The sequence below is a fragment of the Arvicanthis niloticus genome, chromosome 5, assembly GCF_011762505.2.
Source record: "Arvicanthis niloticus isolate mArvNil1 chromosome 5, mArvNil1.pat.X, whole genome shotgun sequence".
Classification (NCBI taxonomy): domain Eukaryota; kingdom Metazoa; phylum Chordata; class Mammalia; order Rodentia; family Muridae; genus Arvicanthis; species Arvicanthis niloticus.
In genome coordinates this window covers 84777342-84890297 of record NC_047662.1, presented here as the reverse complement: position 1 = coordinate 84890297, position 112956 = coordinate 84777342, and the positions used below count along the sequence as shown (strand labels likewise).

The following is a 112956-nucleotide window of genomic DNA, read 5'->3' as shown; positions in this document are numbered from 1 at the left end:
TTTGCACGCCTGGTACCCAAAGAGGCCAGAAGATGGTCTTGGATTCCCAGGGACTGGAGTTACAGATGGTTGTGAGCCAACATGTGAGTGCTGGGAATCAAACCCAGTTCCTCCAGTGCTCTCAACCACTAAGCCATCTCTCCAGCTCATTTTTCCTATTTTTAATCTTAAGTTTGATTCTGTTTTCCTAGCTACTCCCGGGGACAAAATATATTTTTTCCTAGCTATTACAGGAGACAAAAATTTATCTGTATAGCTCTCTTTGTTGAGTCTTTTATCATCAAATTGTCTGTTTTCTATGCCTAGGATTGACAGTCATATGTGTAAAGTATCTTCAATCCTTAGCTAAGCCTTCCTGGGAAAGGAGATTGAGACAGGAAGAACTTATCTTGGGTCAGGAATCAGGAGAAGAGCACATGACTGTCACTGTCTGCCTTGTCAGCAGCAGATTCTTTGATGCATGAAAGTTGGGAGCCTTAAAATTCCTTCATAAACTTTCCTCAAATACTTAGTCTATATAAAGAATTCCTGGCCAGCCAGGGCTTCATAGTGAAACCTTGTCCCAAGTCCCAAATAAATAAACAAACCTTGAAGATATTCAAAAGGCCCCATATATAGATATACACAAAACAGCCTGTAGCCAAATGTCCAGCCAACAGCAGCAAAGGCTGTAAATGTTTTGGGTGACATAGGAAAGAAAGGAAACAATGCCTAATTAATTCAAAAGTAATGGAGAAACTAAATGAATTCAAAGTGGAACTAAGTGGGTGCAGGCATGCTCAGGTGGGGCCCCAGGAGAATGAGGTGGTGAGAGTGCAATGCAGAGCCACTGGGTGTCAAAAGATCTTAACCATTGAAGACCAAATAAAGAGGGGCTGGAGAGATGAATCCATGGGTAAAGTGCTTACTATACTGAGTTCAGATCCCCAGCAACCACAAAAAAAAAAAAAAAAAAAAAAAAAAAGTGTGGTGACAGGTGGATACTGGGAGCTTGCTGGACAACCAGTCTAGTCAAAATGGTAAGCTCAGGTTCAGAGAGAAAACATTTCTCAAAAAATAAGTGGAAGTCTACAGAAAAGGACTCCTGACACTGAACCTCTGTCCTCAACAAAGATGTTCATAACATGCATACATCACACACACACACACAAAATCAAGAGAACCAGTCATTTTAGGGTCATTCCTGTATTGAATGCCCAGTATTCTAGAAGATTAATTATTATTGATAGGATAGATGATTGGCATATTGATCTGTCAGTTATTCTTAAGTAGGTTCATCACTATGCACAAACTTGTAAAGCCATGTTTTCAAAGAAGGGCTGTGCAAAGATGTGAGCTTTGCAGTTAACAAGTCTGAAGGGAGACAAAGGTCCACTAAGACAACGCAAAGGAAAACACTCAGCTACTTATTGAAAAGAGGGAGGAAAAATCTTGCCTGCTATTAAAGACTTCTATCCCAAGATAGTATGTATGATGTTTGTGGGCAGAAGAAAACGAATGCAGTCTTTCCCATTGGCTTTAAGCCTTAGGGCTTAAAAAGTGTAATTTCGCAGGCACTTTCTGAGCAGTCAATATGCACTAGGAGTTACTGTTCTGAGACCTATACAGAAATGAACAACATAAGCAGTTCAGTCAGGGTTTAGATTTCAATAGGTTCCATGTGCAAAGACTCTTGGAAATAAGGAAGATAAAGCAGTTTATTCCGCCCAGGACTTGTGAGGGCAGAGAATCACCGAAAAGGTAACATCATAAGTAGGCTTTGAAGGATGCCAGAGATGACCCACCAGGTCCTGGTTCAAAGTGTCACCAACTTGTTCACGAGGAAGAGAAAGTCTCCTGAATTTACAGCTCATATATTTATTATAGGAGCTGACTCCTACATAATCTCCGAGGGAGGCAGTCTCCAGCAATCATCTCCATTTCACTGGAGAAACTGTGATTCACAAAGCAAAAAGGTGTTAAGGGAGAAACCAGGTCCTGAACCCAGATTGGCCGATCCGACACCGCTGCTCAGAATGCGAAGTCTGAGCGGTGGAACGTGAGGAGGGTCTGTCTAGACCCGGAAGTTGAGACGAGGGCCTGAGAAGAGACCGACCCCTGCAACCACCCGCCAGTCTTTCTGTCCAGCGCTCCCGCCCAGTTTCTCAATCACTCACCCGCCGCTTGGCGAGAGGAAGTCGGTGTCATCCTCGTCTCCGGCACCGAACATCACGTCGGCTCTCACCTAGCTGAAGGGAGGAAGTTGGATGTTCCCCGGGCCTGTCACCACCGGTAACGTAAAATGCCGTGGCGGCGAGCTGCTTTCCGGCAGGACAAACTCTCTCAGAGTAGTGAGGCCCAGAGGAGAACCAGCGGTAGAGAAGGTGGAGCAAAGGCAAATGAGGAGGTGAGCTCCCAGTGACGCAAAGCCTCGCCAGGCCTCCGAGGGGGTGGAGTTCCTAGGTTATGAGCGATAATTGGTCAGATAGCTCAGGGGGCGTGGCCAGGCCGGGAATCGGCGGCCTTTACTGCGGTCGTGGGACACGTCGAGCGGTGCAGTAGTGGCAGGGGCTTGGGAGAAGTCCAGACCGGCTTAGGGGTCCAGTTCTGAGAGGAAGACTCAGGCGGCGGGGCTTCCCCTGGGAAGGTAAGGCCTCTCCCCTTCCTTTCCCAAACCCGGCGTGTTCGCTGTCGTTTTCCCTCCCGAATCAGGACCCCCCGCAGCAATCTTAGGCTGGGCGGAAGGAGAAAGAGACCGCGACTAGAAGTCATGGGATCTGAGCCGTGCGGTGGCAGGGACCCTACAGCGACATTGCTGTTATGACCTTAGGCAGGGTGCTCGGTGCCTCAGTTTCCCCATTTACGCAAAGGATTGCGTGTCCAGTATCTCCATAGGCGGTTTGCCGAGGTTTTAAATCTCTGAAATCGTCGAGTCCGATCTAGATATCTTCGTAATAAACTAATTTGCAGACAAGAAAACAGGAGAACTGGCCACTTGGGTGACTAGTCCGAGGTCACACAGAGTAAAGGGCAGACCTGGTCCTTTGTATCAGCATTTAGAGAGCTGATGAGTGAAGAAGCCTGGCCCTTAACTAGACTGTGTGGCATACGACTTGGGATAGGACCCCATTTCTAAAGTCCACATAGGAGAGGTCCAGAAGAGCTAGGATATTCGGGAGGGTGGATGATGGACGGAACTTTGGAGGTAGAAAATCCTCAGCCCAGTTTTGCTGAGCTGAGTTTTGCTGCCAAGGTTTTAAGTCAACATTAGTTGTTGACTTCTCCGCCTCCAGTTTTCGCCCTCACTGTGCGCGTCTTTCTTCTGTATTTCTTTGGTTAACCTGGTATCGGTTTTTTTTGTTTTTTTTTTTTTTTTGAACCATCTTTTCGGCTTAGCCAAGCTGTGGATAAGCAAATAGTGTGTCCCAGACCATTTCCACAGATCTTATTGGGAGTTCTTTCTGTTTTTCTTCCCAGTCAGATTGGTCCTGTAAGTGTTGCTTACCATAATGCTTTAGTCTCTTCTGATGATACTGAAAAGACAGGTAGCACTCTCCCAGAGAACTTTCTACCTCTTGGCACTTGCCCTGTGGGGCTTTTTATTATAGTTTTTGAACTACTAACTTGTAAGTCTTCTTGCCCACAGTGGATTCTCATTAATTTTTTATTAGATTGAATAATATAATTTCTCTTTCTTACCTTGTTCCTTAATTTACTCTCAGGTTTTTTTCTCCCATGTGACCCAAAGAGCCCAGCAATGGCTCTTGTCCTTTATAGGTAGCTTCCAGAAAGAGAAAAATGCTGTACTGGCTGTGAACTGTCTGGGTTGCTTGGTCTCTTTTGTTTGTTGAAGGTGACTATACTATTGTCTAAAACTCCAGGGGAGGGGGAAGGGGAAATAGTGTAGTTAGAAATATTATATGTTACTTATAATTTTTGTGAATAAATTATTCCTGTTTATCTGGGGATAAGGCCACTGGTCTGCTTCCTGTGTTTATTTTACAGATTAAGAGGGTTAAAGCAGTGAAATCCAACTATTAAAGCAATGATAAACTGGAATCTGGATTGGAGCCTGTAGCAGTAGCTGTGTTTAACTTGTGAACCTGAGTGGGTAGGGATGAATGGATAAGTTCTAACCCTGCCCTAGGCCTGATCACTCCAGCACTAAAATATTTCAGGAATGAATTATTTATGTGTTTGTTTGTTTGTTTGTTTGTTTTTGAGATGGTCTATTTGTGTAGCTCTGGCTGTCCTTAAAACTCATTATGTAGACCAAGCTATCCTTGAAATCTCACAGAAATACACCTACCTATGCTTTTCCAGTGCTGGGATTAAATTCACTATACTGAATTTTTAGCATTTTTTTTTTTTTAAACAGAGAGCAAAACCCAAGAAAGCATCTGAGCTCTTTCCCTGCATTCTGTGTGGAGGTGTTTCTCTGGTGGGTTTTGAAATGGCCTTTTTTAGGTATTCAGTAACCCTAAAACTGACATGTTTGGTGATTGGGACATTGTAGGCAGGCATATCTGATCTTGAATTTTGTTAGCAACATGAGAAAGGGAAAGGTGGAAAAGGCTTCCTCAGTCTTTCAGTCTTAGAATTGGAAATATAGGATCTGGTGCATCTGGAAAGCCAGTGTTCCTGGATTAAAATATCCAGATTGGTACTATTGGAGTTGGAGTCAGGAGACCTGAATTCCTGCCCCTGAGCCTTGATAACTCACTCTGAATTTGGGCCAGGTTCCCTAGAAACACCTTAAAAAAGGAACACATCAGATGTAGACACATCTGGTGAGAACTGAGAGTTCAAAGGTAAGTAATAAATACAACCATGATGTCAAGTTTGAGTTCAGTATTTTTGTTCATTTTCTTAACCGTACAGCTCTGAGATATGTATCAGATGTATTTGATCATCAGGTGTGGTGGCACATACACCCCTTTAATCCTAGCATTTAGGAAGCTGAGGTAGGTGGATCTCTGAGGTTTAGAAGCCAGCCTGGTCCACACAGTAAGTTCCAGGTCAGCCAAGGTGAGAATTGACTTTTAAAAAATGCAATTATATATGTGTACATATATGTGTGTGTTTGTATGTTTGTATTCATTTCTGAGTTCGAGGCCAGCCTGGTCTACAGAGTGAGTTCCAGGATAGCCAGGGCTACACAGAGAAACCCTGTCTTGAAAAACTGAAAAAAAAAAAAAAAGTTACTAAAAGCAGAATATTATAATACAGTTAAAGAAACTGAGAGTCTAATGTGTGTAATGCTAGATTTTGTATAGATAGCAAATGAACCCTCTAAGAAATTATTGTAGAATATCAAAGTAGGAAGAGATGATATCTCTTCATTATAATATCAGTCATTATAATTCAAAGGGAAGCTGGATTGAAGTTTTTAAGATTAATACCAGTGCCCTATGTAATGTTTAGCATGCCTTATCTCAACCAATCTGCATAACACTGTTCTAGGGATTAAACATTTCCTTTATAGACTCTAAACTAACTGAAGTATAGGGTTGCATAAACAGTTTGAAGATGAGTAGGATTCCAGAAGGAGCTGGGAGGAAGGGTTTTCCAGGTTGAAAGGGCAGCTTTAGCAAACACAGGTAGGTTCATGTTTCCATGGTATCAGCGATTGAATCCAGGGTTTTGTACATGCTTGGCAAGCATTCTCTCACTGAAGCTACACATCACCAACCTAAAGGGGGCTTTGCAAATCTTGTCAAGACAAGAGTTACCCTTTTATCTGCTGCACTTAGGAAGGACTATGGCTGGCTAACTAAAGTATGCTAAAATATGAAACCATGCACATTTTACACGTCTCAGTCCAACTTAAAACACAAATATCCTCTGTGGGTTTTGTTGTTTTTAACTTAATCCCTCAACTTTTAATTAGAATGTGGTTCTCAGAGATCAACAGACTACAGACAAATCTTATCTCACTGCCAGTTTCTACAGTTTTTTGGGGGACACAAACATGCTCGTTTATTTATATATTATCTGTGGCTACTTTACAGTGGTCCCTCATTCTGGGAGAAAAAAGTCTGAAGCCTGGGCCATCCAGAGAGATAACCGTTTCTCCTGGAAAGAGATTTAAACTTGTTAAACACAATTTTTGTTTATTACAGAAAACACAATGATGTAGAGACCACACCTTGACTATTATTACTGCTTTCAGTCCCTCTGCTGAAACTGCCTTCACTTCAGAATCCTGAAGGCAGATTGTAGGGGGAGGGCCACTGAATTTTTTTCCCCCTTTTCCCATTATGGCCACATGGAATAAATCTCTTCCTTGTCAGTTAAAATATTTGGGATTCTTTAGGATTGTTTTCTGATGGTTTGAGATAATATACACAGAGAATTAAAAAATATTTAAAAGCAACCCAAAGCCATATTTATTAGACTCCAAAGTGACAAGTTTCCTATTAGATCAGCATGAAATGATTTATTCTCTACATGACATGATTAATATTTTTGGCTGCTTGGTTTGATTTTCAGACAGGGTCTCAGTATGTATCCCCAGCTATCCTGGAGCTATGCCAACCAGACTAGCCTCCAAGTCACAGAGGTCCACCTGCCTCTGCCTTTCCAATGCTGAGTTAAATGCATGACATGATTAACATTTTTAAAATCCTGTTAGTTTAGGAGTCTGTGAAGGAAGTTTGTCTTTCTTGGGGAGGTAGCCCCTTTAGTAATCCTAGAACATGGAGTCATACAGATTGGGTGAGGTGAGGTAAGGCATGGTAAACACTATTTAGGGCACTGATAGTAATCTTAAAAGCTTCAATCCAGTTTCCCTTTGGATTGTAATCTCAATTTCAAATTGAGGAAAACAAAGATTCCAGACTGTAAATAAACTGAAATGACTGTTGTGAAGGTAATAATTAAGTGTAAGAAGTCTCTGATCCTTAGCAATGGTGGTCTGTAATCCCAGCACTGGGGAGAGGAGGAGTTCAGGATCAGAGAAGGCAAAGTAGATAACAAGGTTGAGGCCATCGTTGGGTGTGTGTGTGGGTGTGTGTTTGTGTTAAATGTTTCTGCTCTTTAGGTCATTCCTTTGTCCTCTTATTTCTTTTTGTTTGTTTGTTTTTGTTTTTCCAGACAGGGTTTCTCTGTATAGCCCTGGCTGTCCTCACTCTGTAGACCAGGCTGTCCTGGAACTCAGAAATCCGCCTGCCTCTGCCTCCCAAGTGCTGGGATTAAAGGCGTGCGCCAGCACTGCCCAGCTGTCCTCTTGTTTCTTAATTGGTTCTGTTGTTGAGTTTATGTCCCAGAAATGGAACAAGAGAGAAAAGGTGACACAATTATCACTAGAAAGTTGAAATGTTTATAGTGACAGGATTTCAACTAATGTCAAGTAAATCACCCAGAAAACTGCCTTTAAAATTTGCCCCAGGCAAGCTTGACTGGGGCAGGGGGTAGGGCAATAGGACATTGGGTGCTCATGCCTATATTCCCACATTCAGCTCTTAGCACAAAAAAGCCATCTTTAAACTAGGTCTCCTGTTCTTTGTAACTAGGTATGAAGTCTTATACTTAATACATTACAGTATTAAGTGTACACACACACACATACACACACACCTTGTAGTAATACTGGGAAGAAAATGCTTTTGAAGTTCAATGGCTTTGAGTTGTATCATTTTATGATTTAGGTAACATCCCCAAGCAGAGGAGGGGCCCATCCTTAGGAATGCAAACCCCGCCGAGAAGGAAGGGGTTGAGAAGGGTCCACCCTACCTCTTTTCCTTTACACAATGGCCCTAGGGTTTTGTACACAACCTGCTTTTGTAGGCTGAGGACATTATGCAATGCAGCATGAGATGGAAGTCTGCCTCTCAAAAGTAAGCTCAGAAAAACGGCTTGAGAGCAAAACATTAGCAGCACATTAATGGACTTTTCTAGCCTTGCTGAGCCCTTCCCTAATTAGTTACTGGTAAAGAACTATTTAAATTGATATAATTTTCAAGCACCTCAGAACACTAAAATGTAGTCATTTGGTTTCTAAAATAAAAGGGGAATGCTGTTAACTATGTACCCATAGTCTGTTACTTAGCTTTTTTTATTTTTTAGAGATCTCACCATGTAGCCCAGGCCTCTGCCTCCTGAGCACTGCAATTAAGACCTGAACCATCACATCCGGGGCAATTGTCTTGTTTTCACTTGCACTCTCTTAATGCACTTTGATAATGTTGTCTTTTTTTAATTAGTGGGTTGATGGGACACCAGTTTTTATTATATATTTAATTGCAGTTTCCTACTGAATAAAAAGAACAATCCAACTGTTTTCTAATTTCTGTTTCATAACATATTCTGGGAGCATCCATTGAAATCCTCTTTAACTAAAGAAGAGATTAAACAATAAAAGACCTTGGATTGTAGCAAGTACAGTCTGCCTTCAACTACAGCAAGCAAGTAGTTGAAGAAATGCTTTGTCCCTGCATGTGTCTGAGTAGCTAGTATTCTTTAAATCAAATGACCAAAAGCTATATATACTTTGGGAAGAGGAAGCAGGAAGATCAGAAATTTAGGGTTATCCTCAGCTACATAGTAAATTCAAGGCCAGCTATTTATCTATTTTTTTGTATGCAAGTGTGGGTATGGGCATGCATATATGTAGAGATCAGAGTACAACTTTGTGAAGTCAGTTCTTTTCTTTCGCCTTGATTGGGTTCTGGGAATGGAACTCAGGTCCAGGTTTGTTCAACAAATGCTTTACCCACTGAGCCATCTCACTGGTATTTGGTTTTTTTTTTTTTTGTTTGTTTGTTTGTTTTGTCTTGTTTTGTCGTGTTTTTCCTTAATGTCACATAGCTAATATGTGACAAACTTCAGTCTGTGAAACATAGTGCAGTACCTGGCTTCACTCTGGTACCATATGTCAAGCATTCTGAAATCTTTGCATAAATAATATTCGAAATAGTTCTAATTATGGGACTGAAACCACACCCAGACTGCAGTGTAAGAGAAACAAGAAAGAGGTTATGTCATGCTTGCTTGATTCCAGGATGTGGCTTAACCAGCAACAAAGGGTAGCAGAGATATGGAGTACAGTGTCCAGGAGATCCACTCCCCAGTGGACTTGGGACCTTCTACCATTGCATAACTAAAGAACCTTTCAGTTTGTTTGTCGTATCAAATTTGAGTTGTGTATGGGGAACAGACAAATAAAAGCTTTCTAAAGGCCTTTGTGAAGAATGTATTTCTATACCTGGTCTTTGTGTGGAAAGGTGAGAGTGGGCCAAAGGAAAGAGTCTCTATAGTGCTTACTGCCAAAACTGGATACGTGAGGCACAGAAACCCCTCCTGCTTAGGTACCTCCCAGCAAACCATCTGGAGAAATGGAGGGCAGAGCTTACAGAGTCCCATTGCAGAAGCAAATGTAAAATTGGCTATGAAGGAAATGTCATTCTCCATAACATGTGCTTTGGTTTCCCCATGTGGAAAATGAAAGAATTGGACCTGATCGTTTAATTTTTTAAGTTGTAAACTATGTGTACATACTTTTCCCCTTTAAAATACATTATAAATCATATGGTATGGTGTGCTCTGCTCCTCCTCCCAATCTCATACTATGTCTGGAAGGTCATCCTCTAAAGGTTTACAGACATTCCTTACTCTTAAATGGCTGTAGAGTATTCTGTTTTCTGGAAATATGATAGCTAATTTAATCAATGAACACTCAGGTGTTGCTTTCAGTGTTTTGGTGTTACAAACAGTCCTGCAATGAGTAGCTTTGTACATATGACATGTACGTATGACAGTTCACATATTTTCTCATAGGATAAATGTTTTGAGCTGTTTCAGGGGATGTATGCATGAAGGCTGACTTACAATTTATAGGGGTTTAATCACCATGTGAAAGAAAGAAAAAAACGCTTGAAACATTTTAGCTTCTATTAGAGACCAGGTCTTCAATGGGGACCTTGTATAGGTCACTTTGTCAGCCATGAAAGGACAGATGCAGCTCTAGGCTGCCATCCTCAGCAGCCCAAGGAATTCTCTGAAACGTATAGGAACATTAAAGATACTTTAATATAGGCTGAAATATGAAGATTAAGAGAAAGACAGACAGATGTACTTAAGCTTCCCAAAGGGAAGGAGGGAAAGCAAGATGGACCCAAGTACGGGTATGGGCTTCTCCAAGAGAGTATGTAACCAGCTGTCTAGATTAGCCAGATGTCATTTTGGTGATACAGTCTTTAAAAAGTTGCTAAGAACTTTGTTTTTCTTTTCTCATAAGTGAGGTGGCTCTACAGAGGCCTTGGACAGGCTTAATAGCTGATAAAGCAAAACTAGGAGCCACTAATATTGCACAAGGGGATTGATTAGCACATGTCTCTTTCCTGTAAATGGGGTTTCTGCTAAGAATCACAAACTACACTTAGGTAAGTACCCTGTGTCACAGTCCTGGACATTTCTTAATGCTTTTCAATATGGCATTCCTTAAGAGCTCATTTACAAAGTGACTGTATTCTAAACGTAGAAAAACAGACCATGTCCCAGGAATACTTACCTTACTTACACACAGGAACATTCACTCTTTAGAACAATCCACAGAAGGAGGGAAACTATAAAGAGCCCCACGCCAATGTGTTGTCCCCTCTTCTCAGATATTGTAATAATTATGGGGTATGGCTGGTAACTTTCTGAAGTGTGTGGCACCTTCACAGCCATGTCTTTTTGAGCTGAGAGACCATAAAGCAAGTCAGAATTGTCAGCCAATAACTTCTTTTTCTTCTTCATTATGATATTATTATTATTATTATTATTATTATTATGAGTCAGGGTATCTTGTGACTAGGCTGGCCTCAAATTCCTTAAGTAGATGAAGGACAGCCTTGAGCTTTTGATCCTCTTGCCTCTGAAGTCTTAGGAGTATGTCACCACATCCAATTTCTTTCCTCATACTTCCTTAAGCATAAACTGGAACCTTCTCTCCCTCCTTCCTCACCACCTACATTCTGCTGCTCAGTTCCCAAGGTGTTTTTGAGATTTGCTGTGTGCTTTTTGCAGCTTTAAGCCAGAGCCTCCTGTCAGTTTTTTGTGGATTTCCTGTAACCCCTGGGAATCAAGTAATCCAGCTTGCTACCCTTCCAGGTTCCTGCCGGTCCTTTTCTCTGCACAGCTTTGTTGCCTTTCAACTCCTCATCCCTTTGTTGAGAAGATTAAAGACAAGCAGCTCCCTTGAGCTGTGCCTGAGTGTATGTATGTTGCAGTAATGCATGCAAATGCCTTTCTGGTTTCCATTCTTGGTTGAAAATTTGGAACATTGTTTTGCGGCTGTGGAGGGAAGCACACACAGTAGGCACAGCATATGGGGTATATCGGACATATACCCTTTTACTCCCATAAGTCTCACTTTGTGTGTATGAAACCATAAAACTCAAAATGAGGAGATAACTTTTTTTGTTTTGGTTTTATTTTTGTTTGTTTGAGGGGATTGGTTTTGGTTTGGTTTAGATTTTGTTCTTGTTGTTGTTATTGTGTTTTTGTATTTTGTTGTTGTCTTGAGATAGGGTCTCTCTATTATGTAGTTCTGACTGACCTGGAACTAAGTATGTGGACCAGGCTGGTTTCAAACTCACAGATATCCACCTGCCTCTGCCTCCTAAATGCTGGGATTAAAAGTGTATGCCATCACATCTGACAACTATGAACTCTTACAGTCACCAAGATATACAGTAAGAAGCTACAATTTGATTAGTGTTGACTTTTTGGATTTTAGAATAAAATTCACATGTTGACCAGGCACTAAATATTCATAGTCTGTGAAATGGTTCCAATGAACTCTGAGGAGCAAGCACTAACCAGGCCAACTGTTGAACTACCACTAGAAATTAGAGGACAGAATTGTAGACTAACACAAGCTTCCCTTTCTACTAAAGGTTCCCAGTCTTCCAGGGAAAGCTGCTGTTGGATGATTGAAGGCCTGCAGGCCACATTTTCCTGGTAATCTGTCAGAGGCTCAGAAACCTTGCAGAAAACTCCGTATGAAAAGAGTTTCCTTGTTGTGACTTCAGCAGTGTCAGAGGGTGCCATCTTGTACCTCTGACCTGTTCCTGTTCCTAAACTGGAATGTGGAAAAGATAAAATGGACAAGAGACTATGTTATCTACATAGATACACTGTAGTATAATCACATTCCATCTCAAGATGACATTTTGAACCTTCCCAAAATCCTAGTGAAATTACCATAAATATATAAACAGACAAATATAGAGATGCAATTATGCTGGGAGGTGATGGTGCACGCCTTTAATCCCAGCACTTGGGAGGCAGAAGCAGGTGGATCTCTGTGATTTTGAGACAGCCTGGTCTACAGGGTGAGTCCCAGGAGAACCAGAGCTATACAGAGAAACCATCTGGAAAACGAAAAAAAAAAATTATAAGAAAGCATCCTTTGTAGTCAGAAAATAGGCAGAAGTGGTAACTTTGAAACATTGTAGGGGAAATAAGGTGCAGATGGGAACTAGGAAAATGACTGAGCACATGATGAACATGGGTGAAAGGTGTCCCTGCCTCTAAAAGGTTGAGAGGCACACTCCTGAAACCCCCGGCTGAGGAGGGTGGAGACTGGAAAGAAGGGTGGCCCTGGGATTTGTAACTGTGTCACTGTAAGTATCAGCTTAGGAAGGGTAAAGTGCTGCACACTTTTAATTCCAGTTGATGTCTGAGAGTTCAGATCCATCCTGGTCTACACAGTGATTTCCAGGCTTGCAGGTTAGCAGCCAGGTGGATAGGCCTAAGTGTTCCCTGATACTGTTGGTAGAAAATAGGATTTTATGAAGTAAATACAAAGTAAATACAAAAAAAAAATATGATCAAGTTGGTAGAAAATAGGATTTTATGAAGTAAATACAAAGGTTTTCATTTGTTTATCAGGGTGTTAGTTTTGATTACTGAGCTGGCAAGAATAGCTCGTTGAGGGGGCCTAAAGACAACTCAGAAGAAGCCCTAGTTAAGCTATGGGATTGGCAGTATTCCAGGCTCTTCATTCTGTTTTTATTTTTAGCAGTCAGTCAGCCTCTACAGACACCTTCTTTCTAGGAATTCTCTAAGAAACCAGTTTTATCTCCAAAACTCACATTGGTGGAGGAAGAAAACTAATTCCTTCTACCCCTACCCCTGGAGGCCAGGGATTAAAGGCCTACAGACACATAGTAGCTAAATAAATGGAACTTGGAAGAGGGTGGTTTGGTTTGGTTTGGTTTAGTTTTTGGTCTGGTTTTTGGTCTGGTTTGGTTTGGTTTGGTTTGGTTTGGTTTTTATTTCTAAGACAAGGTTTCTCTGTGTAGCCTTGGCTATCCTGGAACTCTAATTCAGAGATCCGCTTGCCTGCGTGCTGGGATTAAAGACATGTGCCACCACCACCACCTGGCCTTCTTAAAAGAAGTAATAGTTTGTGAGGGTTAGGGGGCAGGGTTTTTTATTACTTGTTTTTTAGACTGTTTCTTCCTCTGTCCCTCTGGCTGACCTCTAACTCTCAGAGATCCTCCTGCTGTGCCTCCCAGGACTGACTTTAAAGGGATGCATCATGAAAATGAAAGATAGAAAAATCATAAGTTGATCCCCTGAACCCTACTCTTAAAAGCAAAGACATAAAAACCTGTAAGTCAAACACTGTGTTGCCTCAGTCCCAGGAAATTAGCTGACCATTTGAACAGATGGCCCTAACTAAACAAACCTTAAGATTCATGGTGTCAGGATGCTATGGGCCCGAGATTAGCTTGGCCGGGCTTTGAACTAGCAGCCCTGAGACAGTTGGTGCCAGGATGCTAAAAGTTTGAGATAAGCCTGACCCCCTTGAACTGGAGCTCATGATATATAGTGTGAAACTGGTTCGAAATAGCCAATTATAAAGTGACACACCATCCATCTTAGGAATTTGAGATCAAAACCTAACAAGGTAATGACTCTGAATGTTCGTGGAGGACTTACTGGGTTTTGACACTGAGTGTTTGCATCCACTTTGTCTCAAAACATATACTGTTGTCTCTCTCTGTTGTTACTTATTTATTTTGATTGTCTGAGACAATATCTCACTCAGTGTTTAGCCCAGGCTACCCGGAGCCCTCCTGGCTCAGCCTTATGGATGTAGGCTGGAATTACAGCCATGATTCACCACATCCAGCTTTGTCACCCCTATTAGAGGGAATTAACCTCTTCTCTTATGCTCTTACCTCAGTGGAGTCCAGATAATATCTCTTACAATAACCCTCTGAGATAAGTTACTCTATTTTCCCTGTTTCAGAGCTGAGGCACAAAGCTAGTACGTAATTTGCCCAGGGGCACACAGCCAGTAAGTACTACCCCACCATCCTACCCACTGGAAAGTGAATGCAGATCACTTGCAAATTTGCTGAATTGCCATAACTAAGAAGGAAAAAAGTCTCTTTCCTGTGTATAGATTCCTTGTTTTTAAAACCGGAAATGCAAAACTACAGAAGATATACAATTTGGGGCTAACAAGGGATGACTTAGGATAAAAGTACTTGGCAGCAGGTTTCTTTGCCTGCTGAACTATCTCACTGGCCCATCTCAACAGTATCTTAATGTATTATACTTCCCACGAAACCCCAGAACAGACTGAATTGGGGGGGGGGGGGGAGGCGGGTATTGTGGTATCACTTTGGTTCTCCCACACACACACACACCTCTTTTTTTTAAATTTCATGTGTACAGGTGTTCTACCTGCTTGAATGGCCATGTTTCATGTAGATGCCTGGTACCCATAGAGGCCAGAAGAAGGTATGGAATCCCCCTGGAACTGGAGTTAGAGATTACTGTGAGCTGTCATTTGCATGCTAGAAAGAATAGCCAGTGCTCTGAACCATTAGCCATCTCTCCATCCCTTGCTTCTTTGTTTATTTGTTTGTTTTGTTTTTGAGACAAGGTCTCACTAGGTAGACCAGGCTGACCTTGAAGTTATGTAGCCCAAGCTGGCCTGGACTTCATAATCCTGCCTCCTTAGCTCCCTGGGTTTATATTCAGCAATGTTACTAGTAATTCTGATCCAAGTAGTCTTTGGACTGTGTTTTGAGAAGCACCTGAGTTAGGAAGAAACTGATTAGCATTTATTATTTATTGTGTATGTTATTAGGGTAGCAGTTGCTTTCATGTATACATTTACCTTTGATTTTTATAATGGTGTGATGTTATCCCAGTTTTATGTGTTCATGAGTTCATGTCTGAGTTCCAGTGGTGTCGAGCCATGCACCCAGTCAGCAGCCCAACTCCAGAAGCAGTCTCCGTCTCCACTTTGGCAAAAGGCCTCTCAGAGGAGATGATTATCTGAGAGTGAACTGGAAAGTGCAGATGATCTGTGTGTGATAAGTACATGCTAGAGCCTCTGAAAGGTCAGAATGTCGAAAGCATATCAACTCCCAGGCATTTAGAAAGGCAAGTGTGTGTTTGCTTTATTAAAACTGCTGTCCACATCTGAATTTTTAAACTGAATGGCACTAAAGATAAATTATTTCATCCTTTGACTAAGAGAACTATAAAAGGTTAAATTGCTTAATGTAAAAGGAAAATAATCAGGGCTAGAACCAAATTTTCTAATTGTAATTATCATAAAGGTTCAAATGGCCTCAAACTCATGTTGCCTGGGAATTATGTAGAGAAGTATGAGTCTATGAGTGGGAATTGTTTTCTAGCTGTTACTGCAAGTGAGAGGCTAGGGATGCTATTAAACATCCTGTAACATGTGGCAGCTTGTAATAAAGGATTGTATAGCTCAAAATGTCAGTGATACGGAGACTAAGAAGTGTTTTACACAAAATAATTCTGCATGATGATGTTGGAACAAGCATCCAACTTGTAGACTCAATCTCCCATGTTGTCCCTTGTCTTTAAAGCAGGAATTAAAAACTGGAGCTACCTACTGCTAGTCACTAATTGTGGGGGGAGGTGCAACTGAAGCATGAGGTTTGTGTTACTGTAGAAAGCGTTCTGGTGTAACAGAGTTATGAGGTCCAGTGAGAAATTATTAAGCACTTTCGGTTTTTATATTCTGCTATGTGTTCTTCCTGGAACTTATTCTACCTATGGTTTATTTGTTTGCTTGTCTGGCTGGCTGGCTGGCTAACAAGTATCAGATTTGAATGGTTTTTATCCAAGTGCTTTGAATTTAGCACTTCTGAACATGGTACTTACTGCAAACCTAAAGACTATGGACTGTTTAAAGAATTATCTCCAGGAGGGAGGAATGAATCGAGCTAGAATTTGAATACTGTGTAACTCCATGCTGTGGCTCTCCCTGCTTGCTACTTGGAAAGAACCACAGTTACCCTTCAGATACAGTGTATAGGCTCCTGACTGATGAACTCTAAGTCCTTTAACTGATACTTCTTAACTCTCTCCATGAGCAAAGTCTGAACAAAGGAGCAGCCACTTCAATCTCATTAACCTCTTCTCTCCCTGACTGTGTTGTTGACCTTGGATGCCCTAGATTCTTCTCTTGTCTCAGTGGGACACGTTCCTGCCCATATACCAAGTGCTAATAATTTAGCAGATCTTAAATGCCACCTCTGTAAAGAGTCCTCATCTTTTCTTCCTCCCTGCCCCATTCTGTTTAATTTTGTTCCTTCATGGGTCTTCCATCTACAGTTGTTTTCCCCTTCATCCACTTATTACAAATGTGTATATCTATACATATATACTTGCTATAGTTAATGAGGGTTTTCTCCCTTAGAGGAGCTCCCCAAAAGCAAATAGCTTGTCATTTTTATGTAGTTCCATGTAAATGGATATTAAAATCTACATGGATTTTATAAGAATTAATAAATACTTGTGCTTTGTGTGGAGGGGAAGACTCTCATGTAGCTTAGAAGATAGTCTTGGACTTCTGGTCCTCTGTTTTTACTTCCTAAATACTAAGAATACAGACATGCACCACCATGCCCTGTTTAAGTGGTGGTGCTGGGTATGGAGCCCAGGGTTTCCTGCAGGCTGGCAAGCCCTCAACCAAATGGATGAGCTTCATACACAGCTCAGAAAATCCCTTTGAAATCCCTTCTGGTAGAATGTTCTTCCAGAGGCTGGAAGGTAGCAATTAGAAAGTTTCTTGTCCTCAAGGAACTTAGGGAGTATATGTGATATTTTCATCTTGTATGTTAAGAACTATTGGTTAAAATTTGTGTAAGTAGCTAAGTCCAAAAAAAAGAGATTTCTTTTGTTAGAAATACAAGACAACCCTCATCAAAGTGATACCCTAGTTCTACAGAATGAACTAAAGTGCATACTCACAAGAGTTATGGGCTCTGATTTATCCTGAGTTTGGATGCTGTATGTGTACTGCACGATAAGTGGAAATAGGCACAGGATTTGGACCTGTGGAGATATGGGAGAAAAAGGAATTTCAAGAGGACATAGTCAAAAAAAAAAAAAAAAAAGTAAGTTTCAAAGTGCTAAATTCATTCAGAAAAGATAAGATCTGTCTTAGTGGAACACGTCCATGTGAAGAGAATTAGACTGAGGAGGGAGGAAGGGAAGGAGGGAGAGAGAGAGACAGAGACCAAGACCCATGTGAAGAGGATTAGACTGAGATATGAGGAGAGGGAGACAGCCACAGACCTAAGAGTCAGGTAAAATCAGTACCATGAAGGAGAATAGTTTCTTCTATTGCAGCCTAGAAAGCAATTTACAGCTTGAGAAACAGTGAACACCTGAACTGGAGATACTAGTTTAACCTGGACTGCTGGTTCTTGGATCAACACCATCACCATCAAATAGCATAATTCAGACCTCTGTGGAGCACCTTCTGTATATGGCTTGGCTGGAAGAGTTCACTTATATTTCTGGAATGGAGCAATCCACCTTCTTGACATGTCCCCACAGGTGTTGGAGCAGATATTAAAAATTTCTATATTTACAGATGGATCCATGCTGTAATTGTTCTAAGGTCTTTCCATTTGTTTGTTTCTTTGGGGTCCTGCTTGCTTGAAACCAGCTTTCTTAGCATCTCAAAATAATAATTAATAAGCCTGCAGAAGTGGTTTGAAATATTTGTGGTGGATAAGAAGGAATTTTGGAATAATGGCTTCAGTTAACTGTTTGTTCTGCCTTCTCTCTACACCATTCTGTTAGCATGCTGACAGAAATAAGCGCAGATTGAAAGGTCATGAAGACAGTTTAGGGATTTGTTGCCACCTAGCCCCAGCTAGACTTACTGGAAAAGGTACATGTTTTACAGATGTGTAGTAGTCTGAGAAGTAGATGCTGGAAGCTAGGGAGGACTTGTTTCACAAAGACATTGGAAGGGTGGACATTTGAGGCTGGAGCACAAGAGTGATTGATGTAGGCACAATGGTGGAAACAGAGCTGTCAATGGTGAAACCCCAAGGCCAGCCAGAAGGTCTTGTAACTTCCAGAGACTAAGCTGGGTGGGAAAATCTGCAGTTTCTAGCCAAGGGCCTCTCTCTCTAGTAGAGTACTGAGTAGGTCTCTGAGGCACTCTGCACCTTGCTTCCTCCATCGTTTTGTTTTCTTTTGTTTTCTGAGGGTTTCCTCTGTAACAGAGCCCTTGCTCTCCTGGACTCACTTTATAGACCAGGCTGGCCTCGAACTCACAAAGATCCTCCTGTCTCTACCTCCTGAGTGTTGGGAGGCATAGATGCACCACCACGCCCAGCCCCAGAAAGGATTTTTTTAACATGCTATTTGTTTCAGCTTCTATGCAATTATTTATTTAGTAAATGTACAGAGTAAATGTACTTTTAAGTTGATCTAAACTAACAGTTCTTGAATTTCCTCTATTGTACATTTGTGTGTTGTTTATCAAGGTTTAGGGCCTTCAAGACGCAGTTCCTAGGGTCTGGGATGGCATTTCATCTCCTCACATTTGTCAATCAGAATAAACATTTTTTTTAAAGCCATCTATCTATAAAGGCAAACCAGTTAGGCTAGAAATATAAATATTCAAATTTATAGTTTCAACCTATAGACTTCTATGAAATAAATAGTTGAAGTGAGATTAATTCATCCAACTCTTAAAAGCTCACCTTGCAGGCTGGAGAATGTAGTTCAGTGATAGAGTTCACACAAGCTCAAAGCCTTGGGTTCAGTCCCACTACCACAAAAAAATAAATAATGACTAGTCCAATCTGAAAGGTCCGCTTTTCTAGATTTTACTTGGGTCTGTAGGCGATGGAGGTAAATAAAGTGGGGTACTCCCTGAAGTAAGTTCAGTAGTGAGGATGGTAGAGGCATTCTATTCTACTAGATACAGGCAGGAATGCTGAATGGGGCTTTAGCTTTGGGTAGGGCTCCACTAATAATATACTGTCTTATTTTTACAGTTAAGGAAAATGGAGATCTAAAGTAAAAAACAATTTTCACAGTAAACTAATTATCTATCATGTCTCATGTTTAAACTAGTTTTGGCTTCTTTTCTCTCCTTTGTTGCTGCTTATGTGGTAGTTTTATTCATTCTTGTCTGTACACAAGAGACATAAGTGATAGAGGGACTGAGCAATGGGTATTAGCACTGTTTGACATTAGCATGCTTTCTCTTAAAATTGGTGGCCCTTAGTCTCTATGTAATTTTTCATGAAGTCAGTCCCCCCAGCATCTGTCTTGCCCCAACAGGTTTCCTATCCGTGCTTGTTCAGTGTGAACAGCTTAATAAGATGGAGTGGTATGGGCTGATGAAACTCATGACATGAGAAGGTGACCTTCAACTAATAGCCAGAAACAGAGTACTTCTTTCTCTTTTTCTGATTAGAAGCAGATCACAAGTTTGCTCTCTACAGACAGAATTAGATTTGGAGTCTCAGGACAGCTGAATTACTGTCCTGCTGAATATATATTCCTAGCCAAGAGCCTCCAGGAGAAAGAGCCACTAATTGATAGCTGCTGTTTTATGATTTTAAAAACTTGTCAATCCATGCAGCATTTCTTGTTTGCCTAGATTATTGGCCGCTCTCATAAATGAAAGCTCTTAAGTCTAATTGTTTGAAGTAGTTTTCCCCTTTATGTGTCTGGTAGTTGGTTCCTTTTGATGCAGCCTGGGAGCCTAATGTATGAGTAATTAATTCAACAACATGAATTCTGCTGTTGCTTGAATGTGTACAATGGCCCAGCCTGGTTTCCTCCCATGAAAAGTGCTTCCAGGGACTGCAAGAACTATCTGAAGTAATGCTTATTGTGACATGTGGTGAAGAAAAAGAAACTAGAGGAGCTAGGTGATGAGAGAGAAAGAGAGAGGGGGGCCAGACATGGAGGCAGATGTTCACATGTCTCTGCCAGTCAAAGATAGTTGATATATCTAGGTTGGGTATTAGGTTACACTTCTGATTGATATTGAGCATTACCAAATTTATAAAGCCATTGGTTAACATTAAAAAAATTCTATAAAAGCGAAAAGGAGAAGGGGGTATGGGATAGGTGTTTTCTAGGGAGGGGAAATGGGGAAAAGGGATGGCATCTGAAATGTAAATAAAATATCCAATAAAAAAAATAAATGTTTAAAAAAAAAGAAAAAGAAATTAACATATTGATAGTGATCATTGAAAATTTACAGAAATTCATTAAATCAATTGTTAGCCCAACCTAGCCAGTGCTGTGAAGAGAAGCAGGTGAGGATTTATTGATGACCCCTTTTTGAGCAAAAAGTTAGTGGGTCAAACTGAAGCATTGTTTCACTTGGAGAATCTCACTATGTAGCCCTAGCTAGAATGAAACTCACTATGTAGACCAGGCTGACTTCCATTTTAGAAAGATCTGCCTACCTCTGCCTCCCAAGTACTGGGATTAAAGGCATGAAACATCAGGAAACATCAGCTCATTAGGAAACTTTTTAAAATGAGTAAACCTTAAAGGGAGGGGTGGGGGGGTTGATTTTCATAAAGCCATCAAGAAATTTTGAAGTTTAGCCATAGGAAAGTTCCCTATAGTCATCTTCAGAGGTACACTATGAGAGAGTAAAACAATCCTTCATACAAGGAAGTTTTGAAAGTTACTCGAAACATAGTCTGGCCAGTACTCAGGCTATCTACTGGCCCTGTGCAGGTCATCAAAGGGTAGTATCAGTGCAGCTAAACTGCTTACTTGATCATATGGACATAGTCCATAAGCAAGAGTCCCTGTTTATTGTCGTTTAATGTATTTGACCTTGAGTTTCTCCATCTTTTTTTGCTGAAAGTAGGAAAGCTGAATGTCTGGTTTGTGTTTGTACCAATGTAAAAGGAAACTTAACCCTTATAATTTTAAGAATAAAAGCCTTCTTTATCCCTCTTATCACAAAAGTTGGGAAAGACCTAGGCAGTCTCCAGAAGAACTGTCTAGGACTCTAGATTACATCTGCCTGGGCTAGAAGAGCCTGCCTGCCAAGCCTGACTACTTCCTTATTGCCTTTTGTGGGTCTACTCCATAGTCCCAAAGGAGTATTTCTCCTCTATCGTTATGTAATACTAGGAAAATAAACTAATGTGAAGCTTAGAGCTCACCTGTTAGAAATACAGTGAGTGCTCAGACTCACAGTACACGAGGATTTGGATTTCTTACTGATGCTCTGGCTTCTGACCACAAATTCATTTTTATTTTGCTAGAGATTTGAGGACTTCCGAAATCTAGCTTTTTAAGCATTTTGTTTTACTTGGCTTGGATTGGCTTTTTGAGACTGGGTCTCCTTATGTAGCTCAGACTGTCCTGAAACTTGTGACCTGCTTCCCAAGTGCTGGGTTTGCAGGTCTGTTACATGACCTGCCTCAACCTGCCTCAAGTGGATCTTTTAGGTGAGTCTTTGTTAGAGAAGAGAGGGGAAACTGCTTTTTCTGATAGTTCTTAGGGTTAGATTGAATGCATTACAATAGAAAGAAAGCTGTTTGTATGAATACAAATGCTTAGGTGCAGGAAAGGACAACACAGAAAGAACAGCAGGCTCCCCAACATTCAGTGCAGAGTCTACACTGTGGGGTGTGCCATTTCTCTCCACCTGATGGGATCTGTCTCAGGCAGAACCAAGGTCAGGCACCTCTAAAGATGATGGGCTCATGAGAAGCTGATAGAAAGAGATGTCTTAGTTGTTATATGGACCAGGTTCCTTAAAATCTGTGCTGTTTTGTTTTGTTTGTCAGTTCTTAGACTGTTTTGTATTTCAAAAAAATACAGGTTGTCTCCACTAGGAGCTTAGGAACTTCCACATGCCTGCTGTTAAATTGCCTCAGTGCATTTTCCAAATCATAGGTGATTTTCTACTTGAATTTTATTAAAAGAAAACTAGCTTAATCTGCAACAATGTAAATAAAAGTACAATATCTCTGTTCTTTCTACCTGCTTATAAGAAGCCCAGTAACAACAATATTTTAAAACGGTTTTTATCAGATTGGAAGTTTTTGTTTGTTTTTCAGTTCTATCCATGTTTTCTTTATAAATAATATGTGAACCTGATGAAATGACAGCGGATAAGGAGTAAAGGGACAGTTGAGTTTTAGTGTGGAATTGCTATATACCCATTGAATGTCCAGACAGAAACCCATTGGATAATTGCTTTATTGCAGAGATTTTAAGTTCCGCCTCTTACTCATCACTGCTCCGCCCACTAATTGCTTTTTAACGGAGAACTCAATTCCATAAAATGTACACCAGCTACTTTGTAGACCTTGAACCAGGTTCTTAGAAAGAGGTGGTCAGGGTGGAGTTAAATTACAGAAGACAGTTCTTAGAGAGCAAGTTGCCATGAAGTTTGAGAAGCAAAAATAAGTCAAACAGAACAGCTCCAGGTTACTGTGAGGGTGCACCATTCATATTGTGAACTAAGCCAGTCTGAAGGGCCTCTGGGTTCTGACTTACTCTTTATTCTGTCAGTATCCATTTTTGTTCTAGAATGAACCAAGCTTGGGTCAACTTAAAGCTATCACTGGAAAACCAACAATAGTAATTTTTCTCCTATGAATAGAATTTCTGTTGTACAGGGAATGGATTAAGTATGTTTGAGATGTATGTGTGTGTGTGTTCAATTTGATAGATAGATAGATAGATAGATAGATAGATAGATAGATAGATAGATAGATAGACAGACAGAGTGTGTGTCAGTTATCCAGACACATGGCACATCACTGAAAAGCTAAACTGACAGAAAAAAATATAGACTAGCATTTACTTATTATGGTCTAAAATTTTAGAGGACTAGAGAGATAGCTCAGTGGTTAAAATCACTGGCTGCTCTTGCAGAGGACCCAAGTTCAATTCCCAGTACCTACACAGTAGCTCATAACCATCTATCAATAGCTCCTGTTCCAGAGGATCTGATGCTCTCTTCTGACCTCCACAGTGACCAGACACACACTTAGTGAACAGACATGTGTGCAAGGCAAAAAATTCATACAATAAAAGTAAATAAAGATACAAAATTAAATAAATAAGTAAATAAATAAATGAACAATTTGCCATGCTGGTGATTGATCACAGGGTATTGCTTGTGCTGGGCAAGTGCCCAGCCACTGAGCTATAACTCCAGCCCTTATTTTTTATGTTTTCATAAATAATTTCTGTTATTCCTGCTATACATTAATATTATGTATTTATATAATTTATATAAATTTGGTTTGACATAGTTCTATTGGATTTTTCCTAATCTCATCCCTTCACTGTTAGGGTCAGACTCAGAGCCCTCACACAGGCTAAGCAAATGATGTGCCTCTGAGCTACAGTCCTCAGAGTAAGCTTAGTGAGCACAAGGACTTCAAGTTACAGTTTGAGCTACACTGTATATTGATTTCCACCAGTCTGTATCTCCCTATTCAGACACCGCTGGGTAAGCCTTGCAGAAGGTTCCCATTACAGAAGTTCATTGTCCACTACAAGAAAAACAAGCAGATTGTCTTCCTGCTCTCTTCCCTGCTGTATCTGAATATGGAATGCACCCTACACACATGATGCTGCAGAGCAGGTGCATAGTTTAAAGTTCTGAGTATGAATTCCTGGGTCATTGGGCTGTCTGTGAGGTTTTGATAGTTTACCATTGAATAGATCGCTCTAATTGGAACATGGGGCTTAAACAAAAGGAAGCCTCCAGGTCTTCAAATATTGTTACTAAAAACAGTGTTGGCAAAATTTGAAGAAATCAAGGGTACAGGCAAGTAGCTTGTGTTGCTGTGTTCCTGCTTTTAAAGAGTACGTCATGAGGTGTGTGCTCAGCTTCTCCAACTCTTTTGTCTCTAAGGAAAGACCGTCTGGTTCATTTCTTTATCTCCCTTAGCCTTATAGAAATAACAGCACCCAATAAAATGTTCACTGCCTCTCCATGGCCTGGATTCCTGTTGATAACATGGAATGAAATTATCTTTGGTACTTTTCTGTTATTGCTTCCAGCCTTGTGATGGAAGAAAATAAAAATTTGTAACTTCTGTTTGTGAGTATTAGTCATTCTGGCTCCTTTTATCCTGACGCCATTTCATTTATTTGGTTCAGAATCAAAAGTTATAACCAATAATCCCACCATTCCATCATAATTTTCCTTTTTAAAGGAAAACTGCTGACTGCTGGCCCATGATCTCATTGTTGACACTTGTGGGCTCACTATTATATTTTGTTATTTGGTGTTTATTATAAAATTTTCATGAGCAAAACCACTTAGTACCATAACAGTGGTCTTAAGGGGACTAGATACATTGTCAAGTCTATAATGATAATGTAGAGTCTAGTATAACAGTTAGTAGAACTTGCTTGTGTGAAAGAACTGTGCCTGTTTTGTAAGCCTGCTGTCATAGAGTCGTGAGTAGGAATTGAGAGGGGAGGCTGCACATTTGTGCTCTTGTTGGACATGTAGCTTCCTGGCTGTGAATGCTCTGCTGGGAAGCATCCATGCACATCTCAGCGCTGTCATGCTGCCCTGCTTCTTCCTCCATAGTGCTGATTACATCATGAGATTATTCTGTTTACCTCTGCTTCTCTCCTTATCAGGTACTTTGCTTTTCCTGCTGTGGATTACTAGTACTTAGCTCGGACTTTGGCCCTCGATAGGAGCTTGATTGATGAGTAATCAGAAACATACACAGACTCAAGTCCATGGGTACCTAATTGGAATTTCTTTTACTTTTTTGAGTCAAGGTCTCACAGTGTAGCCCATGATTGCCTCAAATTCAGAATCTGTCTCCCTCAACCTCCTGAGTGCTGAGGTTACAGGTGTATACCATCATGCCCTGCTCCTATTTTGAATTTTTTCTACATACTGTTGTGGGAGACATAAAGAGATTTCAGGAGGTAGGCAGATGGCTCAGAGGTTAAGCAAACTTGCAGGTTCTGCAAAAGGCCCAGGCTCCATTCCCAGCACTCCACATGGTAGCTCACATGTATCTGTAACTCTAATTCCAGGGAATCCAGCATCCTCTCCTGGCCTCCGTGGGCACTGCATACAAATGACACATTCATATACACAGGCAGAATATTTATATACAAACAATAAATAAAACTTAGAAAAAAACAGACTTTTAGTTGGGGGAGGGAAAGGGGACACACACTTGAAAGACTGAGTTTGTCCTGGTCTACAGAGGGAGTTCCAGGTCAGCCAGGGCTACATAGAGAAACCTCATCTTGAAAAACAAAAAAGAAAAAGGCAGATTTTTATGAAAATCTCTCTCTGTGCATATATCCCAACTCCACAGTCCCCAGCCTCCACAACAACCATGGGCTTTACTGCCCCTTGACTCATGTTGACCTCTGCAGAAAAGCATTAATGTGATGCAAGATACAAGGCTGAATATGCAGCTTCCAAACCTAATTTAATATATTCATCCAATTTATACCTTGTTTTTCATGTTCTTAACTCTAATGTCCTGGTGCGACTGAAACTGTCTCTGAAGTCTGGGCACACTCTTTGCCTGAGGCAGCAACAGACCTTTCTCCAGATTTAAATGAGTTCAAAGTTGATTGTCCTCTAAGCCTAAGTGGAATCTGAACATCCTGGTTAAGTGCAGACCACTCCAATTAGGAGACTTATCTGAAGTTTTGGCTTTTTATCTACTGTTATTTATGATTAAACAGCCTTAGAGCAATTACATTTTGTTAATGGCTTACACTTCTACATTATTATAAATTATCTATTTCCTGTCATCTGAAGGGGCTGGTTTTTTCTACCTTAAATTAAATACACATTAAATCTGTGTCTTAGAGGAGTAATTCTGCAGAGTAAGGACTAGGTATCCCAAGCCTCAGGACAAGCCCTTGGTCCTTTTTCTCAAAGGTAATCCTTAGTAGTCCAAGTTACTCTGCATGCAGGAGAGCTTTTGTTCATTGGGCAAAATTCTGTATAGACAAAGTATTTATCAAGAAAATTCTATGTTTTTAATATATATAATTGTTTTTCTTGAAAGACTTTTCTGCTGAATCTCATCTTTTTCTGGAAAACTGGATCCTTCCGACCATATAGGGATGAACCATATGGGGGTGCACCATATGAGGATGAACCATATGGGGATGAACCACACGGACGACAACATTACCATGCCACCTCACCATCACCCGACCACCACAGCTTCACACTCCCACGGTGGAGGGGACAACATGATGATGATGATGGTAAGGGTCACACTCGGGGTTACCCCAGAGGGAAACCACATCAGATCCCCCCCCCCAGGCGAGTCTAGTGGCTTACCAGTGTTCATGTGGCAGGCTTGTTACAGAGTGACACCAGAACCAAGATTTTCTAGAATTCTTTCTTCCCTAATCCTTTTGAAATTCACCTTTTCCTGAATTAAATCCTAATGTTTGTGTTTCATGTAGAAAAGAGAGAAAGACATAAATTTGGGGGGGTGGGGAGTGCACTCTTAGTGCCAAGGTAGTAAAGCTTCCCACTGCTTCAATATTCCTTCTTATCCAGACATAGTACTTTTAAATATCCTAAGTCCCTTAGAATATTCCCATTAGGATCCTCCATCTTCTCTAACTGACTTGTTTGGTTTTCTGGCAGCCTATGACCTTCAACTTTGACTTTAAGAATGTGAACCTATTGTTTTCGGGTTTGGTAATCAACACACCTGGAGGTGAGTAACCATCAGATAACCTTTGAAGATGACAGTGTCATGAGATTTGGAAACTCAGTACCTCTCTCTGTCCTGTCCCTGGGTCTGTATGGTTGTGCTACATAACATCACAGTTCCTAGTCCCTAGGCAGAAGAGGCAATACATTTTTGATCTTCCTTTAATTAATGCATATGCTTTGGAGCACTAAAATATAATTAAAATGCGAGATAAAGATCTTTTTCGATCCTTTTCTTGCTTGCCAAGTTACTGATCCTATGCCTAAGACTATAATTAATTAATTAAATATCACAATATAACCCTAGTTGATCTTGCCAAGGATGGGAGCACACACCTTTAATCCTAGCAGTTGAGAGGCAGAGGCAGGAAGATCTTTGTGAGTTCAAGGCCAGCCTGGTCTTCATAGAGAGTTCAAGGATAACCAGGACTACATAGATGCTGCCTCCAAAAACAACAGTGTTAATCTCATAACTGCCTGTTTACAGATAACTGAACCCTCATGTAGTAGAAATAGCATGCCCACCCTGAATCACAGTTAGTACCTCAAAGCTAAAACAAGGACCATACTTTCTAGAACTCTCCCTAAACCAGTGCTTTCTCTGCTGCATCAAATGATGACTTCCATATTCCTGGTGCTTGGCACATCATAGAGCTGCTCTTCATTTTAAGGTAGCTGTCACTTACTGTTCTGTATCCATCGTATATTGGCATGCTTTACATTTAAACAGCAATTGCATGAGTTTAGTAGTCACTTAAACTGCATTAGGTACCAAACCTAGTTTGCAAATAAACCAATTTGCTTTGGGGAGAGGAAGAGAAAGCATTTAGTAGTATCTTAAATTTGTTAGTCCTATAAATACAATTCATCTTATCAATGCTTAACTATGTATGCATAATCCCTTAAAATGTGTATTCAAAATATCTAGGCAGCACTTGTAAAAGCAGGTTGTTTTAGCTGGTGTGATAGTGCACACCTTTAATCCCATTGCTCAGGAGGCTGGGGCAAGAGAATCTCCAGGAGGTCAAGATCAACCTGGGCTACACAATAAAACTCTGTTAAACAATAAAACAACAGTTAACTATGCCTTCTTTCAATATTCTGTATGTGTTTAGATATAATCAGAAAGTATGATTGTGAACAGAGGCAGTGACTTTTCATTAAAGACTCAACTCTACCAAGTGGGTAGAAATGCAACTTGACATATTCAACAAACTGAGTGAGCCTGGTGCTCTTTTGGGTTGGTTTGGTTTGAGAGGTCCCTGCCGTATAGCCCAGGCTGACTGTGCACTCGTCATTCTCTGGAGCCCTGGGATCACAGGCCTGTGTCAGTGTGCCCAGCAGCATGCCCATAACAGTTTTGACTGTACCTTTATCTCTTCCTTCTTTTCTCTCTTCCTTCCCTTCCCTCCCCTCCCCTTTCCTGTCCTGTCCCTTTTTTCCTCAGAAATGGCTGGAGCTTTCGTGGCAGTGTTTTTACTAGCAATGTTTTATGAAGGACTCAAGATAGCCCGAGAGGGTCTGCTTCGAAAGTCTCAAGTCAGCATTCGCTACAATTCCATGCCTGTCCCAGGACCAAATGGAACCATCCTTATGGAAACGCACAAAACTGTTGGGTAAGAAGATGGAACAGATCCAGAGGAAAATTCTAGAGAGCTCTTAATAATGTAACAAAGCAAGTATTCTTTCTTCCAGAGTCAGTGAATCTATGTAACTTTAGAAGTTCCAGGTATTTAGGATCCTGCAAAGGCACATACATGTTTGTTCTATGTTGCAAGTGTTTGTCACTTTGAAAGAAGTTTAACAGTATCTAGTTTTTAAAATATTTGCTATGCAATAATGGGTATTTTAAGACTTCATAGTTAAGATATAAAGAAATGGCTGAATGTAATTGATTCCTTCCTGTCAAGAGTTAAATCTAACCAGACAAGATGGATGACTGGAATCCCAGCACATGGAGAAGGCTGGAGGATCAGAATTCAAGTCTATCCTTGGCTACATAGTCTGAAACCAGCTTGGACTTATGAGACCCTGTCTTATGGAAAATCAGAAGTTCTTAACAGATGTGGATGCACATGTGCACACACACAAACATACTCACTCCCTCCTGAGTTTCCAGGATAGCCGTGCTGCAGTCTAGTTGAGGCTGTACTGACAGCTAGGCTGCTCTCCTGACCTGCAGGTGCCTAAGTCTGACTCTCCTGTCTCACTTATTCCCCAGGCAGCAGATGCTGAGCTTCCCCCACCTCCTGCAGACTGTGCTGCACATCATCCAGGTAGTCATCAGCTACTTCCTCATGCTCATCTTCATGACCTACAATGGGTACCTATGCATTGCAGTAGCAGCAGGGGCTGGGACAGGATACTTCCTCTTCAGCTGGAAGAAGGCAGTGGTGGTGGACATCACAGAGCACTGCCATTGACATCAGATTCCACATAATGGCCTTATTAATTGCTGTGGGAAGCATCTTGGGACTGGAAGATATGATTCCTTTTCCAATCATCCCTTCTCTCTTCTGTCTCTTCATATACACACACCTACTGAATAGAAGCCTAGCTGACAGTCTCTGAGTAGTGGTTTTTCTAATAAGATGAGATTGACTTTTCTCTTGAGAAGTCACCTGTGAGATGTCTTCTCCCTCATCATCCTGAGCCTTATCTAATCCAGGTAGCTTCCTAGTTAATGACTTGGTTATCTGCTTCTTTTTACTTTTCTGGTTTTTTTTTTTTGGGGGGGGGTACATTTTGTTTTAAACAGATAATATGTGTATTTGGTAGGTGGGGTTCTGGGTCAGTGATGGAAAAGGATTGTAACTTAAACAGGATTGATGGCATTTAGGGACATCTCATCCAACCGGGACTTAAATTCCACACTAGGAAATAAGCTCCGGTCTTAACTCAGTGAGTGGGAAACACATGTGCCTCTCTCCAGGCATGATGTGTTACACTGAAACCGTGTAGTGTGGAGAGTGGGGAGTCTGTGAGTCTGTATTCTCGCTCAGTCATCAACTTGTGTTCCTACTTAACATTTGATTAGAATGAACTTGCCAATCAAAACAAAAACAGGACAATCAATTTAAGACAACAGAAATAGATTGTTAAATAAAACCATTAGTATTTTACTTTGACTCAGTACCTTGGTTTGTCCCAACTGAACAAGATTTTGTATTGTTTTTGTATGTGTTCCTCAAAACCAATGATTTTAAAATTTCACAGTGCTTCAGAATCACCCAGAGGGCTTGCTAAGACACTACTTGGTGGACCTCAACCCCAGAGCCACCAAATTTGGCATTTCTAAGTTCCTAGGTGATGTTTCTACTGACAGTCCAGAGGATTACCTTAAGAGTCTCTGCATTAAACTAGCAAAGTTGCACCTAGAAGGGACAGAGGGTGGGGCTGCCTGGTATCAGGCATGAACATCTGAATTGCTAGTTAGTAGGTGGTATGCCTTGGGCACATGTCACATCTAAATGCTGCTGGTCAACACTTAATCATTCCACAAACATTTATTCACCTCCAAATATGCTTTATGTGTACCCACATACAATGTGTGGGATTACAGCCAAAGTACACTCTCAGCATATATGAAGTCGCTAGTCCTGACTTTTAAAGATCTAAGGTTCCTTGGAAGTTATTTGAAGGCCACGAGACCTTTGATCTGCTGTGTGAGTCAGCCAGGCAAAAGGCCAGAAAGGCAAAAACCAAGCTTTCTTGTTTGGAGAGACATGCTGATAGCCAGATTGTCCTCAGTGTACACTACGTAGGTCCCATCCACTACTTAACCATCTTTATTATTTATGGGATTTACTTATTTAGATCACGGTAGCCAAAACTGCTTTTCTCAACAAAGAATCTCATTGGGTGTTCTGTCAATCATTAATCAAAATGCAGGCTTGTTCCCAAACTACCTCTTTAAAGTGATTCTTCCTTTGCTGGTCTGTTAAATCCTGCCCTCTTTGGTGCTAGATCCAGTTGTGCCTCAGAGCAGAAGAAACAAACCTGCTGTCTTGTTGGTCCAGTATTGTTGTTCTGAAGTTTGTACTTTCTCTGTGCGTGCCAATTAAATATTGGAGAACCAGGAATGTGTACTTTGGTGGCTTTGAACCAAGCCTACTAAATGGAAGCCAAAAATCTTAGAAATCATCTTTAGAGCTTTGCTTTTCTTCTAGTTCATCTTGCTGTGCTAGTTTTTAGCATGGCATGTGAATGACAGGTACTGACAGAGCCCAACATTAAGGTGCAAATAGCCTGCTGTCATCTCAGAAGCCAAGGAATAATAACCCAGGGGAATACAAAAACCACACTTAGTGCTGACCCTGGTGCTCTCTAGAACTCTCCAGGTGAGCTGCTATAAAACACCTTCCAGGGGCTGAGATGCAGCTCCATGTGGATCACTTACCTAGCATATGTCAGGCCCTGTGTTTAAGCCCTAACACCCTAAAAATAAAGCATTAAGCACCTTATCGTTGAGGTGAGAGGAACAAGGCCTGTGAGGACAAGGTGCTGTGAATCTGAAACCAAGAGAAACCTCACTTTAATGTGGTTCTTCAGGGTAGCCTCAGATTAGAAATAGTCTACTGCAAGTCCTAAACTTGAGATCCCTCAACGAGGTTGCTAGAGAATGTGGTTAGTGTAGAACATAGGTTAGCTTAAGTCCTATCCTCTTGAACTTTAATGCCCAGCCTTTGTGTTTGTTTTATCTTAATGTCTCCTTCTGTGGGAAGGCTAGAGCTGAGTTTCTTTAGCCCCTGCCCTACGTTTTCCTTTGTCTTTTATCCCAGGTAGCTTAGTGTTTAACATCTCTCTCACCTTCCTGATGCAGTAGGCATTGCTATTGCTGTGGTTATAATTACGTAATTAGAATTTTGTATTTACAAAGCAGGTAGAAGTCTTAAGTTTGTTTCAAGAAGCAGTTGCACCACTGGAATTTCTATAAAGCTGGGTAAAGGATTAATGTCCTCAGAGTTACAGATCCTAGGTACTAACTGCAGTCCAAGATGAAAGAATACTCAACACCCCATTGCCCACATGTGGAACCTCCTCAGCATCCATCAAAAAGTTCAACTACTCCTATGGTAGGGTTGTCCCAGACTCCCTTTCAGGCCATGGGCTTGGGTTTGTACATCATGTCATTTAATCTTGAGCCTGCTGTTTCCAGCCACTTCAGAAGATGCCTCCAAACGAAAGGTCTGCGTTTGATGCAATGCCTTAATTCCTGGGTCTACATTCATGTTGACTGTTTCAGAGACTGTAAGCTCTCAAAGAGCAGGAATGCTGTAATGGGAATGTTTTAAGTATTGTGTGCAAGAAAACAAAATAAATATTTTGATTTTTGTGATTCTATGAATGCATGTCTACACAAAGTAGTGTCCAAATAAGCTGTTTCTAGGACGTCCGTCTCCTCAATGGCATGGCCTTGTTGCTCTCCTCTCAGTCTTCGGAACAAGCTCATCTGGTGCCTGCCAGGTCAACATGACCTTGTGCATAGCACATGGGTCTTCATGAAGCGGCAAATATTTCAGTATAGGAGTTCAAAAGCTAACCTTGGCCTCCTTTCATCCATAATTCATAATCCCTGTATTCATGTAGGCAGGAGTACTGGGCTCCCAGGAAGCTCACTGCCAGACTTTGTCTATTCCTGTAGTGGAGGGGAACTATTGCTGTTATTGGTCTTCCTGCTGGCCCATCATCACCACCCCTGCAGTCTTTCAGCATACTGTGATAAGCATCGCCTTTGGGGACAGTGGGCTCAAATCTGGGCTGCACCACGTAGGAACAGCTATCCTAGCCATCACAAAGCCTTAGTGTTCTCATTTATAAAAGGGCAGTTGAGAGTCAAGTGTGGTGACACATGCCTGTCCTTCCAGTGTTTGGCAGGTTGAGGCAGGAAGATCATGAGGAAAGACCTAGACTATTAGTGAAGGGTCTTCAGTTTGGGGGTTCCAGGGGACATGGGTGAATTTTCCTTTTGGGCCAGTAGTTTATTAATACCATAAAAATACAGACAGCAGCATGAAAGGCTCTGAGAGCTCAGGCCCTAACACCAGTCAGTCTATCTCTGATTCTCTGTGGCAAGAAGGGAGAGAATTCTAAAGGAATGTGCCACTCAGGATATAGGGGAAGTAAAGAGGAGGGGTACATACAGGTGGCAGATGTGCCCCACCAAAGGCCCTCTACTGTCCTAGAGTCTAGCAACTGATCTGTAAGTCTAAGGACATAAAGTGTAGTCCTGACACCTGGGTATGTGTTTACAGACACCCCACAGCTTGCCTGTTTCCTTGTAGCAGCAGGGATCTCAAAACCAACTATGAAGATGGATAGAGAGGGCTGCAGAGGGGCAGAATTGCAGATAGGCCTGGGATTCTAACACAGTGAGAGACCCTGTTGCAAAAACAAATGGCTATGGGTGTAGCTCAGTTGGTAGAGAGCTTGCCTAGTGTGACTTTCTAAGCTCTTTCAATCCCCAGCATGCACTACATGTGCATACACACAAAGGAGTACTAGCAACTATTTAAGAGCAATACAGACAAGGCACACAGTACAGATATCCCACACAAGCATCCAAGCCTTACTATATTTTTACTGTGTACTGATTATATTATACCTGAAGGCTTCAGGAAAATGAAAGGTCACTCTTCTGAATAAGGTCACTAACCTCCTGGGGGTTGGTAATCCAGAAACAAACAGATCCTAAGGAACACAGAATTTATCCATATAATTTAAGTATGCCCCAAAAAGATTAGCAATTACAATAAGTCATGGTCTACTCATTCTGTTAATAAGAGAGGATAGAAATTCTTGGAAATTTAAAAATAGAAAAATTTCTCTCCAAGACACACTGCTTTCTTGAAGACTCGGCTCAGAACACTAAGAAAGCAATGTAGCTGAGGCCATTTGGAAGCCTGGGCTTGGAAAGCAGACTGCCCAGTACCTACCACTTAATGGCTGCGCTCTGGTTCACTGCTGCGAACTCAGAATGGCGTGCCCTCTCAGGAACTAAGAGAATCTGCATGAATCACTCAGCACTCTTACACGGCCCTCTGCATGACAGCTATAAGTATAAAAGGCAAGCCATGCAGGAGGCATAAAAGCAACTGTGGGAAATCCTACTAGGGAGTTGGCAGTGAAGAACTGAAGCAGGCAGGTCCTTATCTTGCTTTTCTTTGCCCCCTGTAAGGCCTTTGCAGGCTGCAATAATAAGAGTCTATGTACAGCCTGTGTCTTGGGGGTTTTATTGTTCTCTAAGACAGGACTTAGGGGTCATCAATAAAACTAGAATAAAGGTTTTGTAGAAAAGCTTGGAGCAGGAAGAGGGAAGTATACATGCCATCTGTCTCTACCTTTCCATTCACATCACTCAGGAACTATCCAAAATCATGGGTAAATCCCAGCTAAGGAGTTTCTTTGAAACTTAATTCCAGATGTTCTGGCTTCCACAGCTGGTGGTTCTGTCCCTGAATTTTATGGTAATAATAGAACATGGTGCAAAAGTGTCCAGAGCAGTGCTCAGATGGGTCCTGTGCAAGTAAAGTTCCAAGTGAAGAATAGAGTCTCACTGTTAGAGCTGCTTGTGTCTCCCCGACTTGTGTAAAACCTTCCTGTAAGTGGATTTGATTCTGACAATCTCGTCATTAGAATCCAGTCTCCATGACAGCAGAGATCTTTGTCTTGGTTTCATTTGGTGTTTTGACATTTTGAGACAGGATTTTGCTCTGTAGCCCAGACTAGCCTCCAACTCTTTAAGATTCCTACTTCTGCCTCCCAAGTGCTAGATTTCAGCCTGAGCGCACTCATCTGGGATCTCTGTTGCTTGCAGGATGGCCAGCAGTCACCAGATACTGAATAAACAAGTCAAAGTCCAGGGGATCAACTGCAAGTGTTCTGGGTCTGGGGTCTTTTTGTAAAGAGAAGGTGAATGACGTCACTTGTAGCAGTTACCTGTCAGAGCTGGAGATTAGCAGTGCTACTACCTTTAAGGACGTCACACATTTTTTTCCAAAAATATATTTATTTTTAAAAACGAAAATCAGGTGAGCTTTCTGCAGTCCAGTTCTCTAGGAACAAGCCAGAGTTTGGCTTCCTATCAGAAAGACTGGACAGCAGTAACTTCACACAGACGTTCTCTCTCCCTGCAGGAGACTGAAAACATTCTGCTTGGTTGCACACACTTAATTTTCTAAATCTGGTTTATACTTCTGTCATCATTGTATTCTGTCCCAGGGGTCTGGCATGCGAGAGAATCCATCTCTAAAATTCAAAGTTTCCAAACTGAGATGTGCGGTTGTTGGTCTTGAGTTGGGGTTTATAACCAATTCTATCATTAATCATTTGTTCCCGGCTCTTGGGGTCACTGCTGAGCCCAGCAGCTCCATCTCCATCACTGGTTCCCACACCCTCCACATCTTCCTTCTGTTTCTTACGGGCCTGGAAGTATTAAAAAAAAAAAAAAAAAATAGGATACACAACATTCTTTCAATTAACAAATATTTAACTAGAATTTACCATATACTAGGTACTGGGTATGGAACAAGGTTAGGGACTAGTAAACAATAAGCTAATAATCCCAAATTTAGGATAGTAACAGATAAAGACATGCAACCGTAGACAATATAACCCTACATCCCAGTGTGTCACAGTCTAGAAGGCAAACAGAGATGCAGACTATTAGTTACAGCATAGAGTACTCTGGATTATAATGGGAAAGCCCATAATGCCAAAAGGGGTGTGAAGAATTAGGGTGTGATATAAAGGCCCAGCATAAAGCAACAAAAGGTGTTTCAGCAAATTACTATCAATGAGAACAAGTGAAAAATGACATGACTAGCACTCACTAAAAACCCACAGCCTGACTGGCTCCATGTTGACTATAGTAACTCAAGGAGACATTATGCTATCTTGTCAATAGGTCAGAGTAGAGGGGCTTCCTTCTGGCTTTTAAGTTTTATAAATTATCTCTATTGGTGCTGCTAGGAGTTCAATCCAAGGCCTCATGAATATCAGATAAGTAATCAACCACTGTACTATATCCCAGTCTCTGGTTTGGTCTTGGGTTTGTTTTGAATTTTTTTTTTTTTTAAACTTTCCTCTTGGTATTACTACTACTGCTACTCACCGAGTAATAAATCTGATGCAATGAAAAGAAAATCTACAGCCAGGAGGTGGTGGCGCCCCTTTAATCCCAGTACTCAGGAGGCAGAGGCAGGTGGATGTCTGCGTTTTAGGCCAGCGGTCTATAAAGTGAGTTCCAAGATAGTCAGGGCTACAAAGAAAACCCGGCTTCAAACAAAACAAACCAAGAAAGAAAAAAATCTGCAATAGACAGATGACCTTGATGACACTCCAACTGGCACCACATTGTGTCAACAGTGTCACACTTGTTGCAACTTGTGGCTAAGGACCTCCTAAACAAGAAGGGCTTCCTGCTTACACTGCAGAAACCTTCCTGTTATGGGTGTTACTCCCTCTGTGGCTGATATCCTAGACTTTCTTTAAGGCATTTGGCTGGACTGTCCCTAAGTAACCCTATAGCTACCCTAACAACTCTCTTTCCTAAGAATGGAAGCCCTTTTCTGCTCTGTTTAGAACTCTGCTACTTGCCAGGCATGGCGGTTGCAGGCCTTTAATCTCAGCACTAGGGAGGTAGAGGCAGGAGATCTCTAAGATGGAGGCCAGCCTGGTCTACAGAGTCAATTTCAGGACTGCCAAAGCTACACAGAGAAATCTTGTGTCAAAAAAAAAAAACAACAAACAACCAACCAAACAGAACTCTTGCTACTTGACTATTACACGTTCAAGGCCAGCCTGGGCTATACAGTAAAACCTCACCTTTAAAAAAACCAGAAGAATTATGCTACATCTCCACCACTACGTGCCTGGGTTTCCATCACTACAACTGCTTATTCCCTGGATGTATGATCTAACCAATTTCTAAGGTTGTGACAGTTCTCACCACCGTTGTAATTATACCAGTGCCAAATTCCCTTCACTGGAGTCACCATGTATTCAACCACTACTGAATCTACCTTAGGTTCCACATTCTGATACTGTTTACAATCTATACAGCCACCGTAGCCTGCTCCACGACTACCTCTGCTGCCACCACCTCTGCCTCTATAGCCTCATCTACCAAAGTTGCCACCATGACCAAAGTTACTCCAGCACATCCAAAGTTTCCTTCACAACCTAGAAAGGTCACCAGATCCATCCCCACAGCCTCCTTGTTATCCACCTAAGAGTAACAGTCTGGAATATAGAAAAAAAAGATTAATTTGCCTAGTAACTGTGCTAAAGCGGATTATACAATCCATAGGGTTCTGCCTCTGTTATTGGGGGGCTGGCCAGGTCATATTAATAACTAAGAGTAATTAAGTAACATTTAAAAATACCATTTACAGGTGATTGTTCAGTAAGTTTCTGTCTAACATGCACAAGGTCCTACATTGATCTCCAGCACTGAGGGGAAAAATAATGGTAACTTCAAGTTATAATAAATACTAAGAGGCTAGGATGTTGCTCAGTTGGTAGAATGTTTGCCTAGCATGCCCAAACCTGAGACTAGATAAGCCACAGGCCTAGGGGAAACCTAAGACAATTCTGCTAAAGGAACAGAGCAATAAAATGACGCTACATTGCCATAGCCACAGATCAATGTCTTGCTCAGCTCCATCAGAGGAGTTTCTTCTTGCACTAGATGGGAATGAACACAGAGACCCACAAATGGACAATGTGTAGATTGTGGAGGACTTTGGAGCACCCTGTCATAACTGGAATATCGTCATCAAACTCTTCCCCTCAAGGCTCAGGGATTTATGTGGAAGAGAAGGCAGAAAGATTGTGAGGCCCAGAGGTGAAAGATGACCCCCAAGGAAACAGCATCATCCACACAATAGAATTGATGGACATATGAACTCACAAAGACTATGGCAGCACTATTAAAACCTGCACAAGTTCAAGCCAGACAGGGTCTCACCCACCCCTAACCAAGAAGCTATCTGCAACTGACAGCGCTGTCAGAAGGAAAAACAATCTTCTCCAACATCTCCCATGTCACTGGATGTATCAACCACACTCCTGAGCAAGCTCCATAGCCAGTAGTTGGCCAATACAAAAATTAACTCAATGGTACTTTTGTGGACTTTGCTGTTTCTTGTTTTGGGGGTTTGTTTTTGTATTGTGTTTAAGAGGAAGGGAAAGAACATAAAGTTGGGTGGATAAGGAGAACCTGGGAGGAACTGGGGATGGGGCAACATGATCAAAATATACCAAAAAAAAAAAAATTAATAAATAAAATAGAACTATTTTTAAAAAGTAACTGTAAAAGGATCATTTTCTGTTGTTTCAGGCCACTAAGTCCTTAGATCTTTGCTGTGACAGTCACAAGAAATTCAATTTTGTTTTGAGATTTTGTTTTGTTTTGTTTTTCTGTAAAGGAGCCACATAGATCTAAAACGAGCTTAGCTTAAGAAGGCAACCACTGTGTGAAATATCCCCTAAGATCAGAAACTGAATCCTTACCTCCAGGTCCTTTCGAATACTCTCAAACTCCTCAATGTCGTCGAGCTTGAGCTCCAGGCGAGTTGGTTTTCGTCGCAGCATCCTGAAGTCAACCAGGACTCCAGAGGAGCCAGACCCAGCGAGCTATAGGCTGTTAAAATGGCAGGAGAGGAAACGCTGCGGTGCTAAGTCTCAGCTACAAACAGATGAATCTGTAAACATGATCAATAAAATGAACAAGACATCAACTCATTTAGATTCCATGCATAGACTTCAAAATCTAGAGGCATCCGTTTATTGTTGGCGCTAAAGAGACGGCTCTTTGTATCAGTGCATATTCTAAGCATATACAGAGGACACAAGTTCAATTCCCAACTTATCACTGTCTGTAACTCCGACTTCAGGGGAGCAGATGCCTATTCCTACCTGCACTCATGTACCTATATATACAAAAAAAATTTTTTTTTTTAAGATTTATTTATTTATTTTATATATGTTGAGTACACTGTCGCTATCTTCAGACACACCAGAAGAGGGCATCAGATCCCATTACAGATGGTTGTGAGCCACCGTGTTGTTGCTGGGAATTGAACTCAGGACTCTGGAAGAGCAGTCAGTGCTCTTAACTGCTGAGCCATCTCTCCAGCCCTTACATACACAAAATTTCAAATAAAATCTTTAAAAACAAAGTCTAGCAAGTTACTATCAGAGAATTTAGGCAATTCTTTTTTCTTTTTTTCTTTTTAACACTTTTTGAGATGGCTTATGCAAAACCTGGGGGACACCACTGATAAAGCAGCACAGAAACTATTCTCTGTCCAGAGTTCTTAGGTCAGAAACCAAGTTTGGGCCCCCAATCTCAGGTCCCAAGACCCCTCCAGGTGTGGGCTCCCAAGCAAGACACCCAACCATCACCTTAATCTTGTGCTCCAATAACCTCTTTAAAAGACACACTAGGTAAAAGAAACAAGCTGACGGCAGTGACACATGACAACAGTCACAACTTATTGGGGTCGCTTGAGCCCGGAAGTTGGAGACCAGCCAAAGAAACATAGGGAGATCCTGTCTCAAAAACAAAACAAAAACAGACAAGAAACAAAAGGAGCAAAGGAGTTAGGGAGATAGCTGAGCAGGAGCTGGTCCCTTCCCCCCAACCCACCCACATACATCCAGCCCCCCCCCCCCACTCCCACCCCCACCCCCACCCCGGTTCTCAGCTCTTTGAGGCTCCCAGTGGGGTCTGGATGTCCAGCCTGAGAACCGGACGGATCCGGCCTCCTCACAGGCAGGCAAACCCTCAAATCAGCTCCGGCTGTCCTGTGCCTCAGACTGTGCTTTCCCACCAGCGGTGTCCCTATGGCCCAGCACCTGAGCTGGCGTGGGGTAAGCGCAGTCAAACTCCCTGCATCCTGCTTCCCCAAGCTGTGGAGCCCTGTGGCGGAGCAGACTTGAGACCCACAACCCTACACTAACTTTTCTTAAGTTCTAGACTCTTCCATTATTGGTTTTGTTTGTTTGTTTTCACTTTAGTAACTAAAATTTTTTTGCCTTTTAAAATTTTTTTTCTTGTATTTATTTATTAGGTGTTGGTGAAAGCACACAGTACACAAGCAGAGGTCAGAGACAACATCTGGGCTTCAGTTCTCTCCTTCATCATGTGGGACATCATACTTCGCACAGGCTCCTTTACCCACTGAGCCACCCCACGTTCCCAATCTTTATATTATTTTAATACAGAAGCCTTGGGAAGCTTGAAAAATTATTTCAGTTTTATAAGTTGAAGCAAACAGGTTAGTTAACAATATCAGAAGCCGGGTGGTAGTGGCACACACCTTTAATCCCAGCACCCTGAAGGCAGAGGCAGGAGGATCTCTGTGAGTTTGAGGTCAGCCTAGTCTACAAAAACGTGTTCCAGGACAGCCAGGGCTACACCGAGAAACCCTGTCTTGAAAAACAAAACAAACAAACAAAAAAAAAAAAACAAAATCAGCCTCCTATAAAAGTTACAGATAGACCACGAGAATAAAGAGCTAAATGGTAACGATCTACATGAAAGTTCTGCTATGGTGTGCATTCATATAAATTATTATTGCATGCATCCAAAATGAAACAAAGCACTACAATGTATATGAAACATTTACACTTCTCTCAGGAGGCTTAGCACATCGAGGGGTGATATAATCAACACAAAACACTGGCCCGTGACATTTCAAACTGCTTTATTTTATCAGATACTACCTTCTACCAGATCCCTAAGTAGAGAAATGGAAGCCAGCTCCAGAGGGAAAAGGAAGAAATACTTGGGGGGCGGGGGGGGGGGGGGCGAGGGGAGTTCCTTACTTACGAAGGAAAGCCTCACCACTGGAGAGCAATCTTGAGTTTGAGTACCGGTTAAAAGCTCGGCCACATTACTAATCCTACTTACTACACTATGGCTCCAGAACGAAGGAGTACCTTTTCTCACCAGAATTTTATTTTCTGGTTTGTACTCTTGTCCCGCGACTTAAATGACTAAAATAGAATAAGCTCCTTGCGCGTGACTTGGCACTTAGGAAGTCCTCGAAAAGGAGGTGCTCTTCTAATTGGAGTCTTTCGGGAAAGGGGCTTGAGAGCGGAAGTATGTCTGTTCAGCTAGGCAAACGCGCATATTTTTATAATCCCCACAACTTTCATGTAAGAATAAAAAAAAAAAAAAACTTATCTCTAATGGCCTAGCAATCCTGGAGCTACAGCTGCTGGTATGCACTTTATCTGGCGCCTCCCTGGACCCTTTATTTCAAAGATCACATACAAAGAATAGGCTGTAGACAAGTAAACCAACAACAAACTAGGCCGCAGCTGCTCCATATCTCTATTTTAGCCTTAGAAAGCTCTTATAGTTTAATGTCTTCTTGAAGGCCAAATTGACTACGTAGCCACCGAGTTACGAGGGGGCCCCAGGGGACTTCTGTCGTGAACAACAATCCTCTTTCCCAGCTCCAAGGCTGCAGAAGTTTAGGAAGAGATTTCCATGGCAACACAGGCCTTGGCTTCGAAATGGCGGAAGGCCTCCCGAAGGAGAGAAGAGACCCTCGGTTTGTCCCAGATTACAATTACGATCCGCAAACCTACCTCTTTTCAGGCCTCTGCAGCTTCCCAGAACCTCAACTCCCACCATGACGCCATTGCTGCGCCCGAACTACACTTCCCAGGCTGCTCTGGGCCTCTTTTCCCATGCACCTCTTCACCCGCGAGGTTGAGTAGGCAGCTCTGTAAGGCCACGCCCCTGGACGCCGGCTGACACTTGGCAACTACCACTCCCAAGGTACTTCGCGGCTCCTAGAGCACTGAATACGTTCCTGATACGTTTCCGGCCAGTGACGCACTTCCACTTTGCAAGGCGCGCGGTTCCCGGTCTGGAAAGCAGAACGCGGATTTGGCTGGGGCCTCGCGGCTCCGAAGCCCGGCATGGCCTCCTCACGAGCCTCCTCCACGGTACATACAGCTCAGGCATACCTCTCCCAGAGAGGGCCGGGTCCCCGAGGGAAAGGGCGGTTATCTTACGGGTCAGGGCGGAGGAGGAGGAAGGCTGAGGGACCGTGGTGTGGACCATAGCTGCCTTTTCCTGATTTCTAAACGCCTTCGTGTGCTGCAGCTCTTTTTGTACTGCTCTTAAGCCCTGAGCAGTGAACACTTTTTCTGACTGCTCCAAAACACGGTGCTTTGAAATCGAGTTGTGTCTTGACTTGAACTGTAGGACTCGTACTTACTATGACGAGGCCTCCCAACTTATGATAGGCTCTGGAAGCATTTGAAATGTGTATTCCAGTAACATTATGACTTGGTGCACCTAAAACTGCCTTAATTGTTTAGGTTGTTCTTTGTATCTGCCCAGTGGTGAAGTGCTATTTTTGTAAGACCGGAGATTGCATTTCCAATAGATAAACGGGCCCCAAACAAACCAAGACACATCAGACAGAAATTGATTAGTTATATTTGTGTGCCAAACTTAACGAGAGTCTACACTTACACAAAGGCAGTTTCGACCTTATCCTCTAGTTTTGAGAGAAATAAAATGAAAGCTCACCATTAGCTTGCTTGCTTTGTTTGTTTGTTTGTTTATTTATTTAATTTATTTTGGGAAGCATGGTTTGCTAGAACTAAACCTTCATCCGGGTCTTTGATTTGACAGACAACTAAAACTAAAGCACCTGACGATTTAGTTGCACCTGTTGTGAAGAAACCACACATCTATTATGGAAGCTTGGAAGAGAAAGAGCGGGAACGCCTGGCCAAAGGAGAGTCCGGGATTTTGGGAAAAGAAGGACTCAAAGCTGGCATTGAAGCAGGAAATATTAACATAACATCCGGTAAGTTGCAAATCATACCACCACCCCCTTTTTTTAAAACAGTGCTGGGAATCCAACCTAGGGTTTTTTGCATGCTAGGCAACTGTTCTACCACTGAACCACATTCCCATCCTTCCTCTAGTCTCTTGCTTTTGACCTCACACTCCTCCAGCCTCCTCCCTAGTACTAGAATCAGGTATAGCTACCATGCATCTTTGATGATTCAACATTCTGAGGAACACCTTCCCAAACCACGTAATACTAGGTTTATGGGGTCAAAACCTTCTATTGGAATGGGGAGCTAGTTCAGGTGCCAAAAGCTTTTTTTGTGCAACCATTAGGACCTAAGATTGAGCCCCAGAACCTGTGTTTTTTGCTGGCTTGTTTTTCTTTTCTGAATGTGGTGGTACCTACTTGGAATGGAATGTTGTTGGGAAGGCATACTAACTTCCAGGTGCACATACATTCATCCTTACCCTTCTGTTTTTACCATTGGTTCTACTACTTTGCCTTCTTTGGATCATTCAGTGAGTGTTTTTCTTATATTTTATACAATTCCTTCCATGAATTACTCATTATCTCTGTAGACTTCTTCAGTAGATGTTTGGGTTCATCAGGTGTATTTGTCTTTGGGAGATGTAACCTAGTTCTGGCACCAGTGTGTAACTGTTTATAGAATTCTCTCCTTTACTTTTCTAGGTGTGTGTGTGTGTGTGTGTTTTCATTTTTGTTTCTGTTTTTCAAGACAAGGTTTCTCTATGTAGCCAGACTGGCCTTGAACTCAGAGGTTTACCTGCCCTTGTCTCCAGAGCACTGGGATTAAAAGCTTGTGCCACCACTACCTGTCTAACTTAACTAAGTTATTATGAGCATTTAAAAAAAAAATCTGCACATTTTTTCCTTACATACATACACTATTCTTAAGTGTCTTCAAGCCTGTCTTTATTCCCAATGTGAGTGTTTGTTGTGGGTTTTAAAACTAGTTGTCATAGTATCCAAAAAGCCTTACCTTGTTGTCAGAGGAATCCTGTTTTTTTCTGGCCGTTATTTCCTGTCACTGGCTAATATGTGTGAATGCTCTTCTAGGGGTACTATTTTAGCAGATAGCAATTGATAAGCAACATTTCTGTTGTGCTTTCCAAATAAGAGATGTTCTAAGCTATAGAAAGAGATAATGAAATAAATCGGAGATGTGGCCTGGCTCTCCTGCTCTCAGTTTAAGCATCCCTGGGGTTTATGTGTTTGCTATCATTTAATAAGCTGGAAACGGTAAGCTATAAAAAGTAAGATAGAGTACATACAGTTCCTGTGTGTGCTCACAACTTTTAAAGACCAAAGCAAATTTGAGTGTTAATAAGATGGACATACTTGTTATTAACAGAATTAAGTCTTGGCTGAATTGGGGGGGGGGGGTTCAAGACAGAGTATATATTTCTCTGTATAGCCCTGGCAGTACTGGAACTCACTCTGTAGACCAGCCTGGCCTCGGACTCAGAAATCCACCTGCCTCTGCCTCCCAAGTGCTGGGATTAAAGCCCAGCTGGCTGAAATTTTAATATTGCAAGTCAGGGCATTTCAAATATTTTTCATAGTACTTTTTTTTTCTTTTTTCAATCAGCCACTCAGATAATGAATATTCTTGTTGTTGGTCCTTTCTTTTTGACAAGATCTGTATGGTCCAGGCTGCCCTCAGTCTCACTGTGTATGACATTGATTTCATGGTCTTTGTGTCTCCTCTCGTGTGCTGAACTTACAGGCATAGTCTATCACACTAAGCTTCGCCTCATCTTTTCTATTGTGGCCAAACAACAATTTTAAATAACCAAATATTTTAACACAGTATAATCCAAAGGTAAAACTATTTGATACTAAAGAAATTAAATTTTTTTCCTCATAACTGAACCATTATGTCTTTATAAGAGCAAAAATCTTTATACAGTAAGGACATTGCAATTCATCCCATGTATGGTCACTGAGCCACTTTGAGATGGTGTTCCTTTGTGTTGCATGAGGGTAGACAGTAAGTGCATTACAGAATTGCACATGCTCAGAACCAAAGCTGCAGCAAAGATTCATGGTACAGGTCAGCAGGAATCTTCAATATTGCTGAAGTCTTTGTGAGCCCCACACTTAACACTATGTGGCACCTCCATCCAGTTTAAGAAGCTGTACTCTAGGACATACAGACTCTGATTGGCTAATTGTTTCTTCCCCCATGTTGCCTGTTCTTTACATAGGAGAAGTATTCGAGATTGAAGAGCACATCAGTGAACGGCAGGCAGAAGTCTTGGCAGAGTTTGAAAGAAGAAAGCGAGCCCGGCAAATCAATGTTTCCACAGATGACTCAGAGGTCAAGGCTTGCCTTAGAGCCTTGGGAGAACCTATCACACTTTTTGGAGAGGGCCCTGCTGAACGAAGAGAAAGGTGTCCTTTATAAATAGTTCTATTTATTATTTGTCTTTGAAGTTACAAGGTGCTTGTCGTTTATGGGCTGTGAAGACTGCTGACTTCCCAGCAGGCCCTTCCCTGCTCTGCTGTGAAGTTGTTTATTGGATGTGCTAGGTGATAGTTCGTTTTGTTTTATTAAGATATATTTTAATTATATAAATCCATAATATATCCATGTGGAAGCGTGCTCAGGTGAGTTAGGGTACCCTGGGAGTCCAAAAGAGGGTGTTAAATATGGAGCTGGAGTTACAGGCAATATTGAACTGCCTGATATGGTTGCTGGGAACTGAACTTGGGTCCTCTGAAAGAGCAAGAAGAAAGCTTTAACCTCTGAATCATCTCTTCTGGCCCTGGTACACAAATATTTCATTGTTTTGTTTCTCTCTTAGCTTTTAGAGTCAAGTTGTTTGGTTTGAGCATAAGTGCCACTTGTTCACAGAAGCCTTTCCCCTGTGGAGTAAGCCCCTTCATTATTTCTGCCAATGCCATTTTTAAATGTTTCTTATTTGTATGTTTGTGTGTAGACATGTATATGCCTTCATAGAGGCGTGGGGGTCATATAACTTGTGAGAGTTGGTTCTCTCTCACCATGTGTCCCAGGGATCTATCTCAAGTCAGTAGGCCCCTTTGCCATCCTACCGGCCAGACTCAGGGTGTATTTGTTGTTTGCCTCTTGCCTGCCAAGTCCATCACGCTTTATTATTGTGTCCCTTAGGTGAATGCCTTGAGTCCCAGCTGCCTTAGCTCAGGGCCACCATTGTGACTTGGGATTGCTTTAACAGTAAAGGCGAGTTTTCTATGCTCTTATTCCTCTTCTGCCTGCCGCCACATCATTCTCATTGCAGACCCTTCCTTATGTAGCGTAAAGGCTCTGGTGACCGGGCCCCTTAACTTTCCAGCTTTGGCCATCACCAGCTCTTCTCCTGCATTCCATATTCCAGCTTTCCCGAAACATTTGCAGGCCTAAGCTCGCCCTGTTTCCAGTACTGTTGGCCTTTACGTCTTTTAATCCTCTGCCTCAACTTCTGTTGTTGACTCTGGGCTGAATGAGCACTTGTCAACACCCTTTCTGTAAAAGCCTCCCTGATGTCTGCCCCACACCACACCTCTTCCCAAGCCTTGGTCCTGTTTGTCAACACCCTTTCTGTGAAAGCCTCCCCTGATGTCTGCCCCACACCACACCTCTTCCCAAGCCTTGGTCCTGTTTGTCAACACCCTTTCTGTAAAAGCCTCCCCTGATGTCTGCCCCACACCACACCTCTTCCCAAGCCTTGGTCCTGTACTTCTTCCATATTCCCTTCACATTCTGTTCACCGCTGTCTAGTATTGATGTAATGTATTGCTCTCTGTATAGTTCCTTCAGAGTTATCCTTTAGCTTGAATTTTGTTGTTGCTCTTTTGAGACAGGGTTTCACAATATAGTCTTGGCTGGCCTGGAGCTCACCATCACACCTTACTTGTAATTCTTATTGAAATGGGGGTCTCAGTTTGTAGCCCTTGGTGGCCTGGAACTCACTTGTAGACCAGGCTGGTCTTGAACAGAAAGATCCACCTGCCTCTGGCTCCAAGTTCTGGGATTAAAAGTATATGCCATCAAGCCTAGTTCCTTTGGAACTGTTGTTAGTCATTAAATATCCTTAGCCCTTGAATCAGTTCCCTGAACATCATTAAGTGGGTTCCATCTTTAAGTGGCCACAGTGGATAGGCCAGTCGACTCTAAATGGAATAGAACAATTGCTGATGGCTGCTTGTGAGGAGCCTTCAGGTACGACAGTGGAAAGGCTCAGTATGCCCTCCCTAAGTCTTCAGGGAGACCGGAGGAGTCTGAGAGGCAAGCGAAGGTGCACAGCATTTCTCCTGTGCTTGCTTTTCCTGTTTTTCTCACCAGAGCCACCTGAGGCCCAAAAACACTGACTAGGAAAATGCCAGAAGTAAACACTATAAATGTTAATTTATACACCATCCAGTCTGTTCTCTTCATCTGCTGTTTCCTTGCTACCTTCCTATTAGTGTGCACTGGAATAAGATATTTTTGAAAGAAAGAAAAACAGATCTCATTCACATAATTATAAAAATCTATTTTGGTTTTCTGTTACTAATCTTTTACCTTGCTAATTTATGAATTAAACTTTATCATAAGAATATATGAGTTATGAAACAAACACAACGTGGCTAAGGTTCATGGCTCCCTGTGTTGTAAGCTTTTAGGGATCTTGATACATCTCTCCCACAAGTGGTGATGGGGCCCTACTGGGCCTCATCCATATTGATTTCTGACTTTTTTTGTTACAGGTTAAGAAATATTCTCTCAGTGGTCGGGACTGATGCCTTAAAAAAGACCAAAAAAGATGATGAAAAATCTAAGAAGTCAAAAGAAGAGGTAAACTGTAGGGAAATTCAAGAACATTCTTTCCAGTGAGGAGAGGTATCTGCAGGTTCTGCTATTTGGGACCAATCGATGGCAATAATTGGTCATTTTTATGTGACTGGGGATGGTACTGGAAGTTCTCCATTCAGGAACAAGCTATGGCACTCTTGGTGTGACTCCAGAAAGAAAGCAGAAACTATAAGAAGTCATAGAAAACAGTTAGGGAACTAGAGAGATTGCTTCGCCTTCTAGAGTGCAGACTGCTCTTCAGGAAGTCAAGTTCAGTTCCCTTTAGTGATGCCCAGCCCCGAGCAGACTGATGCCCTGCTCTGACCTACTTGTATGTGCACAGTCTGTTGCTGAACCAGTCGCCTGCTTTGTGAGCCTTACAGAGGGGAACAGCTGGTGCCAGAGCAGGCATTTTTCAGACCTAATGTTTCTTCTCTTATTTCCTTCTCAGTATCAGCAAACCTGGTACCATGAAGGGCCAAATAGCCTGAAGGTGGCCAGATTGTGGATTGCTAATTATTCACTCCCCAGGTAAGCAGAGGTCCAGAAGAATGAATTCCATCATTTCAGGGACTGGGGATAGGCTCTATGCTGGTGGCACTTACTGCATAGGATTTTGAATTAGAGAGTGTTCAGACCCTTGTTGATACTCCTTTAGTGACAGTGTTTATGGGTCACAGGGCAATGAAACGCTTGGAAGAGGCCCGTCTCCATAAGGAGATTCCTGAGACAACCAGGACCTCCCAGATGCAGGAGTTGCACAAGTCTCTCCGGGTAAGATGCTCTTCGCTGTTGTCCACAGTCTCTTAAATTATTAGCTTGTTTTGGCCCACCCACAGGAGGGTAAAGGCAGCTACCACATGCCACCTGATGGATCTGTGGTGAGAGAGGCACCATCACCTGTGGTGACAGGAGCATTCTGGGTCCACAGAGGCTCCCTTCTGATTCCTCAAGCTGTGCTTTGCTTTTCTCTGTTTTGTCTGTTGAGCTGACATAAAAGTTAGTGAGGCTGTGGTAAGCAAGTGGTATTCCAGAGAAGCCTTGATCTCTTTCTTTCAGCAACTTTAGTGTCTTCTGTCAGTAGCAAGCATTTAAAAAAATCTTGGGATTGGTTAAGCTGAAACGTTAGTGCCATTGCCTCCTCTCTCTACCTTCCCCCCACTCCCCTTTTTTCCCCAAAAGTGAAAAAGCCAAAGAACTCTCAGACTGGCTCTCTAATGCTCGCCTTGGTTTTGTTTTCTTTTTAGTCTTTGAATAATTTCTGCAGTCAGATTGGAGATGACCGGCCTATCTCCTACTGTCACTTCAGCCCCAATTCTAAAATGCTAGCCACAGCTTGTTGGTAAGTTTGATTTTACAGTAACGGTTTCCTAAAGTGGGCATTGGTTCAGGAAGAAAAATTATCTCTGTCTCAGCTATCTTTGCCTCTGTCCTCTTCCTCTGCTCCTCATGAGCAGCTGTCATGGCTCTGTCTGCTTATCTGCTCCGACAGCTTCTGTTGGCAGTTCTTACTAGTCATAAAGGTGACAGAGACCCATGGCGTGGGATGGCTCCTGTGCTGCTGCTGCTATTCTGGAGTAGCTCATATGGGAATTTTATAGACCAAGTCATTTGCAGCTTAGTCCAGCTTTTCTTTCTTAGTTCTGTGGTCTCGGTGAGGTAGAAGTCTTGGTGCTGTTATCTATACCATTGGTAAATGTTAATTATTATTAGTCTTATCTTTGTCTTGCAAGTTGACCTGAACATTAAAAATGGCAGCTTGCATTCCATGATAGTATTTTTAAAAGAGGCCTGAGAGCTGCTATAGCTCTCCAACGAGCCTTTTGCGTTTTTTGATGACCTCTGTCAAGTGTGTAGGGTCAAGACAAAGTTGTCCTTTAATGATGTTACGAAGGTGCCTTTTCCTTCCCAGACCAACCCTGGCTGAGATGCTTTCCTTTGTGTTTGATAGGAGTGGGCTCTGCAAGCTCTGGTCTGTCCCTGACTGCAGCCTCCTTCACACTCTTAGAGGTGAGTTACAGTCTTGGTTGGGGGCTCTCATTCTTTTCCCAACAAAATGTTAAATGATGAAACTTGGGCTGACACTCAGACAGCATTGCTTCTGTGAGTGTTCATGCACTGTAACCATATATAAAAGCCAGCAGATCAGATGAAGGTGTCTGATTCCCTGAAACTGGAGTTAAAGGCATTTGCGAGCCACTTGATATGGGTGCTAGGAACCAACTCAGGTCCTCTGCAAGACCAGTAGGTCTTTAACTGATGAGCCATCCTTCCAGCCTATGCACTGCATTTGTATTTGAATGGATGTGTGTGGTATTCTCTCTCTCTCATATTCTCTCTCTCTCTCTCTCTCTCTCTCTCTCTCTCTCTCTTTCTCTCTTTCTCTCTCCCTCCTTCCCCCTCCCTCCCTCCCTCCTTCCATCCCTCCCTCTCTCCATCCCTCCCTCTCCCTCCCTCTCTCTTTACAACACCAGAATATCATGACTTCACATTCATGCAATCTAAAAAACTTCAAGAGTTTGTGTTTTATTTATTTTGATTTGGTTTAGTCTTTGAGAATGGAGTCTTACTCTGTTTCCCAGTATAGCTTTCAATTTAATATCCTCCTGCCTCAGCCTCCCAAGTGCTGGAGTTAACAGATACAGTCCACTGTGCCAGTTTCTGCTTTTTTTTTTCCTTAAATTTAAAAAAAAAAAAAAAAAGTGATTTGTTTCAAGCAATTTGGGGGAAAGAAATTGTTCAGTGACTAAAAAAAATGTGTTCTGCTCTTAGACCCTGAGCTGACTTCTCAACACCCATAACAGGTAGCTCACACACAGCTCCCTGTAGTTTTGGCTCCAGGGGATTCAGTGACCGCCATAGGCACCTGCACTCATGTACATACACATAATTTAGAAATCAATCTTTAAAAGATAAATTGCTGGACATGGTGGCACACACTTTAATCCCAGCACTCAGGAGGCAGTGGTAGGTAGATTCTTTTAAATTTGAGGCCAGCTTGGTCTTCATAGCAAGTTCCAGATTAGCCAGGGCTACAGAGTGACCCTGTCTCAAAAATAAATGTTCCTTTTTAGTAGTTGAATAGTCATTTTAATACTGTGTTCCCGTTCCCTGATAGGTACTTTTCCATGTTGTTCATGGTAGTCTTTCTTTGCTTATAGGTTACATAGAGATGAGAGCTCTTTAACTTGATCTCCTGTATTCTTTTAGGCCATAACACAAATGTAGGAGCAATTGTATTCCATCCCAAATCCACTGTCTCATTGGACCAAAAAGATGTGAACCTGGCCTCCTGTGCCGCTGATGGTTCTGTGAAGCTTTGGAGTCTTGACAGGTGATTATTGCCACTCTGCTGTTCATACTGCCATCCCTGAAGCAGATAGGGTTGACTGGCTCTTCAGGCCTAAAAATGTGACATTTAATCTCAGACATGCTCTAAGAGTCCAGGGAACTCAGTGAAAATAGAGATATCTTTCTTAGATATCTGAGGTTTTGTTTTCTTTGCAGACTTTGGCACTCAGTTTTTGCCTTTAGCATAGTTGCTGATTTCTGGCTCCCATTCTTCTAAAACAATTCAGTTTAACCTACGTGGTAGATAGCATGGGACAGATGCACGGTTTTGTAGATAGGCTAAAGACGATCATCTTGGTGTCTCTCGGGTCTTAGCACACAGCCATGGTGGAAAGGGGAGGGAAGTTCTTTCTGGCAGTAAGGCTGCTGGTGGTGTCCTCTACCTAGGATGTATTTTCCAACGACAGCACATTTTATTTCTTCATGTAGGTGTTTTTACTAGTCCACTCAATTCTGAAAGCATGTTGCGATCTAAAAGACATATTTGCTCATTTTCCTTTCCTAGAGAAAGCATAGGGAGGTTTTTTATTACAGAATTTTCTAAGAGCACTAATTAACATCTGCAGTCTTGCCAGATAGGGTCTCGCTCCTAAAGGACAAGTTTTAATTGGTTTCCGTAGTACTTAGCAGTGCTTCTCCCCATGGGCACTAGTTGGGTCTGCGTGTGCTCTGACAGCGAGCGCTCCCTTCTAATTGCTCTCTTTAGGCTCATGTTTACTTCCTCTGTCCCTGCTGTTTGAGTCTTTCTTCATTGCTAGGTAGCAGAAACTAATGGCTGGCTAAAGGACAAAGTCGCTCTAGCCTAGCATTCCTTTTTCCGTTTGGATCTTTGAATGGACCAAGGGTTACGAACAATTATCTGGAACCCACTTGGACCAAAACTGACTTCTGTATCCACACCTCAACTGAAGTATTTTCTTTTTTGAATCCAAGCACTGCTTTTGTTATCCCTAAGATTGTAACCCATTGCAAAGAAGGTACTAGTTAGCACAAGCCTTGTGCAAGATGCCTTCAGTCCCCTGTGCTGCTCTGTGTAGCAAATACATGGTAGTGCCTGTATACAAACTAGAGGAGATAGGTCTGCACAGCAGCAGATAAACTCAGTGGGCATCTACGTGGCTGTCAAGGTGTTTTAATGCCTGTATGTTTGGTTCCTTTCAGCGATGAGCCAGTGGCAGATATTGAAGGCCATACAGTGCGTGTGGCTCGGGTAATGTGGCATCCTTCAGGGCGTTTCCTGGGCACAACCTGGTAAGCCATCTGTTACTGTCCAGTTTGTACAAGCCTGTTGGTTTTAATAATCCTTTTCAATTATCTGCCAGGTAAATTTTTAGAACAAGAATATTCAGTTAGAACTTTCTCAAACTTCAGTAATAGAATCAGAATAAAGGGGTGTGATATAGTCAGGGCAGATTTTTACCTTTCTATCTCACTGAGTGTGCTACACGTGATACTGAAATCTCCCTCAGCTGTGTGTGATCGCAGATACCTGTAATCCTAGCACTCTCCAGGCTGAAAGAATAGGATCACAAGTTCAGGGCCAGCCAGGGCTACATAGCAAGACTATTAAAAAATAAAAGAAGAGCTGGGGGTAGTAGCCCATGCCTTTAATCCCAGCACTCAAGAGGCAGAGGCAGGCGGCTCTCTGTGAGTTCGAGACCAGCCTGGGCTATAAATATAAAGCGAGTTCAGGAAAGTCAGGGCTACACAGAAAAATTCTGTCTTGGGGGGGGAAAAAGTTTTTTTTTTGTTGTTTTGTTTTTTTTTTTTTAGTAAAATTTCTTCCTGCTGACATGTTGGCTTCTTTTTCTGATTCTGTAAGGTTGGTTAGTGAGACTCAGTTGTACTAAAAATCTTTTTTCATGTTTAAGCAACTTACAATAGAATGTGATTGTTTTATTATACAATTTAACCTTGACAAATGCATACCACTTCTGACCCACACCCTCATCAGTATAGATGTTTCTCCCACCCCTTCTTAATCCCCTCTTCCAAACAACCTCTGACTTGATTTCTGTTAGTCTGCCTGTTGATACCCATTTGTGTTGTTGAGTTGTAGTCTGTTGTGCATCTGAGCCACACAGTTTATGCATTCTCCTTTTGATGGACACATGGGCATGTTTCTAGGTTGTGGCTAGTCAAGATAAAGCTACTGTAAATACCCTTTTAGGTGTTTGGGTGTTTTGCCTGCATGTGTGCCTCATGTGTAAGTGCCCACAGAGGCCAGAAAAGAGAATCAGATCAGATTTACGCATGGTGTGAGCTGCCAGGTGGGTGCTGGGACTTGGGTCCTCTGGAAGAGCATCCTGTGCCATCTCTCCATCCCCAGCTATAAATATTCTTATTGAAGCTGTTTACAGATGGGGTGGTTGTCTTTTCCTTTCTCTTGAGTAATTACCTAGGAGTACAGTTGCTAGTTTGTGGAATGGTAGTGTATAGAATAGACGTATATTAGCTTTTAAAAGTATTTGGGCAAGCTGGATTCAGTGCACATGCTTATAGTCCTAACATTCAGCACAAAGATCTCAAGTGTGAGGTCAGCCTGGGCTTCATAGTGAGACCCTGGTCCCCCAGAATAAAAAGAAGAGCTGAGCTCTGCCCACTCTATCTTGTAGCTGTTCTTGTCGGTGATCACTGTTGTCAGTCAGTACTCTTTTGCCCATTGTAAGCACGTGGTAATACCTCATGTCAGTGTTCCTACCCTGACATGATGGCCATTGCACTTGAGTGGTTTTGCCATATGCTTACACATCTTGCATGTCTTTGGTGCGGGCTCCAGTTGCTTTGCCTTCTTGAGTCTTGAGTTTATCTGTTCTGTATTTGTAACACCAAAGCCTATTTGCAACCATCATTTAAGATTTTGTTAAAATTCCTTTAGCACCTTTATAAAAAACATTCTGATCACACACATTTGGGTCTATTTCTAGATCTGCTCTATTTGTCCTTCTGGATTTTCTGTTTTTGTTTTGTTTTGTTTTTGTTTTTTGTTTGTTTTGTTTTTTTGTTTTTGAGACAGGGTTTCTCTGTGTAGCCCTGGCTATCCTGGAATTCACTCTGTAGACCAGGCTGGCCTTGAACTCAGAAATCTGCCTGCCGGGCTGGAGAAATGGCTCAGCGGTTAAGAGCACTGACTGTTCTTCCAGAGGTCCTGAGTTCAATTCCCAGCAACCACATGGTGGCTCACAACCATCTGTAATATGATCTGATGCCCTCTTCTGGTGTGTCTGAAGATAGCTACAGTGTACTCACATACATAAAATAAAAAAATGTTTAAAAAAAAAAAAAAAACAAAGAAAGAAAGAAGTCTGCCTGCCTCTGCCTCCCAAGTGCTGGGACTAAAAGCATGTGCCACCACTGCCTGGCCCGGATTTTCTTTTATTCCAAATTTTAATTAAAACTCCAGTAAATATACAAATGTCTGATGAGTGAAGGGTTGCAGCAGCGGAATGAAGGGGGAAAGACAGTGCCATCTTTGCGGGACCGTTCTTCAACAAGTTTGGTTTTTGTTTTGTGCTTATGGCTGAACCCAGGGCCCTGTACATACCAGGCAAGGCCTCCGTACTATTCAGCCCCAGCCCCAACCCCAACCCAGGGAATTCTTTTTTAAAAAATAGCCACTAAATTACAGAATGTTCATGGTCTCCCAACTATCACCTAAAACATATAGTCTTGGATGGTGAGTCATTGTTCATGTCAGAAAGGCTTTTCTTTTCTTTTCCTTCCTTTCTTTTTTTCTTTCTTTTATTTGCCCTTTTTAAAAAAGATTTATTTGTTTAGTGTACAGTGTTCTACATACATATAGGCCTACACACCAGAAGAGGGCACCAGATTTCATTATAGATGGTTGTGAGCCACCATGTGGTTGCTAGGAATCATGCTCAGGACCCCTGGAAGAGCAGTCAGTGCTCTTCCATAGCTGTCTCTCCAGCCTGGCATGTTTTGTTAGTATGGTTGAATGAATAGGTTCAGGAACATGAGCTGAACTATGGTTATTTATAGCACCTTGTCATAGAAGACACTTAGTCTGATGGTTGATCGTTGGTGTAATTATTGGTAAGTTGGAAAATTATTCTTATATATTTTTAAGTTATGACCGTTCATGGCGTTTGTGGGATTTAGAGGCTCAAGAGGAGATCCTACACCAGGAAGGCCACAGCATGGGTGTGTATGACATTGCCTTCCATCAAGATGGCTCTTTGGCTGGCACTGGGTAAGACTTCCTCCACAAAGCAAGGGATGGGCAGCTTAGTAGTCTCACCTCCTAGGCAACCCCACCTCCTTGTCAAACTGGATTCCATATAGTTACACCTATGTTGTCTCATCAGGGGATTGGATGCATTTGGCCGAGTTTGGGACCTACGCACAGGACGCTGCATTATGTTCCTAGAAGGACACCTGAAGGAAATCTACGGGATAAATTTCTCCCCCAATGGGTAAAGCAGACTCAGTGAATGGGAAGGGTCCTGGTTAGACAGTACTTTCTGTTTCTAACTATGATCCGTCTGATTCTCAGCTACCACATTGCCACTGGCAGTGGTGACAACACCTGCAAAGTGTGGGACCTTCGACAACGACGCTGTGTCTACACCATCCCTGCCCATCAGAACTTAGTGACCGGGGTCAAGTTTGAACGTAAGCTTTTCTCTTATTCTCAGCCTTAACACCAAACACCCTTTGCTTCATGGAGTACATCCTGGGCATTAGACTAACTTAGACATGGATCCTTGTTAAAGAAGCAAATTTCAGTTTCCTTCCCTCTGCCATACCTGTAGATAGCACTATGGCAAAACATGCTTCTTGAGGCAGAGAGTTCTTCAAAGGCTCTGTTCCATTTTGTCCTCCATGGATGGTCAGGCACTAACTGGATGCTTGATGTTACTAAACAGACCGTCCACCAGGGAAAGAGCCACCACACAGCCTTCCTCTCTTACTTGCTTGTCCTCAGTCTCCTCATGACTGTCCTTTATCTTGGAGGCCCCCTAGGAATGTAGAATACATGTGGTTGGTTTATCTGAATGCAGAAATAGCCTCTCTTTCAAAATAATGTATTTTGGCAGATCTTTGTCTTATTTCTTTTCTTAAGCCCTTTCTGAATACTTAAGTTCTTCGTGTTTGCTTTATGTCTTCTGCAGCTATCCATGGGGACTTCTTGCTCACAGGTGCCTATGACAACACAGCGAAGATCTGGACACACCCAGGCTGGTCCCCACTGAAGACTCTGGCTGGTCATGAGGGCAAAGTGATGGGCCTAGACATTTCTTCTGATGGGCAACTCATAGCCACTTGCTCATATGACAGAACCTTCAAGCTCTGGATGGCAGAGTAGGCAAGACCATGGGAGAACTCAGACCTGGTGTTCTCACTAAGGAGCCATTTTCCTCAAAGGAAAAGAGTTGTGTTGTGTTCTATCATGTTTCCTGCCAAATACCATGTGTAGGGTTGGATTTTCACATCAGCCCCACTTGTGAGTAAGCCAGTCTTCAGGTGATAGCAAGCCCTTTGTGGTTAGAACGCTCTCCTCTCGGGTTCTGCGTAAACTGTAGATGTGTGTAGATTCAACACTTTTCAAAGCCCTCCCCTCCCTTCTCCCTCCGCACTCAGGATTGTGACTAGTCTTTCATTTTTAATTGTTTTTTTGTTTTTTGTTTTTTTTTTAATTTGGCATTTTGAGACAGTCTGTATGTGTAACCTTGACTGTCTTGGAACTTGGTATATATGTCAGGAAGCCTCACATTGTAAGTGATCCTCCTGTCCCTGTCTTTCAAGTGATGACATTACAGAAGTGTGCTGCTATGCCTGGCAGTTGTGGTTTGTTTGTTTGTTTGTTTGTTTGTTTTGTTTTGTTTGGGGGGTTGGGGGTTTTTGTTGTTGTGGTTGTTGTTGTTTTCCTTGAACTGGGCTCTCTATAACATGGTATGTGCTTGGGACTACATGTGATTCAGCAAGCAAAATAGCTGGACTGGATTTGAAATCTCCCCAGTTACAAGGGCATGTCGCTGCCATTTGTTGAGCTGTGCCTGGTGGCAGGCTCCTTTTCTGCCCCCGAGAATGAGACCAGAGCCATAGACTGCAGCTGTGTGGTGGCTCCACAGTAAAGAAGATTTCTCTTCTGTGGTGTTCACAGAGGATGTTCACTGCATCGGGAACTCAGAACTGCACATATGGCCTTGTTAGAGCCAAGTTAGAGCCTCTTCTTTGGCTTTGAAGTTTGGCATCCTTCATGATGAAACAATCTGGCCATTGTATCCAGATTCAAAGGAGTTTTTAAAAACAAACATGATGTCTGTGTTGTACAACCTCCTTCCTGTTGGTTATTTAAAGGGTGTACTTTATGTATTAAAGAACACTTAATGTCAAAGTAACTGGAAAAAATTCTAATTTATGTTTAGGTGTTACCAAATATAAACTCCTTTTATATTTTTCTACACACACACACTCGCTGAGAGTAAAATCATTCTATAAAAACTCTTTCAAAGGATTATTTTCTGTTTCAGCATTTTATGAACTTAACCATTAGTCCAAAGAGATCCCTTCTTTAGTTTTTAGATCTAATGTAATTCTAGGCCAGTGAGTTGTTCCATTTTCTCTTACTTTATTCAGATGTTTATAGTGGAGTTTTTGAGGGTGGGGGTTGAAAGTAGGGTTTGTGAGACAGGGTCTTGCTGTGTAGCCCAGATTGCCCTCAGACTCTTAAATCCTCCTGCCTCTGCATCTTAAGTTCTGTAAACTGCTGGTGTGAGCCCTTGACACCCAGGCATTACAGCTTTTTTACGTAGAGTTGTTGGCCTAGGAGAGCATGTTACCAGGTGCGTCTGCACTCCATAGCTCTTCCTCATCAGTCAGTGATTGTCTTCGCAGTCTCACTGCAGGCATACACCCTCTGCACTCCAGAACTGCCCATTAAATCCACACAAAACAGCATTTTCAGAGAAGGTTGTGTATAGTGTAAAATTAGCTCTTCTCCAGTATTCGAAATTTACACTCCACCAGCTTCCTGTTCTGCCCTGCTCTTCTGTGGATCATGGATATGTGGTATATAACAAAACATTTGGGGAGGGGCTGGTTTCAAAACAGGGTTTCTCTGTGCAGTCCTGGCTGTCCTAGAATTCACTGTAGACCAGGCTGGCCTCAAACACAGAGATCCGCCTGCCTCTGCCTCCCAAGTTAAAAGTATGCTCACAACGCCCAGCTATACATCTGATTCCAGTCATAGCCAAGTATATTCCCTGTGTGGCTGTTAGGCCACTCAGGCCTACCCTTCACTTGGCACTTAACCACCCTTAACCTGTTTCCATGACAGTGTACTATGAAAGTACCTTTTTCTTGACTTCTTGTGGTGTCTGTAAAATGAGACTGGCATAGTACCCTCCATTCAGGATCTGGCACGCTACCAGATTTTGGTTTCTCTGGTCTAAACTTAATTTTTGGTTGATCCAAGACAGCATTGGAGTTGGAAATGTTCCACGTATGCCTCAAGCAGAGGAAGTGTCTGGGGAAATGATCCATCTCTTCAACCATTCTAAGAAAATAGTGGATTCTAGGTGGCTGAACCACTGTCACTTAACCCTACGTGGTGCATCAGACCCATTAAGATAGCTCATTCCTTTAAGATTTCTGGGTAGACTAAAGAAACTGCTGAATTACCCAGCTGTAAGCAGTGGAGCCATGTGAGCCTGCGTGAAGCGATGTCACAGTGCTTTATGGAGACTGTTGGCCATTGTCAAGACCAGGACAGGGCATGTGGCCTGGTTGCTGGCTAGTCAGCCTTTCCACCTGTTGATACCATGGACAAATCACTGACTTCATGAACAATGGACTTTTTCCAGTCCTGTGTCTTGACTTGGAACCTGTTGCTGCTGAGCAGAATTGAATCTTTGGCTAGGTGATACTTCTTAGGTGCATCGGCAGGTCTCCATCCCTAGCCTCAGCAAACCCAGTGAAGGTGCTGCCATGTGTTTCTAGATGCCCTGTAAGTGGGTGAGACTGCTAGGATTTGATTCAGAAATGTCCCCTTGTGTACCGTTAAACTTTCAGGATATAGGACCTGGCTGGTGCAAATAAGTCACCACAAAGGGTCATTGAAAGTTACTAGCCCAGCCTCTATCTCCAGCTGCCCTCTGCTTCCTCTTGTGCTGTGATGGGAACATTTGCCACAAGCTGCTCCTTACGGTCTGTACCCTCTTGACAACACGAGCCCCAATCAACCTCCCCTGTCTCTAACAGGTATTGTGGTCACGGGTGACATAAAAATGACTAACACTGCCCCAAGGTTAGAACTAATGAATACAAAACAGGAGCTAACATCCTAACCCTCTGTCTAAAAAAAAAGAAAAGAAAATTTATTCAGTGTAACAAACCACTAGTTTTTGGTATCCCCAGCATCCTAAGAATGTAAGCTGTATTAAGGAAAGGACTCCAAGGATAACCTTGAGCTGACCCTCAGCTCCATCATCTGCTTCCTTGGATCAGGGGCTCTGGAGGAGGAGAAATGTTCCTTCTTGGGCTTTGAGCAGCTCTTCTCTGCCCCTGTCCCTCTTAGATCATAGATTATGGAGAGATGGTTACAAGACATATTTGGCTACAAAACTAAGCAAAACTGGAGAGAAGTGAAGTCAGTGGGAAGTGTCAGGTTCACTACTACTTGATGAGGGCAACAGGGACACAGCCACTAGTCTCAGGAGGAAATGTGGGTACCTTTCCAGTTTCATAATGGAGAAATCTACACATCAGAGCTTAAAACTGTCTGGTTTTTACTAAATCAAAATATATCTTACTCCTTTGTACCCCTAAGGAAGTTGTAAATGATACTTCTATGAAAATATTTAGAGCAAATAAAACTGACTCAAGTTCTGATCTCTGACAGCTTATTCTATAAATCAAGGGGGAGGAGGGAAGGTGTCTTTCTGATTATTTTAGACACTTTGAGATTGCTTCAAAGTTGAAAGCCAGAAGGACATGTTCGGACCAAAGAAGCAGCATTTATGTGGTACAGTGTCAAGCAGCAGCTGGCTGGGCTAAATGTTAGGTTTTGTCATATGAAGAGAAAGCCAAGGTCACTTTCTGCACCCCACACTACTCAAGCCTGAGATGTAGCTGAAGCATTGCCTCTTTAAGACCAGAGTTAGAGAGCTGAGCTGGGCTCCATCCGTCCTGCAAGCACTGACCAGGAGGAATAAATAAACCTTTGCCTCAACCCCTCTAATGCGCGCCTCCCATGTCGCCCCACACCCGTGGAAGAGAAACACGAGAGACAGTATTCAGGTAGTTACTGCAAAACGAGGCTTTACTCTGTAACACAGACGAGGAAAACGCGGAAGGACACGGAAGGGCTGAGATGCGGAAGGGGCCTAGCTTAAATACAGCCTAGAGTGACGTATTCACTTCTGATTGGCTGTTCGCTCACCACCCAATATTATGCCTCAGGATTGGCCAGTGACTTTGGCACGCCTTTTGCCTTTTGCAACTGCGCAGTTAATTGTTTACTTCTGGAGAAGACACGAGGCCAGCGCCATCTTGGGATGACAGATTATACCACCGTTAACAGCAGCTTTCTACATCTCTCCCTGTTTAAATTATTAATATGAAACAGCCTTTTGCCTATCAAACGCAGTACCAATCAAGATTCGAACTCAAACCCGATCAAGCAAACTCCATCTTGGGGGAATAAGCGATCAAGAGCTTATAGCCCAAAGATTTTCCCTTACCCTTCCAGGTGCAATGGAAACAAGTCCTCTGGGTGCAAGGGCTAAGGGGATGTAAAGAGGAATTGACACCCGTCCCTGTGCAATGGAGTATAGCTCCCAGGAGTGCAAGGGCTGTCAACCTACTATTCAGGTACCACAGCTATTTAGGCAAGGGCTGGCTGGACTTAGACCTCTCATCGACCCAGTGCAATGGGCTGAACCCTTGGGGTGCATCGACTGAGGGTCTCAGTCATCAGCTACTTTCTTAGCCTAGATAGTCGAATTTCAGGGAGAGATGCTTGCTCTAAGACTGCGAGTGCTTGGGCATTTAGCTACCTTGTCACGTTTTTGCTGGGCTTTGAGCTTACAGACCAACCGTCCATGAACACGAATCCACATCATAGGGCTGTATCAAAACAGGCCTACCTTCCCTTCTAGAAAGAAAGAAAAGGCAGAAGAAATTCAAGAAGTAAAATCTCCACGGGAAACAGGTTCCACTCGTGTTCCAACAAGGCTTGAAATCCGGATCTGCAATTGGTGTTGCACCTGGTCCAACTTCCCATTCCACTTTCCTTTTAAATAAGCAGAAAGATTATGGCTTTGAGTAAATGTATCATTCACAAATCTCAGAGGTGTAATACCTGGATGTGGGGTTGCTGACACTCAGCTTATTTGAACCACATCCGTGAGCTGCTCCACATGGGCTTGGAGCCAATCAACTCTCTGATTGACCAAAGTTTCTTTTATGTCTCCATAATGATGTACTGGGATGGGCACAAAGGTAGGCACATGCACAACCAAGGCTAGGTCTAGTGATCCATTCCAGCCTTGTGCTAAAAGCATGTAACATTCTTACAATCTAAGGTATCAGAATTATTCTGAAAGTTGGATAACATAAAGAAAAATGGAGGGTCTACACACACCAACACCGGTTGTGCAGACGCATTCTTAAACACCTTATTAATTTTAATGTTATTCAAATGGCTAAAGATATTAGATCATGTAGCCAAAACATTCTGTACTTCATGAAGCACACCATTCAACAAAACAAAGGCAGATATACCCTTTTTAACATTTTAAACAGTGGCTACAACACACAATTTAATTGTGTTGAAGCAGGTTAAACTCAAGAAAATATACATATGATTTAATTTAGGACTTGCATCCCTTTGAAAACATTAAACAGAGGTTTAAATCCTCCTATGTTAAGCTTAAGATGAGGTTTTAGCCAAATAATATCTCTTAACAACTTTTAAAAATCACTAAGAGCAAATCAAGATTAAAAGTAAACTATTTTCCTTTTGTATGTACACTCACAAGCCAGAAGATGGCGATAGATCCCCATCACAAATGGTTGTGAGCTACCATGTGATTGCTGGGAGTTCAGCCTTTATATTTTAAAAATCTAGCCTTTAACGGCTGAGCCATTTCTCTAGCCCCAGCCTGTCTCAAATATTGAAAGACACTGTCTTTGAATCCTTTTTTGAAGTAACAAGTATTCTAAAAAATTTTTAAAGCTCGTTATATTGAAGCAATGGCTTGCAGAAAAAACTTCTTTAGAGAAATCCACTAATAAAGTATCACACAATGAATAATACACACCAAAAGATTTAACCTCTTAATTTTTTGTATTGAAGCAACAACAACATTTGTATATATAAAATGTAAAACAATTAACCATTTTCTGAAGCAATTATTTTTAACAAATATCACTTCATGGGTTCTTAAAAATTATGAATAAATTTACTACCTGTAAATCTTTCACCTTTATCAGAAATGTAAAGGGAAGGTACAAAACATCTTTTATATCTATAATAATTCTATAAGCATTTACTGAAATGGCAGCTGGAGAAGGCAAGTTAGGCTGTATAAACCTTAAATTCGAACTTTATTTTGGATTAATTTAATAACCAATCTTTTTTGTCCAATGAATATATCGGATAAAAGCCAATCTTATTCTCTATTGTTACACACATTAAAGGAATCCAAAGCATCTCATTTTTAACAACTTTAAATATAAAGGAATTAAAATAATTTGAACCATATTTTATAAGCACATTTCTAGGACTTGGTCGGTGAAGACCCAGGACAAAAGGAACTCTTGGCTCCTGAGCTGCAGAGCTCAGACTGTATTGTCTTAATTCAAATGTAAATGCACTTAACCTCCCTCAGGCCTGCTCTCTGAGGGTTGGCTAAGCCTGAATTGTGCCTTTTGGCTTTAATTTTGAACCTTAAATTTAAACTGTAAACCTTAAAAGACACATGTTGTATCTTTTCTCTATAAACATGGGCAAATCAAAAATTTTCAAACTCTCGGCTGAGCTACCAACTGTAGCCAATGGAATATTGGCAGTTTAACTATGTTTTAAAGCCTCTTTTGTAAGTAACACTCAAATAGCTGTAATCAAAAGGCAGTACTTCAGCATTTGAATATACTGGCAAGAGAACAGTTCAAGATCTGACTATGGCCCACAGCGGTATACTTATCGCCAAATGGAACTTCAGTGTCAGGAGACTCAGAGCTGTAATCTTGCAACCTAGCTTCATTCTTCATGATCTGCACCAGCCGCACAGGGACCCAAATTAAACTGTTCTCACCTGTGGAACAAGCACAAACATCCCCCCTCCCCGGGCCACAGCAAGCCCCCAGCCAATCCCGCAGCCTCCCGTTCCCACGAGGGACAACAGCTGCACAGCATTCAGCCACGGCATCCTCAAAAATCATCCGTTCCATCACTGGCATTGCCTGCTCTAAGCCCGCCGGGCACTCCCCGTGTGCCCGCCGCTGGAAGGCAGCTTCCCAGGGCAGACTGCCTCTCTCCTCTGTCTGCCTTTCGCGCCAACGCTCCCTTGCTCTGTCTCTGCCTTGTTGCAAGCCGCCACAGGTAGCAGAGTGGAGACGCTTTTGTAACCGGTCTGACCCGGGCCCGCGTCGTGCGTCCCTGTTCCCACAGCCCTAGCCAAGAAGCACGGCAGGGGACCCTCGAACCCCAGCGAGCCGCTAGCTTTCTTAGTCTCATCTCAGCACCATTACCCTTTGTATAGGCAGCTGCTTCCTGCCCCAGGCTCTCTTCCTCGGAGCTGCCCAGTTCTATGGAGTCAGGCTCCTTAATGAAGTACAGGGGGGTCTTTTTGACCTCCACTCTCCCCTTAAACTTAATGGACTCTGCAGTAGCCCTTGTTCCTCTTAAATACTCTTTCTTATAACCAGACTTCCTTGTCTGTTTCTCTTTTCCAAGCCCTATGGCTGGATGCCGGCTATTACACCCTGGTTCTGGTATGCTAGAGTGGCCCCTTTTCTCACAACACACATAAGTTAAAAACAAATGCAATGCAAGCAAGAGGCCAGCTAGTGGAGCAGCAGCGGTGAGTTTAAATCCGCTTGCCACAAATGCCACCCCAGGCATATCTTCCAAAGGTGTACCTCGAAACCTTCAGTCTTTTAACCCTCCTCGAGTTTCGGGGGCCTTCCGAAACGCCTTGAAATTCCCGGGTTTTCGGCGCCAGATATAACTAGCGCCTCCCGTGTCGCCCCACGCCCATGGAAGAGAAACACGAGAGACAGTATTCGGGTAGTTACTGCAAAACGAGGCTTTACTCTGTAACACAGACGAGGAAAACGCGGAAGGACACGGAAGGGCTGAGACGCGGAAGGGGCCTAGCTTAAATACAGCCTAGAGTGACATATTCACTTCTGATTGGCTGTTCGCTCACCACCCAATATTATGCCTCGGGATTGGCAGTGACTTTGGCGCGCCTTTTGCCTTTTGCAACTGCGCAGTTAGTTGTTTACTTCTGGAGAAGACACGAGGCCAGCGCCATCTTGGGATGGCAGATTATACCACCGTTAACAGCGGCTTTCTACAAACCCCAAGTTCTTCCAGCCATCCTGGCTTCCTTCAACTTTAGACTCATTTCTTCACTCCATCTGAAGATGTCACCCTGTACACCCTCCCTTCCCTGAGGGTCACCTCTGGATCATTCTGTCTTTTCTTTCCTCTCAGTCTTCCCAGTAAAGATTGTGGAAGGAAAAGAAAAAAAATCAATAACTTAAAGAATGCTGGCTAGCTTTACTGACAATGGTGATTAAGAATCAGAAAAAGCTGAAAGGAGACAAGCACATGGCCCACAAAACTGAAACACTTTCCAGAATCATCAGCAACACAGGAACGAGCTCTACACTGCTCCAGTGTAAGAAGCTACAAGCTATCTCAGTTAGTTGGATGTTGGGCGCTGCTATCCAGCCCTTTGGCACAACTTGCTATGTGGCCGTGTAGCCATAAAACTACTTTTCAACCCTCCATGACCCCTTAGTTTACGATCAGGTTCCTGGCCCTTCAGCTCTCCTCTTTCTGTCTGGCCATCTCTGTTTTCCAAAGCAGACTTAGCCGATCCCGGGGCTATAAAATGAGCAATACTACAAGAAAGGTAACACCAAAGGCAGCTCCTGAGTCCCCAGTCCAGCAACCACTGAGAAAGGCTCTGTTCCTTGTCCTGGAACACAGAGTGCTCACCCCATGCCCCAAAAGAACTGTTTAGTCCAAAAGATAGAGAAGATGAGCAGCAGGGTGACACTGAGGATGACAGCCATCAGATAGGCGAAGATCCGGAAGTGAGGGTTGCGGACACACTCTCTGAGAGAGTAGTGACTGGGGATGGACACTGGCCTCGTGTCAGGAGCTATGTCCTGAGGAAGCCCAGTCTGGCTCTCAGGCTCAGGGCCAGGGTCCAGGGTGTAGACCTGAGGCTGACGCAGGAAGTATCGGCTCTTGGGCTGGTCCTTGAGACAGAGCTGGTGGCCCTCGAGGATGACGTGGTGGGGCTCTAGGCGGAGCAGGGTCAGCATGGCAGTGTCTGTAGGCAAGTCAGTAACTGGTTGCCCTGAAGCCAGCACGGTGGGCTGACGACAGAGTGGGCAGAGCAAGCGGCGCCTGGCCGGGGTCACCAGGCTGAGGTGGGCCAAGCATTCCACACAGAAAGAGTGACAGCAGTCTAGCACTTTGGGGGTGTGGAATGTGTTGTTGAAAGGGTTCCAGCAGACAGGGCACTCGGCTCTGAGCTCCTGGCCCTGTGGCTCGCTCATCCTCTGATCACATACAGGGAACCGGAACCTCACAGGGATGCCCTGGTAGAGGGAAAAAAGAGAAAGTACACCCATGGGGTGCTGTCCCTGGACTTGGTCTGCAGCTCTCAGCTCTGAGAGCATAAAAGCTATCCACCCACATTTCACAGGTGGAGGAATGTATGTCTGCAAGCATCTTGTCCATGAGCACCCAGTCCTGGGGTCACAGACTCAAGTCTGATGCTACATGGCTGCACATAACCCAGGGTGAAGGACTGAGCAACCCTATGGTTCACCCTTACAGTGGCACCAGAATGAGGTGGCAGTGGAGGGGACAGTGCTGGGGCTTTGAAGATGGCTACAAATGTAGCCTATGTTCCCTGTATTTGCTCTAGGCTGCCTTAGCTCTATGGAACAAGAGAGACACATTCAGTGAGTTTTTGCTAAAAAACAGGTGCTTCCTTCCTTGCAAACTCAATTCCCTGAATAGAGCAGAGATGGGCTCTGTTCCTCCTCTGGGAACAAATGCCAGCCCCCTTTCTGCTCCTTCCTTAGGACCAGCAGCCAGCTCTTCACACCCAACTGACTAGTCCTGGTCCTTGTGAACAGTTCTTGAGAAGACTCCCCTACTCAGCCCCCAGATCAGCTCTGTGTGTCTCTTTCCAGTTCTCGGCCTCCCCTGGCTCCTCCCACTTTTTTCCCAGCACCCACCTGGGTTTCTGTGAATTGTAGAAGGGGAATCAAAGAGACCACTCTGAAGGGTCTGAGTTTCCCGTCTCTCCCTCTCCTGATTCCGCCTAGCTTTGGAAAACTGCCACCTTGCCACCAACCCCAGGGCCGTTTCCATGGCAGCATGCTCACAGCACCTGGAGCTGCCAGGTAGCCCTAGCTGCAGCCTCAGCACACTTGCCTGGCGTCAAAGCCAGAGTGGTGCCTGGGAGACCCAAATGAAACACACAGAAAAGCATTCATGAACAACGACACACACACACACACACACACACACACACACACACACAGGGTGGGGTTAGCAATTGAATGTAGAACAGATACAGGTCCAAAGATGGCCCCTTTCATACCTGAAATCACCAGACTGGAAAGGGAAGGGTGACAGTTTCCTCTTTCTAGATCACCATGAGGACAGGTCTTCTGGGTTTCCTCTCTCTTGGGCCCTCATTTCTTTTCTAAAAGGCTGGCCTCTCCTCCTTGCACACAGGCGCTGCCTGCTGTATGCTCCACTTGCTGCATACACCTAAAAGATCTGACTATCAAACTCCCCAAAGCCTCTTTGTCGCCTCATCTTTTAACTAGGTAGCTGCAGCCAAATAGGCAACCCTTTAGGACAGGGACACTCAACAGTCCCAAAGATGGCCATTCGGCCAGCCTTGAAGAGAAGCATCCTGGCCCTGCTTCCTCATTTCAAGCAGAAACACTGGACTTTTATCTCTTGTTCATTTAAATTATTTGAGGAGCTGAGCTGCTGTCGGTGGGGGTAGGAGTGGGGTGTATTTAAGAAAACCACTTCTCCATTGAAACTATTTGCTTCACATGGAAATGAGAAGTGATCCCAGCTAGTTACAATGACACTGGGGATGACACTGGGACATGCTTTAGGAATTCTATTCTACCATTTGCAGTCACAAACACAGAAGCTATGTTCATTCAGTCCACCTGCAGGATATGTGGAAAGAGCCAAATAGGACATGTCCCTATTTTCTCTGAGATTCCTCGTCTCAGTAAAGACTCCAGGTAGGAACCCAGGAGCTGTGTAAGGGAAGAATTCGGGGTAGTTCCACTTCCTTAGAGAACTGATGTGATGCTCTATACCCTGACCAAATTGATGCCTGAAGCAAACCCTGTGTCCACTTTTACTCCGGGCCTCCCAGCTTTATCTAGATCTTAGTCTCTGCTCCAAAGATGAAGCTCCAAAAATGCTTCATCTTTGAGGAAATAACATTCAGAGAGAGATGGCACAGCCATAACCAAAGCGGGGGAGGACCACTAGGATTAGCGCGGATGGCCCATGCAATGAGCTATTCACCTATCCAATCACTGAGTGCTTACCACATGCCAGGTGCTGTTCCAGGTACTGATAGCTAAAGGGGAAGAAAATTGATCTTCTCTTTTCTCTCATGACATTCATAGGCTGTTGAGGCAAAACCAATATCTTGTGAGTAATGAGAAACAAATAATATAGATTTCACTATAACATATCATATGTGCATATCTTTCATTATAATATATATCATATATATTATATGCCTTTATAGTAGTAAAAGCATGTGCCATCACACTCACTAAAATACATGACTTTAATGAATGTCATACATGAATGCCATAAAGAATGAAAATGGAAGATTTCTTCAAAGAGGTGACATGACTGCTAATTCAGGGTTGAAAGAACCAGCCACACGGAGAAGAGGAAGAGCATGTCAAGCCAAAGAACAGCACATCCTCAAGGCCAGAGATGGGTTCTGCCAGTGTGAGGAAGTGAAAGGCCAGGTGGCTGAAGGGCTGGGGCAAGCAAGAGTTCAAAGTGCTCACAGCAAAGGCGGGAGGCAAAGGCTGTTAAGCCCCAAAACTCATTTGAGTTTTATTGATGGAGTGTAACTAGTCCTTGCCTCCTTTTCATTTGTTTGGAGGCTTTTTTATTTGAAATAGGGTCTTATGCCACAGCTCAGGCTGCCTTGAACTTGCTGTTTGCCCAGACTGGGCTTGCACTCCTGATCCTCTGGCCTCCCGAGTCCCGAGTGCTGAGCTCACAGGTGTGAGCCAACACCTGGGTTCTTATTTCCATTTTATTTTTAGTTTAATTTTTTTTTTTTTTTTGGTGTTGCATATATGTCAGTTCAGCAAGTGTATGCCTGGTGTCCATGAAAGCCAGCAGAGGGTGTTGGATTTCCCTGAGATTGGAGTTACAAACGGTTATGAGCTGTTGTGTGGGTGCTAGGAATTGAGTCTGGATCCTCTAGAAGAGCAGCAGGCACTCCTAACTGCTGAGCCATCTCTCCAGTCCCCGATTTCTGTCCCCTATTTCCAGTCCCCTGTTTAAAATGGCATTCCAGCTACAGTACAGAGGATGCACTAGAAGGGCCAACAGTGGAAATGAAGGTCAGTTACAGCTACAGCAGTCAGTTCAGGTGTGTAATGGTGATGTCTGATGTAGGTCAGGTGAGAGTACAGCAGAAAGAATATGGCACACAATGGGCATTTGGATAAACGTTCAGCATCCTCTGCTTCAGGAAAATGTAAATTAATACTGTGTTGAGATTGCACCTTGCCTAGTCTGAATGGCTATCAGTAAAACAAAGAAGAACAGTGACAAGGTGTCCGTCTACTCAGGTGCTCCATGAGAAACTTGCCTCCAAGCCTGATGACCTGAGTTCCAGTCCTTAGACCCACATAGGAGGGAAGAACCAACTTCCATAAGTTGGCTTCTGACCTCCACAGGTGCACAGTGGGGCAAGCTCCCCTGAAATAAATGAATGTAAAAAATAAAAAGGAAAAGAAGTGTCTGTAAGGATGTGAAGAAGGAGGAAACTTTGTGTACTGCTTGGGGGGGGGGCGTTAAACTAGAGAAGCCATTGTGAAAATTGCTATGGAGCTCCTGGACTATCTGGAACTACTCTCCGACCCATCCATACTCCTGGGTGTAAACCTGAGGAGGTCTTAGTCAGCAGCAGCACCGATGCGCATACCACAGAGACACCTGTTCGTTGCTGCACTACGCTCATTAACCAAGACATGGAACCAGCCTGGATGCCCATCACCAGATTAGTGGATTAGTGGATAGAATGAGTGTTAGCTGTACACAATGAAGTTTTATCAGCCATAAAGGAGTAAATTATATCATTTCCTTCACAGGGAAATGGATGGAACTGGAAGTCGCCATATTAAGCAAAATAAGCCAGAATCAAAATGGAAAAAAAATTTTTTAATGGTTTCTCTCATATGCAGAATCTAGAATTAAATGTGTCTGTTTATTTCAATGTGTACACACATGAATATGTGGAGGACGTAGGGGGAACTCGAAAGGATAACTGGAGGAGAAAAAAAAATCTCACATGCTTCTCATATGTGGAATGGAGACACATATACCCATGCGGACATAGAAGGGGACCAACAAAAGAGATGAGGGAGGTGAGGAGGGCAGTGAGGTGAGGAGTCAGCAAAGCACAGTGACATGCGTATGTGAGCATGTCATGACGAAGCAAGTCATGTCACAAACTAACTGTAAAATCTTAATTTAAAAAGAAAGAGAGAAAGAGAGAGAGAGAAAGGGGAAGGAAGAAATGATGGGGCTGGCATGAGAAACACCATCAGAGACAGACATGCGCATACAGTTCTCTAGAAGGTGGTTTTTATTATTACAGAAGATGGACGTAAGAGAGAGACATTCTGCAGCTTTTAAAATGATGTGAGGGGTTGGGGCTTTAGCTCAGTCGTAGAGCGCTTGCCTAGCAAGAGCAAGGCCCTGGTTCAGTCCTCAGCTCTGGGGTGGGGGGGGAGGGGAGAAAAAATAACAAAAAGATCCCCCCCCCCCAAAAAAAACCCAAGGTAACTAAAATGATGTGATAGAACCGTTTTTATTACGGAGTGTGTCTAGGATATAATGTTATTAGGTATTAAAGAATCAGTTACAAGACAATCACAATATAATCTACTTTGAAAAACACATTGTATTATGGAAAAATATCTCCTGAAAGATAAACAACCAAACGGTTTTTTTTGTTGTTTGTTTCATTGTTTGCTTGAGATAGGGTCTTACTATGTAGCCCTGACTAGTCTGAATCTATGTAGACCAGGCTGGCCTCAAACTCAGTGTTCTGCCATCCTCTCCTTCCCAAGTTCTAGGCTTAATGGTGTGTGCTAGCACTCCTAGAAACAACTAAATGTCAATAGTGGTTATCAATGTGGGCAAAATCATCAATTTAGATTATTGCTAGAACTTTTGCTTTTAATTCTGTTACTTGGAAATGTTAGCTTTGGGGCTGGAGAGATGGTTCAGCAGTTAGTAGCACTGGCTGCCTTCCCAGAGGACCAGGGTTCAATTCCCAGCAACCACATGATAGCTCACATCTGTCTGTAACTCCAGCTCCAGGGGTTCAACATCCTCACACAGATATACATGCAGGCAAAACACCAATGCACAAATAAAACTAAATCATTTTTTAAAAGAAAATGTTAACTTTATTCCAGTAAACTTGTCTCACTATCCTTAAAGATCTTCCTTCATCACCCTCACTCAGACCTACAGTCTCTGAAGTTCTAAGAAAAAAAAAAAAAAGATGGTAACTGTTGCTTGGGTCCTTATCTAAGGCACTTCTCTCAGGCACACACTGCACAGAGTTCAGTGTCTCTAGGAAACACCAGTGACTTATGGCCCCAGCTTCCTGCAGAACAACTCAGCAACAGTAAAATCTAAATACCACCCTGCAGCCATCACTCACAGAAACTTGTCTGTAGCATCTGCCCACTCCCCATGTTTTCAACATCCTGACAGCAGGCATGGAGAACTAACATTCTGACAACACTTGATGGATTTCCAAAGTGGCTGGTTCTTGATAGAAGCTGTGTGTAGTAACACAGGGAACACCATCGCCTTTTACAAACTGTTTCCATTTTCATGAGGCCATTTGATTAGCTAAACCCAGAAACAAGAATAGACGGGGAGTAAAAACTCTCACCAATTTGAAACTCTTGCTGATCTGAATCAATGGCTTTACTTCTCTGGACTCCATTTTCCTCTGCTGAGGAAGCCCATGACCCCTTCATACTGTTTCTGTAAGGAAGGAATCGTCCCCAGTGTGCCACATTGGGTGGTCAGAAGTTAGCATGGTTCTGTAAATGCCCATATGGTAGGTGGGGAAACCCGGGCACAGATGTAAAGTGACTTGGCCATCAGCTTCAGAGCCAGAGTGGCCGAGCTTGAAAATTGACCCAGGAGTCTGCCTCCTAGGTCAGAATTCACACCAAAAAACACCACCTGCTCCACCCTCTCCAACTCCTTACCAGCTTCAGCCAGATTTTTCCTCTCTCAGCCCAGCCTTCAGGCAGGTGCTTTGGTTTCCAGGTCACTGCGGGCCAGCCTTGTTGCTTCCCAGCTCTTGATCCACTCTCTGGCTGGCTTTCCTCTTCCCTCCTCAGATGACTTTGGACCTCTACATACACAAGAGACCTGGACATTGGCTTTTGTGAGTCACCCTTGCTTTCTCTGAGCTGGCAGGAGGAAGTCCACTCATCCTTGCAAGCTTCTGTTCTAGAAAGGGAGGGGCTCTAGCCTTTTTTACCCTGGGCTGACCTGTCTGGACTCACAATTAGCCTGGCTTTGATGGGAAGGTAGGCGATCCCTGAAGCCAGATACACAGCTACTCTGAGCCTTTGCAATGAAGGCACACCAAAGCTCTTGCAAAATACTTATAACCCAGCAGAGAGAGAGAGAGAGAGAGAGAGAGAGAGAGAGAGAGAGAGAGAGAGAGAGAGAGAGATCTGGTAAGCACGAGCAGGAAGTGCCTGAATTCTTCAACAAGCCAGATGTTCACACATTAGAAATCCAGAGTCAGTGGCTTCTGAGTCAGTGTAGGCAATGAGAACAGGACTTCACTTCTCCAAGCCTTGGGTTCCTCACCTGCAGCTGGGGGAGAGAGTCCACCTTCCTTGTGGGGTACAACTAGGGAGACTGTTCAGTGGGTCGGAGTACTTGCTATGCAAGCACAAGAACCTGAATTCAAATCCCAAACACTCATGGGAAAACCTGGGCATGCCTGTAGCTCCAGCGCTGGAGAGGGTGAAGGGTAGAGATTGGCAGGTCCTAGAAGCCTGTCAGCCTAGTCCAGTGTGACGAAAGACTCTGCCTCAAAGAAATACAGCAGAAACATCTGACAGTCTCCTCTGGCTGCTACATGCAACATGCACATGTGTACACACACACACACACACACACACACACACACTTACCCACTCAGGCTGCAGATTAAATGAGAATATATCTTGAAATGTTACTGTACAGTAAGCAGTACACAGAAACACAGTAGATGTGAGTTAGAACTATATTATTATTACTGAAACATGACCAGGTAAAATGAAAAATGCAAATGAAGCACACAATAGACGTTCAAGTGAAGACCAGAAGTCTCTTCGTAATCTGTCCTATGGACTAACCATCTTCCAAAATATATCTCAAATGGCCATTTTTTGCTCACATTTAAAATTTCTTTTTTTCCCACGAGACGTGGGAGGAGGCGGGCAGGAGCGAGCGGGATTCGAACACGCACAGAGAGAGCGCAGACAGACCCGCGCCCTCTGCAGGCGGACGCCTTATGGACTGCGCCACCGCCGGCTCGCTGTAAAATTTTTAAGTTTATTTTTAACTGGTGTCATTCTTTGTAGACATAGTCCCCTCATTCTTTTAATGTCCTTTCAATGGCTCTTGAATACATAGACATAAATGTATATATACACACATATATGTATATACATACACACATATATTCATTTATGGGTGTATATAGCTATATATAATTGAGGATAAATCGAAGATTCTAGACCCCGTCACATTTGAACAGGGACGTTCATGTGCTTTAGTATATGAAAAGCTTGATTGTGTAGTAAAAATTCTCTTTTCTCAGCAATTTCATTGTACTCAAAATTAAAATATTATGCCGTATATTTTGTGTATCTTTCCAAAGATGCCTTGTGTGTGCACAAGCAAAATGGCTGAGTTCCTCGTTTCTTCTCATCCTTTGATCTGAATGTGCGAATTCTACAGGCTGTTCTGAATCTTGCTGCCCTTACTTACTGAGCCTCACCAGACCAATAGTTTTCACTTCCATAATGGCTGGATTGTTTCAGCGAATGGCTGTGCCATCAATTACTTAACCAATCCACCAACAGCCTAATCCTTTAATGCAATTTAATTTTTATTATTTTATATTTGAGACAGAATGTCCTGGCAACCTAGGCTGGTCTCAAACTCACAATGTTGCCAAAGCTAGCCCCCATCTGGTGACCCTCCCAACTCTGCTTCCTAAGTGCTAGAACTACAGGCATGTGCCACCATGCCTGGGAGAAACCTTTAATTTTAAATATGTAAATACTGGTTGGAAAAATAAATGCAGCAGGAATTATAGATTTTAGGTTGGCCTAGAGTTGTATGAAATGACACTGTGGACTTTGGGATGTTTTAGCTCTCTTAAAGACTTTAAGCATCTGTGCTGGAGAGATAGCTCGGCCTTTAAGAGCATTGTCCCAGAAGACCCAGGTTTGATAACCAGTACCCACATGACGGCTCACAACTACTTATAACTCCAGTCTCAGGAGATCCAACAACTTCTTTTGGCCTCTGTAGATACGCACATAGTCCACAGAAATACATGTAAGAGAAACACCCATAAATATACAAATAAATAAGTTTTTAAAGACTTTAAGTTAAAGCAGGTAAGAAATCAGTCAGGGCATTACAAGAAGTGAAGTAAGCATAAAATATGCCTGGGACCTTCTCCGGGCCACTCTTTCTTCTCTGGGCCACTCTTCTCTGGATCACTTGTCATACTGAGTCAGCCCATCATCTCTGTGTCTGTGGGTGGCCAGGCTAAGAAGTACTTTGTAAACAGTGGAATTTTTTTTTTTTTTTTTAATCCAAGACCTGCTCAGAAGAGAGGGTGGGGCATCTCAGGAATTTGAGAGTTAAATTAATTTAGTTCATGCTTGGGGGGAGCAGGCCAGCCAGCTGGAAAAGTACCTGGCCTAAGCAGTACCTTGGAATCTGTGAACCAAGAGTCATATGACATGGTGGAGCACAGCCAAGGTGTGGGGCGGGGGCTGGGGAGGGACAGGTTTTCTGGGGAGGGATGGGAAGAAGGAAACAGGCAAGAAGGTAAAACATCACAACAGTGCTGTTACTGGGCATGAGTTGTTCTGTATCATTTTGATAAAAAGAATCAAGGCCAAACCTTCAAGGATCACTACCAGGAGCCAGTGGGGTCTCCGTTAATCTAAGGTGAGCAGAAGTCTGTAAGTGACCCTAATAAACTCACTGGTTCACCAAGACAAACTCAGCTGCAAACATTTCTCTCCAGTCATCCGTGTCTTATCTGGGGTGTCATAGTCATGTCCAAAGCAATTTAGGGAGGAAAGGGGTTATTTGGCTTATGCTTTCTGCTCATCACTGAAGAAAGTTAGGACAGGAACTCAAACAGGGCAGAAACCTGGAAGCAGTTTATGCAGAGGCCATGAGGGGTGAAGGTGTTTCTTACAGGCTTTCTCTTGCTCAGCCTGCTTTCTTATAGAACCGGGAAACACCTGACCAGGGATGGCACCATCCACAGTGAGCTGGGTCTTCCCCATCAATCACTAACTAAGAAAACATCCTCCAGGCTTGCCTGCAGCCTGATCACAAGGAGGCATTTTCTCGATTTGAGCTCCTTCCTCTTTGGTAAGTCTAGCTTGTGTCACATTGACATAAAACTAGCCAACACACTGGGGTGAATAGACATTTGTTCATGTCTCCCCAGGAAAAGTCATACAACATGAAGAGATGGCAGGAGAAAAGGCTGAATGCAAGCAAACAAATATTCTGACCAAATACCCTGTAAACAAGTAACACAAGTGCCCTGAAACAAAGGGAGAACATGCAGTGACCAGCTCAGAATAAACCAGTGCACCACTGACTGAAACACAAAGATCCAGCCTTATACAACATGGACAGTTCTGCTTCAGCATCCCACGAAGGTACTTGACCTTGATCTTGACCAGTGCTCTAGAGAAAGTGGATCATCCTTGGCATTAAAATCTGTTGCTGCAAAGGACAACACTCACCTGGAAAGAGGTAGTTTACTGTGAGCCAGATATGAGTGATCACAGCCCAGGAATGCAGATTCAAGTTGTCCTGAGTGGCGTGTGGATGCTGGAACTGAACCCAGGTCCTCTTCAAGAGCAGAAAGTGCTCTTAACCCCCCCCCCCCACACACACACACGCTTTTTTTTTTTCAGTTATAGAACAGAAAAAAGCCGTAAACCAACACACTAAATGCACAGGTGAGAGCCGTGGGTAGACGGGCTACAGGAGAGTAGGTTTCAGATGTTACCTGTGACATTCTTAGATTTTTGAACTGGTAGAAGTGGTCTCCTAAAAGTACCTTTTAAATGTTACTGTTTGACCAGACACACAGATGGATAACAGATGACTAATAAGAGAATTTTGACTCTGAGTCTGAGAATTTAAACTTCTCATCAGGAAGTTCTGATTGGTCAATCATCCTTGAAGACACTTGAATCTAAGCCTGGCTTTCCTGAGTTCCTGTAAAGGCTTCCTGTCAGGTTCAAGTTCTTAGACAAAAGCCAGCAGTTCTCTGGAATTTGTGAAGCAGGTTCCCCTCCACCAAAGGAGCCAGGTCCTCATCACTGGCAGAAGGGACACATGGCTGTGGTTCCTACTAGCATCCCCAAGTGCATGGCCTCCAGGCTCACAGTCCCACAGAACTCAGCTCCTCCCTTAAGCTTCTCCAGCTCAGGAGCTCTCTCTGTCCTATCACCCTGTCACTTCAGTGAAGTTCCTCCATTTTGGGTTCTCTCTCTCTCTCTCTCTCTCTCTCTCTCTCTCTCTCTCTCTCTCTCGGTTCTCTTCTTTCTCTTTGTCTTTTGCTCTCCCCATGCCTGCTCTTCTGTCCCAGTCCAGCCTGTTAGTCATGTTCAGTTTATTATCTTCTCTCTCTGCTCTAGACTCTTCCAGATGCCTCTGGCTATATTCTCTCTCAAATCTACAATAGAAAAACCTTCTGCTTAACCATACCAGTTAATATAACATATAGCCAGTCATGTTGTCAGTTTATGCAGCCCCTCCCCATATTGTACAATAGTCTATAGTTTATTATAAACATTGACACCAGAAGAATAAGCAACACAATATATTAAGTTTTCACGTGAAATTTAATGAAAAAAAATCTTGATTTATTTTTTTAGAGTAGGGGCTATGGGAATTAAAGGTAAGGGTTGAGGGCGTCCGATGTTGCAGTTTTTCTTGTAGACTGTGTTGACTGAACAAAAACCAGAAATGTAAAAGTTGGAAATGTATGCAGTTCTATCTTCAAGCCTTTGCTGACCACAGGCTTATCCAGATAGCAAGCCGTTTAGTCCAGCAAATATGGATGCTAATTGTCAGAGCTGAGGGGGAAACAGGCCTTGAGTTTCCCTCTCTTCCCCGAGGACAGTGAGCTCTTGGGCACATGCTGAGCTCTCTGTGCCCACGCTGTGTAGGCAGAACATGGGATCCAGCCAAGCCATGAAGAGTGCAGCAACGACTCCTGAACACGCTGGCAGTCATGCTAGATACTCAGGACCTAGTGGGTGGATGGCCCAAGTCAGCCTTTGGGAACGGGAGTGCATCTATCTTATGCTTGCTTGTGTTGTGTTTTGCATGTGGAGAACTTATTTTGATTTCACAGGCTGATAAGTGTGACTTTGGACTTTGCAGTTGGCTCAGGAACAAATTAAGACTTTTGGGATGGACTTTGGAACGCAATTTGGGAATGTAGTGGTTGAATTTTACATTGTGAGGGGGCAGGTGGGGCATGCCCTGCTTTAGATATGGCTTGTCCCCTCCAAAGACAGTCTCTGCCGTTTGCTTGTGACGGTGCTGAGAGGTGGTGTCACCATTAAGAGGGGGTTAGATCTTTACGAGGAGTAGGCTCCTCTGTGTTGCAGATTCATCCTGGAGAATGTGGGCTGTCACTGAGCCGTCCCATCCGCCCACCCTCTCTCCACTATGCACTGAAGCAGCAGAAAGCTCTCACTGGCAGCCTGCACCATTATCTGGAAATTCTTATCCTATAAATCACCCAGTCACAGGCATGCCATTATATCGAGAGTAAACGGGGGTGGTGGGGCGGTTAGGAGTGTGTGTGGGAGTCTTTCCCATGCTAGAAGTCATGATGTCAGCAATCCCTTCGCCTCTGGGTCTCTAGGTGTGCAGGCCACCCACCCCCTATGGCCACACCCCCTCTAATTTGTTCCCCTCTCTGTCACTGAAGCTTAACTTTTACTGTAATATACATCCAGTACTGAAAAATGATGAAACTCTGGTGAGTATAACTGTTGACATATGGCAAGCACATTCTCAGGGTCGGTGAATTTCATTACTTGGCCCTGAGGACAGCTCTATCACCATCTGTATTTCTATTCTGTAGATGAGGTCATTAATGTGCAGATTAAACCACCCCTCAACTTTCAAAGGCACACTGCCTCCTGGAAGAAGGAAATAATAAGGTCACCCCGAATCCTATATGCAGAGCTATCCATTGACACATCTGGGAGTGTGTGCCCTCTGTCTCTTTTCTTTGTATTTTAAATATAGAAATACATTTTGTAAACTGCTGCGATGACTTCTACATACCATTTGGTAGCCATTTTTTTTTTCACTTTGTCATTTTCTATATCATAAAATCATGCAGGCTGGAAAGTCTTTACTTAAAAAAACAACCAAACAAAAAACAAACAAACAAGAAAACCAAAGGCCTTGAAGAGGCTGGGGAGACAGCTCAACAGTTAAAACACTGGCTGCTCTTCCAGGAGACTGCTATTTGGTTCCCAGAACCCACACAGTGGCTCATAACTATTGGTTACTCCCGTTCCAGGGCTTCTGACACCACCTTCTGGCCTTTGTGGGCACTGCATAAGTGCAGTACACTTAACATACATGCAAACAAAACATCCATACACCTTAAAAACAAAGGTCTTGTTTTGGCTTAGTCTTTCCATACTATCCCATTCGGTCAGTCTTTTCACTGTAAAAGCTATGTCTTAAAAAATGAGAGGAAGGAAGGAAGGAAGGGAGGGAGGGAGGGAGGGAGGGAGGGAGGGAGGGAGGGAAGGAAGGAGGGAGGGGAAAGAAAAGAGAAAAGAGAAGTCAGCCAGAAATTGGTGGCACACACCTTTAATCCCAGCACTTGGGAAGCAGGGGCAGGTGGATCTCTGAGTTTGAGGCCAGCCTGCTCTACAGAGTGAGTTCCAGGACAGCCAGGGCTTTACAGAGAAACCCTGTCTGAACAAAACAACAACAAAAAAGAAACTATGTGTTTGCTGACTTGTACATAAAATAGGATGCAGAAATGCCGGCCATATTGTTACCTCCAGAGGGAGCCAGGTGGATGGATGGTAGGCAGCGAGGACAAGGAGAATTCTCATGGCACAACTCTCTGCATTCTTGTGAATATGTGAATGTATCATATATTTCAAAAGTAAGTTAACAAAATAAAGCTGATATATCCCAATCACAAAACAAGTGAAGGCAGAAGCCAGCGGTGAGCTCACCCTCACACTCAACAGCCAGATAAACAACAGTCAACATATTTTAAAGAGTTTATTTTAGCTTTGTGAGACAAAATCTGTCTGCATAGTTCCAGCTATCCTAGACCAGCCTCAAACTACAGAGATCTACCTGCTGGGATTAAAGGCACGCATCACACAGGACAGATAAGAGAGAGAGAGAGAGAGAGAGAGAGAGAGAGAGAGAGAGAGAGAGAGAGAGAGAGAGAGCTCATATGCACATGAGTGCAGATACTCATGTAGAGCAGAAGAGAGCATGAGGTTCCATAGAGATGGAGTTCCAGGCAGTTGTGAGCTGCCTGAAGTGGGTGCTGGGAACTGAACCTGGGTCTTTTAGATGAGCAGCAAGTGCTCCTCACTGAACCATGTCTCCCTGAACCATGTCTCCAGCCCCACTAGCAGAACTTTGTCTTTCCTTCCTGCCTTCATCAGTGTACAGATTTATAGATTTATTTTTTCCTCAGTGCAGTGTGTCGCTATGTGTGGTATTCCATTGTCTGTTTTTCACCTAGGGTAAAGCATGGGTAACATCCCCCTCGGCCTCATTTTAAACAGCTGCATGCATTTTAGTCACAAAAGTCAGCCAATTGCTAAAAGGTGATTTCCAGATGAAGCGGGGTGGGGGTTGGGGGTGCAGCGTTGGACGTGCAGTGTCAGGTGGCTCCAGTCTCCATCACCCAAAGCTGGGCTTTTCACTTGTCTCTATGCAGGACTTAGAACCGGCAGGTTGTTTTGTTCCAGATCTGGGAGGACTAACATAGGGAATGAATTCGGTGTGTAATTTAATGTTACTTTAATGTTTCCATAGGCACAAACACTTCCTTCCTATCCCCAGCCTCTTCGGCCTTCACTCGAAACCACCATAAAACCATCAAAAGCAGAGGGTCTTGCCAGGAAAACCCACTCTGTGTCCAAGCCCCTAGCTCCTGCCTGTACCCAGCACCTGCCGTTGGACCTTGGGCACGCTGTCCTGCTGCAGAAGGAAGGTGCTAATCTCCATGCCATCTACCTCTGAGGTATTTTCTTGGAAGATGCAAATGAGGCTGTGGCTGTGTGTGTGTAAAATACAGGGCACTGTCTACACACTGGGCCCTATTATGAAATTCTGACCTCTTAACTGGAGGTATTAGAGACAAGAGTAGATGGCCAAGCCAGTTGGCCCCGCCTCTTTCTATTTTTGGCTCCTGGAGCTCACTCTGGTGGAGGAGTCTTCAGCATCAGCACTTTTGTTTCTATAATGGAGGGTTGTAAAGTTCATAAGCACGGGTGGCCAAAGGTGAAGAGCCAGCACTCTGACTCTTCCTGCATACCTGCTCGAGAGCAACGTAGCATGAATTCTTTGGGGACATGTCTGGCAGTATCTACTAAAGCTGGTTGCATAGGTTACCATAGTCCGGCAAGTTCTCTTCTTGTTATAGGATGAGTGCAAATCCATGTGTCTGTTCACCAAAGGACCTGTTCTGAGAAGGTTCTAGGGGCAATGTCATGATTCCCAAATGAGAAAGTACCCAAGTACCAACTCCATGCACAGATCAGTGTCTCCACACAACGGGGATGGTATCCAACTAACTAACTACATGTGACCACTGCGTCAATGTCACAAACACGCAGAGTAGACGCAGCCTAACCAGTACATGCTTGACTCACGTCTCTCACAGCGTCACAAACCACTCAGAATAGTCTTAAAGCAGGAGTGATTTGCTATTCCTCATGAATCGTGGGCTAGCTGCGAGCTCAGGTACTAGGCTGTGCTGAGCTGAGCTTGGCTGGGCTTGGAGGCCCACTGTGATGTCATTCAAGAGACCTCATTCCTGCAGTGTAGATTTCCCTCCTCGAAGCCTAGACCGCCTTCTTTACCTGTCAATGCAGAAGTCTGTGAAGATGAAAGCAGTGCTGACCCATGATTCTCACATAAACTCCCAGTGATGTTCCCATTTCACAAGTGGGAAAGCTGAGGCCTGGAGACATGCAGCACTTTGCCCACAGTTACAAATAGAGGAAGAGGACAGGCTGAGATTTTATTCTGGGTCTGCCTGACTTGATCTGGAACACAGCAACCTACTGGTTCTCAGTCTTGCACACATCTGCGCTCAGGTCTTGGTTTCTAGAGTTTTTTTCAGTTTATGAAAATTCAGAGCTTTAAGCTTGGACATTTGAAATTTTTCATATGGTTACTAAACCTAGTAAAATAATTATATAATAGATTAAAGAGGCCCATTTCTCTTCCAGCAACAGTGCAGCAAGGCAGGCTGGCCAAGTGCTCAACTCAAGGTAACTCAGAGCCTTGGCTTCTTTCTGTCTTGCAACCCCATCATCCTGACCTGTTCTGAGCCGCTGAAGCAGTTACCAAATGCCTCACTCCTCTCGTGGGGGTGGGCCTGAGGGCTCATCCTGGGCACACACATTTCTTTCAAAATGTGAACAAATGTGGGTAAAAGTAACAGATCATCCCAATGCTATTCCATGACATGCCTGGCTGGAATGTAGAATTAGCTGGACAACCCAACAAACCGCAAACCTTGGGGAAATCTCAATCCCACCCCCCTCTTGGCATGTGGCAGGGCATGGTAGCCTCACTTGGTCTTGAGCTCACTATATAGGTGAACGTGACCGTAAACTCCTGATCCTCCTGCTATTCCTTCCAAGTGCTGGGACACAGGCACAGTTGGCTCTTGAACTTAATGATGAAAGTGTTCTTTAATAATTGTCTTCAAAAGGCCACTCAGAGACAGCCACAGTCCCTTCTCAGTGCCAAAAGATTACTCTCCAAGTAACCTGAGCTCTGTACTCTGCTGAGGACCACCAAGTCTAATCAAGTCTAAGTGGGGACCATGAATAATCACCACCGTTTTCCTTACTTTATATTTACTAATGATAAATGTTAATAAATATAGAGATGTGATTAAACTTTAAATATGTAATTGGCAAGACTGTAAGGGCTTACAAGGAAAAAAACTGTCTGGAAAATTCCTTCATATGAATGTAGAGGGCAGCTCAAGAATGAAGAGCTCACGACTTCAACAGCCAGGATCTTGAACACTAAGAGTATCCTACATAAGACCTAAAGTAACTTTTCTCTTTTCTTCTTTTTTTTTCCTTCAAGACAGGGTTTCTCTGTGCAGCCCTCACTGGCCTGGAACTCACTTTGTACACCAGGCTAGCCTCAAACTCAAAGATCTGCCTGTCTTTCTGAATGCTGGGATTAAAATCATGCACCACCACTGCCTGGCTCTGTTTTGAATTTTTCCATTTAGCCCCGGCTATCCTGGGATTTACTTCGTGGACTAGGCTAAAATAGCTTTTAAAAGGTTCCATAAAGCTGGGCAGTGGTGGTGCACACCTTTTATCCCAGCACTTGGGAGGCAGAGGCAGGAGGGTCTCTGAGTTCGAGGCCAGCCTGGTTCCATAAACTGGAGCACATGCTCATCTTTGTGCTTCTCAGGCACAGACCGATCTGGTAGAGCACATGGCTGAGCTCAGGAAGGGGAGGGGTCGGTGCAGAGCCCTGCAGCCCACCAGAGGGGCCTCCTCCCTACCTAGTCCTCTATTTATTTTACTTACTGTCTGCTTCTACAAGAAACTATGAGCTGCAACGCCACATGCATCCAGCACATTCGAGGCATTTCACTGCCCTAAGATGAGACCTGTCTATGGCCTCAGATTTATTTCCCTAGAGCCAAAAGTTAATAATGCAGGGTTAGGGGACAGCTCAGTGGCAGAGCTCCTGGCCTGCAGAAACAACATCCTGAATTCAATCTCCAGAACTATATTAATAATTAGTCTCAAGAATAAATAAGCACTGTTGTGGTCTATAAGTGTCTAAAACAACAAAGGCAAAGGCTGCAGAGAAAGACTTCCCAACTGCAAGTCAGGCAGACCCAGATTCAAATATCAGCTGTTTCCCTTCTTATGTGGACAAAATAATGCATGCCTCTGGGCCTTGGCTTTCCCATCTGTGGAATGGGAACATCACTGGGACTTGTAGGGAGAATCTACTTAGCCCTCTGTAGGTGTTTAATGGATGAGTAGCTTCCTCTTAACACTACTCTGTCCTTCCAAAGCTCAAAGATCCATAAATTAAGGAACTTAATGGCTGAAAGGTTAGAAATAAGGTCTGACAACAGATAAAGGGGTGGTAAATGTTTATTGTGGAAGGCAGTTCAGTCCACACAAGATAATGATTCCCTTGCCTGCTGTTTGCTGCAGTTCCAGCTTGGCCTCAGCAACAGCCCTGTGAGGGAAGTTTGGCCACGAGCACCTTATTACCTGTGAGGAAGCCAAGCTTTGATAATGTTCCCAAGGTTAGCTCCATGGAACTTCATTCAGGCCAGACTCTGCACGACCCCCAAGAACATGTTTTCCTAATCCCAGAGACAGACAGCAGGAGGGAGAGGAAATGGAGGCCGACCCTGAACCACGGACAGCCATGAGCCAGCAACTAGGCATGGTGTCGTGCTCTGGCCAGGCTTCACTTGCCTCATCTTAGGACTTGTCTAAGGAAAATGGGCTTCTGAGCTCCAGGCTGAGGACTGACTTGTGGCAGCCACACAGGATGAGCTAAGCACTTGACCCTCCTTGCTGAGGGTGCTCAGTGGCCAGGCATGGTGGCCTCCATCCTTCTGTGTTCTATAGTCTATCAGATGGCTCCTGTGCCTCTGGCCATCCCCAGGAGGTGGGCGATGGGGAGGATGCATGGTGTGTAGTGTTTTTTATATAAATAAAAATATTCAAATTACAAATGCATATTTCTTAGCCCTGGTCTCTGATCTCTACTTTTTGGTACATGGAGCAAGCTATAATTCCTGTAATGTGGGCAGTGTCCTTGTGCCTTTTTGCCCCCTGGGCAGCACTGGCCCAGGAAGGTAAATGGCAGCAAGTTCTGTCTTCTACTCCTCCTCAGGATAAAGCCAGGGCTTTGGCTCTCTCACCCTAAGTGACTTTGAGGACTGAGCTGGATCTCATTATCTTCCATCCACTTCCTCCATGGACCACCACTGTCCTAACCCAGCTTCATGTGTCTTGACACACTTCTCCTTCATATGTTTTCACTCTCAAGGACACCTGCTACTCTTATGATTCCAAGTCATTATCCTGAGCAATAAATATATTTCTCACTAAAAACTGCACCTGGATTTACCTTATATTTCTCTTTCTTTCTTTCTTTTATTTTTTTATTTTTTGTTTTGTTTTGGTTTTGAGACAGGGTTTCTCTGTGTAGCCCTGGCTGTCCTGGAACTCACTCTGTAGACCAGAGATTCCTCCTGCCTCTGCCTCTGCCTCCTGAGTGCTGGGATTAAAGGTGTGTGCTACCATGCCAGGCTAGTCCATGTTCTAAATCTCATTTTTCCTGAGAATGCTGGCTCACACCTATAATTTCAACAGTCAGGAGACTGAGGCAGGAGAATTGTGGGTTCAAGGCCAGCCTGGGCTACAGAGTAAAACTTGTACAAACAAACAAATACCCTGATTTTTTGAATCATCTAACAGTGATGTCTTCTAAGTAAAACTAAGAAAAGAACACCAACTCTAATCCCCAGTCCCCCAAGATCATGTGGAAAAACACAAAGCCACACAGAAAAGAGGGGCCATGGTTTGATATTATCCAATCAATAACTCTTGGTTTCAGAAGGCTGCCACTTCCTGCAGTTCCAGTCCTCGGCTGTGGTTCACTCTGAGTAAGTGAACTCCTCTGTAGAAACTTGCACATAACAAGGAGGTGATGTCACCAACAGCCAGTGAGGTCAGGGGTCCTGATCCATCCAGAGATAAGGTGAAAAGGCAAGCTGCAGAAGGAAAGAGAACAGGGCATGTGCTTTATGACAGAAACATGCTAGAAAAATACATCATGAGGCAGTTCTGCCACTCTGTAAGCCTCAAGGAGTACGCTTGTACCTGCAGATAGCACAGCCTATGACTGCATGTTTCAACTATCGGATGTGGTCTGTAAACCACTGGATGTGCTCTGCTGTTCATTGAAATATTACGAATGTGGGACTGTACCATGAGAACAGGAAACAAAGCACGCCTTGTTCCATCTAAGCCATGAGGATTCTGCCTCTCATCAAGGTACCCTGTACCCGACTGGGAAGACCTGGGGTCACTTCCATGACCTCAACTCCAGGACTAACAGGATGTAGACACACAAGCAGTATTTCAGACAACTAGGGTCATATTTAAAAGGGGTAGAGAAGAAGATAGGCTAGATCAGGATAAACAGACAAGGACATTGCCAGCTCTCTTCATGAAGGAGAGGATGTGATAGAGGTCAGGTTTGGCGGATGCCTTTTTTGTTCTGTTTTCAAGACAGTGTTTCTCTGTGTAGCCTTGGCTGTCCTGGAACTCACTCTATAGACCAGGCTGGCATTGGACTCAATGAAATCCACCACCTCTGCCTTCCAAGTGCTAGAATTAAAGGCTGGAATTTATTTTTAACCGGGGCCAGCTTCCCTCCATCTTGCATCTCTGAGGCAACTTTTCTAGGAACGCCAGGAGGATTTGCAGGACAGCAGAGCCACCTGTTCAGGTCAATGCCTCCCAACCTTGCTCCCCACATTGAGGTCTGTGGTCACTTCATCTAAAACATCCACTTTCCCTTGCCCACAGATGTTACACTGGGGCAGGTGAGGGTATGGCAGGCCTGTCTTTACGATAAAAGTTTGGCTTTACGGCCACAGCTGTTTATAGAATATTAGACAAGCCTCTCTCTTTTCTCTGGGAGGGCAGTTATCCCTCCCTGAGGGGAACTGAGTTTCTGGAGAGTGACTGGGAAGATTTTGAAGAGCTCTAAAGTAACACTGTTTTTGTCTCTAGCCAAATCCTGTCAGGATTAAAGCAGCAGAGGCAGTGCTGGGAATCAGACTTCTAGAAGAAAATCCAACACTTGCTCACAGCACTTGTCCACACCCAAGGTATAGATAGATTCCCCACCACACAGAATTCCATGCTACCAAGAGTTTAAACCATGGCTCACAAAATTCCCAAGCATCTACCATTTGACCTCTATAGCTCTGCAGATGGAAGCCTCTGGGAAGCTATGGCCCACAAGACACAGTTTTCTCTGGTGCTGAGTGGCCTTGACCTTACTGTGATCTCAGGCACTACCTCAGAGTCCTAACAGGTGGAGCCTTTCCGAGTCAGTTCTTATTTTATCATAGTCCCAACAAGAGCTGAGGTTCCAACTATATCCTTTAAATAAGAACTAAAAAAATAGCATTCTTTTTCCCTTTCCAGACATTCTGAGTATCACAAGTTCAAATCTGATGAGAAACTGAGGTGGAAAGAAGAGTCAAACATGTTTTCTCTAGAGTCCCGGGAATAACTTTGTACATCATGGTATGAGGGAAGCATGGTTATAGCCAGAGCTTGAACAGAAAGATGTGAGCACTGTGGTGTCTCATCTCTTAGCCACAAGGGGGCTATGAAATGGCAGGACACGGGTGGCTTTGCAAGTGGTGAGCAATGCAGAGTCTTAAGGCAGCACTCAGCTCCCGAGCAGCACTGAGAGCAGACTGCTTACCTCCAGTATCCTGGTTCCAAATCTTCACCTTGGAGTCATATGCAGAGGTAGCAATCATAGGCGTCAAGGCCGTGGACTTTGGTAGAAAGACACAGGATGCAACTGTCTGGAAATGCCCCTTATACTCACATATTCTGTCTCTTGTCTGTCTTAGGTCCCACAACTGCAAAGTAATGACACAAGTCAGCTCACACACACACAGGTGCTCATGTGTCACGAATATCTACCCTCCCACTTCCCAGGGAATCAGAAAGCCAGGTGAAGTTCTTATCTCATCCACCATACCCAACCATCCACCCATCCAGCAACTATTGAAGCACAAACTATGTCTCAAACAGCATTAGCTATGGCTGTGGGGACCCAGTAGTAAGGGACAGTTTCTTCATGTGTGCACACATTCTGACAGTAATGCTTAGTGTCTCTGACAAACGAGGTGACAGCCCCATCGGTCCCAGTTGTACTGACACATATCAAACCATGCCTATAAGGAACCATTCAGAGATGAGCGAAAACTGAACTGTGTCTAAAACAGTGGGGGCCCAGGAGACCCTGCATCCATCAGCCAGAGAAGAGATGTTACATGCAAAGTTTGCAAACTCTAATCTACTTCTTCGAAGAACATGTCCTAAGTAGGAGATTCTTGTAGTGAGAATACTGGAATTTAGGGTTCTTTAAAAGATACAGAAATATTATAAGAATATGTTTTCATTTTAATCCCAGGTCTGGGACATGGGCTGCTTCACAGCTGACTAGGATTTGCCTCGTGCTCTAGCAGAAACATGGTTTTGCCAGCTGCAAATAGTTTCTGTGAATATGTGGCATTTGAAATTCTGGGGATTTTTCAGAGGGTGTATAAATTTTAGGGCCCCTGTCAGAGTCAGTGATTGTTGGTTATGGTTCATTAGTAGTCATGCTCAAAGAAGATACAAAAGGAAAGAAATTTGAGTCACAGATCTCTATCTGTCTGTCTGTCTGTCTATCTATCTCCCTCCTCTATCCTTCTTTCTTTCCTATCTAGTGATAGGGGGTGAAACCAGGGGGATAAAGGGTAGGAAAAAGAACCCACAAAGTATTTAAGACCAGCTACAGATTCCAACTTGACATGTCTCCATTCCCTCAACCATAAAATAGACATTAAAACAGCACCAAACTGCATCAAACTCAAGCCTTGTCTTAGGAATTAAATGAAACCATGAATGCTTAGCTCAAAGCCTGACATGGCATACATGTCTGATAACTCAGAAATACAACTCTTTTGTTTGGAAACTAGATAATCTTTTAACTGATAACCTGCAGTTATGAACCCAGGAACTTCGGAGGGGCCTAAAGAGTATATCCTGAAGTTACTGCAAGGGAGGTATGTATCTGGATAAGGGTGAGGTGGGCCCTGGACCAGTTGTGAGCTCCACAGTTCCCCTAATGAGCTGAGCTTTCCTTAGCATGGCCACTTACTCAAAGACCATACATCTGTCACTTCAAGCAGTCCCTACCTGTTTAGGTTCCCCGAGGAGCAAGAACATCAGCAGGCTGCTCTCTTTAGCCCTTTTCTATCCTGACTCCATCCTGTTCCTCTTGTCTATTGCCAATTCAGACAGGCCCAGGTTAATAAATGTTTCTCAAAGGAAGCCACTGGAGTGCCCAGAGTGACTGAGTTTGCATTGGATGCAGGTTTGTGCTGCTGCAGACCCTGTCTATACAGCCCAGTGATGGGAGTGAGTAGAGAAGCCTGCTCATCGGTCAGCAGACACCTGGTCCAGTCTCTCACCGTGGCTTCACAGCCTTCACCCCCAAAGCCACTGCTGCAGGAGATACACGTGTGTCCATCCATGCTGACTTCACAATGGGTCTGGATGTGCTGCTTTGTGGGAAACACATGAGCCACCTGAAGCCCCCGACTGTCCCATAGTCTGAAAGGAATTAGAAGCACAATGTGACTTTGTAGTAAACGGGACTCAAACACACCTGTGATATCCCACCAACAGAAAAAGCCTGACTCTACACTTCGGGTCAGAATGGAATGTCACAACCTAACAGACGCTAAAGTCGACAGGAAGGAACAAACCAATGCCATCTTGAGTCTTTCTGCTTTGATATCAAGTCATATGGACTTTTGAAAAGATTACATTATTTGAGGAGAGGAGCTGCATACACCACAGCATGTGTGGGGGTCCCAGGGACTAGACTCCCTGGGGTTCCAGGCTGCCATCAGGCTTGACAGCAGGTGCCTTAATCTGCTGAGCCGTCTCACCACCCTTTCATGGAGACTTTAGAACATACATCTTTTTTGGTGGTTTTCTGAGACAGGGTTTCTCTGTGTAGCCCTGGCTGCCCTGGGACTCAATCTGTACATTAGGCTGGACTGGAACTCAGACCACCCAGCTAGAACACACATCTTAATTATACAAGTTAACTTGGTCCTTTAACAACACTGCTTTCAATAGACAAGAGGCTATTTTATGTCTACAGCTGAAAATTGTTTAAAAGATACACCGTTGCTGTTTTGAAGCAGGTCTCGCTATGTCGTCCAGGCTGCAATATTTGACCTCTCAAGTGCTGAGACTGCAGTCCAGGTTCCAACCACAGCTGAAGGATCCTCACTACAGCATCACCAGCGCTCCAGAACCAGATCCAGGCTGTGCTACCCATGGCCAGCTCTGGCTGAGTGCAGTGGACTTCTGTTCCCTCTCGTCTCATTCCTCCCATTTCATAAAAGTCTCCTCTGAGAGCTACAACTCTGAGTCATGCTCCCCAGTCTGTGAACTACCAACGATCTGAGTTCCCTGATGTAGACTCTGGTCCTTCTTTCAAAGGGAGGCTCTGCTTGAGGGCTAAGTGCCTGGAAACCCAAGAACTCCCCAGGGCATGACAGCAGAGCCAGGCTGCCTGACAGGGTGGTTAAACAGGTAAGGGTGAGGCTGATCTGGTCAAACCGCTCAGCAGAACCTTAGCCTGACCTGATCTTGTGCATTCATTGTGTTCCCATAAGCTACAGGTCACAGTGTCTTTCACTTCCTAGGGGCAGTGGAGTGAAGGACAAGGGAGCCCTAGGAAGGGCGCAGCAGCATGGAGAAGAAGCATGGGGACAGTCATGTAAGCATGGGAGCCACAGACCTTCACCAGAAATACTTCCACAGCGGCCAGTAGCCCACCTGATGGTCTTATCCTCGGAGGTCTGGACTATATATGGCTCTCTTGGGACCCAGCACAGGTGTGTGACCTGGAGAGAACAGTCATTAGCAGGTCTTCACATCAGGTCATTTCTCTGCTGCAATTCCAATAGCTGGCTAACCTCATGCCTCATCTCCTCTCAGGGATCCTGAGATGGTAAGCTTGGGTGAGCACGGTCTTTGTCCCACAGCCCTCAGCCAGCCCTTCTCCACCTGTATCTCCTCAGTGCTCTGGCAGAGGTACCAGTAGGCTGACCTTCTAGTTAGCCTTGGAGACTTGTACCCCAGCTGCCAATGGTGAGCAGGTGGCAGCAGCCGGAAGAGCAGCCCCTGTGCTAAGTGGGAGACCCTGAATGCTGCTGTAACACCTCAGTGTCTCAGAAGAGCAGCAGCAGTCCTGGCCTGCAGCCCTGAAGAACTGGTTTGATTTGGGAATACAGGCTATCTGCTCAGAGAACAAATGACAACAGATAGCTCAAGTGCACACACTAGACAGGACTTCAGAGTAGATGGCTTCGTATGCTCCTCCACATACACAGTTTTAAGTTTTCTTAGCACAGTATCCTCACAAATGTGGAGGGCATTAGGCAAGCACATTCTACCGTCAGCAGCTGACTTCAAAACTAGAATAGTAGATGACTAAACTCTGAGGAACATCTGCCACCTGCCAAGAACAATGACAGGTGTTTTAAGATATACTTTCATCTCAGTTAATCACCCAAAAAATCTTGCCTAGCCTAGTGACATAACTCCCCATTTTATAAATGGAGAGACCTAGAGTCTAAGCTTAAATAGCACTTAAAACTAAGAAGTGATAGATCTGTAGTTTGAAGGCAGAGCTGGGAGTATAGGTTAGAGGCACAGTGTTTGCTTAGTACATTCGAGGCTCAGGGTTCAATCTCCAGCATGGGAAAAAAAGAAAAAGAAGCCCCTCCCTTCATACACTTTTGGAAGCCAGGTGTGACAGAGCCCAAAGTGTGTGCAATGTCTAAAGGAGTTAGCAGCCACAGAGTGAATTACAGCGAGTAAAGGACACACCTCTTTGGTTTTTTACTTTACTTTGCCCCTTGACTGAGGGGCAGTCATTTTGTATCACACTGCACACAAGAGTTGTGAACACCATGTCCTTTGTTATATTTCTATTCCTAGCAGTGTCTGTCACACTAAAATTGTGCTAGAAGTATGCTTTAAAGTTAAGAATACTGACTGCTTTTCCAGAGGTCCTGAGTTCAATTCCCAGCACCCATATAGTGGCTAACAACCATCTGTAATGTAATGTCCTCTTCTGGTGTGTCTGAAGAAAGTTACAGTGTGCTCATATACATTAAATAAATAAATAAATAAATACTTCTTTTTTAAAAAGTGGGGAGGGCACAAACTTCCCTCTCTTTCAAAGTGTGCCTTGAAGAACTGAGTGAGGGCACAGCTCCCTTTACCCTCCCCCTCCCCTTTTCTCCCAGCTACCACCTCCCCACTGAACCCAAGCCCCATCAGGAGACACACATATCTGCCATGAGCTTGCCCCCAAACTCCCCCTCACCCACGAGCCTTTCCAGCACCCCGCTCTACACCAAGTCTGAATTTGTACCAGGTTCCTGGAGACAGACGTGTTCTCCACACACTGTCCAGTCCCCACATCCCACAGAAGCAGGCTGTTGTCCCGAGAGCCAGTGCACAGCTGCGACGAGTCTTAAAAACAAGGTGAGAAGCCACAGTGGCCATGAGCTGAGATGTGGACAGGGTTCTGGGAATGCAGCAGATGCTGGAAAGAGGACTGTTTTACTTTACCTGGGCTCACGGCCAAGCCAGTGACCACCATGGCATGTCCAGACAGCTGCTGCCTGGGCTGGGAGGAGCCCTGCAGGTCCCACATCAGGACTGTCTTGTCTCGAGAGGCGCTGAAGAACTGGTTTGATTTGGGAATACAGGCTATCTGCTCAGAGAACAAATGACAACAGATAGCTCAAGTGCACACACTAGACAGGATTTCAGAGTAGATGGCTTCGTATGCTCCTCCACATACACAGTTTTAAGTTTTCCTTTTAAAAAAGTATTCTTAATTGTCTCTCTCCCTTTCTCTCTCTCTCTCTCTCTCTCTCTCTCTCTCTCTCTCTCTCTCTCTCCACCACAGAAATGATCACTTTAACCATTTCAAGTGCACAGCTCAGTGGCAGCAAGTACACTCACATTGGTGTACAAACTTCCACACTCTCCCCCTAAAGAACTTCTGTGACCCCCAAGTGCAACTCCACCATTTCCCCCCCACAGGCCCTGCTCAGCACTGTCTCACATGCGTGTAGGTGAAGCCCACATTCTTCCTTTGTCTAGCTTCTAACACTTGCCCTTCCTGAAACATGTATCAGAGTATCACTTTTTCTTTTCAGCCAGGGCTTCACCATGCTAGGTTTAACCGAGCTGTGTACCCTACCCCAGAATTTTATTCCTTTAAAACAGTTTTAAATTACTTTATCATTACTATTTTCTGTGTATAGGTAGGGTATTTTTGCTACATGTGCCTGTCCTCGACTTTAGTGCTTAGTGACCTTAGAAGCCAAAACTTGAGTTACAGATGGTTGTAAGCATTATGTGGGTGCTGGGAACAGAACTCAGTTCTTCTGGAAGAGCAGGCAGTGCTCTTAACTGCTGAGCCTCCTCTCCAGTCCCTTTGTTCCTTTTTAAGACTGAATAAACTGGATGTGGTGGTGCACACCTTTAACCTTGGCACGCTGAAGGCAAAAGCAGGGAGAATATCTCTGAGGTGGAGGCCAGCCTGGTCTACAGATTGAGTTCCAGGACAGCCAAGGCTTCACAGTGAAACCTTGTCTTGAAAAACCAAAAAGAAAAAAAGACTTAATAGACATCCCCCAAAAGTTGTGATGTTTCAGACACTCCAGAAAGTTTTTATTTTAGCTTTCTTATTTATAGCCTTCAATGCTTTCTTTAAAAAACAAACAAACAAACAAAAACAACATTATTAGTTCATCAGTCAGTTCAAGCCTTTATAATAAAATACTAAAGACTAGATGGCTTATAAATTCTGCTGTATGTGTACATGTTTTTACCACACCTCTGCCAGGTATTTTGGATCCATTCCATGTTTAAAATTATTTGCTCCGTTCTTCCTGGCATCGAAGCAAGCCTTTGCCTTTCTCCTTTGGACTAAACAAACAAGCCCTCTACTATCTGTAGCTATGGTTAGTTCTTTTCTTGCTCCCCAGTTCCCTTCAGAGTAAGCGTCTGACAGTTACCTTTGTGATTTCCCGCTCGTGTCCTGTGAACCTTTTCACCACGTGTCCAGTTTTCCAATTATAGGCCACAGCAGTCTGCAGAGAAATGGGATCACAGGTGTTACTGCAACACTGGCTCCTGAGCAGGATCTTAAAGCATTCTCTTGCTGAGTGTGTGCCGTTCACTGCTACAGAGAAAGGGGCAAGTGCTGTGTGGCCTCAGTCCCTGTGACAATTGACCTGCCAGTTCCCCAGTCTACAAAACAAGTGAATAGTCCTTTCCCTGCCTACCTCTCACAGGTGTGAGGAAGGGTCACATAAATATAATTTCTTAGATCTAAAATAAGACAGACATTGAGACATTGCTACTTAAGTATTGATCCTCAAGTGTATCTTCATTTGAAGTAATGACATCTAAAGCAAATGCACCTTACAAATGGTGAAATGCAGCTTGCAAGTGAGGTCTGGCAATGCTGAAAGCCTATTGGAAATAAGGAGCATTACTACTGTTAGTCCCTTTAGGAAGAATCAGTAGTGTATTGCTGCTACTGTTTATCGTAGTGGCTGCCAAGTAGCTCTGAGTGTAAAGACAGAGACCTGATAATCCCGAGTGACCACAAGAGGACAGACCAAAGTATAAAGGGTCAGTGCTCACCAGTGTGAATTTTGTAAAACAAAACACAAAGCAGGTAGAATATTCTTTTTGTTGACTCCAGGGTCTGAGTGTCACTGTTAAGAACAAGGTATGTGGAATAGTAACACCCCATTTATAAAAGCATGTAGGTGGCCTGGCATAGGGTGAGGTCCTCACTGAATCTTCATGACCTTCTTAGGGGATGGCTGTTTTTCTATAACCATGTAACAGACTAGGATAGCAAGGCTCAGAAAATGTAAAGACTTAGTACAGTAATAGGAGCTAGGCTTAAACTCCAGCTTTCGAACTTTAAGCCCGTTGTGATGTAGTTAGTGTTAGACTCTCAGAACATCTTCCCTTTCCTGCAGTGAGCTGGTGAGTGGGAAGCACTGGAAACCTCACCTTGTCTTTTCCTCCAGAGATACAAAGGTCTGAGTTCAGCGTAGCAACCACAGAGACTGTGTCCACATGGGCAGGGGTGTACTCTTGGGAAGCGTTAGTCTGGACTCTCTCTTCTATAACTCCATCAGGCCTGCTACAGAGAGTATAGGAAATAAGGTCCACTGGAATGGACAGGGGAAGGGGGCAGAAGAATGTGGCAGTGACATCAATTCAGGCCAGGGTGAGACAGGGAGGAGACCCTCGGTTTGTTTGGAAAATGCCCAGAAATAAATGGTGCTATTTTCTTGGGAATCACCCAGAATAACTAGTTATTGAAATCTGATGAAGGGGAATCCTGAGGCCAGGAGTGTTTGCTCTCATTAGAAATGACTCCAAAAGATACAGGGTCCCTGAGTGTGCACTGCAGGTGCTATATGAGGAGGAGGCCATTTGCCTATGTTCAACTCCCCAGAGCTTGGATTACATCTAAAACAGGACACCAAATGAAGCATGCAGGAAAGATTACAAATACTTGCCTTCTTTTTTTAGCAGAGAATTTTAAAGGAGCATGATAAAACTGGAGACCCCAGGAGTTGACCTACCTGTATATATAAGTGCTGTGTCTAAGTTTGCTCTGCAGTTTCCCCATCACAGCCCAGAGCCTACAAAAGACCTCCTGAGGAAGATCTGGCTTCAGTTGGTCATCAAGTAACAACATCCCTCACAGGCGCTGAGGGGCGTTCCCTGTGGCGTGGGAGAGCACACACTGAACTTCATTAGGTCCAACATTAATAATTTGATTAAACTAGTACTTTCTTTCTCTCTCTCTTTCTTCCTTCCCTCTCTCCCTCCCTCCCTCCCTCCTTCCTTCCTTCCTTCCTTCCTTCCATTCTGTGTGAGGTATATTTCTTTTTAGAAAGGATATTAACTGTGTGCATTTGACTTTTTCCTTCTCGTGCTTTATTCTCATTGCCCTGGGACTGCGGCCGTCAATACAGGTTCAGCAGATAAATCAAAACTAATGTTTTTTTTTTTTAAAAAAAGTCAGGCATACTTGGAGGCAGAGGGACATGGATCTCTGAGTTCAAAGCCAGCCTGATCTGCAGAGTTCTGGGACAGCCAAGGCTACACAGATAAACCCTGTCTCAAAAAAAAAAAAAAAAATACTAAGAATTACTTTATATGAGAATGTTTGTGTGTGTGTATTTATGTGTGCAAGTACATGTGTGTGTATGTATGTGGAAGCCACCAGAATGTGACAACCCAGCCTCAAGTGTCTTTCCTCAGGAGCTATCCATTTTGTTTTTTGAGACAGGGTCTCTTACTGAGACTTAGGGCTGATTAGCCCAGGTAGCTGGACAGTGACCACAGAGACAGGCTTATGTCCCCCTCCCCAGCACTGGGATTACATGTAAGTGCCAGCATACCCAGCTTCTTATGTAGGTGCTACAGACTGAACTCGGGTCCTCAAGCTTGTGTGTCAAGCACTTACCCACTGAGCTACTTCCCCAGCCTAGCAATTATTTTTTTAACTGATTTAATAATTTTGATCTTATGAACTAGTTAAAAAAATATAAAGTTTTTTTCTAATATTAAACTCAGATCTGGATATGTGGTTCATCAGTAAAAAAGAGAGCTTATCTAGCATACACAACAAGGCTGGGTTTGATCCCCCGTAACACACACACACACACACAGGAAAAAAACAAAACTCCAGTTCCAAGAGATCTGATATTTGCTTCTGACCTCTGTAGGTACTCAGCATGCACAGTACATATACATACATACAAAACATTTATACACAATCAATCAATCAATCAATCTTTTTTTTTAAATGAAGATAGGTATTAAAACAAATGCTGGTATACACATGCTTACCAGGCATTGCTTGAAGCAGCCAAGAGATTAAAAAAATGTTATCAAGCAAGGCATAATGGCACACACTTTTAATCCCAGCAGTTAGAGGCAGGAGCAGGCAGATCTCTGTGAGTATGAGGCCAGCCTGGTCTACATAGAGAGTTCCAACCAGAGTTACACAGCAAAACTGTCTCAAAAGAAAAAAAAAAAAAAAAAAAAAAAGAAGAAGAAGAAAGGAAAGAAGGAAGAAGGGAAGAAAGAGCGAAAAGGATACACAAATAAAATGTGGCCTAACCACCTACTAAACAGCCATGAATATGGCTTAAAACCAGAAAGTAGCATGCTAAGCAAACATGGCTAGACATACTAAGCTGCATGATACATGATCCCACTCACAGGAAATACCCAGTTTGAAAATCTACAGTGACAGTAAGCAGATTGGTTACTGGCTGCCAGGAGCTGAGCAGAGTGGAGAATAGGGGTGTAGCTGACTGTTTACTAAAGACAAAGTTAACTTTAGGAATGAAAAAATTTTCGTGTAACTAGAGAGTGGGTGACCACTACATAATACCATCTATGTATAAAATGTCATGCATGGTAAATTTTATGCTACCATAATAAATTAAGTACAACAAGCATATAGGTGAAAATAAAATATAATCTGTATTAGCAAGGCTTCTTTTGCAATTGAAAAGCCATTACTATTGTCTCTGTGTATGTACACACGTGTACACATGCACCACGTACAAGGATAGAGGTCAGAGGGGGATCACTTCTTCCTTCCACCTTCACATGGGTTCTGGGGATTGAACTCAGGTTACCAGGTGTAAGCAGCAAGTGTCTTCACCTGCTGAGTCATCACACTCATCTTAGAAAATCTTCAAAGAGAAGAGTCTCAGTTATTCTAAGAGCTATAACCTTCTTTCTAACTTGTCTTTAGCAATTTCTTTGCATCGCTTCTCTAATGTAGCACACCAACATCAAGAGGTTATTATGCAAGAATAAGAAGCTAGAGATGACCACTGTAATGAGATCATGGAGCTAACTACCTAGACCAGTAGCTCTCAAAGCAAGGGCACTAGCAGCCATTCTGAGTCTCTCAATGAGTCTAAGGCCTCCCTTCACCTCCATCTCAGTGCAAGGCCTGCTTTCTTCCTATACGTTTTATTGTGGTATACCAGTGATAGAATGAAAAAGTATGCATGAGAATCCAACTGTCTCCTCTTTAAATCACACATCAAAGGAAACTTTCAAAAACTCAGTACCACTTTTTTCACCTAAGATGTTTTGGAATTTTTGATAAATCATGTCATTTATGTAGCCTTAGCTGGCCTAGACTTTGGGATCAAAAGAAGACCAGGCTAATTTAAAACTCACAGAGATCTGCCTGCCTCTGTCTGTCAAGTACTGGGATTAAAGCCATGTATCACCACACTTAGCCCACAACAGGCTTTTGTTTGTTTTTAGAGACAGGGTCTCACAGTCTGGCCTAAAGCTTACTGTGTATCCCAGGCTGGCCTTGAATTTGCAATCCTTCTGTGCTGCTTCCCAAGTACTGTTAATATAGTCAGGCACTACCGCAGTCTACTTGCAAGAGCTTTATTACTTTTAGTTTTAAGTAAGGAGATACCTTTTAAACTCTTAGCTTCATTGTTACATAGGAAACAGTGAGCAAGAATCTAAACTCAATATGTAAATCACATTTTAAAAAAATAAAAAAATACAAAGGTCTCTGGGATCCTCAAAGCAACCCTGAGATCCTGAGGACCTTGAAACTGCACCATGCTAGTATTGGATGCTATATCAGAATAAAGAGAAGACTATTTTTTTCAGATTTACTTATATTTCCCCTCATTAGCTCACAATGCTAGAACTAAAAAGAAAGAGTAAATGTGCATTCAAAGATGTTGGGGGCTGCATGGTGGTGGAGTGCTTCCCTGGCATGCACGAGGCTTGCCTAACATGATCACACATGGGTTTGATCCCCAGTGCTGCAAAATAAGAAATAAAAGAAAAAACAGAGAGAGAGAGAGAGAGAGAGAGAGAGAGAGAGAGAGAGAGAGAGAGAACCATCACCACCACCAAAACCAAGGATCTCCACCTAATCTCTTCATCAGGGAGTACTTCCTAAGGACAGGATGCTTCTGCATGAGTTGCTGGTGCCTCAAAGAATAAGAGAGGTGGCCAGCACCAACATTTGCAGGATCAGACCAGGAGCGAATCTCAGCTACCCCAGGTTCCATGTCCTTCAAACTAGCTGAAGAGCTGAAGAAAGTAAAAGCGGCGGCGAGAGGGGCCAGTTCTCATTTCCTCTGGGTTTCTGCTTAAAGAAACTCTGAAAAATTCGTGTTTTACAGACACACCAGCCAAGCTCCAGGAAGAAGTGTCTACAGGAAAAAAAAGCAACTAAAAGCCACCAGGTACATATTCTTATTCACACCCCCTCCACTAAAAATAGAGTTTCCCAGAGAATTCCATCCCACTGTTTGAGGAAATACATGAGCTTGGCATCCTGGAAAGAAGAGACAAACAACTCACAGACACAATGCAGAGCTGAGAATGGAGGGTATGCCCTAGAGTTCTGGGGTCTGCCTCAGCTCACTCACAGCTCACTGTGTCCCTGAGTGGCCCACTCCTGCCTCAGCCTCCCTATCTAAGGCAGCAGCGCAATACTAAATGACCTTTACATGACCAGGACATCATGTGCTCCATAAGGACTTTTTAAAAACAGATTTATTTTATGTATGAGTGCTCTATCTGCATGTACACCTTCGTGCCAGAAGAGGGCATCAGATCACATTACAGATGGTTGTGAGCCACCATGTGGTTGCTGGGGATTGAACACAGGACCTCTAGGAGAGCAGACCACTGAGTCCTCTCTCTAGCCCCAAGATCTTTTTTTTTTTTTTAAACCCCAAATGGTTTACACAGTATGACAAAAATATTTGTTGCAAACTCCTGAACCTGCAGTCTCTTCTAATTCAAACATTCTAGGATGTTCTGTGATAGGCCATGTCATGGACTAAAAAGAAAAGTTTTAGAATAGCATCCAGAAAATCTGAGATATGTACTGTTTATAGATATGCAGAGGTGTAGAGCTGCCCATCTGCCAGCTTAACCTACATCTAACACTGTCATCAAACTGCAAACAGGTACTACCCATAGATCTAGGTCACTGGAAACCACTGGGGCTGTAAATATATTAAAAACCAATTGGATTCTTAGTGGGTATCTTCACTAGGGAGTCTAAGGAAGGGTAACTTGGTATTACTTACCCCCAAAGCAACCAGATCTTCTTGGTGAGCTGCTGTATTTGATGATCTGTAGTTCATTCAGCCTTCGGAAACAAGTCCAACAGCCACTTCCTAATCTCTGTAATTAATGAAAGGATGCTTAAGTTAATCTCCCCTCTGTCTAAGCATATGTTTGCACCAGAGAGATTTACAAGTGTAAACAGGAGCCTTGTTTAATGGAAAAGATTATTAGTGTAATTTTTCCTTGTTAAGAAATAGCACACAAATTTCCAAGAGTATATAAACATCATATTTCTATTAATAGAACAGAGTACAGCCTGATATTAACTACGAATCTATTTGGCTTTTGTTTGTTTGTTTTGAGATAGAGTCTCATGTAGCCCAGCCTGGCCTCAAACTCACAATGTAGCCAAGGATGACCCTCAACTTCTGGTTCTCCTGCCCTTACCCTCTGGGTGCTAAGATAACAGGCATACACTTGCCCCTGAGCATGGCTCCTCAAAGCTGGGGATGGAACCCAGAGCCTCATACATGCCAGGCAAGCACTTTGCCAACCAAGGCACTACCATCCTGGCCATCTGCGTTTAAATGTGCAACGTACAAATAGTGAATTATATCATTAAGCTCACAGTATAGTCCTTCTGTCCATCAAACAGGTGGTGCACAACTTTAATCTCAGCGATTGGGAGGCAGAGGCAGGCAGATCTTGGAGTTCTTAGCACCAGCCTGGTCTATAGGGTGAGTTCCAAGACAGCCAGGGCTACATAGTAAACCCTGTCTCAGAAAAACAAAACAAAAACAAACAAACAAACCAAAACAACCAACCAAAAAACTTGGCATCCCCTTTGAGTTTGAGCCTATTTCCTCTCTGTTTTAAAGGATTCAAATAATTTTATTAATTGGCAGTCTAATAATTCTTAGTTTGTACTAAGTACAGTACAGATTGGTCAAGTGCACTAGTATTTGATTACCTGAACTAGATTGGACTGGGCATCGAGTACAGTTATGTACTTGTCCTTAGACAAGTCCCTGAATTTCTGTGGATTTGCACTTCCTACGTGCAAAATGAGATAGGAATTCTATGATTGGCTCTTTGAAAGCTAAAAATAGCACTTACCTAAAGGTCCTAAAGGTCTCTAAGTGTTCTGCATTTCTTAAGTCACTTACTGTATTCCACAAGCCTCCAAGAGAGCTTATAGCCATTTAGCAGATAAGAGAGAGGCTCAAACAATTTACTCATGTATATCATAAACAAGTGGCAGTGCTGAAACCTGAGTCCAGCAGGTACTTCAGAGGTCCTGCTCATGACCACAGTACTGTGCTGTAACTTGTAAAAGCTAGTGCCTGCTGCTCGCTTCAGCAGCACATACACTAAGATTGGAACGATACAGAGAAGATTAGCATGGCCCCTGCACAAGGATGACACACAAATTAGTGAATCCGTCCATATTTTTACACACTCACAGAATTTTTAAAAAAAGCTAGTGCCTGAAGACAGACAGCATATATAGAAGGATTTATGAGCCTAAAGTGTTGTTAAGCAAGTCATTCATGTTACCTAACTAGAGTGACAGATCACAATCAGGCTAAAAATTAGGTTATTCACTAAGGCAGTCTAAATTTTTGAGAACAAAAAAAATATGCACCTTGTGGGCAATATTTATTATATGTAGACTAACCTACTGCTTATACTGTAACAACAGACTTGAAGAAAAAGATAATGTCTGGCTCATTTCTGTATCTGTACTTCCAGCCTGGTCCGGGAGAATGGTCTTGGGGTATTTATCTGCTGAATAAGAGAGCAGCAAACTAAATTAAAGAGTAAGATTAGCCAGAAGCTCTTTAAAGGGTACAATGTAACACTGGTTTTTGACTGTTTGTTTTTTGGGACAAAATCTTTTTCTGTATAGCCTAAGCTGGCCTCCAACTCAAAATCCTACTACTTCACAGGCTCATGTGACAGGACCTCAAAATAATGGTCTGTTTAAACTGCCTAACAAGACCATCCAAAAAAATGTCTCTGAAGGCTTCAACTAACAAAGGCTGGAAGGGCTTGGGAAGGTCCTTAAAGGTCATTATGGCTCTGGATGCTCCTGTGGGTTTCTGGGGGAAGAAGGTCTACATCTGAACCCCAGACCTGACTCTGTCCAAATCTGCTTTCCAAAGGCCTTAAGGGTCACATTAAAGAAAGCTCAGAAAATTCTCTTTCAGTTATGTAGTACAAAATTCCTTTATAGTCTTTGATACAACTGAGATCTATAGTTAACTTGCTGTCAAAGGGGCAGAGCTGAGTGAGTGGAATCTTATATCCCTAGACTTTCCTAATCCTGTTTGTAGAGACACACACACACACACACAGATTCAAAACCAAAAAAAAAAAACAAAACCTCTCACATGACCCTAGTGACTTAAGATGTCTTATACAAACAGAGTCTGACACAGGGCTACCTTAACCCAAATATCGAAGATGATGTGACGTGATGCTGTAAAATTTACTACTTAACAAAGTAGTGAGATGCCCCCATTACCTCTTTACCACACAAGACTGAGCAATTTCCCTGTGACTTGTTATATAAAAGAACTATTCCCACTCAGGGGTTTACTCTGAGAATGTGCCCACTAGGCTTATCTTTTCTTGCAGTATATTCTCTTTCATAAATCTCCTATGCTTGTTCTGGTCTAGCAAGTATGATCACTGAGACTTTTAACATGACACTCCTTGTGTAAATGATTTTTCTTTTGAGACAGGGTTTTACTTACTGAGTAGCCCTGGCTACTCACTCACTCTGTAGACCAAGCAGGCTGTCCTCATACTCAGAGATCCGCCTGCCTCTACCTCCTGAGTGCCGGGATTAAAGGCACGCACCACCACTGCTCAACTGGTATAAGTGATTTTTTTTTTTTTTTAAATTCACGTTCTCTTCCCAAATCTTTCACATGTGTATCTAACCTATACTCTCTGAGACCAAGACATCTACATTAGTGTTCAAAGACTAACAAACTAGACGCAGAAGCTTATAGGAGGTGGACTGGTTTGACTCTAATGATAATGTAAAGGAAAAGGTTCAGACAGTAAGAGGATTTACAGACACCCTAGTCTCACTGAGGTTCGGTGCTAGATCAGAACTCCCAAGGTTGAGGACCATCAGTGTGCAGTTCTTTGTTGTTTTGTTTGTTTTCTTTCTGGCCCTTCAGATTATAAATTCTCCTACCCCTGTCCCATTATCTGAGCTGCTAAAGCTTAGTTTTGTTGTGCATGTGCCCGGGGAGGATTACGCCAAGATGGAAGCAGGTGACACCAGGTCCAACACATACCCTCCCCGACCTCCTCCTCGCTTCGGGTGGGTGGGTGGCTACCGCCGGGGACAGCGCGAGAACTCCCACCTCCCCGATGCTCCCCTCTCCCACCCCGGGCTCCATACCCACCGGCGGGCTGGCACAGAGGCCCGCAAACACGGGTAGCTGGCATCCGCAGCTTCCACAGGTTCCCGCGCCTCCGTCCCTAGCAACCAGGCGCGCGTCGCTAGGGTGGGAGTTCCACCTAAATGCTCCGGGGAGTCCACAGCAGCCCCGGAACCCAGGTTCCACGTGCCGGAAGTCCCTCAGGGCCGAGTCGAGAGTGCCTATTTTCCTTTTCTAATTTAATGGTATATGGATAGTCTATGCAGAGGAGGCTTGTGCTTAACCACGCTACATGAAGAACCTGTATCATCCAAGAAAAGCGGTGATATCTGTCGTAGCCACAGAGAAGGCCATTAAAAAGTGTCACTTTGTAATTATTTTTCGCCCAGAAAATTTATTTAAAATTTCCCTGAATATAGACAGAGATTTTCTCCACTGAATATTTCCCGAACATCTTAATTCATTGCTCTGATTTGGCATGAGTGTGTTTATTTTTACTAATCTTTTTAAACACATAAAGTAATGAGTTTCAAATATATGAAACGTTTTGACTTTGCCTTTCGCCTTTGTGAGGGGATCATGTTAATTTGTTTTCTGTGTCATTCCATTTTTTTAAAAAAACAGTTTGAGAATAACTTCTTTTATACAGGTGAGTGTTTTGTCTGCATGTGTTTACATACATCATTTGTGTGCTTGATGCCAACTGAGTTCTAATCCTACAATTTGAGTTACCGATGGTTGTGAGCTACCCTGTGGGTACTGGAAACTGAATCTGAGTCTTCTCAGGTGCAATAAGTGCTCTTAAAGTCTGAGCCATCTCTCCAGTCCCTATATTGTTTCAATTTCAACATATGCGCTGCTAAACTGAATACTTCTCACTTCATCTTTCATCAAACTGGGATAGGCCAGCACTATAAACAAAAAGACTTCTCAGTACCTTCTTCAGATTCAAACAGGAAGATACTTACAAGCTAAAAGCAGCTACAAAAACAGTTTGCAGTTTCAAACTAACATCTGGAGAGATGACTTAGCAGTGAAGAGGTTCTGAGTTCAATTCCCAGCAACCACATGGTGGCTCATAACCATGTGGGATCTGATGCCCTCTTCTGGAGCACAGGTGTACATATCTCTACACATAGCTCTACAGACAGAACACTCATATACATAAAATAAATAAATCTTTAAAAAAAATAGTTAAGTTAGTTAAATTTTGGAGTCAGTACATATAGCACATTGCTATGACAAAATACTGACAGAAGAATAGACTTCTACTGATTTAGATTGAAGACTCCAGTAGGTTCAAGTACAGCTACAGACTAAGTTATTAGAGTCCTACTCCCAAAGCACTCTGCTCTGGGATACAACCTCTCTGAGAAAGGCCTTTAGGCTTCTGGTATCTGATACTTCCAAACTGATATCTGTAGTCAGATTTGTCCCCAAGCCTCACCTGTCTTCCACCTACTTACTGCTCACCTCCATCTGGCTGTCTAAAAGACACCTCTTCTTTGACATGACTCAGAGACATCACCTTCTACCTAAACCTGTTCTTCTTTTCTTTCTCTAAATACTGGGCATTACCACCCATTAATCACCCAAGCCACAAACCTAGGAGTTATTTGTATCTTCCTCCCAAGAACAATCCTCTGTTAAAGGATATTTGATCACACTGTGAACCCAGAGATTGTGTTGATTACTGGAAAAAAAATCTGTTTCTAGCTGTGTGGTTCACCACTAGCACACATGTTTAATCTGTATTCCCAGACACAGACACAGCCTCGGTACACACCTTTAATCCCAAACAACAAAGGTAGAGTTAGTTTGTAGAAGGAAGTACCTATGTTTGAAAGTGATGTCTAATTGAGTGGTAAACGAAGTGATGAACCAGAGAAAGATTTGACAGAATAGGATCTGCCCAACTTTCAGGAAAAGAGAAAGGAAAGGGAAGGTACTTAAGAGAGAACAGGCACAGAAAGCTTAAAGAGAGGGGAGGCAGTTTTACTGGAAGAGTTTTACAGAGAGAGGTAAAGACAGAACAAGCTAGACACGGATGAAAACAAAATGAGCCAGAGAGCAAGGAGCCAGTAGATTAGAACTGATTGCCAAAGTTAGCATAAGGCCAAACAGAGCAATTTAGGAGAGGCCAAGAGAGAGAAGCCAGATTGAATCAGTCATCTTGGAGAGGACTTAGAGCCAGAAGAGCTGAGCTGAACCAGCTCAACCGGAGTTCAGAAAGAACTAAAAGAGTGAGTTTACTAAGCATCCAGACTCAGAGGCTGAAAACGTTCTAGACCTAGATTAGATTGTGCGGAGGCTGGAAGCTTCCTGGACTAGGCCTAGGTTAGCAGATGGAGGCAGTAAAACTCAGAAATGAGCACTACATCAGGTAAATAAAAGCTACTTTAACAATCCATCCTGCAAGGTTTCCAGTTCTGCTTTCTAAATATCCTCATTTCTCTCTAGCCACTGTTTTGGTTCGTGTCAACACTATCCAGGGTATAAGTTAAAAATAACCATAAATTTATTATTGAGTCTTCTATTAGGACTGGCATTATACATTTTTCATGTGAATGTAGCAGAAGTAACATTGTGGAGCTTCTGGATTTAAGCCTTAAAGGGTTTCGGTTTCTCCTTTTATTTTTTTGAAACACTGCTGTTACAGCCAGCTCACCTGAAAGGCACAGCGCACACAATAGCTCTAAATGTCAAGCATGAGTGAGACTCTCCAGTCCTCAATAAGCCGTCACATGGTGGAAACCACAAGGAAAATTGCCAGAAAAGCGATCCAGGTGAGACAACCCAGTTTGCCAATCTTCTAAGTTAGGACCACATAAGGACCTGTCACTTTAAGCTCCTAGGTGGTTTGTTAGGCTCAGTAAATTGTGACGATCCAAGGTAGAGCCCAAATTCTTCATGAGGTCTCTTAGGTTTTATTTACATCTCTTTCTTCTCTCTGCACACCCACACTACATGATTCAACACTATGAACTACTTAAGTTAGCTGTTACCTTGGAGTCTTTGCAAACCATCTTTACACGCTGTGATGGTAAGTACCATCACTGAACAGGATCTAGAATCAGGAAAAGAAAACAAAAAAACTAAAAACCTCTGGGCATGTCTGTGATAGATCAACTGAAGTGGATTTCTAGATAGAATCCAGTCTGGGCTTATCCACCACTCTTTGCTTCTTGACTGTGGATGCAGTGTGACCAGTTGCCTCCTACTTCTGCAGCCATGATAAACCATATCAGTTAGCTTCATGTTCCTGTGATAAAACACCAGCACTAAAAGCAACCTGGGAAGGAAAGGATTTATTTCAGCTTATACTTGTAGTCCATCATGAAGGGAAGTCGGGTGCAGAAACTCTAGGAGGGACCCTGAAGGCAAGAACTGAAGCAGAGGAGGTGAGGGAATGCTGCTTCCTGACTTGCTCCTTATGGCTTGCTCAGATGGCTTTCTTATAGACGTGGGTTGGGCACTGCCCAAACCAATCATTCATTAAAAAAAAAAAAAAAAAAAAAAAAAAAAAAAAAAAAGCCTTAGAGGCTTGCCTCCGGGCCAGTGAGGACATTCTCTCAATTGAGGTTTCCTCTTCCTGGAAAACCCTAGCTTATGTCAAGCCAACAAAAACCTAACCAGCATATAGATTATATCCCTCGAGCTGTGAGGGATATAAGTTGCTTTTGTTAAGTATTTTGTCCCAGCAACATATAAAGCAGTGAATGCACACCCCTTTACCCACTTTGTCTATGTATCATCAGCTTAGAGGCCACCTTCCTGTCTACCCCCAAGTCTGTTGAAGCTTTCTTTATCTCTTCCAGACCAGGCTAGTGATCCTACTCTGTGCTTTCAGAGCTCTTATACGTTCCCCGTAGTAGAAATTTTCATTTCTCCTCCTTCCTTTTTGTTTTTATTTTGTGAGGCAGGGTCTGACTATATAGCCTTGGCTAGCCCGGAGACCTTAAACTATGGAGGTCTTGAACTCACAGAGATATCTCTATAGATATTTAAAAGAATTTTAAAACTCTTTTAAAAGCAGGATCTCATGTACCTGAGGTTAGCCTTGATCTTTTGACCCTCCTATCCCTGCCTACTGAGTGCTGAGGTTAAAGAAATGTATTACCATACCTGGTTTTCTGTGGTGTTGAGGCTGGAACCTGAGACTTCAGACACACTGGGCAAGCACGCTACAAACTGAGCTGTGCCTCCAGCTACTTGGTGGTAAATAAATATTGTTATGTTTTTTTTTTTTTTAGATTTATCTTACTTTATTTGTATGAATGTTTAGCCTGCAGGCATGTATGTGCCTGCTGGATCGTCCCACACTAGGGTTATAGATGGTTACAAGCCACTGTATGGGTGCTGGGAACTGAACCAGAGTCCTTTGCTAGAGGAACAGGTACTCTTAACCGCTGAGCCATCTCTGCAGCCTTACTTGCTGAGCATTTTGATAGAAGAATGAAAGATGAAGAATCTTGGAGAGAATTAGAGGAGATACTAGACTACTGTAAGCCAATAGCAGGATGATCTCCTGCACAGGCTTCGGGGCCCTCATTTATTACCCTGCCCCCACCTACATTACTAGTGCCTCTGACTCCACCTTTATACTTTACATAAATACAGTCCTGGCTCTTGGTTCTTTATTGCCTGTGGTGTTTTGTTTTCTCCCAGTGAAGCAGTTTGGTCATGACCTTCCTATAGAGTGAACTGGTCATAAGAGAGCTCTAGGGAGGAGTTCTGGGCTCATCTGGTGTGCCCCAAGTGGAGAGGCCTCTCTCCCCCCAGGCCCTGACCTTGTCACCTGGGACCTATGTGTCTGAGTTTGTTGGAACTGGCAGGCTGCCAAGCCCTCTTAAAGGTGACATTTGAAGCTGGTTGTTCTGTGAAAACATCACAGGAGGAACCCAAGCCATGATGCCGATAGCCTTGTTGTTACTCCCAGAATCTGTTGGATGACTTCCAGACAGACACTAGCAACTCTGGATCAGGGTGTGAACAATATGGAAGGATGGGCACAGAGCCTTGCCAGGCAGATAGTCAAGGCTGGCATTGCAGAGCACCAAGTAAGTGCTCCCTAAAATACCTTCTAAAATGTTTACTATGAACAAGCTTAAGAGCTTGGGGTATAGCTCAGTGACAGAGTGAGCCTGGTGTACTCAAATCCTTAGCTCAGTCCCTTAGAACTGAAAAGAAAAGTCATGAATAGAAGTGAAGGGGTAGGTGGTAGAGCAGGATATACACATGACCTCAGGGGAAGGGGAAAAGGGGAAGGGGAAGGAGAAGAAGGGGAAGAAGGAGAAGAAGGGGAAGAAGGAGAAGAAGGGGAGGAAGGGGAGGAAGGGGAGGAAGGGGAGGAAGGGGAGGAAGGGGAGGAAGGGGAGGAAGGGGAGGAAGGGGAAGAAGGGGAAGAAGGGGAAGAAGGGGAAGAAGAAAAGGGGAAAGGGGAAGGGGAAGGGGAAGAAGGGGAAAAGGGGAAGGGGAGGAAGGGGAAAGGGGGAAGGGGAAGGGGAAGGGGAAGAAGGGGAAGGGGAAGAAGGGAAAGGGGAAGAAGGGGAAGGGGAAGAAGGGAAAGGGGAAGAAGGGGAAAAGGGGAAGAGGAGGAGGAGGAAGAAAAGAGGAAGAGGAAGAGGAAGAGGAGGAGAAAGAAAATTTCATTGTCCCTGTGTACTAAAGCCAGCTTCTCCCAAGAGTTCTCCTGGCTTGCTTTTCCCAGGGTCTTCCTAGGTCATCCCTCCTAGACCACCACCATGGGCTCAGGTTCCTCCTGTTCAAGCTTACTCTCAAGCCAAGGGGTCTCGGAAATAAAAGGATTCATTAAGTGGTTACAGATGTCAGCCCCCACAAAGTAGCAGACCCTGAGACAAGTCCCCAGAAGCACCAGCAGCAGAACCAGGTGACACTGAACAGTCTGTTGTATGTAGTAGCCAAGACTATTTTTTTATGCTGAAAATTGGAGTCAGATGGCATAAGTTGTTTGTTTTGAACCTGCTTTCAATGTATGTAAGAGGCAGATAGAGAGCAGTTTTTGTTCCTGGCCTAGTTTGTAATCTAATCAACCTCTCCATCTTTCCTCCCGTCCATTGTCTAACACCTGAAATTAAATTTAGGTCACTTTCCCCTTGTAGTATATAATGTTTAACTGATTGAGATAGGGTTTTCCTAGTTGCTCATGCTGGGTTGGAACCCACCCTGTGGCTCAGACAGGCCTCGAATTTGGAGTTTCCCTGTCTCAGTCTTCCAAATAGGTGACATCACAGACCTGTGCCACCAGGCCCGGCAACTTTGAATCTTTTTCATGGCACTTATTGCTGACATTATATTTTATTTGTCTATGGAGATGATTTCGTTCCTCCTAACTGCTGTAACTCCAATGTCTTAAACAGGGCAGGTCTGCAGGCAGTTACCCAATAAATCTGTTGAATGACTGTAAAAGCAACAATGGTATCCTTTCTTCTCTAGTTCCACAGCATTTCCTGCTTTTATGAGCCCTCAAGCTCAAGTGCCACCTACCTCAGGTCCTCCGAGACCCTGGAAATCTCTGGCAACAAGTAGTTGGGTTTTTTGTTTTTGTTTTTTTTTATCATCCACAGAAAGAAACATGGTCTCCACTTCCTCCTTACATATAGTCTAAAAATCAAATTTCTATACATTTATTTACATGATCTAATTGGTTTTTATTAACAATTCTAGAACTGGACAAAACTCTCATTCTATAAAATGGATGGACCTTGTAGATGAGGTTAGCTCTGAGGATAACAGAAAGCAGAAATAAAATCAACTCAGAGTTACTTTCTTTGTAAAGTCAATACGGAGGGGAATTCCTAGTTAACTGAGCTAAATCTTATTTGTTTGGTTAATACTCTCTTTCTTTCTGTCACATGATCTCCTCTTCTCCCCCTTGTCGTTTGTTTTCTGGGAAGTTCCAGGCAAGCAAGTCTGTGATGAGCTACTTTCGGTTCGGATAGTGAACTTGAGCTAGAGTGACTCCATTTTGATTTCCATTTGGGTCTTTTGGGGCCTGTATGGGAGCTAGTCCAAAATGATGGTCTCTCACAGCACATAACCGAGAGGCAACAAACCTTACTCTGCTCATATTCTTTCCTTCCTCCTTCCTTCTTCCTCCTTCCTCCTTCCTTGACTTGTTAACCCTACTTAATAAAATAGTTACTACTGCTTAAAGCCTCTTTTAGTTCAGAGGGTTCATCTGGGTCCTAATCGTGGCATGACTGCTAAAAACATAGATTCTTTGTTCTACCACAGACTTTGTAATTCATTTCCTATTAGAAAATTCATTTCTCACCACCCCTATTTCCTATCCCCCAGTGATTCTGAACCTGCCTAAGTCTGGGAATTTCTGGGTGTGGCAGGCCTGGTATCTTGCAGGGCCCACTTCGATTTCCAGGGTAGGGGGGTGATTTGTAACATCTCCCTCTCTTCTTTGTTCAAGAGCAATCATCATCCAAGGTTTCTCAGTTCGGCCCCCTGTTTATCCTAAAAACAAAAGCCGGTCTATTCCTCTCTAGCCGCCACCTTATCCAACTTAACATCATCCAGAGGGTAACATGCTAACCCTGACCTCAGAAGGTTTGTGTGGTCTTCCCTTATGGTTGGTAGTGGGACAGAAGATCCCAGCTTTCTAAACATAAATCCACTCACCACTTAGCTCTCTGCATGTGCGTGTCCATCTGCCCAGAATCCCTTCTGTCTGGTGGTTTGTCTGAAACTTTGTAGGGGTCCTCTCAAAGGCACTACCAGTGAAAGTGTCCAGCATCCCTCAAGGGTCTCATGGAGCATCTTTCTCTGAACCCCACGGCTTCTTCTTTTGAACAGTAGTAACAACAACAACAACAAATCTAACTACAATTCCTATTTACCATAGCCTGTCTCCATCTCTACTTTAAAGGAGGATGAATACTTTGAAGTATCTGCCCTGGAATGCACAGGACCACATTTTTTTTTTAACTTTTATTTATTTATTTTTAAGATTTATGTTTAATTATGTGTTTCCACATGGGTATGTGCTCATGAGTACAGGTGATTGTTGAGGTCACTGGATCCCCTAGAGCTGGGGTTACAGGTAGTTGTGTGTTGGGAAAAGAACTCAGATCCTCTGCAAGAACAGAAAGCATTCTTAACTACTGAACCATCTCTCTAACTTACTAGACCAGTTTTTCTTCTTTTCTTTACTTTTTTTTTTTTTGACAGGACCACAGTACCCACCCTTCTAAGAACCTCATACATTTGCATTCTGAAACTTGCTATAAGTACATTTTGGGTCCTCATGTGTAACAAAGGCCATTTCTCCATGCCTGGTATATGTTAAACCCCCAAACTAAGCACTTCACTGATAAGATTGCATTTAATTCTTGAGGCAGGCCTCTAAGTAAGATATATTATTACTTTATTGTATTGAGGAGAAAAGGGAGACCAGAAGAACCAGGCAATCTGACCAAGACCTACAGCCAGGAGCTGTATAACCAATAACCCTACATTTCTATGTTGCCTCCATGTCAGTTGGTATATAGTACTTGTGTGTTTGAATGGCCTTGTGTCCATACTGGAAGGATGACTCCACTCAGTACGACTCTGAGTGGCCTCAGGGCTTTTGGCTGCACTCAAATCTGGGGGCTAAGCCAGGACTACAAAGGAAAAGTTTTATTCTCTTTTTGTAATGGTGGCTTTGGGGATTTTCAGCATAGAGATGTACAAGCCCCCAGGAAGACAACTTTGGGCTAGGAGCAGTTTTCCCAACATGTCAGGAACACCAGGCTGCATGCCCCGCAGAAGGCTCCCTCTGGGTTCAGTTTGATTCAACAAAGAGGCAGAGGGAGTCTCAGAAGTTAGTTGTTCTTGAAATGGGTATTTTGGATTTTTAAATCTCTTCTATGCTTATTTGTATGTTCCATTGTCTTCCAAGTAGATGTACATTACTTTTTCATCAATGGTAATTTTAAAAAATCCCAAATAATCAAATTCAGGAAATTTGAATGCAAATACACAACTTGGAAAATCAGCTCTTTCAATGCTTCTCAATATGTTGTAACTTAAAAACTACTCATCCAGGTAACCTGAAGTTAAACTGCTTGGGTTTTGGTATCATTGCCATCAATCAGCAACTGAGACTTCACAAGTTACTTAATTTCCATAAAATAGTAATCAGGGATGGAGTTGCTCAGAGGATGTTGGCACTTGCTGCCAAGTCTGGTGACTTAGGTCCAATTTTCAGAACCCACATGGTGGAAGGAGGGACCCTATTCCTGCCAGCTGTCCTCTGGTTTATGAATGTACTGTGGTACATACACTTCCAAATATTCTCTCTCTCTCTCTCTCTCTCTCTCTCTCTCTCTCTCTCTCTCTCTCTCTCAATGTGATAAAAAAAAATGTGTCATAATACTGTTTTTCCTTTTGCTGTTAGCACTGAGAAGCTGCTGTGTGTCTGACACTGTTCATATTTTTCTGATTTGTTGTAGTCTTTTTTGCTTTGTTTTGTTTTAAGACTGTCTCCCCCTGTAGCTCTGGCTGGCCTAGAACTCGCTATATAAACCAGACTGCCTCTAACTCAAAGAAATCGCTCAGCTTCTGCCTCTTGAGTGCTTGGACTAAAGGCGTGTGCCACCACTTACAGTTTGTATTTTGATTTTATGTGTCTTTGAGACAAAGTCTTATGTAGACCAGGCTGGCCTCAAACTTTGTATGTTTGAGGATGACCTGAACTACTGATCTTCACACCTCTATATCTCCCAAGAGCTGGGATTACAGATTTGTGTCACCATAACTGACTCATTTCATGTGCTTTCACTTACCTACTCCTCAACTCAAGTATGTAAGAGAGATCGTCTCAACCCCCTTTAACAGTCAAGCACAACTGAGAAATGAGTCTGTATTTAAGACACCTAAAGCTGCCTCTCAAGCACACTGTTAAATAATGCACTTAGCAAAAAATTTGACACTTCGTAACTGCTCACTAAAGATTCATATAGCCACTAGAATGTCAGTTGTTAGGTGTTTGTTTTGTTTGTTTTAAAAACTCTGACACAACACAACTTAATCCTACAAACTACAGCCTACAGATGCGGGCGGGACCAGTGTGGCGCGGGCCAGCTCGCGGGCGCAGCCTGGGAGGGGCAAAGTCAGAGGGGGCGGGCCCTGAAAGGGCCACGCCCCCGGCACCTGCGACAGGTGGAGCGCGCGGCCTCCGGCACTCGGCCATGTCCGCTGATGTCTCCGGGTCGGAGTCCGGGTCGGAGTCCCCCGAGTCAGAGCCAGGACCGGAGCCAAGACCCGAACCAAGACCGGAGCCAGGACCGGGGCCTGGGCCGGAGCCAGTGCCCGGGCCGGGGCCGGGGCCGGGGCCAGGGCCGGGGCCGGGGCCGGGGCCGGGGCCGGGGCCGAGGCCAGGACCCCGACTGGGGCAGGAATCGAGGCAGGGGTCCGAGCCGAGCCAGTTGTGCCCCGAGCACTGCGAGCCTCTGAGCTGGTTCTGCCTCTCGGAGCGGCGGCCGATAT

At 43.4% G+C, this 112956-nt stretch overlaps 7 protein-coding genes, 1 long non-coding RNA gene and 1 other non-coding gene across 20 annotated transcripts in view; 5 read left to right on the top strand and 4 right to left on the bottom strand.

Annotated features, from left to right (window-relative positions):
* The window catches only part of Fkbp15 (FKBP prolyl isomerase family member 15), a 54878-nt gene extending 52522 nt beyond the window's left edge, over positions 1 to 2356 (bottom strand). Inside the window, exon 1 of one of the 3 annotated variants that reach the window (XM_076934857.1) lies at positions 2157 to 2356. Coding sequence is in view for 2 of the 3 variants with exons in the window: in XM_034502762.2 (XP_034358653.1) it covers positions 2157 to 2209 (53 nt within the window). In the remaining variant the exon portion in view is untranslated. The remainder of the gene's footprint in view (positions 1 to 2156) is intronic. The other 2 variants (XM_034502762.2, XM_034502764.2) reach the window with 2 other exon arrangements.
* A 124-nt stretch (positions 2357 to 2480) lies between these two features.
* On the top strand, positions 2481 to 32300 carry Slc31a1 (solute carrier family 31 member 1). Of its 2 annotated transcripts, XM_076934859.1 has the most exons (6): positions 2535 to 2626; positions 14659 to 14724; positions 26289 to 26493; positions 26885 to 26957; positions 28401 to 28569; positions 29175 to 29492. In XM_076934859.1, exons 3-6 carry the CDS (start codon positions 26347 to 26349, stop codon positions 29374 to 29376), a joined length of 591 nt encoding a protein of 196 aa, XP_076790974.1. In that variant the 5' UTR covers positions 2535 to 2626; positions 14659 to 14724; positions 26289 to 26346; the 3' UTR covers positions 29377 to 29492. The 2 variants fall into 2 exon arrangements, with proteins under 2 accessions (XP_034358650.1, XP_076790974.1); XM_034502759.2 differs by lacking the exon at positions 14659 to 14724 and having other exon boundaries at positions 2481 to 2626; positions 29175 to 32300.
* A 1862-nt stretch (positions 32301 to 34162) lies between these two features.
* Cdc26 (cell division cycle 26) lies at positions 34163 to 41706 on the bottom strand. 2 transcript variants are annotated; one of them, XM_034502760.2, is made up of 3 exons: positions 41558 to 41706; positions 38468 to 38658; positions 34163 to 35377 (listed from the first exon to the last, which is right to left on the bottom strand). In XM_034502760.2, the coding sequence occupies exons 2-3, from the start codon at positions 38546 to 38548 to the stop codon at positions 35201 to 35203; spliced, it is 258 nt and encodes an 85-aa protein (XP_034358651.1). In that variant the 5' UTR covers positions 38549 to 38658; positions 41558 to 41706; the 3' UTR covers positions 34163 to 35200. The 2 variants fall into 2 exon arrangements, with proteins under 2 accessions (XP_034358651.1, XP_076790976.1); XM_076934861.1 differs by lacking the exon at positions 41558 to 41706 and adding an exon at positions 39362 to 39492 and having other exon boundaries at positions 34942 to 35377.
* A 68-nt stretch (positions 41707 to 41774) lies between these two features.
* Positions 41775 to 57312, top strand: Prpf4 (pre-mRNA splicing tri-snRNP complex factor PRPF4). Of its 2 annotated transcripts, XM_034503541.2 has the most exons (14): positions 41775 to 41920; positions 42618 to 42795; positions 45012 to 45198; positions 47515 to 47602; positions 48051 to 48130; positions 48280 to 48373; positions 48847 to 48941; positions 49551 to 49609; positions 50810 to 50933; positions 52112 to 52201; positions 55038 to 55160; positions 55276 to 55383; positions 55464 to 55582; positions 56083 to 57312. In XM_034503541.2, exons 1-14 carry the CDS (start codon positions 41894 to 41896, stop codon positions 56274 to 56276), a joined length of 1566 nt encoding a protein of 521 aa, XP_034359432.1. In that variant the 5' UTR covers positions 41775 to 41893; the 3' UTR covers positions 56277 to 57312. The 2 variants fall into 2 exon arrangements, with proteins under 2 accessions (XP_034359432.1, XP_076790973.1); XM_076934858.1 differs by lacking the exons at positions 41775 to 41920; positions 42618 to 42795; positions 45012 to 45198; ... (1 more) ...; positions 48051 to 48130; positions 48280 to 48373 and having other exon boundaries at positions 49512 to 49609.
* Positions 57313 to 64200: 6888 nt separating this feature from the next.
* On the bottom strand, positions 64201 to 71866 carry Rnf183 (ring finger protein 183). Of its 5 annotated transcripts, none has more exons than XM_034502957.2 (3): positions 71708 to 71866; positions 67760 to 67841; positions 64201 to 65758 (listed from the first exon to the last, which is right to left on the bottom strand). In XM_034502957.2, exon 3 carries the CDS (start codon positions 65714 to 65716, stop codon positions 65144 to 65146), a length of 573 nt encoding a protein of 190 aa, XP_034358848.1. In that variant the 5' UTR covers positions 65717 to 65758; positions 67760 to 67841; positions 71708 to 71866; the 3' UTR covers positions 64201 to 65143. The 5 variants fall into 5 exon arrangements, with proteins under 5 accessions (XP_034358848.1, XP_076790969.1, XP_034358849.1 ...); XM_076934854.1 differs by lacking the exon at positions 71708 to 71866 and adding an exon at positions 71383 to 71652; XM_034502958.2 differs by lacking the exon at positions 71708 to 71866 and adding an exon at positions 71146 to 71339.
* Positions 71798 to 88339, top strand: LOC143442432 (uncharacterized). Its single transcript, XR_013110647.1, has 4 exons — positions 71798 to 71889; positions 74968 to 75424; positions 79824 to 80031; positions 88200 to 88339. It is a non-coding gene; the product is annotated as an uncharacterized LOC143442432 (long non-coding RNA).
* Positions 83141 to 102604, bottom strand: Wdr31 (WD repeat domain 31). 3 transcript variants are annotated; one of them, XM_076934852.1, is made up of 11 exons: positions 102478 to 102604; positions 99073 to 99169; positions 94543 to 94706; positions 93962 to 94094; positions 92947 to 93021; positions 91487 to 91631; positions 91287 to 91387; positions 89681 to 89748; positions 88297 to 88438; positions 86532 to 86694; positions 83141 to 84798 (listed from the first exon to the last, which is right to left on the bottom strand). In XM_076934852.1, the coding sequence occupies exons 3-11, from the start codon at positions 94656 to 94658 to the stop codon at positions 84638 to 84640; spliced, it is 1104 nt and encodes a 367-aa protein (XP_076790967.1). In that variant the 5' UTR covers positions 94659 to 94706; positions 99073 to 99169; positions 102478 to 102604; the 3' UTR covers positions 83141 to 84637. The 3 variants fall into 3 exon arrangements, with proteins under 3 accessions (XP_076790967.1, XP_034359647.1, XP_034359649.1); XM_034503756.2 differs by having other exon boundaries at positions 94543 to 94684; XM_034503758.2 differs by having other exon boundaries at positions 93962 to 94091; positions 94543 to 94684.
* LOC117709772 (U6 spliceosomal RNA) lies at positions 100399 to 100505 on the top strand. The gene has a single exon (XR_004606990.1). It is a non-coding gene; the product is annotated as a U6 spliceosomal RNA (small nuclear RNA).
* A 10020-nt stretch (positions 102605 to 112624) lies between the features above and the next one.
* The window catches only part of Bspry (B-box and SPRY domain containing), an 18757-nt gene continuing 18425 nt past the window's right edge, over positions 112625 to 112956 (top strand). Inside the window, exon 1 of the mRNA XM_034503635.2 lies at positions 112625 to 112956. This exon is cut by the window's right edge and continues 80 nt beyond it. Coding sequence (XP_034359526.1) covers positions 112659 to 112956 — 298 coding nt within the window. The 5' untranslated portion in view covers positions 112625 to 112658.

What these genes read in the sequence shown, in the direction of transcription:
- Slc31a1 (XM_034502759.2), top strand. Translation starts at nt 26,347, where the DNA reads ATGAACCATATGGGGGTGCACCATATGAGGATGAACCATATGGGGATG. An exon ending in ACAACATGATGATGATGATG is followed by an intron (nt 26,494 to 26,884) that starts GTAAGGGTCACA and finishes GTTTTCTGGCAG; the next exon opens with CCTATGACCTTCAACTTTGA. An exon ending in GAAACGCACAAAACTGTTGG is followed by an intron (nt 28,570 to 29,174) that starts GTAAGAAGATGG and finishes CTTATTCCCCAG; the next exon opens with GCAGCAGATGCTGAGCTTCC.
- Cdc26 (XM_034502760.2), bottom strand. Translation starts at nt 38,548, where the DNA reads ATGCTGCGACGAAAACCAACTCGCCTGGAGCTCAAGCTCGACGACATT. An exon ending in GTATTCGAAAGGACCTGGAG is followed by an intron (nt 35,378 to 38,467) that starts GTAAGGATTCAG and finishes TAATACTTCCAG; the next exon opens with GCCCGTAAGAAACAGAAGGA.
- Prpf4 (XM_034503541.2), top strand. Translation starts at nt 41,894, where the DNA reads ATGGCCTCCTCACGAGCCTCCTCCACG. An exon ending in AAATATTAACATAACATCCG is followed by an intron (nt 42,796 to 45,011) that starts GTAAGTTGCAAA and finishes TTCTTTACATAG; the next exon opens with GAGAAGTATTCGAGATTGAA. An exon ending in CCTGCTGAACGAAGAGAAAG is followed by an intron (nt 45,199 to 47,514) that starts GTGTCCTTTATA and finishes TTTTTGTTACAG; the next exon opens with GTTAAGAAATATTCTCTCAG.
- Rnf183 (XM_076934853.1), bottom strand. Translation starts at nt 66,550, where the DNA reads ATGCTGCCATGGAAACGGCCCTGGGGTTGGTGGCAAGGTGGCAGTTTT. An exon ending in TACAATTCACAGAAACCCAG is followed by an intron (nt 65,759 to 66,406) that starts GTGGGTGCTGGG and finishes TCCCTCTACCAG; the next exon opens with GGCATCCCTGTGAGGTTCCG.
- Wdr31 (XM_076934852.1), bottom strand. Translation starts at nt 94,658, where the DNA reads ATGTTGTTACTTGATGACCAACTGAAGCCAGATCTTCCTCAGGAGGTC. An exon ending in TCCGAGGATAAGACCATCAG is followed by an intron (nt 88,439 to 89,680) that starts GTGGGCTACTGG and finishes AATTCCTTTCAG; the next exon opens with ACTATGGGACAGTCGGGGGC. An exon ending in GTGAAGGCTGTGAAGCCACG is followed by an intron (nt 86,695 to 88,296) that starts GTGAGAGACTGG and finishes ATTACTTTGCAG; the next exon opens with TTGTGGGACCTAAGACAGAC.